General features: G+C 42.7%; 5 protein-coding genes and 1 long non-coding RNA gene across 8 annotated transcripts; 2 read left to right on the forward strand and 4 right to left on the reverse strand.

Annotated features, from left to right (window-relative positions):
• The first annotated feature begins 6446 nt into the window (after positions 1 to 6446).
• Positions 6447 to 28313, forward strand: LOC123992672 (tumor necrosis factor receptor superfamily member 19-like). The gene is made up of 10 exons (XM_046294027.1): positions 6447 to 7004; positions 7461 to 7551; positions 7898 to 8011; positions 13969 to 14147; positions 14319 to 14404; positions 24086 to 24250; positions 24407 to 24532; positions 24739 to 24841; positions 25346 to 25632; positions 26427 to 28313. Exons 2-10 carry the CDS (start codon positions 7486 to 7488, stop codon positions 26429 to 26431), a joined length of 1131 nt encoding a protein of 376 aa, XP_046149983.1. The 5' UTR covers positions 6447 to 7004; positions 7461 to 7485; the 3' UTR covers positions 26432 to 28313.
• Positions 28314 to 28542: 229 nt separating this feature from the next.
• On the reverse strand, positions 28543 to 83514 carry LOC123992671 (mitochondrial intermediate peptidase-like). Its single transcript, XM_046294026.1, has 19 exons — positions 83033 to 83514; positions 82591 to 82764; positions 79245 to 79333; positions 79072 to 79158; positions 78914 to 78977; positions 78628 to 78810; positions 78179 to 78335; positions 77773 to 77821; positions 77310 to 77370; positions 77092 to 77144; positions 73317 to 73470; positions 73104 to 73181; positions 72699 to 72906; positions 70552 to 70661; positions 70377 to 70451; positions 69824 to 69940; positions 66746 to 66867; positions 65408 to 65481; positions 28543 to 29640 (listed from the first exon to the last, which is right to left on the reverse strand). Exons 1-19 carry the CDS (start codon positions 83180 to 83182, stop codon positions 29540 to 29542), a joined length of 2106 nt encoding a protein of 701 aa, XP_046149982.1. The 5' UTR covers positions 83183 to 83514; the 3' UTR covers positions 28543 to 29539.
• Positions 83515 to 86946: 3432 nt separating this feature from the next.
• Positions 86947 to 104814, reverse strand: LOC123992673 (bromodomain and WD repeat-containing protein 3-like). Of its 2 annotated transcripts, none has more exons than XM_046294029.1 (41): positions 104606 to 104814; positions 104446 to 104504; positions 104309 to 104338; positions 104033 to 104092; positions 102968 to 103118; positions 102745 to 102843; positions 102414 to 102574; positions 102109 to 102330; positions 101605 to 101705; positions 101455 to 101525; positions 101108 to 101208; positions 100903 to 100943; positions 100506 to 100607; positions 100263 to 100416; positions 98453 to 98587; positions 98228 to 98356; positions 97913 to 98138; positions 97482 to 97670; positions 97089 to 97278; positions 96829 to 96919; positions 96584 to 96727; positions 96393 to 96463; positions 96066 to 96282; positions 95817 to 95933; positions 95468 to 95575; positions 95043 to 95167; positions 93386 to 93468; positions 93165 to 93276; positions 93007 to 93068; positions 92571 to 92924; positions 92181 to 92427; positions 92023 to 92092; positions 91888 to 91935; positions 91641 to 91766; positions 91404 to 91556; positions 91054 to 91223; positions 90651 to 90946; positions 90388 to 90552; positions 89860 to 90180; positions 89575 to 89724; positions 86947 to 89452 (listed from the first exon to the last, which is right to left on the reverse strand). In XM_046294029.1, the coding sequence occupies exons 1-41, from the start codon at positions 104640 to 104642 to the stop codon at positions 88080 to 88082; spliced, it is 6861 nt and encodes a 2286-aa protein (XP_046149985.1). In that variant the 5' UTR covers positions 104643 to 104814; the 3' UTR covers positions 86947 to 88079. The 2 variants fall into 2 exon arrangements, with proteins under 2 accessions (XP_046149985.1, XP_046149984.1); XM_046294028.1 differs by having other exon boundaries at positions 89569 to 89724.
• Positions 104815 to 106290: 1476 nt separating this feature from the next.
• On the reverse strand, positions 106291 to 109523 carry LOC123992681 (non-histone chromosomal protein HMG-14-like). Of its 2 annotated transcripts, none has more exons than XM_046294084.1 (6): positions 109298 to 109523; positions 107949 to 107972; positions 107832 to 107861; positions 107677 to 107715; positions 107445 to 107576; positions 106291 to 107248 (listed from the first exon to the last, which is right to left on the reverse strand). In XM_046294084.1, exons 1-6 carry the CDS (start codon positions 109313 to 109315, stop codon positions 107183 to 107185), a joined length of 309 nt encoding a protein of 102 aa, XP_046150040.1. In that variant the 5' UTR covers positions 109316 to 109523; the 3' UTR covers positions 106291 to 107182. The 2 variants fall into 2 exon arrangements, with proteins under 2 accessions (XP_046150040.1, XP_046150041.1); XM_046294085.1 differs by having other exon boundaries at positions 107683 to 107715; positions 109298 to 109522.
• A 304-nt stretch (positions 109524 to 109827) lies between these two features.
• On the forward strand, positions 109828 to 117152 carry LOC123992680 (guided entry of tail-anchored proteins factor 1-like). The gene is made up of 5 exons (XM_046294083.1): positions 109828 to 110068; positions 111704 to 111869; positions 116106 to 116173; positions 116339 to 116453; positions 116774 to 117152. Exons 1-5 carry the CDS (start codon positions 109979 to 109981, stop codon positions 116845 to 116847), a joined length of 513 nt encoding a protein of 170 aa, XP_046150039.1. The 5' UTR covers positions 109828 to 109978; the 3' UTR covers positions 116848 to 117152.
• A 1929-nt stretch (positions 117153 to 119081) lies between these two features.
• LOC123992682 lies at positions 119082 to 120001 on the reverse strand. Its single transcript, XR_006831291.1, has 3 exons — positions 119863 to 120001; positions 119599 to 119689; positions 119082 to 119289 (listed from the first exon to the last, which is right to left on the reverse strand). It is a non-coding gene; the product is annotated as an uncharacterized LOC123992682 (long non-coding RNA).
• Between the last annotated feature and the right edge of the window lie 5143 nt (positions 120002 to 125144).

A 125144-nucleotide genomic window follows, 5' to 3' on the forward strand; every position in this document is an offset into this window, starting at 1 on the left:
ACCTTGTCCGAGAGAGATTTACATGGTTATAAAAACGTCACTCCAGGGTGAGCCTACATGAACCTCAGCCCTTATATTCAGTGTTTCTAAAATTCCCTATATGAAAAATGAATGGTGGAAAAATGATTGGAACCATTGTCCTGTTTGATTGATAGATTTTATGAGTATTATGACACCTCCACTGTGGGGCTCTATTGCAGCTGATATAGGATAGTTTGTAGGCGTGTCCTGTGTCTAATATCTGAGGGTGACATCAGAGGGGCTGACGGCAGGGATCCACCTGCTCCTTTCCCTCTGTCAGTAAAGGCTCAGCAGAACAGTGGGTCCTTATATCATGTTAATTATGGCACATTACAACCCAACATAGAATACAATGCTGCTAGGCTGTATACATGAATCTAATAAAAATAATGTAAGCATTGATAAAATATTTGAATAGCTATAAAATGTCATGCATAACATGATTAGAGCCAAAGTGACAAAGCAAGTTGTCTGCACAGTCATTCTTCCTATAATATGAGCCAGGCCCACAGGAGGGGTTTCCATGAAAGACAGAACGGGATCTGAAACTCTATACCATACTCCACATAGCCACACAGCATGGTGATCAATCTGTAACAGCAAACACTCAGTTGTCTAATCCCAACCTTAATCCTGAGTTGTGGTGGTCTAACAGAGTGTAAATACCTGCCCCTAGCAGTAGGCCTATCATACCATCTGTGGGACTTTAAACAAACTAGTTTCCTAGTTTAGCAATAGGTGAGACATGTCAGCAAGCAGCACTGATAATGTATGTGAATGTACACATCAGAATAAATGAGTTATCCTAAATGTCATATTAGAGAATACATCACAGAGCATACTTTTGCAAGACATGAAAAGGAACTGTGTCTGTAATCACAGGCGCTCTTGATCACTATGACTGGAATTCTATCAAAAGATGAAAAACAAAGAGCCTTGAGACTATTGAGTCAATGCACAGTCCTATCAGACTGGTGATACACTAAAAAAATGTAGTCCTCTCAATGATAACATTGTTAACGGTGAAGATTATGTCATTGTAATGTTGTTGTGGCAATGGAGAGCCATTAAATACTTTGGACAGTTATCTGTTGGGAAAAATATGAATAAAGGAAATACATCATGTTGTTCCCTCAGCCACTGTAGTAAGGAGAAATTTGGCCAGGTCAATGTACAGGATGTGCGGTAATGAAGAGGGTATTAACATGTTCCAATATTGAATTGACAATGCAGAAGGACATGTGCTGGAAAGAGACAGGCTTGACTGCACAAAGAAATTGACACTAAAAACAAACGTGGATGTCATGAGTTCTAATCCTGCCCTAGCAACAAAATAGGTATTTACTCAGCAGCACCGGCTGAGATACAATCCCTAAATCACTACATTTCTGGATGTTGTTGTTGTTATTATTATGCAGTCCAACAAAGGGGCCAATGTTGCTTGCTAGTAGAACACATATTTTCTAACAATCTAACCAGCACTGATGTAGCCTACATTGACACTGTCAGGATGGAGCACTTTAACTTACTCTATTAAAGACCTCACAAAACAATAAACAATGGAGGAGTATGAGATGAGATGAAACAATGGGGTCACAGGTTGTATGCACAGACAAGGGATGGTCTCTTATCAATGAATCTTACCATTGTGCTCTCATGCCAAGCATGCCATCTACTATAGTCAAACCTTGCCACAAAATATTTGTACATGTTCTGTAATTAAAATAGCTACAATTTGTAAAATTGCCTTTTACCTACCACTTTCCCATTGTGAACCAGCTGCTGCTCAATGACAGGCAGGTCAGTTTCTTCATAGATAAGTTGCTTGATGTCCCTGACAGCTGTAGAATGAGGGATCTGGTAGGCTTTCCGGCCAATATACTCATGACGGACTGTCACCCATGGCAACCTAGAAAATAATAATAATAATAATAATCTTCGCACTGTGAATCATAGATGGCATTGCATTCTTCATTTGGTAGATCACAAGCATAGAGGAACACCAAGCTAACATGATGATTTTCAGGGAAGATATTTTTCTGTCAGTGCACTCATTTTATCACAAATTGAAATGTGTATGTAATTGTAACTACATGTTTACTTGGTCATCCTGAGTTCATGAGATCAGATGGCTCTTCTATTGATATGTAAAGGACACAGCATGCTGGTAGCACTTAAACATAAGGAACAATGGGTCAGCAAGGCTTGCTTGCAGTTTGTATTGATTAAACAGAAACCTGAGTGTATAACCTTATCTAACATTTCAATACTGCTTGTGTTTCAGCTGTTTTCTGCTCTGCCTGTGAGAAATAATGTCATAAAAAACACCAATCTCAAAAAGGTTTTCAAGATGGTGCAAATAGCTGCACTTTCCCCAAAGGAGAATAGCTAGATCCTGACTTCAACATCTAGTGTAGTCATAACACTATTTAGGCTCTGTCTGAGTCATTAAATACAGAGACCTGTATGCATATATTTACTTATGCAACAAATATTGATTGTGCAGGTAGCAATAGAGGTTAATAGCGTTGCCTATTCTGCAAACCACTTGACTCAAGCTACCATCTCTGTAATGTCCACAATTCTATAAAAAAAATGGGTGGGGCATTCAACAGGGGGATGGATGGAACACAACATGTTCTAGACAAAGGTTCACTATAATGGCAATGCGTCTCCTATAGCCGCTTCAGAAATTACATTAGGGCTATAATTAACAGTTCTATGTGATATCTCACACCAGGGTGTCAAGACAGGTAGAGAGAATAATGGTGAGTAAACAACTCAACATAGTTTGACAGCAAGTTTGAATGGGGATCTTGATGAATTGACCTACTTCAGCCCCATGTTTCAATCTGAAATGTATAAAAATAGAACTTACCATGGGTCTCGACAGTTTGCCATCACTTCTAAGCCGTTTTTCGTGCTATGTCCCCGCGTGCACATTCATTGGACTTCTATTTTATGCTCTGAGCCCTGGGAAACTACACCGGGAAAAGACTGTCGCACAAACAAAGAGGACCATTATTTTCTCACAATACACCTCACAACGTTTTCACTCTATCCATATATCTACTGTAGGTTTATTGCTATTAATTTACATTCCATGAGTTAAGTACAGTTAGCCAATGTTGCGGTTGTAGCTTTATTTAGCCATTCCCCCTTAACGGGTCTGCCACTAAGGCTACAATGTATCATTGCGGTGCTCATGGAATCCGCTACTCACTTTTGTCCCGCCGAGACATTTGTTTCGTGATCTTGTAATCTGCGTTTCTGAAAATGATCGATAAAACAGTCGTGAGCTAGCAAAATTGTTACTTCTTACATGATAATGCCTTCAAAGGAGCTGTTTCTAATAATGTATTATCAGCGCACGTGATAACTGCGGCTGTTGCCGGTTGGCTGGACTGCTGGTGGAAAGCTACTGAACTCCGGTAGTTGTAGTCACGACAGTAACACGATTAGAAACACATTGCAGTCTCTCAAATTGCGTCCATCTAGCTACTTTCTCACAGAAACCAATATTATTATGGGGTGCAAAATATGCCATGGTTATAATAGCAATATTTTGCAGGTGATTCATTAGGTTATATGTTACACTTTCTATGTCTGCAGTAAATCTATTTCACATAGTTTCTCATCTATTTTATAGGCCTGTTTTTAGAATGAAGTAGTTGCATAATTGTCAATATAAAGTAATCATCTCTGAAAATGTTTTCATAACATTTTTGGATTTTGGTGCAGTGCAATTGGCACCAGTATCCAACGCAACGTAGAATAATTACATCATCCAACCTTTAGTCAAGGACTTTCATCACTTTAAAACCATCCATCTGCACTCGTTATAATATTTTATGCTTAGCATGTCAAAAAAACCTTTTCGCAAGATATGATCTTTTAAAGACTGGCACTGTTGTATGCAACAAACATAGGGCAGACACACATTGTTCGGCCTATTTGGCTACCCTACTCGTAAATCAACAATATCATATTCATGATGCGGGGAAAGAACAGCTTGACCCAGTTCGCTATTTTCAGAATATGTTTGATGCCGCAGTAGCCTATACATACCAACAGGGATACTTACATCCGAGCAAGGTTCCACCAGAAGCATCACTCTCACGCATTGTGCGGCATCTGCCCTTTCCTCTCCACCCTCTCACATGTGCATGTCGCTGCTTGACATTCTCTAAAAAGGGAGTCCTGTACTGGGGTGATCACACGAATGCATTGGCCTATCCAGTATCTTTCCAACATAAATATTCAGAGAAACTGTCAATGTGATAAAGAATCCTATATCGAATGGTCTTGTCCAAACATCTCTGAACAAGTTCAATACTGCAACACTCCCGCACGCATTTCTTAAAGCTACAGTAATGAATGGGTGTCCCGAATGTACACCAAATCAAAATCAAATCACATTTTATTTGTCACATGCCTCGTAAATAACAGGTGTAGACTAACAGTGAAATTCTTAGGATACTTTTCCAACAATGCAGAGTTAAAGATAAAGATAATACATACACTACCGTTCAAAAGTTTGGGGTCACTTAGAAATGTCCTTGTTTTTGAAAGAAAAGCACGTTTTTTTGCCTATTAAAATAACATCAAATTGATCAGGAATACAGTGTAGACATTGTTAATGTTGTAAATGACTATTGTAGCTGGAAATTGCTGATTTGTTATGGAATATCTACATAGGCATACAGAGGCCCATTATCAGCTGATAATGGTTGCTGATAATGGGCCTCTGTACTACACCTCTGTATTACACCTTAATTAACCAATCACCAGATGCAATTGAAACTTTTTTTAATTGTCCAACAGTTAAGGTACATGGGGTTATAATTTGTGGTTCAAATCAAGTTGCACCATGGTGGTTCAAACCCCAACGGATTTATCAAAACATTTGACATTGTGTTAAAAACATCCAGCTTATTTTAGCACACGTTTCTATGGATATCAACAAATAAGTTTATTCAAAGTGGGCCCTCACACCTGAGACAAATATAGGCCCAGGCATATACCTGCATGTATTCACTTTAGGGAGCAGAGATTTTTGAAAATATGATTTAAGTTGCAAACCTCTTTAGGTCAGGAAGAAGAGAATGGTGTGCCAAAATAAACTATCCTACAGTTGAGGAATCCCCATGGATGAAATGATCATGACATTTTATATGCACTAGATGGAGACAAAGAGATAATATGGAAACGTATTGAATGATGCATTGAAACAACTTGATGGACAGTTTTGTAACTTCAGCTCCATAACAGTGTGCTAACCAAGCTGCGAGTAACACATACTTGTAGAGGTGAAAGCACCTACAGCTTTCCCTGGTTGCTATACTTGTGTATTGGAAGAAGGTCTTATGTACATGCACAAAGAGCAGAAGAGTGTTGTTTTTCTATTTGTGACTGGCTCCATTATAGATGTGTGTCTTATAGATGTGTGCCATTCATTAAAAAGTAAAGGACTGCAACCCTATAGTACACACAAATATATCCAACAAATTAAATACTATAAACACAGACATATAGGATGTTTTTATGTGGAGAAATAACTTTGCATTTCTGAAATATGTCCCCATTCAACATTATTATAATGCATTCAAACCAGATATATTTGCCAGGTGCATTATTAGAGAAATAGTAAGCGAAGCAACATTCCACTGTAGAAATACTGTAGATCCATTATTTGAAATGTGGGGCAATAATGAAAATATGCAGCAGCCTACCTCAAGTTTGTACAATCATGACATAAATCTCTAGAATTTATTTACAACATGCCCTGACATGTCTTCAAATTGGCTACTCTGACTGAAAAATTGAACTTTCCACTCACTCTGCCCCCCTCCCTCTCTCTCTCCCCTCCCTCTTTTTCTCTCACTAGTAGGCCTAGTTAGGACTGAAGTAGAATTATGATTTTTGGGAAACACTGAAGGCCAGGCCTAGGTGAGAAGGGGCGCTAATTTGTTAAAATTAGCATTATACCTACATGCATTATATTGTAAGAGTTCATAGGTGGTTAATAATCTCATACATTTTTTTACAGGTAATTTGTAAATGTTTATATGGTATTATTGGTCAGGACAATGTGGTTGCCCTAACAATTTAGGCCTAATCCACAACATTAATGATTTGACCTTTATTGTAACAATTTACAAACGTCTATAAACATCTTATGCGCTCTTTATAAACTGGTTATGAACCCTGCATAAACTCTCAACGTAAAAGGGTAGCAACTGCAGCCTATCTTATCCAAACTGTCCACTATAAAGTAGAGACAGTTTGCTCTCAGCCTCTCTCAGATTGTTAACTTTCTGGCACTGGCTTTCTCTCAAAAAACTGCAGACAGTCCGCCCGACCAATCCCAGAAGAGCGGAGTGGCGTCATAGCATCTGCAGCGCATTTAGATGAAAGGGAATGTTGAGGGCTGTGCTCAACTTCAAACCCAAGCCTGGCATCAAACAGCGAACCCCCAGATAAACCAAACAAACATACCAGGGATCGCATAGAGGGAGGCGGCGCTGGAAGCGCATTTCAAAGCAGAATAACAACACAACCAGATCTCGACGCCGTGCACTTTGCAAACTCTTTGCATTTCCACATTTTAATGAGCCCTCTATCTTGTATGCAATTGTATCGACATGTGAGGTTATTGTCATATGATCATAATGACCTGTTTGTAGCAGCAGTGTCCACCCTGTGGTTGTGCTTTGATGTAGGCCTAGTGGCCGATCAGAGATCAGATTACATGCTTTAGATCGCAGCTATTCCTGCCTTTGATCTCCGCTCTGATTTTGTCTTCAATCCGGGGATTCGCTTGGACTGGAGTAGCGCAGTTGAGCAAAGAGCACATCGCATGGCTGGAATGGTCTGGAGACCTATGCAGAACGCACAGGAGTGGATATCTGTCTGAAATTACACTCATTCAGGCAGGGAAAGGACAACTAAAGAACCCATCAGACTACAGCAGCACATACCAGGTAAAACGTGCAGAGGGCTGCAGTTGTTTTGTAACCAATATGATTTTGAGACATTCAACAAGCTGAAACCATTAACACATATTTTGACTTTTGACAAGATCATTCTGTCATAGCCCTGGCTGGTTTGAGGAAGGATGAACCATTATTGTCCTCCCTGAATATATCAACTAGCTCATAAAAAACATTGTTACAATGTTACAACATAGATGAATATGTTGCAAAGCTGGTATGTTGTGTCTATGTTGTGATTGGTCACTATGTCAACCTGTTTGGAGGAAAGTGGCTGAGAACAAATATAATTGACCTGCTCATGAGTATTGTGGTAATTTTCACTGGCCATACATTGGGCTTTTTGACAGCAATCCGAGGTTCCACAGTATTCCTTTATGTTTGTTTTTTGTTGTTGAACAGAGAAGAAATTCACATCTTCATTCTATATCTTTCTCTCCTTTCCAGAGTCTTTCTGCAGTAGCCCCTCAAAATGGCCTTGATACCTGGGCACACTTGGTTATTTCTACTGACGTTACATGTAATATACTCATCTCTGGTGAGTTCTTTCTGCTTTGAATTTACCCAACTAGTGTGATTCCAGGCTTTTGACAGGCCATTTATAGTCCGATCTGCGATCTGTAATGCTCACGTATAATAGACTCTGTAATAGTCTCCATTTTAAATGACTGTTGTCAGATTTGGCATGGACATCAATGTGTGGACGGACAGATATAGTAGTCTACATAGTTTGAGGAGTAAAAGCCAGTGGGTGAAATAGTGGCACTATTGTAGGGGGATTATGCCGGCGCTGGACTCGGTCCACATGATCTCTTACTGATGAAAGGCGTGATGAAACGCAGGAATCACTAGCTGTTCAGTATCAAATTATTATTCCCTCCCAGGTTCCTGTAACGGCGGAGGAGGAGACCAGTGAATGTAGAGAACAGGAGTACAAGGATCAGCTTGGGAACTGTAAACCCTGCAAGCAGTGCGACGCCGGGCAGGAGCTATCAAAGGTTTGGAGCCTAATAATGTACGCTATATAGACGGTAAAACCCAGACATCAATAAATGATGACCTCCTTATGAGTGCCCTTAAATATACTGCACTTTACATACAGACTTTAAACATCTGTGGAAAATGTAGTTGGCCCAATGATTCCATCTCAGTTGAAAGAGTTTATAGGATGCTTCATCACAGTTGAAAGGAAAACATTTATCACTGTTTCCCTTGATCTATAAAAAGGAAAGAGACTAAAACCATGATAATACTAGATACAAACAGACCACTTCAACTTCCTTGTAACTTCCTAAACCTGAATAACCTCTGGATAAGATATACCCTTGGTAAAAAAACACAGCTTTTTTTCTGAAAGACAACTGTTCATGAATATAATGGATTCCAGTGTTTAGAATAGTGAATGTTATCCAGGGGCCCAATGGCTTTTGTAGAACACAGACCGCTCTTTAATCAGTCACACCCATACTTCGACCCTCTGTTACTGAATGGATTCCATTGTTTTTTACCAAGTTCCCTGTCCAAGTTATTGTCTCCATTGTTTGATGGAAACCATGCATAAACGTGCTGTACAGTGAGAGGGGTATGCCTTTTATCACTATTCTTGCCAAAGACATGGATGGTGCTCTGTGTGGGCTGTGTAGAAATGGGTTGGAAGGCCTTGAGCAACGTTAGTTTAGCAATGCTTTCCCTCCTACCACTTAATCATATGCTCAACTAAGAACAGGTAAAAAATCTTCCATCCTATACTAAATTTCCCTCTCATAAACTTCTGTTGCACACATACTTGTCTACCAGGTTGCCTTTTATCTTGGTACACACAGACATGCAGTCAGTGGTGGTACGCTTCAGTGGGCCTCATGTTCCTCTGCCAGTTCAACAGTCATGAATACTCGGTGCCCTGGGGTCCTGGTTAATAATTGGCTGCCTCATTCATTCTAAGTGGTTGCGGGAAGCCATCTCACAGTGTAGGGAAGCTCCGAGCAGATAAATAGTGCACCTCAGTGGGGAGACTTTCTAATAAGGCTGATATATGGAATGTAATTATTAGAGGTCGACCGATTAATCTGAATGGCCGATTAATTAGGGCCGATTTCACGTTTTCATAACAATCGGAAATTGGTATTTTTGGGCGCCGATTTGCCGATTATTATTATTTGTATTTTTTTTACACCTTTATTTAACTAGGCAAGTCAGTTAAGAACACATCATTATTTTCAATGACGGCCTAGGAACGGTGGGTTAACTGCCTCGTTCAGGTGCAGAAAGACAGATTTTCACCTTGTCAGCTCGGGGGATACAATCTTGCAACCTTACAGTTAACTAGTCCAACGTAATAATGACATGCCTCTCTCTCGTTGCACTCCACAAGGAGACTGCCTGTTATGCAAATGCAGTAAGACAAGGTAAGTTGCTAGCTAGCATTAAAATTATCTTGTAAAAAACAATCAATCATAATCACTAGTTAACTACACATGGTTGATGATATTATAAGATATTATCTAGCGTGTTCTGTGTTGCATATAATATCTAAGTATCTGACTGAGCGGTGGTAGGCAGAAGCAGGCGCATAAACATTCATTCAAACAGCACTTTTGTGTGTTTTGCCAGCAGCTCTTCTTTGTGCATCAAGCATTGCGCTGTTTATGACTTCAAACCTATCAACTCCAGAGATGAGGCTGGTGTGCCCGAAGTGAAATGGCTGGCAAGTTAGCGCGCGCTAATAGCGTTTCAAACTTCACTCGCTCTGATCCTTGGGGTGGTTGTTTCCCTTGCTCTGCTGGGGTAATGCTGCTTTGATGTTGTGGCTGTTGTCGTTGTGTTGCTGGTTCGAGCCCAGGGAGGAGTGAGGAGAGGGACGGAAGCTATACTGTTACACTGGCAATACTAAAGTGCCTATAAGAACATCCAATAGTCAAAGGTTAATGAAATACAAATGGTATAGAGGGAAATAGTCCTATAATTCCTATAATAACTACAACCTAAAACTTCTTACCTGGGAATATTGAAGACTCATGTTAAAAGGAACCACCAGCTTTCATATGTTCTCATGTTCTGAGCAAGGAATTGAAACGTTAGCTTTCTTACATAGCACATATTGCACTTTTACGTTCTTCTCCAACACTTTGTTTTTGCATTATTTAAACCAAATTGAACATGTTTCATTATCTACTTGAGGCTAAATTGATTTTATTGATTTATTATATTAAGTTAAAATAAGTGTTAATTCACTATTGTTGTAATTGTCATTATTACAAATACATTTTTTTTAATCGGCCGATTAATTTGATCCTCCAATAATCGGTATCTGTGTTGAAAAATCATAATCGGTAGACCTCTATTAATTATACCAACTTCACAAACCTATTAGCTCTTTGTTCAGGGAACTACCCAAGCATCAGGGAAGTCCTTTATTAAAAAGTTGAACCCCGGGCCACCGGTAGTTTCAAGTGACAGATATAGCTAATATACGATTCACTTTGACCCAAGTGGTCTCTACAACAACCGTCATTAAAGTTTTGACCAGGGCCCAGGAACTTGGAGAACGAACAGAGGATGGTATTTAACGAGCTTCCTGGCCTTGAGTGTCAGATTGTTGCGAGCTCTTCTGAGTATCACACAAATCAAATCAAATAACATTTTATTAGTCACATGCGCTGAATACAACCTTACAGTGAAATGCTTACTTATGAGCCCCACAGCTCTCACTGGTGCACTGGTTTCTTCTGTTTATTAAATCCTCAAACAAAAGTTACAGAAGTCTTCACCTTGTATTTCATCCAGAATTTCTTCACACTTGAGCTAATCTACAATTCATAACAATACATACATACATACAGTGGGGCAAAAAAGTATTTAGTCAGCCACCAATTGTGCAAGTTCTCCCACTTAAAAAGATGAGAGAGGCCTGTAATTGTCATCATAGGTACACTTCAACAGACAGACAAAATGAGAAAAAAAATCCAGAAAATCCCACCATAATTTTCATAATTAAAAATCCTCCAATGTGATTTTCTGGATTTTTTTTCTAATTTTGTCTGTCATAGGTGAAGTGTATCTATGATGAAACTTACAGGCCTCTCTCATCTTTTTAAGTGGGATAACTTGCACAATTGGTGGCTGACTAAATACTTTTTTGCCCCACTGTACATACATACATACATACATTACATACATTACATACATTACATACATACATACATACATACATACATACATACATACATACATACACACACACACACACACACACACACACACACACACACACACACACACACACACACACACACACACACACACACACACACACACACACACACACACACACACACACACACACACACACACACACACACACATACATACATACAGGAGTGACTGCCCCACATATAGTCGATGCATACTGGGAACTTTGCAGTGAGCCATTGGCAAAGAGGCAACATGTCTTTGATTTGTTGACACTAGACATTGAAAGAGTGTGGCAGTGTGTGGGGAACATTAGATGGCACGCTGCATTAACAAACTCACATTGTTTCCTGAGCTTGTTCATTACTGGATCAGATGACTGGCCCCCCTGGAGACTCTTGTGATTCCCTGCTGATCTCTCCCCGTCTGAACATGCTTTAACCCCAGCCAACCAGCTCTCTCTTTTCCCTCCACATAGCTCTACATCTGTGCTGTTTTGCTTGGCATTCTCACCAAAAACTAGATCTGGAGATGGAAGTAAAATGAGACGAGTAAGCACTGGCTATTGTGCTCACTTTGAGGCTAGATCATCCTAAACCCATGGAAGTAATGACACACTTGAAAGCTAATTTGCCTATACCCATTAGCTCCATTTAAATGAGACTGCAGCATTATGTGATTCCTGGCTGCATCCCAAGATGGGATACCTTGACAGCATCTTTATTGTAAAAACAAAATGTGTTTCCATGCAATTATCTGAGATGTTTTCTCACATTAGACACCTGATCAGGTCAGGGTGTTAGACCTTGTTTTGATCCTTTGTTATTCATGCCAAAAGACCGAAAGAGATCATTTCTGGATGTTACAGCACTGCCTGGGTGGAGAGGGGACAAGTTGGCTGAGTGCTCCTTTTGTTCTGTGCCCTACCCTGGCCTGTGTACGTGGTAGCCCCTCTCCTGCCATGCATTGCCACATGGACAGAGTCTTTGCCAGTGCCCAGCTTTGTGGGGATCAATCCTCCTAGCGCCCCTTCATCTGGAAGTGGGACGATGATCCTCCATCCAAAACCACTCTAAACAGCTCTGCTCTGACTGCTTTGCAGCGGCTAGCCTTCCATGGCGAGTATCAGGAGAAACTCAGGCTCCAGGGTTCAACATCATCCACAAATCTAAATTCAAACCCTATTTCCTTCTTTCTGTTGTCATCATCACCCCCCTCTCTCTCTCTCTCTCTCTCTCTCTCTCTCTCTCTCTCTCTCTCTCTCTCTCTCTCTCTCTCTCTCTCACCTTTCCACTGTTCCCTGCTCTGCTGGTGTGAAGGTCCTTATATGGAGAGCACACAACAACAGCTGCAGCCCTGCCCTAGCCCTCCTCTGGCCATAGCCCAGGTCCAATGTCGTCTCATGTGTTTGGCTGAAATGGCCAAATTCCTCTATCTTCTTCCCTGACTCTGTAGGGCCATAATGGGATCCCCTCTTTGCCTCAATTATTTTTTTCTTTTCTTTGCCAGTCTGCCCAACCCCCGGGCTCCTGTGCCCACATTCCGGTGCTACTGCATGCCCAGGCGGTGAAACAGGACACGGTCGAGGAGAGAAGTTCCCTGTTTGACTCTGACCTTCACGTTAATGATATATGAGCCCCCCCCCCCGCCTGGGAATGCAGTGTGGTAACAGTGGTTTAACAGTGGATGGGGGCAGCTGCTGCAGACAATAAAGTGACTGATGTCATTCCAGCAGGGTCCTCTTACTTGGCGTGGGATACGATGATCAGCAGGAATGTAAATGTTCCTATTACCATAGGAAATCAAGGTTGCCAGCTTCTGTGTGCCAAATAAATGCTTTGTAGTACCAAATAGGAATCACATTAGCACTAGACCTACTACATACACCTCATTATATATTTTTTAGACAGAACAGAAAAGGCTATATTCTCGTGTCTAGAGGAAAGTCATGAGAGTTTCTGTACAGGCTGGAATGAAAGGTAGCCTGTGCATGGGAGAGAAAATAGAACTACTGGCACTCAGGCTGACTGGCAAAAACAATATAATGATATACTATATATATATATATATATATATATATATATATATTCTCGTGTCCCCATTTATTGAGGTGTACCCATGAATCCAATGGTAAACAGATACACTCAGGTTATATAGATAATATATTCAGGGTGATAATATATCCAATATGGGTATAGTAATTTTGCCATTTTGGATTCGCTATAGGGGTTAAAGCCTGACAACTAAGCTGGTTCCATATTAGATCACTCATTGAGTAATGAGATGCTGTGCTTTTTAAGTGCAGGTCCCATTGTAGAGACCAGGAGAGGTTTTCAACTTCTTACGCTTGTGCACCTCTCCATAATCCCTGCCCCCTAGCTAACTGAAGCTTTGCCTACATACACTGGCCTCTCAATCACCAGGACACTCACTGAGTTGTTCCAGAAAGAACCAATCACACAAAACCCCAGCAATAAACTTGCAATAATACAACAGTGGGTGTCCCCGAGTGCCTTTTATCATTCAAATACTTGGCCATTCTGGGGCCTGCAGCGGAAGGCCCCTCATTGATTCTGAGAGAGTCAGGGGGATTATTGCCAGTGTAAGATGGACTCTCAAAAGATTCGGACCATTGTTCCCTTACGGTCTTAGAAGCCAAGATCATTCTTTAATTCTAGACACCCTGGTATCCCACATTCAGAGCCTTTCTCCAGCTGCCCCCAGCCCCACCTCTCACCCGGGGGATTTCTCCTGTTAATCCCTCCAGGAATGTGGCTTTGGTTACGGAGAGGATGCCCGGTGCGTGTCCTGCAGAAGCAACCGCTACAAAGAGGACCGGAGCCTGCAGAAGTGCAAGCCCTGCCTGGACTGTGGCCTGAACAACCGCTTCCAGAAGGGCAACTGTTCCATCACCAGCAATGCTGTGTGCGGAGACTGTCTGCCCGGGTGAGGGAGGGGCTTAATCTCTTACAACAACTACTCTACTTCTACTACTAGTGAACTACTGCTCTGCTACTACAGATAATGGTCAACGTATTGGTTCATTACCTCATACAATCAATTAAGCAGATTTATGAGAACTTTCATAATAATCCAATGCTATGTTGTGTTTAACAGGTTTTACAGGAAAACTAAGCTGAGCGGATTCCAAGATATGGAGTGCATACCATGTGGGGACCGTCCACCTCCATATGAGCCACACTGTGAGCACTCACACTCTCTTGTGTAACATCAGTTAATAAGTACTATCCGTAGCTTGAATGACAAGTTGAGAACATCATTAATTAAGAAAACTATTGAACTCCATGCTAAAAGTACAGCCAAGACCCCAAGAACATGTCAGGCCATAAAGCCATAACAAAACCCTATTTTATTTTTTAAAATCTTTTAAAAAAATCTTTATTTAACTAGGAGTCAGTTAAGAACAAATTCACATACTGTACCTTCACCTAAAACATGCCAGCACAAGGCCCTTAGAGTAATCAGAACCACAGCCCCAATGGGTGGAGAAAATCATAGCTCAAACACTAAAGTCTCATTGAGCCAGCCAACTATGTTTATTGCTCAAATAAATGCTTAGTTTTACAACCAGGCCCATAAATGTTGACATGGATACTGCTAGCATAACAGTCAGTCCTGCCAGAACTGGATTATTTTAGCTGGGACCATACAATACGACCCATCATCATCACTCCATTCTCATGGACTGCCGAAAACCTTTTAAGTTAAAGTCTCCATCCACATATTTCAAGACAAAAAAGGAGCTGCAATGTTTCGAAATACACTATATATACAAAAGTATGTGGACACCCCTTCAAATGAGTGGATTTGGCTATTTCAGTCACACTAGTTGCTGACAGGTGTATAAAATTGAGCACACAGACATGCAATCTCCATAGACAAACACTGTCAGTAGAATGGCCTTTTTTATGTTATTTTTTATTTCACCTTTATTTAACCAAGTAGGCTAGTTGAGAACAAGTTATCATTTACAACTGAGACCTGGCCAAGATAAAGCAAAGCAGTGCGACAAAAACAACAACACAACAACACATAAACAAACGTACAGTCAACAACACTAAATAAAATAGAAATAGAAAAATCTATGTACAGTCTGTGCAAATGTAGAAGAGTAGGGAGGTAGGCAATAAATAGGCCCAAGAGGCAAAAATAATTACAATTTAGCATTAATACTGGAGTGATAGATGTGCAGATGATGAATGTGCAAGTAGAGATACTGGGGAGCAAAAGAGCAAGAGGGTAAGTAATAATATGGGGATGAGGTAGTCAGTCGGGTGTGCTATTTACAGATTGGCTGTGTACAGGTACAGTGATCGGTAAGCTGCTCAGACATCTGATGCTTAAAGTTAGGGAGAGAGATATTAGACTACAGCTTCATACATTTTTGCAATTCGTTCCAGTCATTGGCAGCAGAGAACTGGAAGGAAACGCGGCCAAAGGAAGTGTTGGCTTTGGGGATGACTAGTGCAATATACCTGCTGGAGGGCGTGCTACGAGTGGGTGTTGCTATGGTGACCAGTGAGCTGAGATAAGGCGGGGCTTTACCTTACAAAGACTCAAAGATGACCTGGAGCCAGTGGGTTTGGCGATGGATTTGTAGTGAGGGCCAGCCAACGAGAGCATACATGTCACAGTGGTGGGTAGTATATGGGGCTTTGGTGATAAAACAGATGGCAGTGTAAAAGACTACATCCAGTTTGCTGAGTAGAGTGTTGGGGGCTATTTTGTAAATGACATCGCCGAAGTCAAGGATCGGTATGATAGTCAGTTCTACGAGGGTATGTTTGGCGGCATGAGTGAAGGAGGCTTTGTTGCAGGTCGATGAAGAGGGCTGCACAAAACTTTATTTTATCGATTGCGGTTATGATATAGTTTAGGACCTTGAGCATGGCTGAGGTGCACCCATGACCAGCTCAGAAACCAGATTGCATAGTGGAGAAGGTACGGTGGGATTCGAAATGGTCAGTGATCTGTTTATCAACTTGGCTTTCCAAGATTTTTAGAAAGGCAGGGCAGGATGGATATAGATCTATAATAGTTTGGGTCTAGAGTGTCTCCCCCTTTGAAGAAGGGGATGACCGTGGCAGCTTTCCAATCTTTGGGGATCTCAGACGATACGAAAGAGAGATTAAATAGGCTAGTAATAGGGTTTGCAACAATTTCAGCGGATAATTTTAGAAAGAGAGGGTCCAGATTGTCTAGCCCAGGTGATTTGTAGGGTTCCAGATTTTGCAGTTCTCTCAGAACATCAGCTGTCTGGATTTGGGTGAAGGAGAAACGGGGGGGAAGGGGGTTGCTGCAGGGGATGCTGAGATGTTGGCCAGGGTAGGGGCAGCCAGGTGGAAAGCATTACCAACCGTGGAATAAATGCTTATTGAAATTATAGTAGATTTATCAGTGGTGACAGTGTTTCCTATCCTCAGTGCAGTGGGCAGCTGGGAGGAGGTTATCTTATTCTCCATGGACTTTACAGTGTCCCAAACCTTTTTGGAATTAGTGCTACAGGAAGCAAATTTCTGTTTGAAAAAGATAGCCTTAGCTTTCCTAACTGACTGAGTATATTGGATCCTGACTTCCTTGAAAAGTTGTATATTGTGGGGGCTATACTAATGCAGAATGTCACAGGATGTTTTTGTGCTGGTCAAGGGCACTCAAGTCTGGGGTGAACCAAGGGCTATATCTGTTCTTAGTTCTACATTTTTTTGAACGTGGCATGCTTATTTAAGATGGAAAGGAAAGCACTTTTGAAGAGCAACCAGGCATCCTCTACTGATGGGATAAGGTCAATATCCTTCCAGGAAACCCGGGCCAGGTCGATTAGAAAGGCCTGTTCGCTGAAGTGTTTTAGGGCGCGTTTGACAGTGATGAGGGGTGGTCATTTGACCGCGGACCCAGTACGCACGCAGGCAATGAGGCAGTGATCGCTGAGATCCTGGTTGAAGACAGTAGAGGTGTATTTTGAGGGCAGGTTCGTCAGGATGATATCTAAGAGGGTGCCCATGGTTATGGATTTAGGGTTGTACCTGGTAGGTTCCTTGATGATTTGTGTGAGTTTGAGGGCATCTAGCTTAGATTGTAGGACGGCCGGGGTGTTAAGCATGTCCCAGTTTAGGTCACCTAACAGGACGAACTCAGAAGATAGATGGGGGGTGATCAATTCACATATGGTGTCCAGGGCACAACTGCAGGCCGAGGGGGGTCTATAACAAGTGTCAATGGTGAGAGTTGTTTCTGGAAAGGTGGATTTTTAAAAGTAGACGCTCAAATTGTTTGGATAGTATGACATTACTCTGCAGGCTATCTCTGCAGTAGATTGCAACTCTGCCCCCTTCGGCAGTTCTACCTTCAGGTGTTTGGATATTGCTCCCAAGGATAAACCAGTCTTGTGGAGGTCTATATATTTTTTTTAGGTCTTGGCTGATTTCTTTTGATTTTCCCATGATGTCAAGCAAAGAGGCACTGAGTTTGAAGGTAGGGCTTGAAATACATCCACAGGTACACCTCCAATTGACTCAAATTATGTAAATTAGCCTATCTGAAACTTCGAAAGCCATTGCATCATTTTCTGGAATTTTCCAAGCTCTTTAAAGGCACTGTCAACTTAGTGTATGTAAACTTCTGACCCAATGGAATTGTGATACAGTGAATTATAAGTGAAATAATCTGTCTGTAAACAATTGTTGGAAAAATGACTTGTGTCATGCACAAAGTAGATGTCCTAACTGACTTGCCAAAACTATAGTTTGGTAACAAGAAATGTGTGGAGTGGTTGACAAACAAGTTTTAATGACTCCAAACATCCAACTTCAACTGCATCTTCAGAGAGGACATTCTTAAACTGTGTAGTGCAATTTGCTAGCACTTTGCTAGCACTTTCTTTCTAAGCATTTCTTAAAGGTTTTTTTGTTCATAAAGCAGCGTATTTAATTCCAGTATGTAACGGTTGTCGGTGGAAGAAGGTGAGGACCCAAGCGCAGCGTGGTACTTGTTCATGTTATTTATTTAAACTGAACACTATCAAACAAAGAAACAAAAAGCACAACCGAAAGCGCTCCGTCAGGTGCAAACCACACTAAACAGAAAATAATCACCCACACCTCACAGGTGGGAAAAGGCTACCTAAGTATGATTCTCAATCAGAGACAACGAACGACACCTGCCTCTGATTGAGAACCATACCAGGCCAAACACAAAAACACAACATAGAAAAAGGAACATAGACTACCCACCCAACTCACGCCCTGACCATACTAAAACAAAGACATAACAAAAGAACTAAGGTCAGAACGTGACACAGTAGGCCACTACTACATCTCGTTAGCCACCTTTTTCCGGCCATTACCAGTGGTTAAGTATAGCCTTATGATTTTCGGCACTCACACATGGAGAGAGTGGGTTAGCTAACTTATACCTTTGGTAATTGAGTGTGACTTCCTGATGCTTGTGGAGGCCACAGCTGTTCCTTGAGAAGGTTTGGCAGCCTGTGTGTATGAGCCGTCCAGCCAGGTCTAGCACCCCTCTGTTAGATAAATGAGGACGTCTCCAGGATATCAGACAACTTGAACTCACAAACTCAGTTTACATTTGCTCTTCCTGGAGATGTAAAAATGTTTGCTCAAATGTAGTATGTAAAGCTGTGTCCCACCCTCAATATGAGGTAGTTTTATTACTACCATTACGACCAAAATATTTATTTTCAAGTAATAACTATAAAGCATGCTGTATTAGTAAGAGAGTCTACATATGACTAAACATGACTGAACATGGGCCTTGGGACGTCTGTCTGTCTGTCTGTCTGTCTGTCTGTCTGTCTGTCTGTCTGTCTGTCTGTCTGTCTGTCTGTCTGCCTGCCTGCCTGCCTGCCTGCCTGCCTGCCTGCCTGCCTGCCTGCCTGCCTGCCTGCCTGCCTGCCTGCCTGCCTGTCTGTCTGTCTGTCTGTCTGTCTGTCTGTCTGTCTGTCTGTCTGTCTGTCTGTCTGTCTGGCTGGCTGGCTGGCTGGCTGGCTGGCTGGCTGGCTGGCTGGCTTGCCATTTTGATTGCAGAGGCCATGAAACAAAATGGCCATTGTGTCCCAGAGAGAGCAAAGCTGGTAGACTTAAATGTAATGTAAATGTACTACAGGGAGTCTCAGTGGAATGCTTCCAAATGTTTGAAAGTCCTTATAATCTCTTCCTCCGGTTTTATCTTGTGGACGGTGGTGAAAACTTAAAGGGCAGATCATTCTAGCCATACTGGCCCTGGGCTAAGCTGCAGCTGTGTAGGATGGCACTTCAGTCTCCCAGACAGTTTCTGGAGCAAAGTAAAAAATGAGATTGTGTTTTATGGCCTCCTTCAGTTGCTTTAATGTATTTCCTCTGCTGTTGTTTTTATCTGTGTCATGGTAGAGTTGTATTAGTTGTCTGGCGAGAGGCCGACCGTATTCCCCCCAATCCCCCCACTCCCCAGCTCCAGAACCGTTTCGCCATTTTTACTAATTTCAAACAGATTTACACCAAGGTCAAATGGGAATTTAGTCTGTTGGTTTGTTAATAGAAAAAACAATCATTGCTCTGGCTATAAGCTGTTTTTTGTTCTATCCCCTGACATTCCTTTTATATAAGTTGGAAGCTTAACAGTCAGATAAATATTTTTGGGCACTTCATATCAAATCAATTCTAAATGTATTTGTCACATGTGCCAAATACAACAGGTGTAGTAGACCTTACAGTGAAATGCTTACTTACAAGCACTTAACAGTTTTTTTCTTCTTAAAACTGCATTGTTGGTTAAGTATTTACTAAAATAAACTGAAGTAAAAAAAATACAAAAAATAAACTAATAATTAAGGAGCAACAATAAAATAACAGTAGCGAGGCTATATACAGAGGGGACTGGTACTGAGTCAATGTGCGGGGGCACCGGTTAGTCAAGGTAATTGAGGTAATATGCACATGTAGGTAGATGTAAAGTGACTATGCATGGATAATAAACAGAGAGTAGCAGCAGCGTAAAAATGGCAGACCGGGTGGGACAGTGCAAATTGCCCGGGTAGCCATTTGATTAGTTGTTCAGGAGTCTTATGGCTTAGGGGTAGAATCTGCTAAGAAGCCTTTTGGACCTAGACTTGGCGTTCCGGTACCGCTTGTCATGCGGTAGCAGAGAGAACATTCTATGACTGGGGAGGCTGGAGTCTTTGGCAATTTTTTGGGCTTTCCTCTGACACCGCCTGGTATAGAGGTCCTGGATGGCAAGAAGCTTGGCCCCAGTGATGTATTGAGCCGTACGCACTACACTCTGTAGTGCCTTGCAATCGGAGGCCGAGCAGTTGCCATACCAGGCGATGATGCTCTCGTTGGTGCAGCTGTAGAACCTTTTGAGGATCTGAGGACCCATGCCAAATCGATTCAGTCTCCTGAGGGGGAATAGGCGTTGATGTGCCCTCTTCACGGCTATCTTGGTGTGTTTGGACCATGATAGTTTGTTGGTGATGTAGACACCAATGAATTTGAAGCTCCCAACCTGCTCCAATACAGCCCCGTTGATGAGAATGGGGGCGTGATCTGTCCTCCATTTTCTGTAGTCTACAATCATCTCCTTTGTCTTGATCACATTGAGGGAGAGGTCGTTATCTTGGCACTACATGGCCAAGTCTCTGACCTCTCATCGTCGTCTGCAAACTTAATGATGGTGTTGGAGCCGTGCTTGGTCATATCTCAAACCAGGATTTCACAGCATACACAAAAGGAAGTCAGTTCAATTTTGTTTGAAGCAATCCGATGCAAATTCCACAAGCGTGCAGGTCAGCCTGTTGAAAGACAATGCACTCTTCATACAACTGTGACAGTTTTCCTAGAGATAGGGCATGTGGCCAGGGCTATTCAAGACCCTAAAACTCATGACCCAACTGATATCCATCCTCATTTCTCTCAATTTGTTACATTCAGACAAATTTATCTCAACCTTTCCTTCTACTTTCCTCACTTCAAAGGTCCTAGCCATGTCTCCTAACCACTGACTGTAAAAAAGTACAGCATAAGCAGCATGCAGGAAATGATCTAGATTGACGCATCCCAAATGAGAGCGGTCAACCCTTCAAATCAACTCCACCAAAACAAAGTCACTCAAGAGCCAATCAAGACTTGACATGTGATGTGTTTATACTCAGAGCAACAAAACTCCTCACCACTGCCGTAATCATGTATCCTTGCAAATGTATAAAACCACAACTGCATAGCAATGCTAGTTTGTTTTTCTTGCAACACTAAAAGGGGTGTTGGCTGTATTTATGATAGGAAGATCTGTTTAGCCTAAGACAAACTCTTGGTTGTGGAGGGCTCATACCTCTTCGGCAATGGGAAGTCATTCCAGTCAAAATCTCCAAAGTTTCACAAATGATGTATGCAGATGGGGTCACCATTAGTTTTCAGAAGGGGCCATTCATACTTCCCACTTGGCAAAAACTGGTTGAATCAACATTGTTTCCACATCATTTCAACCCCAAAAAAGAAATGTGATGATGTTGAATCAATGTGGATAACTGATTTGAACAAATTTATCAATGTAAGAGAATTTTGTATTTCTTTCACCTTGCCTTACTATTTTTTGTTGATTTCAAAACTAGACGTTGAACTGACGTATGTGCCCAGTGGGTTGGTGGTTCCCTGTCTCTTTGTGGCTTGTCATACATAAGGCCATGGCTTTAAGGTTGGCATTCCTAAAAGTCAACAGGGAGAGAGGAGAGCATATATCAAAACAAGCAGTGTATTGGCAGAGTGCGGTGTGTTGATACGATCAGCAAGTGAGGTCTCCTCAATGGGCCAGCCTAAATCTGTGTTTTCTGCAGCTTTTCTGGGAGTGATAAGGGCTGCCACTGGGCTGGGGTGTGGGGAAGACACAGCTGGCTGCAGAGGGGAGTGAGGAGGGCTGACTGGATCAGAGGCGGGACGGCTTTGACATTGGGTCTCAACAACTGTACAGTGGAAGAAAAAGTCTGAGAGTGTGTCTGCACCATGGTGAGAAAATGACATGCCTTGCTTGTGTAAGCATGGGTGTAGGTGTAAGCATGGGTTTAGGTGTTCAGTCAAATCTTTCAGCAAGTCATTTTGGATTATTTTGATAGAGGATGTTTCAAAATGTTGATAGGAAGCACATTCCAATGATTTAAAAAAAGTTTTTGATTTAGTGGAGAATGTTACTGTATCCTCACAAATTCATGTCAACCTATATCAAGTTAAATTCCGCTATATAAACTGCTTCTTGTAATTGATGTATTTGCCTTGATGTGAGCAGTGCACTCCTGTTGACTCAATTGTCAAAACGGTTAGAAAACGGCACTTTCTGTCATAACAGTTTTGAAGACCTACAGTATCTCCTCTGAAACGCCCTAATCTTGTTTTAATAAGCCGTTATCACCTGTTTGTTTACAATGAAATATTGAAATGCTTATTTATTTAGCCCCCGGGTCAAACTGAAATTTTAAGCTTCGCTGGCAGTTTGGGATTTTTTTCTTCCTCAGATGGAATGTACAAATACCCTTATCCCCTATCCTCTATCCCGCTGGAATATAAAACCATTGGCCAATGCTAAATTAATGTTTACATTGCATAACAAAGGGCTCTTGGTTTTGAAAAGGCCAAACCCACTTTGCTTTAGGATTTATGATTAATGTACTAAAAAGGTAACAGCGATTGAAGGGGCCTATTGAAAAATATTTTTCAAATGAAAAAGATATTAAACAGATCTCACAACACAATAAGTAGTTTCTCTATGGGGAGCGGGTAGCCAGTCACTTTTTCATAGTAGGACAATTATTACTTTAGGTATTTTGTTTGTTCTCTATGTAAACCTACACTCCAACTATGCACAGGTCATAACTCACTTTAAATTCTATAAGAATATCATTGTTGTGATGAGGGAGAGTAATATTGACCAAAAATGACAATCACAGATAATACAATCGTACTTCTGTTGCTTGTTGAAATAATATCAGTGGCCTTATTGCACGTGTTTACCGTATGACTAGACATTCGTCATGTACCAAATTATTCCTCAACAAAGTTTGTTTGCATTGTTGAGGAATTAAGCAGATAGTTATATCCGATAAAGAATCATTTCATTTTAGTCATTGAATCATAATTTAGCATAAGGAGATTGTATCTAATTTGTTATGACATCTGGCAAATTAAGCCCTGATGTTCCATATTAGTGGGAAAGTGTTTAATGAGAAGCTGTCCTCAAGGCCAGGTCCCTTGATGTGAGAGTGTGTGAAAAGTTTGGGGTGGGGAGCCTAGACAGTGACAGCAGATTTCCCTGGGGGCTAGCCTAGGACAGCGGCAGCAGTTGCAGTAATGGGATAAACACACATGCACAAATGTGCACACACACACACCAGGCTTGTTTCAAACGTCTGGCCAGACTGCACAGACTTAATGATGGGCTGTCTGACTGGCATGAGAGGGCCTTGGGGTAGGGGGAAGAATGATTGTAATAACTCATCCTCTGGAGGGAGGGACAGAGAACAAGTGAGAGAGAGAATCTACTCCAGGCTTTCTTCTTTGAGCCTCTGTCTCCTTGGAGGACTCAGTGGGACAAAGACAGCTACTACATGCCAATAATAAACATAGACCTAGTAAGGAGACATAATTCAGGTGTAGAAAATTATGGCCCGATTGTACTAGCAAGGTTATGACACAGTCAACTCTAAAATGTAGTCGTTCTCAAACTAGACAGTTAAAAAAACGTTTTATTTTCCCTTTTAAAACCTCCCTTATAAATAAACCTCCCTTATAAATTCCCATGTTATTATGTCAGAAGAACTACAGTGGTGACATTTGTTGATCATATTTACTGTCTCTCTCTCACCGTCTCTATCTCTGCCCCTGCAGGCAGCGGGCGGGTGAACCTGGTTCCCATCCCCCCGGTGGTGACCAGCCCTCGGGACATGGCCCTGGCAGCAGTCATCTGCAGCGCTCTGGCCACCGTGCTGCTGGCCCTACTCATCCTCTGTGTCATCTACTTCAAGAGACAGCTGCTGGAGAAGAAGCCCAGCGGTGAGTGACCAACTTGAGCTTGAAAGAAGTTATTACAATGTCGTGGAAATCTCAGTGTAGCATTGGGACCAACAGGTGGCTTTGCTATAGAAATATAGCAGCGGCTATCTTGCACTTGTTTAGGGTCTCCTTTATGAAAGTGTATTTTTGCCTCAGCATCTCTAAGGTCCCAGGATGGTCCATACAGTGGAGCAGAGTTGTCGTGCCTGGACCGACGGAGGCTCCATGATTTCCCTCAGCACCCATGCTGCCAATGTCACCACGGGCCAGGCCACACCTGTGGTAGGTCCTATTACTGGTGGGCTTCTACATTCACATCACTCTTTTTGAGCCTTGGTTCTCAAGCCGTTCAGTCTGTCAAGTTGTGTGGAGTCTTTGACTGTATCACTATGGTACTGGCATCGCTATATGCTGAGGCTTCTTGGCAAGGTCATCCATGCTTTCTGATGGTTCGCGGTCGGTACACGTTTTTCCTGTGTGATCTCCAGGCCCAGTGCACCTGATCCCCTCCCTGTGCTGTGATGAAAGCTGCAGTTTGGGCCGAAGCAGAGACACCAGCCCCTTCCAGTCCCAGATCAGCCTTAACGTGGGGTGAGGAGCATGACACAACAGCACTCACCTCACCTCCACTCAAAACCATCAACCACCATTAATTAACCACCGATCTACATCATGTAACATTTTCAACACCACACGCCATCATAATTCATCAACACCAATCAACATCTATTCTAGTACATGGGTGCCAAAATATGACAGTCAAAAGAACCAGTAACAAGTACAGCAACTGATATTGCTTGACATCATGTCTCCTGGATTCCCAGAAAGACCGAGAAGTGTAGACAGACATACAGTAAACCATTTCTGTGGTGGATAATGTTTGCGAAACCAAACAACATTCCTTTACACACCTCTGGTTCAGAACAGGAAGAGAAACACGAACAAGGCCAAAAACAATCTTGTTATGGTGTTAACGTTGGGTCTGTTTGGGAGATTACTGTCAGAGAAGTGCCTCCCTGGGACTGTGGTTGGATCATTACAGCTGGGACTGGGAGAGATTTATGCTGCTGACACGGCCTCCATTTCCCCCTACAGATGTGGCGTGAACCCCTGTGAGGAGAATGTTCTGGCCTATCTGAAAGCCCATCCAGAGCCCTGCATCTCCAGAGAGGCTGGCGAGACATGGCTGCTCATGCAGAACCCCGACTGTGCCGAGAGCTTGGGATCACCCTGCTGCAACCGAGAGGAAGAAGAGGAGGAGGGGTGCAGGTCAAGTGAGGACACACAGGAGAAATCAACTGAACAGGCTAGACAGAGCCAGGAGAAGACTGGTGCCCTGACAGAGGTCATCCTTCCAAAGCATCAGCCATCTTCACTGGAAGGTCAGTGGTGTCTTGCTGTACTGTATGAACTTTAATGCAGACACACACAGAATGATCCTCATTGTAAATACAGTTTGAAATTGAGCGATGCTTGGTGTATAACATACTTCGGATGCTCACTTAGGGTACGCTTTCCCAGTAGTTATACATGAACCAAGCCAATGAGCGATTAACAAACACAGTAACACATTATTCTTCACTGTGTCAAGAAAAGAGGAAAGTATACAAGTGCAAACACTATTAAGTAAAGAAGAATCGCTGCTTCTCCTTCCCCTCAAAAACTATTTAGAATTCTTCTGCATAGCATACCTGTTTAATATGAAATTGGAACGATAACAAATGGTTGAGTCCATTAAAACTGATACACACTATTTATGGAAAAAGCTTCAGTGTATCTGCCAAATGGAGCTTCAGAGCCAAAGCAGATTGTCTGAACTGATGGAATCCAGTGAGTGAGCTGAGAGTAGAGCAGCAGAAGCCCCAGCAAAACACAGTCAAGTAGAAAGCTACAACACAGAAGCATCAGGACAGAGGAGACATTCTGTGTCCTAACAGCATAGTTCAAACACACACACACACGCATACACTTATTTTACCACAAATGTTGCACTCCCTTTGATTGGCAGGGACAGTGGTGTGTCCATGGAAACTGGGACTAGTCGAGAAGCAAAGAAAGGGCCAGGCAGCGATCCCAGCTGAGCTTTCTGATGTTGGGACTCGGTCCCTGCCTGACCTATGTTAGGTAGATAGATTACTAATGACCGTGTGTGCTTTTCTCCTCTCTCTTTTTCCAGGATGACATGGATTTATTTGGCTCGTGTTCCACCCTTGAACCGCCCTGGACCTGAAAACAGTCCAGAAAGATCCCGTTTCAGATTACACTAGCCCACAGACCAATTCCCAAAAAGTGTGTAGTACACAATCTCTTTCAAGCGGTTTGTGACCCACAACCTTTCGTCACACATCTAAAGGGACTATGTACAGTGCTGTGAAAACGTATTTGCCCCCTTTCTAATTTTGCATATTTTTTATACTGAATGTTATCAGATCTTCAACCAAAACCCAATATTAGATAAAGGGAACCTAAGTTAACAAATAACACAGCAATCACATACTTATTTCATGAATAAAGTTATGCAACACCCAATGCCCCTGTGTACAGAAAAGCATCCCCAAACTATCACACTACCACCACCATGCTTGACCGTTGGTATAAGGTTCTTACTGTGAAATGCAGTGTTTGGTTTTTGCCAGGCATAATGGGACCGATGTTGTCTAAAAAGTTATACTTTTGACTCCTCTGTCCATAGAACAAGAGTCTTGATGATCATCCAGGTGCTTCTTAGCAAACTTGAGTCAACTTTTTGGACAAGATGAGTTCCATTATATCTGGCGAAAACCAAACACTGCATTCAGTAAGAACCTCATACCAACGGTGTTCGTAGTTTGATGGTTTGGGGATGCTTTGCTGCCTCAGGACCTGGGCGACTTGCCTTAATAGAAGGAACAATGAATTCTGTTCTGTATCAGAGAATTCTACAGGAGAATGTCAGGTCCTCCATCTGTGAGCTGAAGGTGCAGCGCAGCTCGGTCATGAAGCAAGACTATGATCCAAAACACACAATCAAGTCCACATGAAAAGGGTTAGAAAGCAACAAATTTGAAGTTTTGGAATGGCCTAGTCAAAGTCCAGACCTAATCCAAATTGAGATGTTGTGGCAGGACTTGAAACGAGCAGTTCATGCTTGAAAACCCACAAATGTGGCTGAGTTAAAGCAGTTCTGCCTGCAGAAGTGGGCCAAAATTCCTCCACAGCGTTGTGAGAGACTGATCAACAAATAAAGGAAGCATTTGGTTGGATTCATTGCAGCTAAATGTGGCACAACCAGTTATTGAGTATAAGGGGCAATTACTTTTTCACACAGGGGAATTGGGTGTTGCATAATTTTGTTAATTAAATAAACATTTATAAAAAAAAATGGTTAATTGTAAATTCAGGCTCCCTTTATCTAATATTGGGTTTTGGTTGAAGATCTCATAATATTCCGTATAAAAAATATGCACAAATGTAGAAAATCAGAAAGGGGGCAAATACCTTTTCACAGCACTGCAAATAAATGCTAACAAATGACTTCACGGCTAAATAAAGCACAAGAGCAGAGACTGAAAAGAAATCTATGCACAACGCGAGGTTGCTGGGCCAGAGGCTGATGTAAATGAAGTTGAACGCATGCAAAATGATTGGTGACTGGTACAAAGTAAATAGATGCCTTCCCCTTTGTTTCTGATGTCTGCTTAAGTCGGTGACTAGCAGAATCGGTACCACAGTGTGACTGTGACTATTGATGTGTTTTGTCATGAAGTCGCTGTTACAAGTGAATAACTGGCAACGTCTCCTTAAAGGGCGTAAGAGAAGCATGTCAAAACGTACATCTGTGATTTCTGGTGCACATGGAAGACAATCTAGATAATACTGAACAAGTTAAGACAATGAGGAATGTTGTGTGTGATATCAAATTTGTTGTAGATATTGTAAAATAGAAAATAGGTTCATATTTTTGTAATGTAGACATGACTGACTAATGACAAATATGCCTGCTTTTTTCAGTTGTAGTATTGGTGGTTGTGCATATACACTTTCATTTGATATATTTGTAAATAAACCACTTCAACAAGACAAACTTGATTGTTGTTCAAATGTATCTAGTGACTAACATTGAAATGGCCCATCTTTAATCCTACACCAATTGCAACAGACAACCTTCAATCATCACTACATCACACACTACATTCCCTCCCGTATACAGTGGCGTCTCTCTGAAACTCAAGATATTACTTGCCACAAAATATTATGATTGAATTTGGTTCAAAACTAGATACGAGTAATGAAAATAAAGCTTCCATTAGTGATTTCATATTTAGCAATTTATTCATGGCTCTGTGCGATGTACAGTAGGCCTACATGTGGTTACAGCTACCCAGCTCACTCCCTTTGATAGCATGTTCACACCTTGATTAACCATCTGAAGTAAATCCCACCTTGATGGGCGATGCCCCAGGTCAGATATCAGTGCTAGGCAAGTAAGGACATTGTATGGGGAGCAGCTGTAGCCTCAGCCCCTGGTAATTAGAGACAGAATCTGTTGAAACAGATGCAACAGCCGGTAGTACTTGATTTAGCTAGTAGTCACAGTCTGGATCACGCTCTGTGTGAATTAATCAGAAATTAAATCTCCAATTCACAACACCTAAGAGACCATATCCTTCCTTCTCAGCCCATAACCTCCCATCCCACCCTCCTCCCCTCCCCTCCCTAACAGAAACAGACAAATCAGAGGGAGCAGATTTGCATTTAAGGCAAAACACTATGTCAGGAATAGCAGGTGTTGTATTTGTCCTGTCTGATCTGAACAGGAAATAACAATGAACTGCTCATACTTTTGCAGAAAATGATATTCAACGCTAACAGATTTGAGTATTTTCTCTTGGGCAGATTATACAAACAATGTCTACATACTTCAACTTATCTATTTACATGGATATTGGAACAGATGTTTCAAACATACAATGATGCACTTTTTGTGCTTTCCATAATTTATATGCATCAATGACAAAAATATGTGTAAGACAGTATGGCATAATACATATGGTATATGCACAGATCTGCACAGACTTTCATGAACCACACAGGACCTATGGTTGAGCCAAATCACTAAATAGCTAGCTCGTATACAAAAATTGCATCAAAAAACATACGTTTACAGTGACTGCATACAGCTACAGTTATCTGCCTTTTGAAAGGATGAATAATTCATTGCATTTTCTGATCATGTGAGTCCATTCCACAGCAACACAATACAAGTCGTGGCTGAAACTGAATTGAAGAGTCGAAGATCGATCGAGCTAATCAGCTTGTAGAGTCCATGATGAAGGTCTCAAAGTCTGGGTTCAGGTCAGTCACCAGGGCGTCCACAAAGTCCTCAATGGTGGGCTGTCTCTGCAGCATCCCTGTGTCACACAGATACACGGACAGGGATTGAGCATATTGCCCTTTAAAAAAGGTTTATATGATGTCACTGAAGTAAAACTCCTCCAATGAATTGAAGTGAAACACCTGAGTTACAATATAAAAGCAGAACTTTCAGTTAAATAAGACATAGCTTATGGCCTGTAGTGGATATAAGGTAACACGGAGGAAATTCATTAAATGCAAGAGTACATAGAGAAGTGTATTAATGTACCTTTAAAGTTGTCCTCAAGAGTAAACACTCCTAAGTTCTCATTCAACACTGCAACAGTACAAATGTCAAAAGGTGTGATATTTTGAGGGGGTAGAGTGTCTCTATACACATATAATCTCCTTGCTAGCCTGCTGCAGTATGTTTCTAACAGGCCATTCGGAGCAGCTCTGGGAATATGTGTCTGGTAGCTCATGCACGGAGCGCACACTCTCTTCACAATTCCGCTGCACTCTCGCTTTGAAGTCAGTTCATTTCCCCCTTGTGTTGCTGCCAATGTAAATAGGCACTCCCCTCTCTCCCTCCTTCCTGCATGGGTCACCTCCAACACACACCCGCGCGCGCAATAGACAGGCACTAAAAATAAAATGTAGATACAATTTTTTAATCAAAATTCAGGAACAAAACACTTGCATTTATAACCACATGCAAAGGGCTCCAATAATAAAACACACACACCCATACACAGAGACTCATTCATGCATGCCCCCCCCCCACACCCCACACACACAGCAGGGAGTCCATCTCTGAGAAGTTAGCCTTCCTAAAACTGGCTGAGCAGTTGGAAAATGAGCCCTGAATTAGCTTGGTCCTGGCCTGCATTAAACTGGCTGCCTCCCACACTGGAGCCTTGCATGAGAAACAGACCAGGGTTCATCTTCCACTTGAGCCACGAGTTAGAAGCAGGTTTCACGCTGCCTGCCCACACTCCCTCTCTCCCAACAACTAGATAGGGGTACAAACCAGAGCACAGTCACAAGACCTCTGAAACAAGGTTCTAAACCCACATGAAGGTGGTGGCTTTCAAGCACTCGTATGATATGGGTTTATTAAAAACTAGATCATGCTTGATGTTCTGCTTGTAAGCATTGTGGTTGGCTGATAGTGGCATTGGATAACATGTTCTCTGGTAGAAAAACATCCACTGAATTACCGAGAGCAGGTATTCCCAAATGTGATGCACTTAAAAAAAAAATTTTTTAAATGTTTTTTTTATTTTTTATAAATCCTTCACATTTTCAAACAGTCCATTTATATTTTCCAATGGGGCTACACATTTGGGTGAGTTTTTTCTCTCGCTCGAGTAGCCTCATTTCACTGCCAAAAATAAAATGAAACCATCTAGTGTTCAGCGAGATAACAACAATGTCAAATACAGGTAGCCTAGTCAAATAATTAACATCAAATCACATCAACCATTACTCTCTCGTAGGAATTCCACTAACGTATGTAGCCAAACGTAGCTGCTGCTCATGTTGGTATCTGTACTGATGACGCAAAAGCCATGACAGGGAGACATAGCGGAGTGGTAACACGCGTTGCTCCCGATGCCACTTGGGTACACTGCACCATCCACCGAGAGGCTCTTGCTGCCAAGGGAATGCCTGACAGCTTGAAAGACGTTTTGGACACTACAGTGAAAATGATTAACTTTGTTAAAGAAAGGCCCCTGAACTCGTGTATTTTCTGCACTAATGCAATGATATGAGCAGAGACCATGTAACGCTTCTACAACATACAGAAGTGCGCTGGTTATCAAGGGGCCAAGTACTGACTTTTTTTTAAAATTGAGAGACGAGCTTAACGTTTTCTTCACTTACCATCATTTTAACTTGTCTGACTGCTTGCATGATGACGAGTTTCTCACACGACTGGCCTATCTGTTAATTCTCGCCTGAATGATCTGAATCTAGGATTACAGGGCACTCTGCAACTATATTCAATTTGCGGGACAAAATTGAGGCTATGATTAAGAGGTTGGAGGTCTTCTCTGTCTGCATTAACAAGGACAACACACAGGTCTTTCCATCATTGTATGATTTTTTGTGTGTAAATGAACTCAAGCACACGGACAATGTCAATTGTGATATATTTATTTATTTATTTTTTATTTCACCTTTATTTAACCAGGTAGGCTAGTTGAGAACAAGTTCTCATTTGCAACTGCGACCTGGCCAAGATAAAAGCATAGCAGTGTGAACAGACAACACAGAGTTACACATGGAGTAAACAATTAACAAGTCAATAACACAGTAGAAAAAATGGGCAGTCTATATACAATGTGTGCAAAAGGCATGAGGAGGTAGGCGAATAATACAATTTTGCAGATTAACACTGGAGTGATAAATGATCAGATGGTCATGTACAGGTAGAGATATTGGTGTGCAAAAGAGCAGAAAAGTAAATAAATAAAAAACAGTATAAAAACAGTATGGGAATGAGGAAGGTGAAAATGGGTGGGCTATTTACCAATAGACTATGTACAGCTGCAGCGATCGGTTAGCTGCTCGGATAGCTGATGTTTGAAGTTGGTGAGGGAGATAAGTCTCCAACTTCAGCGATTTTTGCAGTTCGTTCCAGTCACAGGCAGCAGAGTACTGGAACGAAAGGCGGCCAAATGAGGTGTTGGCTTTAGGGATGATCAGTGAGATACACCTGCTGGAGCGCGTGCTACGGATGGGTGTTGCCATCGTGACCAGTGAACTGAGATAAGGCGGAGCTTTACCTAGCATGGACTTGTAGATGACCTGGAGCCAGTGGGTCTGGCGACGAATATGTAGTGAGGGCCAGCCGACTAGAGCATACAAGTCGCAGTGGTGGGTGGTATAAGGTGCTTTAGTGACAAAACGGATGGCACTGTGATAGACTGCATCCAGTTTGCTGAGTAGAGTGTTGGAAGCCATTTTGTAGATGACATCGCCGAAGTCGAGGATCGGTAGGATAGTCAGTTCTACTAGGGTAAGCTTGGCGGCGTGAGTGAAAGAGGCTTTGTTGCGGAATAGAAAGCCGACTCTTGATTTGATTTTCGATTGGAGATGTTTGATGCGAGTCTGGAAGGAGAGTTTGCAGTCTAGCCAGACACCTAGGTACTTATAGATGTCCACATATTCAAGGTCGGAACCATCCAGGGTGGTGATGCTAGTCGGGCATGCGAGTGCAGGCAGCGATCGGTTGAAAAGCATGCATTTGGTTTTACTCGCGTTTAAGAGCAGTTGGAGGCCACTGAAGGAGTGCTGTATGGCATTGAAGCTCGTTTGGAGGTTAGATAGCACAGTGTCCAATGACGGGCCGAAAGTATATAGAATGGTGTCGTCTGCGTAGAGGTGGATCAGGGAATCGCCCGCAGCAAGAGCAACATCATTGATATTTACAGAGAAAAGAGTCGGCCCGAGAATTGAACCCTGTGGCACCCCCATAGAGACTGCCAGAGGACCGGACAGCATGCCCTCCGATTTGACCCACTGAACTCTGTCTGCAAAGTAATTGGTGAACCAGGCAAGGCAGTCATCCGAAAAACCGAGGCTATTGAGTCTGCCGATAAGAATATGGTGATTGACAGAGTCGAAAGCCTTGGCGAGGTCGATGAAGACGGCTGCACAGTACTGTCTTTTATCGATGGCGGTTATGATATCGTTTAGTACCTTGAGTGTGGCCGAGGTGCACCCGTGACCGGCTCGGAAACCAGATTGCACAGCGGAGAAGGTACGGTGGGATTCGAGATGGTCAGTGACCGGTTTGTTGACTTGGCTTTCGAAGACCTTAGATAGGCAGGGCAGGATGGATATAGGTCTATAACAGTTTGGGTCCAGGGTGTCTCCCCATGACTGTGGCAGCTTTCCAATCCTTGGGGATCTCAGACGATATGAAAGAGAGGTTGAACAGGCTGGTAATAGGGGTTGCGACAATGGCGGCAGATAGTTTCAGAAATAGAGGGTCCAGATTGTCAAGCCCAGCTGATTTGTACGGGTCCAGGTTTTGCAGCTCTTTTAGAATATAGCGAAGCACCTGAGTGAGTTGGGAGCGCAATTACACAGGTACTTTCCCGAAAGGGCTAACACAAACAAGTGGTTTTGTTATCCCTTTCATGTCCTGCCTCCAGTCCACTTACCGATATCTGAACAAGAGAGCATCATCGAAATTGCAACAAGCGGTTCTGTGAAAATTGAATTCAAATCAGAAGCCACTGCCAGATTTTTGGATTGGGCTGCGCTCAGAGTACTGTATCCTGCCTTGGCAAATCACGCTGTCAAGACTCGGATGCCCTTTGCAACCACGTACCTATGTGAGAGTGGATTCTTGGCCCTCACTAGCATGAAAACTAAATACAGGCACAGACTGTGTGTGGAAAATTATATAAGACTGAGCACACCCTTCTCATTAATGGTGAGTTATTCACAATTTTCGATGAACAAAAGGTTTTATATGTAAGATGGTTAAATAAAAGAGCAAAATTATTGATTATTATTATTATTATTTGTGCCTTGGTCCTTTGTCACTTCCCATGAGCCAGGTTGTGACAAAAACTCACACTCATTCTTATGTTTAATAAATGCATCGTATAGTGTGTGTGGCAGGCGTACAATGATGGCAAATAACATTTGAGAGTGCACTGACACTGGTGCTAGAGGGGCTATGCAGCTGGAGGTTGAATGTTTGAAGGGATACAGGACTATAAAAAGTTTGGCAACCACTGACCTAGAGGATGATACAGCAGTAGTACAATATTTGGCTAAACCTGCTATTTTCAATTGCAGAAATCTATGGACTATTCAAAGCTACATGTTTTTCTTTCCTCACAAAACTATGACATTATAGGGCAGTAATATAATATTGCATATATGAACCTTAGAGGGCTAACCACTAAATGCTATGCATGCAAATGGATTTTCACAAAAACATGACATCATTGGGCTGGGAATGGTGAGCTCATCTAAGTATCTCACCATAGATCTCACTCTGCAGTCACTGATCTGGATCCACAAGGCTGTCTGCAGCATCACTAGTACTTTCTCTAATGACAGCTATTTCCAGACACCTCTCCACAAGGGGATTTGCAGTGGGCTGGCCGGGAGCCTGCAGCCTGCTGTACTGTAGGTTAGTGTGTTAAATAAGCATGGAGACTAATCTGCATAACCAGAGTCACAATGTGACAAAGGAGCAACCAGCAGGTAAACGCCAATAATGTATATAAACACCAGATTGCAAATGTATTGGCCAATGAGAGGCTTTGAAGCCACCGGTCGGTCATATTGGTAATCCTCAGAAGGAGTAGTCCTCCTGTTACGGATACAGTTATCCTGTGTGTGTGTATCCTGTGTGTGTGTTTCTTTTCTCTCCTTCTCCCCTCACAGGTGAAAATTATCACTCCCCAATCAGTCAACAATCAATCATCAATCAGAAGACACACCTCCTCCTATTTCCTGACCTATCACAGTTCCTTCCCCATGGTTTAAAAACCCCATTTGTTTGTTCTAGAGCTCAGCTCAGCTCAATCTCTAGCTCAGCTCAATCTCTCTGTAAATGCCATGTCTGTAGGTCTCTGTGTTTCACTCTCGCTTTATGTCTTAACCTCTTTTGTTTAAGCACCTCATAGCACTTTGTCATCACCTGTGAGTATTCTTTTTGTTTATGGTGTTTGTGTTTGATTGCTGGTGGGAAAAGGGGGAAACCAAGACAAGTCGCCCATGGGCATACACTACCCGTAGGTGAACTTTGTTAAATACACTAGGTAGAACTGGGCGGACCACCCACTGTATTTTTGGTTAGTTAGTTAGCTGTTAAAGTAGGCTAGTCTAGCTTAGGGGTGTGTTTTTGTATATTTATTGTTTCTTTCCTTGGGTCCAGCTCAGCCCCTTTTCCTGCTCCCCCCATTACCGTGTGTTTATAAATCTAGAGTTTGACGGTAGATTTCTGTTGTCGTGGTTATTTCGTGCACACTTTTACTTTGTCACAATAATAATTTGCATGAGTTATGTTACGGGTCTCATTACCATCCCCCTAGACTGTCGGGCCAAAAGGGATTCGTAACATAAGTGGGGGCTCGTCCGGGATCTGTCATAACTGACACCCATGCCGCTCATGTAGATTGTTGTAGTGGTATAGTTCAGTGTTGAGCGTCATAGCTGAAGTAGCATTAGTGTTTGCTATTTTCTTTGGCACTTGTGAAGTAGTGTAAAATGACTACTTTTGATTTGAAATCCTTTTTGGATAACCCTTTGTGGAGGTTTTTGACAAATGTTGTAGAGTTGATTTAATGACCTTGGCTGACCATTACTCAGTATCGATTCCGCAGAGTTTAGTTAAGGCGGAGGTTAAAAGGCTAGTATTAAATGTATTGTTGGAAGAGCAGGTGCTTGTGTTACCGCTGCCTGAGTCTACTACCCCTGTAGGGGATGTTGCTGCTCCTGTAAGCCCATTGGTGTCTGATAATGAGGGCGAGGCTAAAACACCAGCCACATTGTCCCGTTTTGATCCACTCTCCCCACTGTCAAATGGTGATGCCAGGAGGGATGTCCGTTTAGTACAGTTCCAACTGGAGGTGGAAGAGAGAGCCCAAATTAGGCAAGAGACTCTCCAGTTGGAGATGTGTAAAATAGAAGCAGAAAAAGAACGAGAACAACGGCATTTGGCGATGTGTAAAATTGAGGCAGACAGAGAACAAAGGCAGTTGGAGTTCAAAATGCGCCAGATGGAACTGGAGGCAGAGACAGCGAGGCTAGCCTCCGGTCCTACTGTGCCTGTTTGTGAGCCGTCCTCACCTACTGTGTCCTCAAACACGTTTGACATTAGTAGGCAGATTGCCTTAGTACCTTTATTCAGAGAGTCAGAGGTTGACTACTATTTTTGTGTATTTGAGCGTATAGCCGTAGCATTGAAATGGCCTGAAGAGGTATGGTGCCTATTACTTCAGTGTAAATTAACTGGTAAAGCCCAAGAGGTTTTGTCAGCGTTACCTCTGGAGGACAGTTTGAATTACGAAGTGGTCAAAGCTACTGTTCTTCGTGCCTATGAGCTTGTGCCTGAGGCATACCGACAGAGATTTAGGTCTCATAGAAAGTCTTCTAGTAAGACTTATGTGGAATTTGCTAGAGACAAGGGAAATCTGTTTGATAAATGGCATGCTGCTAGTAAGGTAACTGATTTCAACTCTCTCCGGGAGTTAATCTTGTTGGAAGAGTTAAAAAATTGCTTACCCGAATGCATTGTAGTTTACCTAAATGAACAGGAAGTATCCTGTCTGGCAGAAGCGTCTGTGTTGGCAGACGAGTTTGTGTTGACGCACAAGAGTGTGTTTTCGGCTCAAACCGAGAGTAGAGCCACTGAGTTTCCTACCTTTAGCCCTAGTCGGCCAGCAGTAGTATATCAAGCACGCCAGAAGAATGAGCGTCCCTGTTTCTATTGTCATAAAGTAGGACATATGATTAATGATTGCTTCCTGCTTAAACGCAAACAAGGGATGCCTCTTCGTGCCAAGCCACCAACAGGTGTTGCTCTAATTCGTACGGTTAAGAGGTCGGCAACAAAACAGGTGCCTCAGGGTAACTGTAGTTTGAAAGTCTCAGTCCCCAACCGCCGTTATGAACCATTCATTTTCGAGGGGTTTGTGTCCCTAACGAATGACGAAGCGTCTCAACGACCGGTTAAAATCCTTAGAGATACTGGTGCGGTGCAGTCGTTTATATTGTCTGATGTGTTGCCCTTATCTGACGATACATACTGTGGTTCCAGTGTGTTAGTGCAGGGTATTGAAATGGGTTTTGTCCCAGTGCCATTGCACTTTGTGAAAGTACACTCTGAGTTAATCAGTGGAATATTCAGAGTGGGGGTACGCCCTATGTTGCCAGTGAAAGGTGTGACCTTTATAATGGGTAACGATATTGCCGGAGGAAAGGTAGTACCCGTATTGGAAGTATTGGATAAAAGTGACCATTCTCTCTCGAATGAGCTGGCACAGAGTTATCCACATGTGTTCCCCGCTTGTGCTGTCACTCGTGCTCAGGCACTACAAGAGGGTGACGTGATAGATTTGTCAAACACCTGTTCAAAGAGGTTGAACAAGAGGATGGATTGTGTGATACCTCTGAGAAGCTGATCACCTCTGACAAACAGCCCAGGAAAGAATCAAAGAACGTTGAACTTATTGCATCAATACAGTTACCAGTCACTTGTGAGCAGCTGATTGCTAACCAAAAGGTTGACAACAAGCTTGCTAAATGTTTTTCTAGTGTTGTCTCATTGGAAGATGTGAAGAAGAACGTGGCTTACTTCATTGATGGTAATCTCCTCATGCGTAAATGGAAATCCCATGTTGACGCGGATGGAGATTGGAATGCTGTTTACCAAATAGTGATTTCCTACAGCCTTTCGACAAAATGTGTTATCTCTTGCTCATGATCACCAGTGGTCTGGTCATTTAGGAATCACAAAAACTTATGATCGGATCCTTCGACATTTCTTTTGGCCGGGTTTAAAACAAGATGTGGCTCAGTTCTGTCGGGCATGCCACACATGTCAGATAACAGGAAAACCAAATCAGGTTATTCCTCCCGCTCCTCTTTGTCCCATAACTGTCATAGGTAAACCATTCGAGCATGTGGTGGTTGATTGTGTCGGACCGTTACCGAAGACAAAATCGGGTAACCAGGTTTTGTTAACGATAATATGTATGGCTACAAGATACCCCGAGGCCATTCCTCTGAGAAGGATTACAGCCCCGGTAGTGAGTAAAGCCTTAATGAAATTCTTCACGACATTCGGGTTACCTAGGGTGGTACAAAGCGATCAAGGAACCAATTTCCTATCCAAGCTCTTCAGGCAGGTGTTAAAATCCTTGTCAATTACGCACCGTGTGTCAAGCGCCTATCACCCAGAGTCTCAGGGTGCACTTGAAAGATGGCATCAGACACTGAAGTCTATGCTACGTAAATATTGTTTGGAATCTGAGAAAGATTGGGATGAGGGAGTTCCTCTAGTTTTGTTTGCTGCTCGTGAAACTGTGCAGGAGTCCCTAGGTTTCAGCCCGGCTGAACTGGTGTTTGGTCACACAGTGAGAGGACCAATGAAAGTCCTTAAAGAACAGTTCTTGTCCCAAGAGTTGTGTACCAGAGATGAGAATGTGTTGGACTACGTTAGTCGCTTTTGTGAGCGCCTACACCAAGCTTGTGCTCTCGCAAAGGAAGCTCTGTCTTCCTCACAGAGGAGCATGAAAAGACACTATGATAAAGAGGCTGTTTCTCGTCCACTACAGCCAGGTGACCAAGTACTGGTGTTATTACCTGTTCCAGGATCTTCACTGTCAGCTCGTTTCTCGGGTCCTTATTTAATTGAAAAGAAAATAAGTGAAACTGACTATGTGCTTCAAACTCCTGATAGACAACGCCAATCTCATGTGTGTCACATTAACATGTTGAAAGCTTACCACACCCGACCCAGCACACAGTTAGAGTTCAAAAACAGAGGAAGGTACTGCTGTCCCCTCTGCTACTACTGCTATGATAGTGGACTGTCATATTGATGATGTTGATGGCTTGGAGTTGCGCAATACTCAGCAGCAGTGTGTTAGATTGCCCAACTCAGAAATGCTGCTGTCTATCCAATCCAGTCTGGTTCATTTAACGGATGGACAGGCCAATGATATTGTGAGGCTACTACACAGTTTTCCATGTCTCTTTAATGACGTTCCTACTCGCACAAATGTGTTGGAACATGACATTAATGTTGGAAATGCTACACCTATCAAGCAACACCCATATCGTACCAACGCTTCCAAGAGGAAGATAATGAGGGATGAGGTGAGATATTTGTTGGAGAATGACCTGGCTAAGCCAAGTTCAAGCCCTTGGAGTTCTCCTTGCATTCTGGTTCCTAAACCTGATGGTACGTCCAGGTTGTGTACGGATTATCGAAAGGTAAATTCTGTCACAATGCCAGATTCGTTCCCGTTACCCCGACTGGACGACTGTATCGACACTATTGGTGCTGCTAAGTATGTAACCAAGTTAGACCTTTTAAAAGGTTACTGGCAGGTTCCGTTAACTTCACGTGCTTCTGAGATTTCTGTCTTTGTGACCCCAGACAACTTCCTACAGTACTCAGTCATTGCTTTTGGGATGCGAAATGCACCAGCCACTTTCCAACGACTGGTTAACTCCGTATTATCTGGCGTTCCTAATTGTAGTGCATACCTTGATGACCTAGTGATATATTCGTCTGAGTGGTCAGATCATGTTGACTCGCTAAGGGTAGTATGTGAACGGTTGGCAGCTGCTTCTCTAACCCTGAACTTGGCAAAGTGCGAGTTTGGGAAGGCTACTGTTACCTATCTCGGTAAAGAGGTTGGCCATGGACAGGTGCGCCCTGTTGGTGCCAAGGTCTTGGCTATAACTGCATTCCCTGCACCTACCACCAGACGAGAGCTACGCCGCTTTTTAGGGATGGTTGGCTACTATCTTAGCTTCTGTAAAAATTTCTCTGCGGTAGTTGCTCCATTGACCGATTTGCTTAGTTCGGCTAGATCATTTGTGTGGTCACCTGATTGTAAGAGCTTTTGAATCAGCGAAAGCACTCTTATGTAGTACACCTGTACTTGCTGCTCCAGATTTTGAACAACCGTTCAAACTTGAGGTAGATGCTAGTGCCAGAGGTGCTGGTCCTGCTGCAGTAGAACAGCACAAGTGTGGAGTGGATCATCCCGTTTGTTATTTTTCACGTAAATTTAATAAATGTCAAACAAACTATGCGACAATAGAACAAGAAGCTCTTGCTTTGTTGTTGGCTCTGCAATACTTTGAAGTATATATTGGTTCCAGTGCCCTACCCGTGATTGTATATACTGACCATAACCCCTTAGTTTTTCTCCACCGAATGTACAACCAGAACCAGCGCCTTATGCGTTGGGCGCTGATTGTACAAAATTATAATTTGGAGATCCGCCACAAAAAGGGTTCTGATAATGTGTTGGCAGATGCTTTGTCTCGTGTGTGAAAATGATTTCTGAATGTTTTGCAAGGTTGTTGCTTTGTTGTAAGTATTCATTGAATACTGTAGTCGCAACCCCTAGGGTTGCTCTTTTAAGGGTGGGAGTGTTAAGGATACAGTTATCCTGTGTGTGTGTATCCTGTGTGTGTTTCTTTTCTCTCCTTCTCCCCTCACAGGTGAAAATCATCACTCCCCAATCAGTCAACAATCAATCATCAATCAGAAGACACACCTCCTATTTCCTGACCTATCACAGTTCCTTCCCCATGGTTTAAAAACCCCATTTGTTTGTTCTAGAGCTCAGCTCAGCTCAATCTCTAGCTCAGCTCAGCTCAATCTCTCTGTAAATGCCATGTCTGTAGGTCTCTGTGTTTCACTCTCGCTTTATGTCTTAACCTCTCTTTTGTTTAAGCACCTCATAGCACTTTGTCATCACCTGTGAGTATTCTTTTTGTTTATGGTGTTTGTGTTTGATTGCTGGTGGGAAAAGGGGGAAACCAAGACAAGTCGCCCATGGGCATACACTACCCGTAGGTGAACTTTGTTAAATACACTAGGTAGAACTGGGCGGACCACCCACTGTATTTTTGGTTAGTTAGTTAGCTGTTAAAGTAGGCTAGTCTAGCTTAGGGGTGTGTTTTTGTATATTTATTGTTTCTTTCCTTGGGTCCAGCTCAGCCCCTTTTCCTGCTCCCCCCATTACCGTGTGTTTATAAATCTAGAGTTTGACGGTAGATTTCTGTTGTCGTGGTTATTTCGTGCACACTTTTACTTTGTCACAATAATAATTTGTATGAGTTATGTTACGGGTCTCATTACCATCCCCCCTAGACTGTCGGGCCAAAAGGGATTCGTAACACCTCCATAGGAATGAAATTCTACAGTATTTTAATTGTTTCAAGGACAAAATTACATATTTTTTGTTGTAGTGGGGACAGTGACATTAACACTAATACACACATACACACACGCACGTTTGGACACACCTACTCATTCAAGGGTTTTTCTTAATTTGTACTATTTTCTACATTGAAGAATAATAGAAGGCATCAAAACGATGAAAAAACATGACCAGGGAGGTATACCTGCTGGAGCGGGTGCTACGAGTGGGTGCTGCTATGGTGACCAGTGAGCTGAGATAAGGCGGGGCTTTACCTAGCAGAGTCTAGTAGATAACCTGTAGTCAGTGGGTTTGGCGACGAGTATGAAGCGAGGGCCAATCAATGAGAGCATACAGGTCGCAATGGTGGGTGGTGTATGGGGCTTTGGTGACAAAACGGATGGCACTGTGATAGACTGCATCCAGTTTGTTGAGTAGAGTGTTGGGAGGCTAATTTATAGATGACATCACCGAAGTCGAGGATCGGTAGGATGGTCAGTTTTACGAGGATATGTTTGGCAGCATGAGTGAAGGATGCTTTGTTGCGATATAGGAAGCAGATTCTAGATTTAATTTTGGATTGGAGATGCTTAATGTGAGTCTGGAAGGAGAGTTTACAGTCTAACCAGACACCCAGGTATTTGTAGTTGTCCACGTATTCTAAGTCAGAGCCGTCCATAGTGATGCTGGACGGGCGAGCAGGTGCGGGAAGTGATCGATTGAATAGCATGCATTTAGTTTTACTTGCGTTTAAGGGCAGTTGGAGGCCACCGAAGGAGAGTTGTATGGCATTGAAGCTCGTCTGGAGGTTAGTTAAACACAGTGTCCAAGGAGGGGCCAGAAGTATACAGAATGGTGTCGTCTGCGTAGAGGTGGATCAGAGAATCACCAGCAGCAAGAGCAACATCATTGATGTATACAGAAAAGAGAGTCGAAAGCCTTGGCCAGGTCGATGAATACGGCTGCACAGTAATGTCTCTTATCGATGGTGGTTATGATGTTGTTTAGAACCTTGAGCATGGCTGAGGTGCACCCATGACCAGCTCTGAAACCAGATTGCATAGCGGAGAAGGTATGGTGGGATTCGAAATGGTCAGTGATCTGTTTGTTAACTTGGCTTTCGAAAAGACAGGGTAGGGTAGATATAGGTCTGTAGCAGTTTGGGTCTAGAGTGTCACCCCCTTTGAAGAGGGGGGTGACCGCGGCCGTATTCCAATCTTTTGGAATCTCAGACGATACGAAAGTGGTTGAACAGGCTAGTAATAGAGGTTGCAACAATTTCGGCAGATAATTTTAGAAAGAGGGTCCAGATTGTCTTGCCCAGCTGACTTGTAGGGGTCCAGATTTTGCAGCTCTTTCAGAACATCAGCTATCTGGATTTGGGTAAAGGAGAAATGTTGGGGTTTTTGGCGGGTTGCTGTGGAGGGTACCGGGCAGTTGACCGGGGCAGACAGGTCTGGAGTGAACCAAGGACTATATCTATTCCTAGTTATACATTTTTTGAGAGGGGCATGCTTATTTAAGATGGTGAGGAAGGCACTTTTAAAGAACAGCTAGGCTTCATCTACTGACGGGATGAGGTCAATGTCATTCCAGGATACCCCGGCCAGGTCGATTAGAAAGGCCTGCTCGCAGAAGTGTTTCAGGGAGCGTTTGACAGTGATGAGGGGTGGTCGTTTGGTCGCAGACCCATTACGGATGCAGGCAATGAAGCAGTGATTGCTGAGATCTTGATTGAAAACAGCAGAAGTGTATTTGGAGGGCGAATTAGTTAGGATGACATCTATGAGGGGGTCCGTGTTTACTGATTTGGCGTTGTACCTGGTAGGTTCATTGATAATTTGTGTGAGATTGAGGGCATCAAGCTTAGTTTGTAGGATGGCCGGGGTGTTAAGCATGTCCCAGTTTAGGTCACCTAGTAGCACGAGCTCAAAAGATAGATGGGGGGCAATCAATTCACCTATGGTATCGAGGGCACATCTGGGGGCAGAGGGAGGTCTATAGCAAGCGGCAACAGTGAGAGACTTGTTTCTGGAAAGGTGCATTTTTAGAAGTAGAAGCTCAAATTGTTTGGTTACAGACTTAGATAGCCTTCAGAGTTCTGTATTACTATCTTTGCAGTAGATTGCAACACCGCCCCCTTTGGCAGTTCTATCTTGGCGGAAAACGTTATAGTTAGCAATGGAGATTTCAGGGTTTTTGGTGGTTTTCCTAAGCCAGGATTCAGAAACGGCTAAGACATCTGGGTTGGCAGACTGTGCTAAAGCAGTGAGTAAAACAAACTTAGGGAGTAGGCTTCTAATGTTTACACGCATGAAACCAAGGCTTTTACGTTTACAGAAGTCAACAAATGAGAGCACCTTGGGGGTGGGAGCGGAGCTAGGCACTGCAGGACCTGGATTAACCTCCACATCACCAGAGGAACAGAGGAGAAGTAGGATAAGGGTACGGCTAAAGACTATACGAACTGGCCATCTAGCACGTTCAGAACAGAGTAAAAGGAGCAGGTTTCTGGGCACAATAGCATAGATTCAAGGCATAGTGTACAGACAAAGGTAAGGTAGGATGTGAGTACATTGGAGGTAAACCTAGGCATTGAGTAATGAAGAGAGAGATAGTCTCTAGAGATGTTTAAACCAGGTGACGTCATCACATATGTAGGAGGTGGAACAACATGGTTGGTTAAGGCATATTGAGCAGGGCTAGAGGCTCTACAGTTAAAATAAGACAGTAATCACTAACCAGAACAGTAATGGACAAGGCATATTGATATTAGAGAGAGGCATGCGTAGCCAAGTGAACATATGGGTCCAGTGAGTGGTTGGGCTGCTGGGGACACGGCGATTCAGACAGTTAGCCGGCTAACAAGCTAACAGTTAGTAGGCCGGGGTTAAACAAGCTAGCAGCTAGTAGACCGAGGCAAGCTAGCAGTTAGCACGCCGGGTTAGCAAGCAAGCAGTTAGCATGGGCTAGCAGTTACAGACCAGGCAGGTAAGCTAGCAGTTAGCAGGTCGGCAGCTAGCAGTTAGTAGAGCGGGGCAAGCTAGCAGTTAGCAGGCCGGGTTAGCAAGCATTCAGCAGAGGCTAGCAGTTAGCAAGCAAGCAGTTAGCAAGCAAGCAGATAGCAGGGGCTAGAAAGTTAGCCTTTGGGGTACGTCACGATGGGGGTATGTCTGTTTTTGCCTCTTCGTGCGGTGACGTCGATAGACCAGTCGTGGAATTAGTAGGGTTTCAAGTAGCTCTACGTAGCTAGCAGGCCTAGCTGGTTAGCATAATGGACCTTCAGCGGGCGTCGTGTCTGAGGGGCCTGTTGGAGTCCTCGGGCAGATTATGTCGGTATTCCGGCCGTAGGGGATCTGCGGGGTTCCATGCCCCGTACCGGCTGTAGATGGGGTCCGGATATTGTAGCCCAGGAGTATACTTCGGTGGTAGCACAGGAGCCCTGGCCGGGCTAGCTTCAAGCTAATTGGTGCTTGCTCTGGGATGGAAACGCTAGCCAGGAGTAGTCATCCGGGATTGCGGTTAGCTAGTTGTGAAGATCCAGATGAAAATGTTCAGTTTCCGGTAGGAATCCGGGGATAAAAATAACAGGTCCGTTATGCTCTGGTTAGAGTCACGTTGTTCGAACTGACGAGAGCTTTCCGAGTTGAAGGTAATGGTGGATTTTTGTTTCCCTTTGCTTATTTGAGCTGTTCTTGCCATAATATGGACTTGGTCTTTTACCAAATAGGGTTATCTTCTGTATAGCACCCCTACCTTGTCACAACACAACTGATTGGCTCAAAGCATTAAGGAAAGAAATTCCACAAATATACTTTTAACAAGGCAGACCTGTTAATTGAAATGCATTCCAGGTGACTACCTCATGAAGCTGGATGAGAACATACAAAAATTTAAGAAAAACCCTGGAATGAGTAGGTGTGTCTAAAATGATTCTTCATGCCACGAGAGGTACTGGATCCTGGCAAATGGTTCTGGAACTAAACAGTCCAAAACAGAGGTGCCGGATCCTGTTGGAAAACATAAGTGAAACCATAGCAGTAGAATAATCATTCTTGTTTACACAAAAAGAGACAACCCTGTCAAAGGCCTGTAAGCTATGTTCTGCTCCTGCCCAGTCTGGCAACAGAGAATGATGGATTTGTCAAATGAGTCATATTGCCTTTAGATATTGGCATTCTCCATTCACAATGGCACTGCTCTGAGGTATGAGGCTATGCCCATTACATGTCATTATATATGCCAATAATGTTAACCAAAGTGGCTAGTAAATAAGTCTTTCCAAAATCAAATTACAACAAGGTGGGGCTTTTATTATTTTAAACAAACACCAAGATTTAACTCTAAACTGGGTTAGGTAAACAGGCTATTAGGTTAAGTTTAACCAAGATGTCCCTTGATGAAGGTTATTGCACAACCTGCTTAAAAGGCTCACAAGACACTCTAAAATGACCACTGTGCGCTGAGGAGGACTTTAACTTCTTGGTGACGGGGCAGTATTTTTACGTCCGGATTAAAGGCATGCCCAAATTCAACTGCCTGCTACACATCCCCAGAAGATAAGATATGCATATTATTAGTAGATTTGGATAGAAAACACTGAAGTTTCTAAAACTGTCTGAATCATGTCTGTGTGTATAACAACTTATTTAGCAGGCGAAACCCCGAGGACAAACCATTCAGATTGTTTTTTTGAGGTCACTCTTTTAAATCGGCTTTCATTGGGAATCCAGATTTCTAAGGGACCTTCTAGCAGTTCCTATCATTTCTACTGAATGTCAACAGTCTTTAGAAATTGGTTGAGGTTTTTCCTTTGTGTAATGAAGAAGTACGGTCATCTTGAATGAGGGTCACTTGAAGTGTACTGTTAGATAGAGGCACGTGACCAGAAAGCTAGCTACAGTTTGTTTTCCTCCTGTATTGAACACAGATCATCCCATCTTCAATGTCATCGATTTATTTCCGTAAAAAAACAACTAAAGTTGTATTACAAAAGCAGTTTGAAATGTTTTGGCAGAGTTTACAGGTAAGTTTTGAGATATTTTGTAGTCACATTGCGCAAGTTGGAACCGGTGTTTTTCTGGATCAAACGCACCAAATAAATTAGCATTTTGGATATATATCAACGGAATTAATCGAACAAAATGACCATTTGTGATGTTTATGAGACATATTGGAGTGCAAACAAAAGAAGCTTGTCAAAGGTAGGACATTAATTATATTTTTACTTCTGCGTTTTGTGTCGCGCCAGCAGAGTTGAAATATGCTTTTCTCTCTTTGTTTACGGAGGTGCTATCCTCAGATAATAGCAGTTTGCTTTCGCCAAAAAGCCTTTTTGAAATCTGACATGTTGGCTGAATTCACAACAAGTGTAGCTTTAATTTGCTATCTTGCATGTGTGATTTCATGAAAGTTAGCTTTTTATAGTAATTTATTTGAATAGTGTCCCACATATCCCAGGGGTTAAAGCAGACCGGACTCATACATCAATGGGTCTATATGGCATTAAATCTATAATCCATTAGTTCTCTATTCTGAAAAGGAGCAATTTGCTGGGACAGCAGAAGTATTATGTTTCAAAGGTCTTTTATCCATGGAAAGAACAATTACTTGTCAGTCTGAGCTTTCTACAGAAGAAAATGTTACAGTAGTCCAGCTGAGAGGCTATATGCACGATTTGTTGTACAGTGAACCTTTGCTGAACAGTTGCGTAACTAACCTGTGCTTAAAATACAGGTACATATGGAAGAACTAAAGGTCCATTAAAAACATAAAAAATACTGAAATAAAGGCTGCATTTAGGTAGTATGTGCAGTGCAGCACTATTTAATTACATTACAGAGGGTGGTGATGTGTATCTCTATGGCTGGCTAACAGCAGAGTAACAAAAGGGTAATGAGGACTCAGGGGGATGGACGGAAGGGAAACGGACTCAGTCTCAGAAGCTGCCTGCATCAAAGTGCCAGGCTGAGCCACATTTGTTGATCAGCAATTAATCCCACTACTTCTAGAGTGCTGCTCTGCTGTGTCATCTGGTGCTGGGGCAGCCCAGCCTGGCCACACCTTGGGGTTTAGGCTTGTCCCAGACTGACTGACTGACTGACTGACTGACTGACTGACTGCAGAGGATTAGATCAGAGACAGACATTAGGAACTGCCTTGGCATCGCTGAGATAGTGTTTTTTTATGTTGCATGTTTTAATGTCACTTTCACCAGTGGAAAGTAATTGATCACTATTACATATACCATATTGCCCCTCCTACTCAATAACATAATGCTGAGCTCTTTGAACAAAGAGGGTTGAGCAACAATCATTCTCATAATCATACAGTTCATAGCAGATTTCTGGTTTCTCTAGCTCTTTACGTTTTGATCATAACCATTTGAAACATGTCAAGGTGTTTATGTAATTACCTCTTTCTAACCTGGCGGCAAACTCTTCTTATTGCCACTATAATTATGTCTTTGAAGTTAAGGAAGCCCGTTCTTTCTTGAAACAGCTTTTAAAAACAGTATAAAAAATAATAAAAACATGACAAGAGTGATGACAAACATTGCAAAGAGCAGTTTGGAGGAGGATGTCTAACTATTTGAGGAGGAAAATGCATTTAGAGCCTTGATTGAACTTCTGATAAGTATTGATGTAGTCATTGTAAGTTAACTGACACATTTACAACTCTACATCACAGTATAGTGTATTCCACATCCGTAACTATAAATTTACAGCAAGAAGTGGAATGTGACTATACATTAAACCCTCCTAAGTTCATAAGGACTCAATCATACTGTACTATGGTGATTAAAGACTCATACTACGCATACAGGGAACCTCTGATTAAACCAGAGGGAGATAAATGAGTAGCAGACTAGAACCAAGGCCAATAGAATCAGGCTTAGAAGGTTTATTAACTTCAGAACAGGGTCATTATATCCACACCTGATTAGGCCAACTGGGCCAGGCTGAGCTGAGAGGCCAGGTCCTGGGACCTGTTCCATTGCTTACGTATCTCCATTGTCCCATGTGCCCCTCCTGATCCGTGGTGGGCAGAGGAGGCTATGGGAAACAGCAGGCCCATGAAAGCCCCCTCTGTGGTGGCCTGGGCCCAAGAACAGAGGGCTTCAGTCAGCATGGGCCGTCAGTCAATCACCTTTCACGCTCTCTGCTGCCATTTAATCCCGGGGCTACTTTTCACCACATGCTGGCTGCCTGGGAAACGTCCAGGCGCAGCACGGAGCGGGCAGAGAGCCACCCAGATAAAGAGACCAGGCCAGCCTCTGAGGAACCTCTTTGGGCTTGCTCCGGGTACCCCCAACCTGTCCCTTCACCTTTCAACCAAGATCCTCCACCCCCAGACCCATACTACAGGGAACAGCAGGGAAACAGACCACTTTAGCTGCAAGCTTCTTTAACAGGGTTCGGTTTGCTCAGTGTTGGTTTATGTAAGTGTTTCTAAAATGATATTGCCTTGAGGCTGTGCAGATACAAAAATCTTCATAGTAAACATGTCACTTCCAATGACTAATTATTTTACTCACTCAGTGTTCCCCGATTTTTAGCTAGTTTCTCAAAACCATAGGCTTGAACAGACACATGTAAACAAACCTTACTTTATTACAGTAATTGAAGTGGTCATGATGATATAGTAAATCATGTAGACAAGATGATTCAGCCACAAGAGCATTAGTGAGGTCGGGCACTGGTGTTGGGCAATTACACCTGGCTCGCAGTAGGCGTTCCAATTCATCCCAAAGGTGTTCAATAGGGTTGAGGTCAGGGCAATGTGCAGGCCAGTCAAATTGTTCCACACAGAATATTTAGAATGACATTGTAAGCTGTTGTGTTAAAATTTCCCTTCACTGGAACTAAGGGGCCTAGCCCGAAGCATGAACAACAGCCCCAGGCCATTATTCCTCCTTCACCAAACTTTACAGTTGGCACTATGCATTGGGGCAGGTAGCATTCTCCTGGCATCGACCAAACCCAGATTCATCTATCGAAGTGCCAGATGGTGAAGCATGATTCATCACTCCAGAGAACGCGTTACCACTGCTCCAGAGTCCAATGGCGGCGAGCGTTACACCACTCCAGCCGCTGCTTTGCATCGTGCATGGTGATCTTAGGCTTGTGTGCGGCTGCTCGGCCATGGAAACCCATTTCATGAAGTTCCCGACAAACAGTTATGTGCTGACGTTGCTTCCAGAGGCAGTTTGGAACACGGTAGTGAGTGTTGCAACCGAGGACAAAAGATGTTTATGCGCTACAGCACTCAGCGGTCCAATTCGGTGAGCTTATGTGGCCTACCACTTCGCAGCTGAGCCGTTGTTGCTTCTAGACGTTTCCACTTCACAACAACAGCACTTACCGTTGACCGGGGCAGCTCAAGCAGGGCAGAATTTTGCCAAACTGACTTGTTGGAAAGGTGGCCTCCTATGATGGTGCTGTTGAAAATCACTGAGCTCTTTAGTACATGCCATTCTACTGCTAATGATTGTCTATGGAGATTGCATGGCTGTGTGATTGATTGTATACACACTTCAGGATTGGGTGTGACTGAAATAGCCAAATCCACTAATTTGAAGGGGTGTCCACATGTAGTGTATCTTAAAAGTTCATTAAAGTGACAGGACTGTTTCGCTAGCCCAGACTGGAAGCATTGAGGAGTTTACCACATCAGTCACCTGTTTCATTAATAACAGCATTAACGACGTCACCCCCACAGTGACTGTATGTACATATCCCAACAGGAAGCCATGGTTTACATACATGAAACATCCATACTGAGCTAAAGGCCAGAGCTGCCACTTTCAAAGAGTGGGACACTAATCCGGACGCTTAAGATATCCCGCTATGCCAGGGGTGGGCCTGATTGGTGTCATAACTTTTCCCCAGCCCTAGCTAACACACCTGATTCCAATCACCAAATCATGATCTTCAGTTTAGAATGCAATTGGATTAATCAGCTGTGTTTGCTAGGAAAGGAGAAAAAGTGTGACACCAATCGGGTCCTCGAGGACTGGAGTTACCCACCCCTGCGCTACGCCCTCCGACAAACAATCAAAGCATCAATAGAGGACTAAGCCTACTACACTGGCTCTGACGGTCGTCAGATGTGACAGGGCTGACAAGCAATCACGAATTACAAAGGGAAACCCAGCCGTGAACTACCCAGGTACACAAGCCTATCAGACGAGCTAAATGCCTTCTATGCTCGCATCGAGGTTAGCAACACTGAACCATGCATGAGAGCACCGGACGACTTTGTGATCAAGCTCTTGGTAGCCAATGTGAGTAAACAGGTTAACATTCAGAAGGCTGCAGGGCCAGACGCATACCGAGAGCATGCGCTGACCAGCTGGCAAGTGTCTTAACTGACATTTTCAACCTCTCCCTAACCCAGTCTGTAATACCTACATGTTTCAAGCAGACCGCCATATTCCCTGTGCCCAAGAACGACAAGGTAACATGTCTAAATGACTACCGCCCAGTAACACTCACATCTGTAGCCATGAACGCACCAACAGATCAGACGACGCAAACTTTATTGCACTCCACACATTTCCCACCTGGACAAAAGAACACATACAGTTGAAGTCTACATACACCTTAGCCAAATACATTTAAACTCAGTTTTCCACAATTCCTGACATTTAATCCTAGTAAAAATTCCCTGTCTTAGGTCAGTTAGGATCACCACTTTATTTTAAGAATGTGAAATATCAGAATAATAGTAGAGAGAATGATGAAAGAAATAAAGCTGAAATAAATCACATTCCCAGTGGATCAGAAATTCACATACACTCATTTAGTATTTGGTAGCATTGCCTTTAAATTGTTGAGCTTGGGTCAAACGTTTTGGGTAGCCTTCCACAAGCTTCCCACAATAAGTTTGGAGAATTATGGCCCATTCCTCCTGACAGAGCTGGTGTAACTGAGTCAGGTTTGTAGGCCTCCTTGCTCGCACACGCTTTTTCAGTTCTGCCCACAAATCTATAGGATTGAGGTCAGGGCTTTGTGATGGCCACTCCAATACCTTGACTTTGTTGTCCTTAAGCCATTTTGCCACAACTTTGGAAGTATGCTTGGGGTCATTGTCCATTTGGAAGACCCATTTGCGACCAAGCTTTAACTTGCTGACTGATGTCTTGAGGTGTTGCTTCAATATATCCACATAATTGTCCTACCTCATGATGCAATCTATTTTGTGAAGTGCACCAATCCCTCCTGCAGCAAAGCATTTTTGGATAAAAAACGTTCCAGTTTTAAACAAGATATTTTGTCACGAAAAGATGCTCGACTATGCATGTAATTGAAAGCTTTGGAAAGAAAAAAAAACTGACGTTTCCAAAACTGCAATGATATTATCTTTGAGTGCCCCAGAACTAATGCTACAGGCGAAACCAAGATGAAATTTCATACAGGAAATGGTCCAGATTTTGAATGCCCTGTGTTCCAATGTCTCCTTATATGGCTGTGAATGCGCCAGGAATGAGCCCGCACTTTCTGTCGTTTCCCCAAGGTATCTGCAGCATTGTGACCTATTTGTAGGCATATCATTGGAAGATTGACCATAAGAGACTACATTTACCAGGTGTCCGCCTGGTGTCCTCCGTCAAAATTATTGCGTAATCTCCAGGTCCATGCGCGTTCCATTTTCTTCAGAGGAGAAACCAAACTGCCACGAATGATTTATCATCGATAGATATGTGACAAACACCTTGAGGATGGATTCTAAACAACGTTTGCCATGTTTCTGTCGATATTATGGAGTTAATTTGGAAAAAAAGTTTGCGTTGTAATGACTTAATTTTCTTTTTTTTTCTTACCCAAACGTGATGAACAAAACGGAGCGATTTGTCCTACACAAATAATATTTTTGGAAAAACTGAACATTTGCTATCTAACTGAGAGTCTCCTCATTGAAAACATCTGAAGTTCTTCAAAGGTAAATGATTTTATTTGAATGCTTTTTTTGTTTTTGTGAAAATGTTGCATGCTGAATGCTAGGCTATCAATACTCTTACACAAATGCCTGTTTAGCTATGGTTCAAAAGCATATTTTGAAAATTGAGATGACAGTGTTGTTAACAAAAGGCTAAGCTTGAGAGCAAATATATTTATTTAATTTCATTTGCGATTTTCATGAATAGTTAACGTTGCGTTATGTTAATGAGCTTGAGGCTATAAATAGGATCCCGGATAAGGGATTGCTCGTCGCAAACAGGTTAAAGGCACAGTCAACTTAGAGTATGTAAACTTCTGACCCGCTGGAAATGTGATACAGTGAATTATAAGTGCAAAAATCTCTGTAAACAATTGTTGGAAAAATTATTCATGTCATGCACAAAGTAGATGTCCTAACCAACTTGCCAACTATAGTTTGTAACAAGAAATTTATGGAGTGGTTGAAAAAAAAGTGAATGACTCCAACCTAAGTGTATGTAAACTTCCGACTTCAACTGTATGTGAGAATGCTGTTCATTTACTACAGTTTAGCGATCAACACCATAGTACCCACTAAGCTCTTCCAACTGGATCCTGGATTTCCCGATGGGCCGCCCCCAGGTGGTGAGAGCAGGCAACAACACATTCGCCATGCTGATCTTTAACACAGGGGGCCCTCAGGGGTGTGTGCTTAGTTCTCTCCTGTACTCCCTGTTTACCGGCGACTGCTTAGGTCGTGCACGACTCCAACACCATCTTAAGTTCGTTAACGACACAACGGTGGTAGGCCTGATCACTGACAACAATGTGACAGCCTATAGGGAGGAGGTCAGATACGCGGGAGTTTGGTGGCCGGACAACAACCTTTCCCTGAACGTTAGCAAGACAAAAGGAGCTGACTGTGGAAAGGGAGGGCTAAACACGCACCCATTCATATCAATGGGCTGTAGCGGAGCGCATCAAGAGCTTCAAGTTCGTCGGTGTCCACATCACTATGGACCTAACATGGTCCAAACATACCAACACAGTCGTGAAGAGGGCAGGACAATGCCTTTTCACTCTCAGGAGGCAGAAAAGATACCGAAGCGGTACCGGAACGTCAAGTCTGGGACATAAGGGATCCTGAACAGGTTCTACCCCCAAGCAGTAAGATTGCTTAACAGTTAATCAAATGGCTACTCTTGACTATTTTCATTGACACCCTTTTTATTTGCACTGACTCTCTTGCACCGGCTCTATGCACACTCACTGGACTCTACCCAGACACTCACACATACTACACTGACACTCCAACACACACACACGCATGCATATTGACGCTACACACACCCTCACATTTTAAAATGTCCACATACACTGTGACTACTCTATCTATCCTGATTGCCTAGTCACTTTTACCCCTACCTACATGTATACATTACATCAACTACCTCAACTACCTCATACCCCTGCACATTGACTCCGTACCGGTACTCCTTGAAAAAAATGGCGCCGGAGAAGAAGGCTGACGTTTTACATGTCCCCAACCGATTGTGTTTTTCGTTCGTTTATTTGCGTTGTTTGTAACTTATTTGTACATAATGTTGCCGCTACCATCTCTTCTGACCGAAAATAACTTCTGGAAATCAGGACTGCAATTACTTACCACGGACTGGCAGAATATTTCAGCCCGAAGCGAATGATATACTGTTTTCTTGAGAACAGGCCAAGATCCCCGTGATTTGCATGAAGATAAGGCTGAGAAAAAGGGGCCAGAGGGTGGGCTGCCTTCGGAGAATTCGTAAGCGATCAAATTCTAATTATTTGTGTACCTTTATTTAACTAGGCAAGTATGTTAACCTCTTGCTCCTACCTGACACGCAGGCGTCCCATCTAGACATCTGGAAATGCAAATGCGCTACGCTAAATGCTAATAGTACTAGTTAAAACTCAAACGTTCATTAAAATACACATGCAGGGTATTGAATTAAAGCTACACTCGTTGTGAATCCAGGCAACAAGTCAGATTTTTAAAATGCTTTTTGGCGAAAGCATGAGAAGCTATTATTATCTGATAGCATGTAACACCCCAAAAGACCCACAGGGGACGTAAACAAAATAATTAGTATAGTCGGCGCTACACAAACCGCACAAATAAAATATAAAACATTCATTACCTTTGACCATCTTCTTTGTTGGCACTCCTAGATGTCCCATAATCACTATTGGGTCTTTTTTTAAATGAAATCGGTCCATATATAGCCTAGATATCGATCTATGAAGACTGTGTGATAAACGGAAAAAAATTGCGTCTTATAACGTAACGTCATTTTTTTAAATTAAAAAAGTTGACGATAAACTTTCACAAAACACTTCAAAATACTTTTGTAATGCAACTTTAGGTATTAGTAAACGTTAATAAGCGATCAAATTGATCACGAGGCGAAGTATATTCTATAGGGGTACGTACGTCTGGAAATAATGTCCGGGTAAATCTCAACCAAAATATCCGGTCCGAGACCTGAAGAAATGGGCTGTCTCTTCTTCGTTTGACCAAGAAACAAAGCCTAGGCAAATGACAAGACTGTTGACATCGTGTGGAAGCTGTAGGAATTGAAATCTCGGGTCCAGGTAATTTGCTTTCCCATAGACAATACATGCAAGTGGCGCATTGATATATTTTCCAATTTTCAGTGATCAGATTTTCCTGCGCTTTTCGATGAAACGCATGTTCTGTTATAGTCACAGCCGTGATTTAACCAGTTTTATAAACGTCTGAGTGTTTTCTATCCACACATACTAATCATATGCATATACTATATTCCTGGCATGAGCAGCAGGGCGCTGAAATGTTGCGTGATTTTTAACATAATGTTCGAAAAAGTAGGGGGTAGGAGTAACAGGTTAAGAACAAATTCTTATTTTCAATGACAGCCTAGGAAAAGTGGGTTAACTGCCTTGTTCAGGGGCAGAAGACAGATTTTTCACCTGGTCAGCTCTGGAATTCGACCTTGCAACCTTTCGGTTACTAGTCCAACGTTCTAAACCCACACTTCCTTCCATTCTGCTAGCAAATGTGCAATCTTTGGAAAATAAAATCGATGACCTACGCGGAAGATTAAACTACCAACAGGACATTCAAAACGGTAATATCTTATGCGTCACAGAGTCTTGGCTAAACAACGACACTATCAAATACAGCTGGCTGGTTATACGCTGTACTGGCAGGATAGAACAGTGGCGTCTGGTAAGACAAGGGGCGGCGGACTACGTATTTCTGTAAATAACAGCTGGTGCACGAAATCTAAGGAAGTCTCGAGCTATTGCTCGCCTGATAGAGTATCTCATGATAAGCTGTTGACCACACTATCTACCTAGAGAGTTTTCATTTGTATTGTTTATAGCTGTTTACATACCACCACAGACTGAGGCTGGCACTAAGACAGCACTGAATGAGCTCTATTCTGCCAGAAGCAAATAAGAAAACACTCACCCAGAGGCGGCGCTCCTAGCAGGCGGGGACTCTAATGCAAGGAAACTTATATCTTTTACCAAATTTCTATCAGCATGTTAAATGTGCAATCAGAGGGGGAAAAAAAACACTGGACCACCTTTACTCCTCACAAAGAGACAAATACAAAGCTCTCCCTTGCCCTCCATTTGGCAAATCTAACCATAATTCTAGCCTCCTGATTACTGCTTACAAGCAAAAATTCAAGCAGGAAGCACCAGTGACTAGATCAATAAAAAGTGGTCAAATCAAGCAGATGCTAAGCTACAGGACTGTTTTGCTACCACAGACTGGAATATGTTCCGTGATTCTTCCGATGGCATTGAAGAGTACACCATCTCAGTCATTGGCTTCGTCAATAAGTCCATCGATGACGTCGTCCCCACAGTGACTGTACATACATACCCCAACCAGAAGCCATGGATCACAGGCAACATCCGCACTAAAGCTAAAGGCTAGAGCTGCCGCTTTCAAGGAACAGGACTCTAACTCGGAAGCTTATAAGAAATCCCACTATGCCCGCCGACGAACCATCAAACAGGCAAAGCGTCAATACAGGACTAATCTCTAATCGTACTACACCGGCTCTGACGCTTGTTGGATATGGCAGGGCTTGTAAACCATTACAGACTACAAAGGGAAGTACAGACGAGATCTGCCCAGTGACAAAAGCCTACCAAACGAGCTAAACTACTTCTATGCTCACTTCGAGGCTAATAACACTTAAACATGCATGAGAGCACCAGCTGTTCCGGAAGACTGTGTGAGTAAGACCTTTAAACATGTCAACATTTACAAGGCCGCAGGGTCAGATGGATAACCAGGACGTGTACTGCCAGCATGTGCTGACCAACTGGCAAGTGTCTTCACTGACATTTTCAACCTCTCCCTGTCAGTCTGTAATACCAACATGTTTTAAGCAGACCACCATAGTGCCTGTGCCCAAGAACACTAAGGTAACCTGCCTAAATGACTACAGACCCATAGCACTCACGTCTGTAGCCATGAAGTGATTTGAAGGGCTGGTCATGGCTCACATCAACACCATTAATCCCAGACACCCTATACCCACTCCAATTTGCATACCGCCCAAACAGATCCACAATCTCTATTGCACTGCACACTGCCATTTCCCACCTGGACAAAAGGAACACCTATGTGAGAATGCTATTAATTGACTACAGCACAGCAATCAACACCATAGTGCCCTCAAAGCTCATCAATAAGCTAAGGACCCTGGACTAAACACCTCCCTCTGCAACTGGATCTTAGATTTCCTGACGGGCCGCCCCCAGATGGTAAGGGTAGGTAACAACACATCCGCCACGCTGATCCTCAACACAGGGGCCCCTCAGGGTTGGTGCTCAGTCCCTTCCTGTACTCTCTGTTCACTCATGACTGCACGGCCAGGCACGACTCCAAAACCATTATTAAGTTTGCATCACTTGCAAAAGCGAGAGGGGTAGCAATCCTGATAAGGAAAAACATTCCTTTTGTTTACTCATCCTCAATTTCAAATCCTAATGGTCGGTATATTATTGTGGCTGGTACACTGAATTCGAAACCAGTAACCAAGGTCAATTTATATGGACCCAACTTTGATGATCCATTATTTTTTCAAAGGGTATTTAAGGACATACTAAATATCTCGGATACAAGTGTTATTGTTGGAGGGGACTTTAACTGTACGTTAGATCCTCTTTTAGATAAACAGCTATCAAGGTCACTTCAACAATCAAATGCCAGTGTTTGTCTAAATACATTGATGACAAACCTTAACATTGTCGATATTTGGAGACTGACGCACCCAACAGACAGGGATTATTCTTTCTTTTCATCAGTTCATAAATCATATTCCAGAATTGACTATTTTTTGTTGGACTCCAAACTAATTTCAGCAGCCGAGTCGGTTACCTATCACCCTATTCTAATTACGGACCACTCTCCTCTGTCCATGGTGCTGAAACTTGACAATATGTCGACAGGTCGGCGACCGTGGAGCTTAGACGCATACCTGCTGAAAGATGAGGCTTTTTGTCAGTATTTGAAGGAGCAGATTGCCTTTTTCCTCTGAACTAACGACACGGGGATGTTGACGACTCCACCCTTTGGGAAGCTCTAAAGGCTGTGATGAGACGTTACATAATTTCTTATACATCAGAGAGGAAGAAACGCGTCAATACTAGGCTGAGAGAAATTGAAAGTGTTAGGGGAACAGAAGAACGTTTTTAGGGCGAATTCCTCGTATACAGTCCTTGAGATGATCACAAAGTTAAAAATATGAATACAATACCATCCTTTCGAAACGGGTGGGCTCTTTACTTGCTAGAACGCAACAAAGTTATTTTGAACTGGGTGACAAACCACATAAATTATTAGCAAGACAGCTAAGGCATGTACAGGCATCTAGAGCTATTCACAAAAAAAAGACAAGAGTAAAATAGTAACAGATCCGTAGGATATTAATAAATGCTTTGCGCAGTTTTACTCAGACCGAGCTATACCAATCAAAATGCGATGTTACTGATCCACAAACTATAGAACGCTTTCTCGCTGAATGTGACCTTCCTAAACTAGACAGGGGGGCAGCTGCTGCACTCGGATGCAGGGATAACTTTGGAGGAAATGAACACAGCGATAGCACAATTTCCAAACAGCAAGGCCCCTGGGCTCGATGGATATGTAATAGAATTCTATAAGAAGTACTGTGCCAGTCTATCTCCACTTATGTTGCGAATGTTTAAACAATCCAAACAAAATGCCAAACTCCCACAAACACTGTATGAGGCTACAATAGCACTGATCTTGAAAAAAGATAAGAGATTCCATTGAGATGTCGTCTTATCACCCCGTGTCGTTACTCCCCATAGAAAACAAGGTGTTGACAAAGATATTGATAAACCGATTGAAAACATATATTTCCGACATCATACACCCTGACCAGACAGGTTTTATCCCGGGCCGACATATATACTACAATTTGAGACGCCTTTTCAACGTAATGTATCACGATCATAAGGTTGAGGCAGTGGTAATAGCTCTTGATGCAGAGAAGGCGTTTGATCAGATTGAGTCGAAGTATACGATGTTGGTTCTGGAGCACTTCGGGCTTGGAAAGGAATTTATTAATTGGATAAGAATTATTTATGCACACCCAATGGCGTCCGTGGTAACCAATCAAGAAATGTTGCAGTCATTCCGCTTGTTCAAGGGGTGCTGACAGGGGTGCCCTATTTCGCCTGCTCTCTTCGCTATAGCCATGGAACCACTTGCTACTCGCATTCGAGCATGTGCCGATATAGCTTCTGTTAAAATAAAGGACACACAGCACAAAATTTCCCTATATGCAGACGATGTTCTTTTGTTTTTGTTCAAGCCGAAAACTTCTATTCCACCCTTACTTAACTTGATAAACACATTTGGCTCTTTCTCTGGCTACAAGATAAACTGGCAAAAAAGTGAGTTGATGCCAATATCACGGCCTGTGGATATGCAATTTCTGCAATCTACCCCGTTTAGAACAGTGATTGACAAGTTCACAAGCCTTGGCATTGTAGTGACAAGAGACCTTGATCAGCTATTGAAAGCGAATTGGGACATGAAAATATATCAGCTTAAACAAAATATAGATTTTTGGAAAACTCCTTGCATATCTCCTTGGTTGGTCGTATAAACGCTATTAAAATGGTTATCCTACCCAGGTTTCTTTACCTCTTCCAATGTCTACCCAATTTGATACCACAAAGCTATTTTAAGAAACTGGATTCAATAGTAACTCCATTTTTATGGGATAACAAGGCAGCCAGAATTTCAAAGATGCATTTATGAAAGTACAAGATAGAGGGGGGCTTTATAGCCTTCCTCACTTTAAACTGTATTATTGGGCTGCTAATCTGAACATTGTGTCTTTCTGGAGGGAAAGCTTACCTGCGATGAGACAGAAGGATATGCCTTCATGGCTTTTGATTGAGCAGGCCTCCTGTCAACGTTCCTCACTCCCTGCACTTGTTAATAGCTCATCATATGTCAAAAAATCAGTCATTTGTCATACACTTAGGATCTGGAAACAGATGAGGTATTTTCTTAACATACCCACTGTATACATTGACAGCCCGATTTGCCTGAATCATGCTTTCCACCCTGCATTGGGTGATATGGTGTTTTCACAGTGGAGGGAGAAGGGGTTCACAACAATTGGTAATCTATACATAGATGGTCAGTTAGCTTCATTTCGAAGGGAAAGCTGTCTCTCTTTGTACTCTATTAGCCAAAAGGCTCATATTGCAATTTTGGAAATTGGAGACTGTACCTACCTTTGAAATGTAGTTACGGTATTTAGGGAATGTAATACATATGGAAAAGATTCGATACAATACTTCCAATAGAAGTCCAATGTTTTACAAAATATGGCAGCCGATTCTGGATAAATGGCCTAGTCCCGCTTCATAACTGGGTTGACGATCTGCTGCTACTCTGTGCTGTACTCCACTCAATATCTATTTTTGGCTTAACTACACTGCTTGTAATGACTATGCTGTCTTCTTATGCATGTACCACCTAATAGGATTTTGTTTTATTTTGTGTATGTGGGAGTTAAGTTTTGTTTTGTCCTCTAAATTGGCCATCCCATTCAACAGTACAATGAATGTCATTGTTAGTATTTGCTGTCTTTTTTATTTGATTTTTTATTGGAAAATAAAACATATTATGAAAATAAAAAAAGAAGAATAATTGAAAAAAATAAAGTTTGCATCACTGCCTGGTATGGCAACTGCTCGGCCTCCGACCGCAAGGCACTACAGAGGGTAGTGCGAACGGCCCAGTACATCACTGGGGCCAAGCTTCCTTCCATCAAGGACCTCTATACCAGGCAGTGTCAGAGGAAGGCCCTAAAAATTGTCAAAGACTCCAGCCACCCTAGTCATAGACTGTTCTCTCTGCTACCGCACGACCAACGGTACCGGAGCTCCAAGTCTAGGTCCAAGAGGCTTCGAAACAGCTTCTACCCCCAAGCCACAAGGCTCCTGAACATCGAATCAAATGGCTATGCAGACTATTTGCATTGCCCTCCCCCCTCTTTTACGCCACTGCTACTCTCAGTTGTTATCATCTATGCATAGTCACTTGAATAACTCTACCTACATGTACATATTACCTCAACTAACGTGTCCCCGCACATGGACTCTGTACCGGTACCCCCTGTATATAGCCTCGCTATTGTTACATTTATTTCTTATTCTTATCCGTATTTTTGTAAACTGCATTGCTGGTTAGGGGCTCGTCAGTAAGCATTTCACTGAGGTCTACTACACCTGTTGTATGTGGCGCATGTGACTAATAAAATTTGATTTGTATATAGTTGTATTCTTTTATTGTGTTACCATTTCCTATTAACATTTTAGCAAATTTGTCTTACTTTGTAACTCTGTTTGGAAATAGCTCATAAATAAGCATTTCATAGTCTACACCTGTTGTATTCAGCGCATGTGACAAATAACATTTTATTTGATTAATCAGCTGCTTTAATAACGTGGAACAGTATCCTGGTAGTTGTAATTTCATAGGCCGAGTGACAACTGTAAGGACAATAAAATGGGGTGACCCTGCTGGGAGATTAACAGTACCCGTCGTCACCTGATATTACAATGCTGATTCCCCCCCGCTCTGAGCAGGAGGATGACCTCCACTCGTGGCACTGCCACCATGTATAAAGACTTGTGTTCTGTTATAGCTTAACAGTTACCACCAAACAAGGGGCTATATAGCTCTATAATGACAGAGCCCCAGTAAAACACAAGGTAAGAGAGGCAGTAAAAAATGCTGGAGAGCTAAATGTCCTCCATTCTGAGGCCCATATCGCAGGTCAGGCTAACCACAACAGCAGCAGGTGTGAATAACTGGAATTATGACCCAAATCTGGTGGGCTACTGCTGGCTCTTTCTAGTTCCACCAGGTTATCAAGGATCACCTAGAGCAGACATACCTAGTCTCTTCTGAACACAATTCATTGAAATATAGTTAAGTTGGTTGACACCTTCCTTCCTAGTCTAATGGACACTAAAAAAGTACATCAGGGGGCCTCCTGAGTGGTGCAGGGGTCTAAGGCACATCACTACAGGTTCGATCCCAGGCTGTGTCACATCCGGCCGTGACCGGGGGTCCCATAGAGCGGCGCACAATTGGCCCAGCATCATCCGGGTTAGGGGAGGGTTTGGCCGGGGGGCCTGACTTGGCTCATCAAGCTCTAGCGACTCCTAGTGGCGGGCCGGGCACCTGCAAGCTGACTCAGTCGTCAGTTTAACCTTGAGTGTAGGGGGCAGTATTTTGATGTTTGGATGAAAAATGTACCCAAATGAAACTGCCTATTTCTCAGGCCCAGAATCTAGAATATGCATATAATTGTCAGATTAGGATAGAAAACACTCCAAAGTTTCCAAAACTGTCAAAATATTGTCTGTGAGTATAACAGAACTGATATTGCAGGCGGAAACCTGAGGAAAATCCAACCTGGAAGTACCTAAGAGAAACGAATCTCCCTGTTCCATTGCATGCCTATCCTCCATTTAAAGGGATATCAACCAGATTCCTTTCCCTATGGCCTCCACATGGTGTGAACAGCCTTTAGACATAGATTCAGGCTTTTATTTTGAAAAATGAGTGAGAAAGATCACATTGCGTCATTGGATGGCTGGGTGCCAGCAGCATTTTGCATGCGCCAACAGAGTGGAGCAGACATTTTCTTTCTCTCTCCTATTGAAGAAGCTACAGTCCGGTTGAAATATTATCGAAAAACAGGATTGATTATAAAAAACGTTTGACATGTTTCTATGAACTTTACGGATACTATTTGGAATTTTCGTCTGCCCCGTCGTGACCACTCGAGCCTGTGGATTTCTGAACATAACGCGCCAACCAAATGGAGGTATTTTGGATATAAAAATAATCTTTATGGAACAAAAGGAACATTTATTGTGTAACTGGGAGTGCAAACATCTGAAGATCATCAAAGGTAAGCGATTAATTTTATTTATTTTCTGACCTGTGACCAATCTACTTTGCTGCTAGCTGTTTGCAATGTTTTGTCTGCTGAGAGAGATGTCCTAACATAAACGCTTGGTATGCTTCCGCCGAAAAGCTTTTTTTGAAATCTGACATGCCAGGTGGATTAACAACAAGCTAAGCTGTTAACAACAAGCTAAGCTCATGAAAATGAAATATTTTTAGTAATTTTATTTGAATTTGGCGCTCTGCAATTCAGTGGATGTTGACGAAAATGATCCCACTAAAGGGATGGGTGCATCAAGAAGTTAACTGTGTTTCCTACAACACATTGGTGCAGCTGGCTTCCGGGTTAAGCAAGCGGGTGTTAAGAAGCGCGGTTTGGCAGGTCATGTTTCGGGGGGGACGCATGACTCGACCGTTGTCTCTCCCGAGCCAGTTGTGGAGTTGCAGTGATGAGACAAGATCGTAATTGGATGGCAATTGGATATCACGAAATTGGCGAAAAGCAGGGGGTAAAATTTCAATAAAACACTCTTTAATTAAAAAAAAAAAAATATTCCCTCAAATGAGCAAATTTTAGGTCTTGTGAGCGGAAACATGTACGTTGTGACAACCTTTTGCAACTTCCGGGGCACGTTTACAGTGAACACAAGAGGCTGTACCCTTACAATTTTAAACAGTAGCCAGTTGGCTATTTGACCATAATGCAGGCCTACCAACAAAATCAATGGAGCAAATCCCATATTATTTTCACATGGAAAAAGCTTTTGATTTCTATTATATAGCTGTGGTGTTCAATGCAGGCCAACATTGCACAAATCAGTTTTTTTCCCCATCTACGTAACACTACAAAAATCAGAAACTTTCTGTCCAAAAATTATGCAGAAAAATTAATCCATGCTTTTGTCACTTCTAGGTTAGACTACTGCAATGCTCTACTTTCCGGCTAACCAAATAATTTGATCATATTACTCCAGTGCTAGCCTCCCTACAAATGCTTCCTGTCAAGGCAAGGGCTGATTTCAAGGTTTTACTGTTAACCTACAAAGCATTACATGGGCTTGCTCCTACCTATCTCTCTGATTTGGTCCTGCCGTACATACCTACACGTACGCTACGGTCACAAGACGCAGGCCTCCTAATTGTCCCTAGAATTTCTAAGGAAACAGCTGGAGGCAGGGCTTTCTCCTATAGAGCTACATTTTTATGGAATGGTCTGCCTACCCATCTAAGAGACGCAAACTCGGTCTCAACCTTTAAGTCTTTACTGAAGACTCATCTCTTCAGTGGGTCATATGATTGAGTGTAGTCTGGCCCAGGAGTGGGAAGGTGAACGGAAAGGCTCTGGAGCAACGAACCGCCCTTGCTGTCTCTGCCTGGCCAGTTCCCTTCTTTCCACTGGGATTCTCTGCCTCTAATCCTATTACAGGGGCTGAGTCACTGGCTTACTGGGGCTCTTTCATACCATCCCTAGGAGGGAGTCACTGATGTGATCTTCCTGTCTGGGTTGGCGCCCCCCTATGGGTTGTGCCGTGGCGGAGATCTTTGTGGGCTATACTCGGCCTTGTCTCAGGATGGTAAGTTGGTGGTTGAAGATATCCCTCTCGTGGTGTGGGGGCTGTGCTTTGGCAAAGTGGGTGGGGTTATATCCTTCCTGTTTGGCCCTGTCCGGGGGTGTCCTCGGATGGGGCCACAGTGTCTCCTGACCCCTCCTGTCTCAGCCTCCAGTATTTATGCTGCAGTAGTGGGGCTAGGGTCAGTTTGTTATATCTGGAGTACTTCTCCTGTCCTATTCGGTGTCCTGTGTGAATTTAAGTGTGCTCTCTCTAATTCTGTCTTTCTCTCTTTCTTTCTCCCTCTCGGAGGACCTGAGCCCTAGGACCATGCCTCAGGACTACCTGACATGATGACTCCTTGCTGTCCCCAGTCCACCTGGCTATGCTGCTGCTCCAGTTTCAACTGTTCTGCCTTATTATTATTGGACCATGCTGGTCATTTATGAACATTTGAACATCTTGGCCATGTTCTGTTATAATCTCCACCCGGCACAGCCAGAAGAGGACTGGCCACCCCACATAGCCTGGTTCCTCTAGGTTTCTTCCTAGGTTTTGGCCTTTCTAGGGAGTTTTTCCTAGCCACCGTGCTTCTACACCTGCATTGCTTGCTGTTTGGGGTTTAGGCTGGGTTTCTGTACAGCACTTTGAGATATCAGCTGATGTACGAAGGGCTATATAAATACATTTGATTTGATTTGCAAAAGACTTTAAAAAACGGTTTTACATTATGAAGGGCCAGACATTAATTTATGATTTTTTACTTAGTCTACCACTATGGGCCAAATAGGCGACTGTAAACTGCTAAGTTGTTTTATGATGCAAGAAACCACTTTGCGCATTCCTGGAGGAGGTGCTCGGCCACACAAGTGTGCTCTCTAAACTGCGCATTGATCAAGACCGTGACATACCTTCCACCATGAGCATGGGCTCCTTCCCTCCCCCATGGGCAAGCATCTCCCTACGGTAGCGCTCTCCCATGTCCCTGGGGGAGAGAGAGTAAAGATAAGATTACAGTCACATACATTCTCCTCTAGCAGCTCCTCTTCCCTACCCTGAGCAAAGTCTCAGCTCTCCCCTCACAGGGCTGATGATAGGAAACAGAGGTTCGACAACCACAGGTGGAACATAAACAATGTCAAAGGGAAAGGAGAGAAAGTAAGACAGAGAGAAAAAAGGACTGCGGGGCTAAAAATCTCTGAGGTGAATCTCTAAACAAAGCCTCTGTGTAGTCAAAGTCAGAGCAGAACTGATAGGGAGGACTGTGGGGCTGTATAATGTGGACGCTGGTGGCTCTAACTGGATTACTGTACCACACCTGCCAAGCTGGTGTGGATTTCATACTAATGTCATGTTCAATGTCAAGCTGAGAGACTTAACACTACTCAGGGAAGGTTGCTTGTCAGAGAGCATTTGCCTCGGTCTTCTTGGAAATGCAAACAAGTTTATACCTTGCAGTCAAATGTACTGTAACTTTCAGTGATATAACAACAGACACACTGAATACCACCCTGCATACCACTGCTGGCTTGCTTCTGAAGTTAAGCAGGGTTGGTCTTGGTCAGTCCTTGGATGGGAGACCAGATGTTGCTGGAAGTGGTGTTGGAGGACCAGTTGGAGGCACTCTTTCCTCTGGTCGAAAAAAATATCCCAATGCCCCAGGGTGCTGTCTTTCATATGGGACGTTAAACGGGTGTCCTGACTCTCTGAGATCATTTAAGATCCCATGGCACTTATCGTAAGAGTAGGGGTGTTAACCCCGGTGTCCTGGCTAAATTCCCAATTTGACCATCACGGTCACCTAATAATCCCCAGTTTACAATTGGCTCATTCATCCCTTAACTATTCCCCAGGTCGTTGCTGCAAATTAGAATTTGTTCTCGGTCAACTTACCTGGTAAAATAACAGATAAATAAATAAAAAACTGTACTATCATTGAATGTAGCATAAACAATTCCCGGTGTGTGATTACACATTGCAAAAAATCTTAAGGGACACACAAAAATACATCACCAAATGGTCCTGGTATACTTTGACATTAATAAAGTCATGTTTCACCTATTTATGACTGCCTCAGAGGAAGTTCATTGTATTGCTACAGTTAACTGATTTTTTCTTCCGTAGGGACCCTGCATTTAGTCACACCTATAAAAGTTAAGTATGTGCAGCAGACAACCATGTCTTGATATTGTGTGTATTTCCTGATGAAGAGTTTATGCGAGGACACGCTGAATGGCTCACAGGCTCACCTGTTTAAAGGATCCTGAACAAAACACTGTTTCCACACCATGGAGGCCACAGCGCGGGACATGAGATAGGAGTAGTACTTGGCCCCGTAGCCAATGAGGTGGCTGAATCTCAGCTGCCATGCCTGCGAAAGAAAAAAAAAGCATTAAAAAAAGCATTAACACCATACCCAATAAATAACCCAAATTAAACTGTCTTTCAACAGGTTCCACTGAACACCATAATTTTAGAAAGACCACCACTGTATGTATACTGACAAATAAACATTTTATCTCACATAAAAAAAACAATAACAAAAACAGACAGATTGAATGCAATTAAAATAGCTTATGCATGGCGGCAGATAGCCTAGTGGTTAGAGAGCTGGACTAGTAACCGGAAGGTTGCAAGATCAAATCCCTGAGCTGACAAGGTAAAAATCAGCCGTTCTGCCCGAACAAGGCAGTTAACCCACTGTTCCTAGGCCGTCATTGTAAATAAGAATGTGTTCTTAACTGACTTGCCTAGTTAAATAAAAGTACATTTTTTTTGTTTTTTTAGAGTTTAGTTTGGAGAGAAAGGCTAATTCAGCTTTGAAGGCTTAACTGTTCCCGCTCAAAAAGGTTGCTAAAGGAAAAGACGAGTAGAGACATTCTTCTGTCATCATCTACTTCCCCCTCAGGAAAATACCCAATATTATTTGGGCCATTAAAGACAGTCTATTGAAGTTTGTTCTAGTTACTGTCTGGTCACTGTATTTTTCTGCTTCAAAATTTATGCTACTGTTCAATTGGCCCATGATTAGGTCAAATATGGACTTTGATTTAACTGTATACATTTTACTTTAAACCTTTTACTTTGCTTTTAAAAGGAACAAAACACAGAAATTCCTAAATGGCAGAGTGCATACATTAACTTTCCCCCTGGTTGCCTAGAGGGTCCAACTTCCTATCTGTAAAGACAACGTGCTCTATGATCAGGCCTGATTTTGGACTCCGGGGAAATTCACCTGGCAAACACTCAGTCAGGCAGTCAGAAAGCAGTAGTGAAACAAAACTCAATTATACCCTATTCTCCACGGTTGTTGTAAAACACAAATGAAAGCTAAGTACTGTAAGTATTGTATCAGAGCATTGAGCCTGTAATGCATAAGGAACCTTATGAATCTTGCTAGAACCACATAGGGCAACTTCATTTGATGATATCTAACTAACATCCAAATGTGGGCCCAGACTTCAGCTCTTAGGAAAAGATCTTTCCTCGACTGTGCTCTTTACAGTACCGTCTTGGATAGGTGCGATAGCGGAGTTTAAAGGGGCTAGTATAAAGCACCTTGTGCTCTGCCTTTGAGAGGGGTGCTGCTTATTTAAACAGCGGGCAGTGTGAAAGAGTTCTCCAGGCTGGGCGGATGATCCTCTAGTGTGAAACAGGCTGAAGCCACAAAGTGTCTGCATGACGGGTCCCATCTGGGCCGTAATGACTTTAATAAGGGTAAACAGTACTCCTGACAGAGGCAGTACATTGGGGAAACCAAAATATTGGGAAACTGAGCACAAATCATGAGGAGAGAGTTCACCCTCATCTTGCTGTAGCAAGATATCCCCAACCGCACAACACCTTCGAACATGAAACATAATTACAGGTATGACAAAGAATGGCTAAAACTTAGAGGGACAGTGAACACTAAAACTAATCAGTTCAGACACCAGTGCTCTGCATTATTTTTGAGCCGTCCAACTTGAGAAGGTCATAGTCCAGTCAACATCTCAGCGACAGATCCCTTTTGATCCACACAGACAAAGACCCGGAAAGTCAGAGAAGCATGTCACTCTGTTCTCCTAAGTATTAGATAAAAGGCATACTTGCAGACCAAGCTGCTAGAATTTATGCGCAGGGGTAGGCCTATGCATCATCCCCACAGCACTACTCATGAGAAAATAACATGTCTTGACTTTCTAGGACTCAGAGAAAACAGATAAAAAACAAAGAATCATCAACATGGCAGATTGAATGTCATGCTTACTGCCATTTTCCAAATATTATTATTGCAGGCCCAGGGATTCCCATTTGGTCCATGTACTTAACAACAGATGATAGTCTTTCTCTCCAGTCAGAACTGATACATACCCCTGGTCTATAAACCATACACATGTCACAATCACCCCAGTGTTTATCATTTGGGTCTCTCTGTAACCTATTAGCCATTCAAATGTTCAGTTTAGTGTGGAAAGTTTGGCTTCACTGCTTTTTTGCGAGCGCAGGGAGAGAAGAGAATAAAACATACATGTTTTATTTATTTATTTATTTTTAATATGGTCCTTTTAGCAGAAAATAAACAAATTTGTTTTCACTTGCTCCAATCCCATGACAGATCCTTTAACAACACAATTAGGAATTTTGTAAGTGGGGCTAAACATGTAATTTGAGTGAAATGTTGAATTTAGGCATGGTTTTATAGTTAAAGAAAAATGACTCAGACAGAAAGGAAAGTATATAACATTAACCACACTCCCCTGGGAAGTCGTTAGCTGCATGGATAAAAGCGGAAGTAGGACTTTTAGCGGGGGTAAAGCAACTATGGCTTGTAAGCTCAATTAAATAAGGTGGAATATAGTTCTGACTGAGTGCCGTCTATTCCTGATGGCCCACATAATTACAGATGCCTTATGATGACCATTCCTGTTAAATGCTGGCTGTGTTTTACATTCTCTATTCCCTCCTGACTATTTTCATTAAAAGGACCACAGAAAGAAGAGTTTCAAATATTTCCCCCAGGGAGTGCTCATTCAAAGTATACCTCTGCTTTGTTATTTGAGCAGGGCCTCCAAAAAACCTTTAATCCCTTAAACGGTGCTGCGCCTGGGTAAGAGCTATAAAACCACAAAGCCAGAGAAGAATATCCAAAAACTAACTCTCTCTCTCTCTGCTGTTTTTGTTCCTCTGTTGCACGGGAGAAGGCACTGTGGTAAAGATTTGGGGATTAGGCAAAGAATGTCCCCTCAAACGTTCATTAACTGTAAAGGCTGTAATTGAGCTCTTAATCAAAGTTCTACAGACCAACTCAGTGAAGGCAAAGGGCATTTTGATACTGAGGTACCCACCGTGTTTGGTGTGTACGGTAGGCCGTAGAATTTATGCTGCATGTCCTTTAAGATATCAGTCGTTGATCGGTTTTGGGGTTTTCCATGATACATTTGATCCAGAGCAGAGTAGAAAATCTGTCCACATAAAAAATAAACATGCTGAATCATTCATGTAGTTACATGTTAAACCTTTGAAACGTTCCCAAATATCCCACAGAGTTAAGTCATTTTCTGTTGCCTGAAAAAGGCTGATATCTGTTAAGTCTCTACACTACCATCAATCACTCAGTCAAAGCACTTATGTAATTTGTGTTTGAGTTTTTAAAGCAACGGTAACAATATAGGATACCTTGTTAAAAAAACTACTTTAAAGATTAGCAGATAACAGTTGTCAGTGTTTGCTGCCATGCCAGTACATTTTAAACAGTTTGAGAGCAAAATGTTTTGCCCTTGTATTGTGCATTTTCATGAGAGTTCAGTGTCAACGTAACCCATGAGTGTTAATGTATCCCATTCAAGGAAAAGCTGTGACCAATTTTGTTCATTGTTGTTGTATGTCAGGGGGATTTACCTGTAGTTGAGTGTCTGCCGCACCACACACCTTTTTGGACTCACACAGGCGAGCCACCATGCTCTGAGGCAGAGGCTGCAAAAACACAAAGACATTCATTTCTCAGCCGGACTACAGCACCATACCTCTACAGTAACCCATCTAGTAACACAAAAAAAAGGGTGAGTTTGTGTACCTGTCCTGTTTGATAATGGCGGGCAAATTGGTTCACTACACGATAATCAGTGGCAAAGTACTCCATGAGAATAGAGGGGACCTCAGCAAAGTCAGTGGCACATCTGGTTCCTGAGAAGACAGAAGTAGTCTCAAGTTGCTCCATTACTGATCTATGTTATCTAAGTGGATGTCTCTCGCCATGAAATTGACATTTTTAAGCATCTTGAGTTACTTGCTAAGGCGTATCCTTAGTCTTTATCTAACAAGTAAAGGAGCATGCAATCAATCCAATGATAACCAGTGTGGATTTCCTCACCAAGCCATATCATTCTGAATTGTATTAAAAGGCCTTTTCAAGTCTCCACACCATAACTGAACACAGCCTCTACACATGCCATTCTAACCTGTGACCATCATTATAAGATGTCATTCACGACACCACCCACTACACAAGCACAGGATGAAACCATTGATACCTAAATCAATCCTCCTCACTATTAGGACTATTGATTTGAGAGAGCTTTACATACAGTCATTCCCATATTATTATTCACATTAACAGTACAAATACACTGCTCAAAAAATTAAGGTAACACTAAAATAACACATCCTAGATCTGAATGAATGAAATATTCTAATTAAATACTCTTTACTTTACATAGTTGAATGTGCTGACAACAAAATCACACAAAAATTATCAATGGAAATCAAATTTATCAACCCATGGAGGTCTGGATTTGGAGTCACACTCAAAATTAAAGTGGAGAACCACACTACAGGCTGATCCAACTTTGAGGTAATGTCCTTATAACAAGTCAAAATGAGTCTCAGTAGTGTGTGTGGCCTCCACGTGCCTGTATGACCTCCCTACAATGCCTGGGCATGCTCCTGATGAGGTGGCAGATGGTCTCCTGAGGGATCTCCTCCCAGAACAGGACTAAAGCATCTGCCAACTCCTGGACAGTCTGTGGTGCAACAGGGTGTTGGTGGATGGAGCGAGACATGATGTCCCAAATGTGCTCAATTGGATTCAGGTCTGGGGAACGGGCGGGCCAGTCCATAGCATCAATGCCTTCCTCTTGCAGGAACTGCTGACACACTCCAGCCACATGAGGTCTAGCATTGTCTTGCATTAGGAGGAACCCAGGGCCAACCGCACCAGCATATGGTCTCACAAGGGGTCTGAGGATCTCATCTCGGTACCTAATGGCAGTCAGGCTACCTTGGTGTTCTCTGGCAAATGCCAAATGTCCTGCACGGTGTTGGGCTGTAAGCCCTACCCCCACCTGTGGACGTCGGGCCCTCATACCACTCTCATGGAGTCTATTTCTGACCATTTGAGCAGACACATGCACATTTGTGGCCTGCTGGAGGTCATTTTGCAGGGCTCTGGCAGTGCTCCTCCTGCTCCTCCTTGCACAAAGGCGGAGGTAGCGGTCTTGCTGCTGGGTTGTTGCCCTCCTTCGGCCTCCTCCACATCCGCTGATGTACTGGCCTGTCTCCTGGTAGTGCCTCCATGCTCTGGACACTACGCTGACAGACACAGCAAACCTTCTTGCCACAGCTCGCATTGATGTGCCATCCTGGATGAGCTGCACTACCTGAGCCACTTGTGTGGGTTGTAGACACTGTCTCATGCTACCACAAGAGGGAAAGCACCGCCAGCATTCAAAAGTGACCAAAACATCAGCCAGGAAGCATAGGAACTGAGAAGTGGTCTGTGGTCACCACCCGCAGAACCACTTCTTTATTGGGGGTCTTGCTAATTGCCTATAATGTCCACCTGTTGGTCTATTCCATTTGCACAACAGCATGTGAAATGTATTGTCAATCAGTGTTGCTTCCTAAGTGGACAGTTTGATTTCACAGAAGTGTGATTGACTTGGAGTTACATTGTGTTGTTTAAGTGTTCCCTTTATTTTTTTGAGCAGTGTACATAGGGACAATATAACGGTAACAGTGATGCTAAGTATCCGATTTTTCACTTTAAAACGTATGTCAAACAAAAACCAATGATTGCAAAGTTAAACAAACCATACAACTCTATGGACAAGGACGACTTGGACGTTTCAGCATCACTCTGGAATTACCCATAAGCACAATGCTAGGCTACAGCTGCTAAAGTTAACAGTTCAACTCTGAGAATGTCAGATGAGCATGGCTGACCTGTGATGTGTTGGTAGCGTGTGCGCCCTAGCATGGAGTGCATGGCATGACCCATCTCGTGGAACAGGTTCTCCATCATGCTCGGCGTGAGCAGGGTGGGGGCGCTCTTGGTGGGATGGGGCAGGCTCAGCATCAGCACCACTACAGGCAGCTGGTACTGTCCGCTCTCCTGGCACTGCCGCCCACCACGGATGGTGAAGTGGCAGTCCTGAGGAAGGGAGAGACAAAGAGAACATTGAGGCCCTGCCTTGAAATACATTCTATGTACTGCTGGTTTCAAGATCAGTGCTACAGGGCCAGAGACTTTTTTATTTTGAACATGCTAGCTAACTTTTTTTGATCTACTGAAACTCATGTAATCTTTAAAGAAAGCCGGTTGCGTTGCGGGTGTGAGGCTCTGTCTACCTGGTGAGGTTTATTTGCTCTGTGGAAGAAGTCACAGTAGATGTATCCCAGCAACCCCTCTGTCTCATGAACTACAGCCTGGACAGGAAGTGACAAAACAGTAGACTTAGGAGATCACACCATAGAAACACAATTTAGACTATGTAATCACAGCAAACAAATTAATGCTTAAACACTAGGAACATTTGAATAGTTATATATATATTTTTTTACCAGTTTGCGGACATCATCATTCCACACCTCTCCTGCACTTGGATGTTCAGACATGATAGAGACTCCATAGAGCTTGGTGAAGAGGCTGTTCAGGCCCTCCATACAAGACCCCAGAGAGAAGTAGGGGCTGTAGAGGCTGGGCTCAATGTTGTACCTGTAACCAAAACACAACCACAATATGACAAACACTTCAGCCTAATCTCAGTTGTGTGACTGTGACAAGCTACTGTAGACAATTGCTGGAATCTCATACTAAAACCAAATGGGCATCTATTAGCAAGGTTCCGTAGTTATTGATGGTGTTTTACAGATTCCTCTTATTTCCCCCTAAAGCTACTTGATGCTCTGATTAACACGTGTCATGCTGACTCTTCGGACTAACGCTCTCAGACTAGCAGACATAAAAGGGGAAGCCCTATCAGTTGATCTGCAAGGCTCCTGTCAATCTTGGGGAGCATGCACAATTACTCACTTCTGGCGTGGACAAAGCAAGCAAATTTAAAGCAAGCAATGCCTGCCCTGGAGGCATATCCAAATGTAATTTGGATTGAATTAAAACCAGTGAGAAGCCCATTTCCTACGCCCAGCTTTACAGACATGATTACCATGATGTGGCCTTCTTGCTTGATGTACAGTGCATTCAGAAAGTATTCAGACCCCTTGAATTTGCCACATCTTGTTATGTTACAGCCTTATACTAAAATGGCTTAAATAAATACAAATCCTCAATCTACACACAATACCCCATAATGACAAAGTGAAAACATTTTATTAAAAAATATTTTTTTATTTATTTACATAAGTATTTAGACCCTTTGCTATGAGACTCGAAATTGAGCTCAGGTGCATCCTGTTTCCATTGATCATCCTTGAGATTATTCTACAACTTGGAGCCCACCTGTGGTAAATTTAATTGATTGGGCGTGATTTGGAAAGGCAAACACCTGTCTATATCCCACAGTTGACAGTGCATGTCAGAGCAAAACCCAAGCAATGAGGTCAAAGGAATTGTCTGTAGAGCTCTGAAACAGGATTTTGTCGAGGCAGAGATCTGGGTATGGGTACCAAAACATTTCTGCAGTATTGAAGAAGTTTGGAACCACTAAGAATCTTCCTAGAAATGGCCGCCTGGCCAAGCTGAGCAATCAGGGGAGAAGGGACTTGGTCAGGGAGGTGATCAAGAACCTGATGGTCACTCTGGCAGAGCTCCAAAGTTCCTCTGTGGAGATGGGAGAACCTTCCAGAAGGCCAACCATCTCTACAGCACTCCACCAATCAGGCATTTATGGTATATTGGCCAGAAGGAAGCCACTTTTCAGTAAAAGGCACACAACAGCCCGCTTGGAGTTCGCCAAAAGGCACCTTTAGGATTCTCAAGCCAAGAGAAACAAGATTCTCTGGTCTGATGAAACCAAGATTGAACTCTTTGGCCTGAATGCCAAGAGTCACATCTGGAGCAAAACTGGCACCATCCCTACGGTGAAGCATGGTGGTGGCGGTATCATGCTGTGGGGATGTTTTTCAGGGACTAGGAGACTAGTCATGATCGAGCGAAAGATGATTGGAGCAAAGTACAGAGAAGTCCTGAGCGCTCTGGAGCAGGTTCTCAAACTGGGGCTAAGGTTCACCTTCCAACAGGACAACAACCCTAAGCACACAGCCAAGACAACGCATGAGTGACTTCAGGATAAGTCTCTGAATGTCCTTGAGTGGCCCAGCCAGAGCCTGGACTTTAACCTGATCGAACATCTCTGGAGAGACCTGAAAATAGCTGTGCAGCGACGCTCCACATCCAACCTAACAGAGTTTGAGAAGATTTACAGAGAAAAGTGGGAGAAACTCCCCAAATACAGGTGTGCCTAACTTGTAGCATCATACCCAAGAAGACTCGAGGCTGTAATCGCTGCCAAAGGTGCTTCAACAAAGTACTGAGTAAAGGGTCTGAATACTTATGTAAAAAAAAAAAAGAATTTTCTTCTAAAAACATGTTTTGCTTTCTCATTATGGAGTATTGTGTGTAGGTTGATGAGGGAGGATAAAATATGTAATCAATTTTAGAATAAGGCTGTGACGTAACAAAATGTGGAAAAAGTCAAGGGGTCTGAATACTTTCCGAATGCACTGTATATGGGACAAAGTCTGCTTTTTCACCGACTGCTAATGGAATAATAGCAGTAATCATATGATATTTCCTAAAGACTATTAAAGGGAGTAATTTATACTATCTTGCACATGATGTACTACTGGGCCTTCATTTACCACACTTAATCTGAAACTCCTTTCAGTAGGACATGAACATTCTCCAACTGACTTCAGTAGGAACTGCAAACCACTAATGCTGCTGACTAAGAGAAAAAGGGCAACAGGAGCCACTTAACGGTGGTGGTAACTATGGGCAACCAGCCATCCCTGGGAACCGACCGCATTCTAAACCCGACTCCTAACAACCAACATAGCACACCAAGAAGAGGGCTGAGGGGAAAGTGATTCGGAAACAGATTTTCCTCAGTTAAAAGAAGAAAAAAAACAACTCTCCAACATATCTCCCCCTCCTCAGACAGAGGTTGTGCCAAATCCCATTGTGGAAACAGCCATTGAGTCCATCCCCCAGGACCTAGAATGTCTGCATTAAAGCTTTAATAAACCGTTAAGACTTATTGGTCTCTGGTGAGCACCTGAGTGGAAAAGCAGTTCATTAATAATGTCCGTAAAAAGACGACACGAGACCGGCGCAAAACTGGAGACGCTGGATGTGACCAACCACATCTCCCATTCACTCAAACGTTCACAGCAGATTAGGCCTTTCCACTTCTCCATCTGTAAGTCATGACATTTATGAATTACCCTTGACAATAAAGATAATACGCTTTCTTAACCACCCAAAGCCCATTAATCAGCATTAAAACTGCAGAATATATGACACACACTAGAACAAATGCATAGGGTCTCAAAAGATAATACATAATATTGTATATGCTATTGGAGATATCCTTTCCCGACAGACTAAAATGGGATTTACTCCTGCAATGAGTTCAGGTTGAGTTGGGTCCTCACTGTATTTTGGATGGTTCTCATCTGCCTAACACATTCAAACTCTGTCTTTCTATACTGTAGCATGGAAACAGTGATTCAGGTTGCATATTCTAATCCATTGTTTTGGATATGTTCCATCACATAAATAAAAATGACAGGGAACATGTATTACGCAAGGATAATTAATTCAATTATATAAAGGCAGAGGGGAAAAGCTTCAGGTAAAATGAGGTGACAGCGCAACTGAGCGCAAAGAAAGTTGATCCAGCTTGATTATATTGAAAAGAATAAACGAAGACTTACGTAGCTCCCATTTATTTAACCTTTATTTAACTAGTCAAGTAGTTAAGAACAAATTCTTATTTACAATGACGGCCTACACTTGCCAAACCCGGACGACGTTGGGCCAATTGTGCGCCGCCCTATGGGACTCCCAATCACAGCCTGATACAGCCTGAATTCGAACCAGGGTGTCTGTAGTGAAGCCTCTAGCACTGAGATGCAGTGCCTTAGACCGCTGCGCCACTCGGGAGCTCCCATGCTCCTCTCCTAACACAATTGATACCTGGGAAGACCGGTTAAAAAACAAAATGATGCGCTGCACTGAAATACAAAGTTGCCACCCACCCCAACTACAGACAGATAGATAGAAATCAAACAGATTTAGCTCATTGACAGTTGGCAGAGAATAACTGGATGAGTTGCTTTGTTTGAATAATAGATCTAGGACTGTAATACTCACCTTTCAGCACGCAACACACCACTGAAGTATGGAGGATCCCATGGCATAAGCTCCTATGGAAGATAAACATATTACTAATCGCTTGCGACAAGAATAAATAACACACCACCATTTGTATTCACTTTTTTTCATCTCACTATGGACTCATATCTTTATATGTACATTGCTACATTAGCTGGAATATAAATATTTATAAACGACGACAAAGCAGTATTTACCGCATTAAGGGGGTTGAGTTTTGTCTTCATGTCTTTAATCATCTCAAAGTCTATTGCGGTTCTGTATGGGAAGAGATTTCAAAAGAGTGGCTGATATGATTGCTAACTTCACTGTCAGGCCTAATTCAAATTCAATATGTGAAAAGTGTATTCATCAATTTAACAAACTATTATTTCTGCTTTATAGTCAATTCTGTGTCCAAATAACTGGATCTCTGAAAGCTCCAGCATATAAATTGGAATTCAAACAATTTTTTCCAAACCTTCACTTCACTAAACTTATAAAGCTCTATCACTCTTTCAAGGTTATATCGTCACCTTGTGGTAGAGAGGATACATGTCAGCTTTTCAAGACAAGGTGGATTATATATTTCCTTATAGCTATATACTGTATATAAGGTGAACAAATTGTGTTGATTTTGGCATAGCTCATTTTTTATTGTACTTGTATTATGTGCTGTACCTTTCTGAGAGTTTGTCCGTCAGTAGCTGGAGGAAGTTCATCACTGTCTCTGTGGGCAGAAGGCGGACCATGTTATCGTAGTCACACACAAAGGCTTTATCATTCCCAACATCAATAGTGTAGCACAGTTGTAGTGTAATATTCTAACTGGGTGATTTGTTTGTGTTTAATAGATGGCATTGTTTGAATCATTCATTCATTCATGTAAACTGCTGGTAAACCTAGTTGAACAAGTATGTTTACTAACTTGGCGGTATCTGGCTGAAATGGTAGTCATGGCTAAATATCCCTCCTAATCATACACTGAAGCACTACCAATGCTTATACATATGAATCCAAAAAAGGCCAAAGGTTTACTAATTGAAGTGAAAGTCATTGTTGGGGGACAGAGGCAGAAGCATAATACCTGGGGTTTTGGCCATGGTTCCCTGTAAAGCTCTGTGTGCGTAAGACTCATATCCCACCAGTTTGGCCAGTTTGTTCCTGCATTTCAACAGCTCTTCCAGACACTCCATCAGATCTGCATTTGGGTAGAGGAAAATCTTATAGGCAACCTCCCGAACCTGAAAAGAATGTCAAAAGCATGTGTTTCAGGTTCTTCACCCCTTAGCCATCCCTATCACAGAGCAACCCTCCCAGGCATGGAGCATCAAATAAAATCAGGACAAAAATCAGGAAAATGCAGGACAGAGAGAGTCTGACTATTACTTAACAATAGCATTTCACACAGCATTAAGCAGCATGAAGTAGGCATTTCTCCAGATAGACTGCAGCGCTAGCAGTACAACTGGATATCTTGTGAGATTGGCGCTACCAGGTGGTGAAAGAGAGAAACATTTGCAAATGAAAACATACCAGGTCATTAGAGGACTCAGCATGTAGACCCCCAATCTGAATGAAACTGCCCTCCGTTGCAAAGTGGCAATGAATGTGCTCAGGTATAGCCGACTTTGCAATTCTGTTTGGGAGGTGAGAGCCCATAAGAAACTCATTGTTTAGATCCAAGAGCTTGACGTGAAGCTTGACAGCCTCTTTCCGCTGCAAAATGTAAAAGTCAGAAAAGAGACAGTAAGGAGATGAAAGAAACATGTGACAGGGGTGGTTATCAACACACTAAAAAAAATTAAAAGGGGTACCTTACCAGTTTTTCATCCAGATGAATTCCACTGATCGCAAAGTCAAACATGAACAGCTCAGCCACTTTCCTAGGTAGACAGAAACATTTACATTACCTGAATGAAACTGTCAAGTCTACGCTAAATTAACTACCGGTAAAATGATTTAGGTTGGAGGGCATACCTTGTTTCTGGGTCCAACTGAGCTAAAACTTCTTTGTTATCCAACAAATTCTTTAAACTTCTACAAAGGTCAACATTGGTGTTGAGTCTGTGAGATAAACAAACAGTGAAGAATCATTATGCAATATGCCACTCAATAACATATTCTACTAGACCTAGTTCAATGGCACTTACTTTTCTACAACTGTGCCGATCTCTATACATGTCTTCTCTGCTGCCTCACGGAAGGACGAGTCCGGATGTGCCACTTTCACAAAGTCAGCCTGGTTTGGGGAGAAAAATAACTGTACCTGTCAACTTAAATTGATTGTTTTTTGACTCCATCTTGTGCTTTCTACATTAATAACAATAAATATATACAGTACTAGTCAAAAGTTTGGACACACCTACACATTCTAGGGTTTTTACTATATTTTTTTACTATTTTCTACAATAGTGAAGACATCAAAACAATGAAATAACACCTATGGAATCGTGTAGTAAACAAAAAAAAGTGTTAAACAAATCAAAATATATTTTATATTTGAGATTCTTCAAAGTAGCCACTCTTTGCCTTGATGACAGCTTTGCACACTCTTGGCATTTTCTCAAGCAGCTTCATGAGGTATTTAATATGGGTGGGGAGAACAAGTATTTGATACACTGCCGATTTTGCAGGTTTTCCTACTTACAAAGCATGTAGAGGTCTGTCATTTTTATCATAGGTACACTTCAACTGTGAGAGACGGAATCTAAAACAAAAATCCAGAAAATCACATTGTATGACTTTTAAGTAATTCATTTGCATTTTATTGCATGACCTAAGTATTTGATCACCTACCAACCAGTAAGAATTCCAGCTCTCACAGACCTGTTAGTTTTTCTTTAAGAACCCCCCTGTTCTCCACTCATTACCTGTATTAACTGCACCTGTTTAAAAGACACCTGTCCACACACTCAATCAAACAGACTCCAACCTCTCCACAATGGCCAAGACCAGAGAGTTGTGTAAGGACATCAGGGATAAAATTGTAGACCTGCACAAGTCTGGGATGGGCTACAGGACAATAGGCAAGTAGCTTGGTGAGAAGGCAACAACTGTTGGTGCAATTATTCAAAAATGGAAGAAGGTCAAGATGACGGTCAATCACCCTCGGTCTGGGGCTCCATGCAAGATCTCACCTCGTGGGGCATCATGGATAATGAGGAAGGTACTACACAGCAGGACCTGGTCAATGACCTGAAGAGAGCTGGGACCACAGTCTCAAAGAAAACCATTAGTAACACACTACGCCGTCATGGATTAAAATCCTGCAGCGCACGCAAGGTCCCCCTGCTCAAGCCAGGGCAAGTCCAGGTCCGTCTGAAGTTTGCCAATGACCATCTGGATGACCCAGAGGAGGAATGGGAGAAGGTCATGTGGTCTGATGAGACAAAAATAGAGCTTTTTGGTCTAAATTCCACTCGCCGTGTTTGGAGGAAGAAGAAGAACACGAGAAACACCATCCCAACCGTGAAGCATGGAGGTGGAAACATCATTCTTTGGGGATGCTTTTCTGCAAAGGGAACAGGACGACCGCACCGTATTGAGGGGAGGATGGATGGGGCCATGTATCGTGAGATCTTGGCCAACAACCTCCTTCCCTCAGTGAGAGCATTGAGGATGGGTCGTGGCTGGGTCTTCCAGCATGACAACGACCCGAAACACACAGCCAGGGCAACTAAGGATTGGCTCAGTAAGAAGCATCTCAAGGTCCTGGAGTGGCCTAGCCAGTCTCCAGACCTGAACCCAATAGAACGTCTTTGGAGGGAGCTGAAAGTCCGTATTGCCCAGCGACAGCCCCGAAACCTGAAGGATCTGGAGAAGGTTTGTATGGAGGAGTGGGCCAAAATCTCTGCTGCAGTGTGTGTAAACCTGGTCAAGAACTACAGGAAACGTATGATCTCTGTAATTGCAAACAAAGCTTTCTGTACCAAATATTAAGTTCTGCTTTTCTGATGTATCAAATACTTATGTCATGCAATAAAATGCTAATGAATTACTTTAAAATCATACAATGTGATTTTCTGGATTTTTGTTTTAGATTCCGTCTCTCACAGTTGAAGTGTACCTATGATAAAAATTACAGAGCTCTGTAAGTAGGAAAACCTGCAAAATCGTCAGTGTATCAAATACTTCTCCCCACTGTATATTTAACTAGGCGAGTCAGTTAAGAACACATTCTTATTTAAATGACAGCCTATACAGGCCAAACTCCCAAACTTTTCTTGTCGGATCTAGACGAACCACGTAGGTCACCTATTTTGGATTCAAAACTGCGAATTTCGCCGAAAGGTGACTAGTTTGCATCCCTGATGATGAAACTGTCTATCATGAGGACCGCCACAGGAAAGGAAGACCCAGAGTTACCTCTGCTGCAGAGGATACATTCATTAGAGTTACCAGCCTCTAAGGGGTGATAAATTGCAGCCCAAATAAATGCTTCAGAGTTCAAGTAATATAATAATAATAATATATGCCATTTAGCAGACGCTTTTATCCAAAGCGACTTACAGTCATGTGTGCATACATTCTACGTATGGGTGGTCCCGGGGATCGAACCCACTACCCTGGCGTTACAAGCGCCATGCTCTACCAACTGAGCTACACAGGACCACAAGTGACAGACACATTTCAACATCAACTGTTCAGAAGAGAATGCGTGAATCAGGCATTCATGGTTGAATTGCTGCAAAGAAACCACTACTAAAGGACATCAATAAGCAGAAGAGACTTGCTTGGGCCATGAAACACAAGCAACAGCCATTAGACCAGTGTAAATCTGTCCTTTGGTCTGTCCTTAGATTTTTGGTTCCAACCTCTGTGTCGCAGAGTGGGTGAACGGATGATCTCCGCATGTGTGGTTCCCACCGTGAAGTATGGAGGTGGTTGTGTGATGGTGCTTTGCTGGTGACACTGTCAGGGATTTATTTAGAATTCAAGGCACAGTTAACCAGCATGCCTACCACAGCATTCTGCAGTGTTATCCCACCTCATCTTGTTTGCTCTTTGTGGGATTATTATTAGTTTTTCAACAGGGCAATGACCCAACACACCCTCAGGCTGTGTAAATGCTATTTGACCAAGAAGGAGAGTGATGGAGTACTGCATCAAATGACCTGGCCTCCACAATCACACAACCTCAAACCAATTGAGATGGTTTGGGATGAGTCTGACCGCAAAATGAAGGAAAAGCAGCCAACAAGTGCTCAGCATATGTGGGAACTCCTTCAAGACTGTTGGAAAAGCATTCAAGGTGAAGCTGGTTAAGAGAATGCCAAGAGTGTGCAAAGCTGTCATCAAGGCAAAGGGTGGCTACTTTGAATAATCTAAAATATATTCATATTTACACTTTTGGTTACTACATGATTCCATATGCATTATTTAATCATTTTGATGTCTTCACTATTATTCTACACTTTAGAAAATTTATAAAATAAAGAAAAACCCTTAAATGAGTTGGTGTGTCCAAACTTTTGACTGGTACTGTATACATCTTACCAGGTCTGCTACTTTGCACAAGCTGTCTGAGAGTTGGTCAAAAGTCTCCACAGTAACAGCTCCAGGAGGGCTGCTGCAGACTTTATCCACCAGCTCCTGTGTGTCCTTCAGAGCCCTTTTAGTGGTCACCTCGAAGCCAGCAGGGGAGCTCAGCTCTGGGACTCCAAACAAGCCCTGTGAAGGTTTTAGGATACCGTTTGACTACATTATGTGGGTTGGAATTTAAAATACTGTTACTAGTCTAGATTAAATACTATGTGAACAGAAAAATCTGACTATTAGTTACTTTTCTTGACTGAAGGACAAAGCAGTGCTTGTAAAAAACAGTATAGTGACAAGTGCAAATCAAATACAGTAGTGTTAGATAAAACAACAACTAGCTACATCACATAGGCTAAAATACATTTGGGAATACTGTAGTTTCATGACTTGATTAACATACCACATTTTTTTCAAACAACTCAAGTCTTCTGTGAGGTTTGGCATTGAAGGCAGCTCCTACAGGTGACCAAGTGGTGACATTTCTCCTCCATATCGATGGCCATATCCCTCTGTGTTTTACAATGTAAAGCAAACGCTTGCAAGCTGACATGATAATGCACTTACGTTAATTAGCGATCTACAGATGACTTGACTGACTAACCCACTGACTCGGCTAGTACTGTAAACAATGGAGAAACGACTTCGAGGACATGCTAGCTAACGTTAACCAATAATTTAGCTACCAATCCACTTTGAATGATTAGGCTGAAGAATAAAGTTAAGTATTGTACACGTAAAATCCAGATATCTTCAGATGGGTTGATAGCTAACTGTCCAGTCATAAACGTAAAATGTGTTTTTAGCAAGCATTTGGTAGAATTTGACAGTCAAGCGAACAGCTTCCACATGTTAGCTAATGATTGGGAAATGCATTTTTGTGCTGAAGAATACTATAAATTGATCAAAATGTATATTGCCACATTGACTTGATCAACTTGGCAATACATTAATATTCCAAAATATGTCTTAATGGTGCGGAATGGTAGGCATAACTATAAATAATTGTTTTGTCTGTAACAGATAGCATAATTTATACCGAAAGTGCTGAAAGATTTATAAAATGGGTTTATGCTTCGTTCATGTCCTGTCGGAAACTTGGGACCTCCGAATTAAAATGAACGTAGGATATTTGCGTAGAGCTTCCTATTGGTTAATTCTGAAGGTGTTATCACATATAGTCCTCTTTAAAATAAACGATCTCAGTACTCTTTACTGTGAATTCTGGTGTAAAAAAAGAAGCAAAATAACTCTTATCTTTGTATCCACACTGCCCTTGCCTTTGAATGAGGACTCACATTTTTTACCAGTTCACTTCACCTATTTTTGCATTCCATCAGAATGCGTTATTAGACAGCTAGATATAACTAAATCAAATCAAATGTATTTATAAAGCCCCTTTTATATCAGCAGATGCCACAAAGTGCTTATACAGAAACCCAGCCTAAAACCCCAAACAGCATTGCATTGCAGATGTAGAAGCACGGTGGCTAGGAACAACTTCTTAGAAAGGCAGGAACCTAGGCTGTGTCTGGTGGAGATATGAGTACCAGAAGATAATAGATTGCAAATAAATTAAAATATGATAAATAATTGTAATCAAAAAGATACTATTAACATTTACATATTATTGGTAATAATAAATAACAGAAGAATAACTGCAGATTAAATCATGCTGTAAAAGGGCCTCCCGAGTGGCGTAGCGGTCTAAGTAACTGCATTGCAGTGCTAGAGGCGTCACTGTATTACACCTGGCTGTGATCTGAAAACCCAATAGGGCGGCGCACAATTGGCCCAGTGTCATCCGCGTTAGGAGAGGTTTTGCCGGGGAAGGCTTTACTTGGCTCATCACACTCTAGCAACTCCCTGTGGCGTGCCGGGCACCTGCAGTCTAATCTCGGTTGTGTTTCCTCCGACACATTGGTGCGGCTGGCATCGGGGTTAAACCAGCGGGTGTTAAGAAGCGCGGTTTGGCGGGTCATGTTTCGGGGGACGCATGACTCAACCTTCGACTCCCGAGCCCGTTAGGGAGTTGCAGTGATGAGACAAGATTGAAAAAGGGGGTAAAAAAGAATTGTGCTGTAATTGAAAATTGTACACCCCATGTAGGCTACTGCCTCATTAAGAGCTATAATTGATTTGGACTCTCTTGTGATTCTCACCAAATATGTTGGTGTCTTCTCACACTATTCAAAACCTACAATCGAATAAAAGGTTTATGCAGCTTTCTTAGCCTAAAGATCACATATTGTAAACAAATAATCTGAACTAAAACTCATATTTAAGAATTTCTGTGCATCCTTGACAATCACTAATCAATAGGCCTGTCCAAAAACAGCACCCATATTTTTCTGCCAACCTGCACATCATCAACTTCTCTCTTTTGTGGCACCAATGTGAAAGGGTGTATGGTAGAGGAAACGGTGTTGCAGTCTAGTGATCACCGCCAACTACGAGAGAGCCTATAGGGAGGTCGGAGACCTGGCCGTGTGGTGCCAGGACAAGAACCTCTCCCTCAATGCGATCAAGACAAAGGAGATGATTGTGAACTACAGGAAAAATAGCACAGACCACGTCCCCATTCTCATCGACAGGGCTGCAGTGGAGAAGGTTGATAGCTTCGAGTACCTTGGTGTCCACATCACCAACAAACTAACATGGTCCAAGCACACCAAGACAGCTGTGAAGAGGGCACAACACAACCTATTCCCCCTCAGGAGACTGAAAAGATGTGTCATGGGTCCTCAGATCCTCAAAAGGTTCTACAGCACCATCGAAAGCATGGTTGCATCACTGCCTGGTATGGCAACTGCTCAGCCTCCGACCGCAAGGCACTACAGAGGGTAGTGCGAACGGCCCAGCACATCACTGGGGCCAAGCTTTCTGCCATCCAGGACCTCTATACCAGGCGGTGTCAGAGGAAGGCCTTAAAAATTGTCACTCCAGCCTCCCTAGTCATAGACTGTTCTCTTTGCTACCGCACTGCAAGCGGTACCGGAGCGCCAAGTTTAGGTCCAAGAGGCGTCTAAACAACTTCTACCCCCAAGCCATAAGGCTACTGAACATCTAATCAAATGGCTACCCAGACTATTTGCATTGCCCCCCTCTCTTTACACCACTGCTACTCTCTGTTGTCATTTATGCATAGTCACCTTAACTCTACCTACATGTACATATTACCTCAACTAACCGGTATCCCCGCAGTGGCTCTGTATCGGTACCCCCCTGTATATAGTCTTGCTATTGTTATTTCACTGGTGCTCATTAAATTACTTGTTACTTTTATCTTATTCTTTTGAAACTGAATTGTTGGTTAGGGGCTTGTAAGTAACCATTTTACCTTAAGGTCTACACCTGTTGTATTTCTGCACATGACTAATAAAATTTGATTTGATAGTTTGTGGTGCAGGAATAATGACAAGCGAACCTGGGGAGCCTTGTGTTCACATTGTCCCCCAAAAAAGGGAACACAACTCAGACCACCTCTCGAGATGGTCTCAGTTTGGTTCGTTTCAGGGGCTTTTGAGGGGTCTGAGTTCCTATGGACTATTCACACTGCACACAAAAAAAATAAGTGAACCGTACGGAGTTCACAAAAATAGTCTGAAAGGGTCCAAGTGTGAAAACACCCTGATACATCCCAAATGAGTAACTCGGGATCCGACACTGCCACCAAGATTAGCAAGTCGACATTTCCGAGTTAATAAAGACAAGGCAATAATTTATGCTGCGTTCAAATGCTAGTTGGAACTAGGAAATGCAGAAATGTCTTACTTACTGATTCATTGAACGCAGCACATGTATAACTACAACCAGTTAGAAAGTTGAACATTTCAGAGTTTCCTAGTTCCGACTAGCACATCAACGCAGCATTATATATTGGTGCTGTCACTTAGTTTTTGAACTACTGCTTCAAATACAATCCACACGGTGGCAAAAACATTGATCCACACAGCATTAGTGGGATGTATTCAATGTAAAGTGTTAGTCCCATGTGTCATGAGCTGAAATAAAAGATCCCAGCAATGTTCCATACGCACAAAAAGCTTACTATCTGTACTCACTATCTGTAATAAAGCCCTTTTTGTGGGGAAAAACTCATTTTGATTGGCTGGGCCTGGCTCCCCAGTGGGTGCGCCACCCACGGCTGCACCCCTGCCCAGCCATGTGAAATCTATAGATTAGGGCCTAATGGAATTTATTTCAATTGACTGATCCTCTTATATGAACTGTAACTCAGCAAAATCTTTGAAGTTGTGTTTATATTTTTGTTCAGTTTAAGGAATGGTTAAGAATGCATTGACAACACATACAAAGTGAGCCTTGAATTTATGTCTTTATTACTGAGAAAAAAAAACAGAAGAAAAAAAAACAGCCCTCTTGTACTCCACAACCATACGGGTACCAGTAACATTTTTCTATGAAATCTGTTTGTATCAAAGTGTATGAAAAATATTTAGCAAACATGTCAATGCAATTACAGTTCAAGACCGCCGCAACACATAACTAAATTGTGACTGGTAAAAAGTTCAATGCAGTTAAGTTCTCTCCGAAAATAAATGTAATACTGAGAGTACATAACAAAAGAATGTCTTCCCAATATGAGAAATCACAGTATTTTGCAATAAGTACTTTTTGGTTTCCTGTACTTGGCAAAAGGGTACCAATTTGTGACATGTGGCAAGACAATGAAATTAATGCTCAAATTTAAACAAGCAATCATTTGCTACAGAGTGATCCTCATAAACCTTTCAAAAGATGCCATTGTCAATCCCATATATTTACACCTCATTCCATGACTAGAATTCACACCACACCCCCCCCCCACACACACACAAAAAAACAAATAAAAACAGTGGGGTGGGGACGACGACGACTAGGAATTCAAATTTGTACATTTTGGCTCACAAACAAGTCACCTCACAATACAGTAAAGGATCATTCATGTGGATTTACAAAGGACTTGAAGTCAAAAGGAGGGTGAAGTGGATTAGTTGTCTCAGTAAGTGTGCTTGGACTGAAACCGCCATCCTGGAAATGTTTATTGTCCCTACCTACTCTAGCTCCCAAGACTGAATGGCTGAGACTACAGTAAACTTAGTTGACCCCTGAGTTCCTAATGTGAAACTAGTGTATGAAATACCTCTTTACAGTGTGTTTCTTAGTGCAAGCCAGCAAAATATGCTTGATTAAACAGAGGTATATTAAGATAGCACCCAAGCTGACAATGCTCCCCCGAACAGTTATTTAGCTGGCCAAATCACAAAAGCAGAATGGGAGGTGGTTTGCGCTATATTTTATAAAACTACTCTTTTTTTCATAGAAAATATAAATATCCCTGAATGAAACAGATTCACAGCATTTCCTCTTGAAAAAGCTCCAGTGCTACTACCTTTAATGTGGCGATCAAGTGTCTTCAAGGTCTCCAGTTAGTCTCTCTGGCTATGCCTTCATTCGCTATCGTGATATGTCACCGTTCGTTTGCCACGGTTTCGGGTCTTGATACGCGTTCCACACTCTCCTCTCTGGAATTCTGCATATGACTGGTCACTGTCTGCCTCAGAGGGGTCCCTCCGGTGTTGTCGGGCGGCACCCTTGTCGCTGACCTTCCTGTTTTGTTTTTTTCTCTTTGGACTGCTCTGGGTCCCTGAGCTGGCAGAGGACTCTTCGTCCTCCTCGCTTTCAGAGGCAGAACTGTGGGCACTGCTGCTGCAGCGTTCCTTTCGCTTGCCTTTGTGTTGCTCCAAACGTCTCTTCCCCCTTGGACACTCAACCTCCTCCTCTGACCCTTGGTGGGAAGAGGTGTCTTCCTGACTACTACAGTCCTCAGGTTCAGACTTGGGTCTAGATTCCTTCTTGGGATACTTGTAGTTGGATCTTTTTGTTTCCCTCTCACCCTCATCTTCGCAGTAGCTCTTAGCCATGGGCATGCACCGTTTCTTTTCATAAGGGTTGTCTGAGGAGTCTGAGGTGTAAATGCATTTTCTCTTGGAAGAAGACTGTTTTGTAGTAGCTGGGGAAGCTTTTCGGTTGTGTTGATGTCCTTTATCTGAAACAGCATTGCTATTCCCATTCTTACAACTGCCTTGCATCTCTGAGTTCAAGTCCTCCTCAGAGTCTTCATTGATGCATTTCTTTTTTGGTTGGGCTCGAAGGCAAGGCCGCCTGCTAGGGCTATGCTTCTCCTTCCCATCAGATTCTTCCTCTGAGGAAGCACGCAGTTGTTTTCTCCTTGCTCTCCTGTTGGGTATAACTTCCTCCTCGCTCTCTGAAACAGAGTCATTGTGACTCTGTATTTTGGGTTTGTTGTTGTTTCGCAACTGACGTTTATTGGATTCTCCCTTAGATTCATTATCTGAGTGGTTGCAGTCTTCTTCCTCCTCCTCCTCAGACCTCACTCTTTTTTTGTGAGAGCTTGATCTCTTTGGAGTGTCACTGAGTTCCTCTGATTCGGGGACATCCTGTTTGTGGGTTGAGGCAGATTTTTGTTCTTGGCTTTTTGAATGCAATTTACTATTTTTCTCAGAGCCTTCAGCATGTTCTTTCTCCACCTTCCTCCCATTTTGGTGAGGGTGCTTTTGAGTATAGTGTTCTCGGTATTCCTCGTCAGAGCTTGCCAGAGGTTTGTGCCGTCTCTTTCTGGAGCCAGACTTCTCTTCCGCCATATAACTGGTAATGCAAGTTCTAATTTTACTCACTGCAGCGGTTGTCAAGTTTCTGGAGGACTTCTGAGACTCAACAGTTTCTTCCTCTTCTTCACCATCAGAGCTCTCCTCAGAAGTACTGTCATGTTTTGTGCTGTGCCCATTTACATGAGACAAATCTGAAATAGAGATAAATACAAACATTAACACTACAGCAACAAATGACTGAACTTGGAGATAAGGTAGAGAAAGTAGCCATGACTGAAAGCACCTACAGTATGCCTGTAGCTCTTACCCTTACCACCCGTCTCTGCAGCTTGTCTGGTCGTTCTGCGGCTGCTGGAGTTCTTACTCTCTCCATTCTGATGACAACGAGAGGATGAAGCTTCACTCTCAATACTGTCCTCATTGTTCTCCCAATCACCCAATGAATCCTTGTATTTTTTAGAACCTAGGGGAAAGAAAGCATATGTTACCCAACAGTGTTAAATGTTTTTTCAATGAATGCACCCTTGTGGTTCTGGTACAGTAGATCCATGACCAGTAAAAGTTGATCCAAACCAGTCTAAGCTGACTGTGTGCTCACTCTGTGCTGATGACTGCTCCTCGGATTCAGAGCTGCTCTGGATCACGGTAGTGTGTTTGCTGACTCGGGTCGCATGGCGGCTGCTTTTCCTCCTTTGTTTATCCTCTTCCTCAGAGGCTGAACCATAGTTTTCCTCAGAGGCTTCCAGAAGCTTCATCTTGTTGACGGCCGCTCTGGCAGTCTTCCTTTTCATTGTCCTGCGGCCCACATTCTCATCCCTGTAAGTGTCTGTACCCTGGGATGGTGATCTCTCAGATTCGCTGCTTAGCCGTCTCTCTCGCCCAGATCTTCTGCTGTGACCATTCACCTGGGCACCCCTCTCTAGACACACACAGAGCAGCAACAACATTTTAAATGGCTAATAATCATATAACACAAAAAAAAAATCTGCTCCCACGGGCAGTTCAGACCTTTAACCATAAGGACAATTGTCTGTGCATTTTTCTTCATCAGTAAGGGCATTTGCCTGACCACTCCCTGCTCTAGTTACCTCTTCTTTTCCCTGCTCTATGGTGCGATGGTGTTTACCTGGCTGTTTGGTGCGTTTCCTATGGGCAACAGCATTGTTCCTGGTCAGCCTGGTGCTCCTGCAGCTGGTCCCAATTGGGAATTGACGAGACAAAGAGTTTGACAAATTCCTACCGTCCTCACTCTCCTCCCCCTCATTGGAGGACTCTTCCTCGCTCTCGGCAACTGAAATAAATCATCAAAAACAGGGATTTTATTAGAGGGACAGAGACTAAGGGATGTCTTGCAAACTGCCTTCTACCAGATTTATGTGAAATCCTAACTTTTTTTCTTCTTTGCCCCCTTGTTCCTGGTGACTCTTCTGGTTCCCCTGGTCTCTCTGCTGTGATGGTGCCGTGAGGACCCCGGGCGTTTCTCCTCTTCAGAGTCACTCATAGATAACTCACTCTCAATCTCAGAGTCTGACCCTGAGGAGGCTTCAGAAGAGCTGTGGCCTGAGCTGTCACTGCTTTGGTTCCTTCTCCTGATTCTCTCGGTAGCAGACACTTTGGCTGAGGTAGATTTAGTCGTTGACGCCACTTCCACTTTTTCCTGAGTTTTTAGAGCAGCCTTCTTTTTGCTGAAGGGAAATAACAATATCATTAGTAGTGCTGTAGGTCCTGTGGACCACACAAGTACATTTCCTTAAGCCCAATGAGGTCTGTGGGCAGTAGAAGTGAGGCCTACCTTGTGGTGTTAGTGCTGGGTACAGTAGACTCGTGGTGCTGAAGCTTCTTCCGGAACCTCTGGCTGCGGCGGAGCTTCTCGCTGCTCTTGACGGCAGTTTTGTATTGCGATATGATTGTTCTGATTCTCTCTTCAAAGAATGCAGAGAGCCGCAAAGTCATACTGTAGATCTGGGGACAGAGGAGATAAAAATCTGTAGAGCACAGCAACTTGGCATCAGGTCCTAGTACCTAGATTGGTCAGGCTCTGGATTGTCATCAATGTCAAATGAAGATCAACTCAATAGAAGAGTGCTGAATTTCTTACACTGGAATCGCTTGTATGGTTTGGAAATGCAAGAGCGGAAATACCTTTGAGCGTTTGTTTGGCGTGAAGGCTTTAGCGTTGGCAAATATCAGACGTATGTCTTTGCAGAGCTCCATGGGGTTTTCATAGCGGTCCTCCTCAAGGGTCCCCTTCACAGTCCCAAAGTCCATGGGAGTGTCAATGATGCAAAGGTAGTCCTGCAAACAGACATGAGCCACATTAGATCAACAGTTCTGTCAAAGCCAGAGTCATTATTACAGTAGAACTCTGTGTTCACTTACTGGGTAAGAGGTAGGATCCACAGGCTTTCTGAAGGGCTCGGAGTCCTCACACTCAAAGACATAGTTCATCAGGCGCTTGCACTGCCCCTTCCAGGAGTCCTGGTCAGGTACAGTCTCCACAGAGCGCTGGGGTGAAGGGAGACTCATACATAAGATATAAGACAACATCCCAGCCACTTCCCTAAATTTTTATTGCTGATTTTAAGACAAAGATGTTCTGGTTTTTACATCATCATTAATTACTTACCTGGCGCAGTCTGTGTCCAGAAGAGGGGCCTGGTGCCTCTTCCAGGTCCTGGAAATGGACATTCAAATTAATATCAGTTCAACCCTAATGTTACACAGCAAGGTATGAATGATTTGATGATCAACCCTGATTTACCTCGTCATCCGTATAGTCCATGTCTTCAATAGCACTGTAGATCTCCATAATATCTGTACAGCTAGGTCGACTGAGGAAATAAAAAAGCAACAGAAGTTGTTAAATACAGATACATTTATCTGTATAAGTTAAAGCTCAATAACACTTGGACAACTCACTTGATAAATTTTAGCAGGACATCTGTGATAAGTTTTGCTGAATGGGCTATCTTGCTCCTTGGCTCATTGAAGGTCCGGGCGTTGTGCACAATGTATCTGGCATCCCAAACTAAAGAGGACAGTCGCCTGTAGAACCTATTTATAAGTCTCAGTCTGATGGTGCTCAGGTCTGTAGGGAAGGCTATCACCGTGCAGTAGGTTGGGTACTGAACTATGTCCACCGGGCCAGAAAATGGGGCTACAATATCTGTAAATAAAAAATAACAAAATCAGAAGTACTGTGAATTTGAAATTCAAAACCTCACTAGCCCATCTAGGAATGGTATACAATCAGAGGTCTGCTGAGGAGGAAATAGTACCAAAATGCAGTGATGAGGGGAGTGTTCTTACCGACGGTGATGAGTTGCTCAATGCCTGCTATGATGCGTCCACACTCGTCATCTCTGCTCCTCTCACCCCATTCTCCTGTCTGGGGTTTATACATGACCTCTCTCATCTCCTCTGCTGTCACTGGAACCCCTCCACCTTCACACTCGTTGTCTCTGCTCCTCTCACCGCATTCTCCTGTCTGGGGTTTATACATGACCTCTCTCATCTCCTCTGCTGTCACTGGAACCCCTCCACCTACACACTCGTTGTCTCTGCTCCTCTCACCCCATTCTCCTGTCTGGGGTTTATACATGACCTCTCTCATCTCCTCTGCTGTCACTGGAACCCCTCCACCTACACACTCAGGTTGCTGGGCTGAAGAGCACACACCATTGTTACCATACAGTACATCTGTCCTAGAATGAAACATTTCCAACAACAGAGTCTGTTAAATTACCATCCTCTGGAATAGCTTCCACATCCCAAGGACTTAGCTTCTCCATTTCGCCATTGTCCCATCTGGCAACAAAGCAAAACCAAGCAGGTTAGGCATCAACCGTTGCGAGACCATTTTGACTGGTTTCCTACAACACAGACCCAATCATACATTCTCACCTGACTTTGAAGCACTGGAAATGACTGTCCGGATATTCAAGCTGGTATGGCTCCTGACAAACAATGATCCCAAACCACCAGGCATCATCTATTACAGACCGGAATCTGTCATCTGCAGTGAGGAATAATACCATTTTAGATGGGGGAAATGCAGAAAATATTGCTTCGAAATGTTGACACATTCATCTCACGCATTACTCTACCTTGAGTAGTTAACTTACTTGGCTGCCAGACTCTACTGCGTGCTTCGTCATAACTCTGCCGAAGCACGAGGAAGTCAATCACATCCGGCATGTCATGGTACCTGAGGAGGCGTACAGAAGCCCAAAGTTACCAAATGTCTCTGGTATAGTCTGTAAAAACGTACATGTAAAGTGGGGAGAACAAGTATTTGCTACACTTGCCGAATTTGCAGGTTTTCCCTACTTACAAAGCATGTAGAGGTCTGTAATTTTTATCATAGGTACACTTCAACTGTGAGAAACAGAATCTAAAACAAAAATTCAGAATATCACGTTGTATGATTTTTGAGTAATTAATTTGCATTTTATTACATGACATAAGTATTTGATACATCAGAAAAGCAGAACTTAATATTTGGTACAAAAAACCTTTGTTTGCAATTACAGAGATCATACGTTTCCTGTAGTTCTTGACCAGGTTTGCACACACTGCAGCAGGGATTTTGGCCCACTCCTCCATACAGACCTTCTCCAGATCCTTTAGGTTTCGGGGCTGTCGCTGGGCAATACGGACTTTCAGCTCCCTCCAAAGATTTTCTATTGGGTTCAGGTCTGGAGACTGGCTAGGCCACTCCAGGACCTTGAGATGCTTCTTACGGAGCCACTCCTTAGTTGCCCTGGCTATGTGTTTCGGGTCGTTGTCATGCTGGAAGACCCAGCCACGACCCATCTTCAATGCTCTCACTGAGGGAAGGAGGTTGTTGGCCAAGATCTTGCGATACATGGCCCCATCCATCCTACCCTCAATGCGGTGCAGTCGTCCTGTTCCGTTTGGAGAAAAGCATCCCCAAAGAATGATGTTTCCACCTCCATGCTTCACGGTTGGGATGGTGTTCTTGGGGTTGTACTCATCCTTCTTCTTCCTCCAAACACGGCGAGTGGAGCTTAGACCAAAAAGCTCTATTTTTGTCTCATCAGACTACATGACCTTCTCCCATTCCTCCTCTGGGTCATCCAGATGGTCATTGGCAAACTTCAGACGGACCTGGACATGCGCTGGCTTGAGCAGGGGGACCTTGCGTGCACTGTAGGATTTTAATCCATGACGGTGTCTTTTATACAAGTAGCGAGTTCAAACAGGTGCAGTTAATAAAAAAAAATATATATATTTTTTATTTTACCTTTATTTAACCAGGCAAGTCAGTTAAGAACATATTCTTATTTTCAATGACGGCCTGGGAACAGTGGGTTAACTGCCTGTTCAGGGGCAGAACGACAGATTTGTACCTTGTCAGCTCGGGGGTTTGAACTCGCAACCTTCCGGTTACTAGTCCAACGCTCTAACCACTAGGCTACGCTGCCGCCCCAAGTAATAATACAAGTAATGAGTGGAGAAGAGGAGGACTTCTTAAAGAAAAACTAACAGGTCTGTGAGAGCTGGAATTCTTACTGGTTGGTAGGTGATCAAATGCTTATGTCATGCAATAAAATGCAAATTAATTACTTAAAAATCATACAATGTGATTTTCTGGATTTTTGTTTTAGATTCTGTTTCTCACAGTTGAAGTGTACCTATGATAAAAATTACAGACCTCTACATGCTTTGTAAGTAGGAAAACCTGCAAAATGGTCAGTGTATCAAATACTTGTTCTCCCCACTGTATGTTAGACACTTTGAAGTGGTTGCATCATTTACTTGACATAAAATGATTTGTCTGTGATTTTTCCCGTGCCATGGTCAATGAGCGTCAGTTTCAGGCGGCACAGTGTCGGAGGGCATACTTCATACTTGATCCCAGTTATTTTAACAAACTCTTGGTCCTGTAGAGAGAAGAAGAATTTCAAGTTACTCTTCCAACAATGTCCTTTCAGACACTGGCCCTCTCAACACACTAACCCATTTTCTACTGCATCGGCAGAAGACAGATTTATCCGTTTCCTAGTTTGGAGCAGAGTGGATATGATAATATATATGCCATTTAGCAGACGCTTTTATCCAAAGCGACTTACAGTCACGTGTGCATACATTCTACGTATGGGTGGTCCCGGGGATCGAACCCACTACCCTGGCGTTACAAGCGCCATGCTCTACCAACTGAGCTACAGATATGATGTTCTTACCCTCAGCTCCATCTTCCTCCAGGGCTGTTTCTCCATATTAATGGGGTACAGGCTGTTCCTGTTCACTGCCTCCACATAAGCCTCGTGACCCTGGCGGAAATAGATTACCTGAGGGAGAGAGAGGGTAACATTAATTAGACCAGAGGGGGCTGGTGGGGGGAGCTATAGGAGGACAGGCTCACTGAAACAGCTGGAATGGAATTAATGGAACGGGGTCAAAATTGGTTTCCATATGTTTGATACCGTTCCATTAAATCAATACCTATAGCTCCTCCCACCAGCCTCCTGATTTCAACCCCAAAGACGCACACAACAGTAGGGAAGCCATATGGTCCAGACAGTCACGTACCTCATCACCCATCTGGGGAACGAAGGGAGACTTCCTGGGAACGACATCAGTGATCCACGTTGAGGGTCTGAACTCGTTGGACACTTCTCTGTTCATCGACGGCCTGGCTTTAGGCCACTGTGATACACATGTACAATTACATAAGATTGATTTAATATTCAATAGGGAAGTGAAACTACTTTTTGTCATAGGAGAGCAGGATACAAGCATTGACATAAACAAAATATGCAGGTTAGTACAGTGGCTAACCTTGGGCATCTTGCTTTTGGGCTTCTTGGATTTCTGCTTGCTAGTCTGAGGAGGTCGTTCTTCCTCGTCACTTTGCTGCTTCTCCTCTTCCTCCTCGTTATCTTCCTCCGAGCTGCTAAGCTGGCGCCGAACTCGTTTCCGTGATGACACGGGAGTGGAGGGCTGCAGGTTAATCCCAGCGTCTGCTGTCCAGTCAGAGTATTCACTGGACGAGTGGCTGTCATGGGCAACATAAGTTATGTTCACATTAAGCCAAGCGAAATAACAATGACATACGCCATGTACCCCTTTGCAAGGAATCAAGAGAAGCAAATAGCTTATCTGTACCTTGAACTGTCACTTTTCCATTCCTCTTCCTCATTGGATGAATCCAGTCCACTGCTGTCCATCTCATGGTCCTAGAGGTGGGGAAGGAGATTGCAAGATTGACCTCTTTCACCAATATTCCAAATAGCTTGTTATTCTTTAATGGACATGTCAAAAGCATATTTCTTATCACACAGGTTTGTAGAATATACCTCAGATGTTGCAGTCTCTTCTCCCTCCTCACAGGAGAACTCAATGAATTCTTCCACAATCCCATCTCTGCTCTGCTGGAAGACTTTTTGCTTTTTGCGGGACTGTGCTCGTTTGATGCAAGGCACCTCATCTTCAGAATCATCCTGAGGCAGAAGCAAAGCAGAAATGCAGGTATGACATCAGTATCATTTTAAAATCTATGTGGTCAGTGATGATTTTTAAATCAATAAATATGTCTACTTACTCTACAACTGCCGTATGTCACACGTCGTTTCTTTGCATTGTATATGGCAATCTCCTCCTCTCCTTTTGTAATTCGGAAGTCATCCTGGCAACTAAAAGATCATTTACACATTTAATTTCAACTTGCATTTCAGGAATAATGTTCTAGAGATTAACAGTTTAGGAATAGACTTGTTTATAAATGACATCCTTTTGTCTTATAACAAACTATACAGATGATCTCTCCCCGTTGTTTGAGGAATAGAGGGATGTCAGTCTCACCTGTACCCGCTGGATGAGAGCTCGGGTACCACCACTCTGTGTCTCCAGGCCTGCAGGTCCCGCTCCGTGGCCATCTGGCTGCGAGGGGCATTCTGGTGCATCTGTCTCACCCCTTCCACCTGCCCACTGCGCCGCAGACCTACGTTAGGGGACGACTGCACCTCAGCTGCACCTCGCTCATTCACTGATGCTGGGTACAGAGAGGAGGGAAGACAACATGACTGCTTGTCTAGGACCCAATCATTCATTTAACCATAAGGGATGAGGGGGTATTTTCCATTTCCAATGGAGTCCTTAATCATCAACATGTAGGAATGTGAAGTATTTGAGCATGCCCAAGAGCAATGGTAGTTTATGGAAAGGAAAAGAGAGCTAGGAACATTATCTTGGTACCTCTACGTGGGGTGCTGGGGGCTGGGAATGCAGGGGCCTCTGCTGGGGCCTGTGTCCCTGGTCTGCTCTGCCTGTCCTGCTGCTCCTGCAGCTGCCTGATGGCGTCATCCAGAACGCTGCGTCTGGCCGTTGCCTCCTCGTGGTCCGTGGTCAACTGACTGATGACCTGCTCCATCACCTCGCCATCACCTGAGTTGGACAACATGGACACAGTTAATTTGACATAGTCAAATTATCCTGGCAACTAAAAGATCATTTACACATTTAATTTCAACTTGCATTTCAGGATTAATGTTCTAGAGATTAACAGTTTAGGAGTAGACTTGTTTATCAATTACATCCTTTTGTCAAATTAACATAGTCAAATTAACTCAAAGATATGGTCAAAGCAGGAAGACTGAGATAGTCAAGTAATGAGGTAGTTAACATACTTGTGGCGACATATCCCAGCTGAGGCACCAGGTGTTCGTCTGCAATGTTCTCCCTCCCAGGGACCAGTCGCTGGTATCTGGGTGGGTGGGGGTTCCCATCCACATCCACCAGGAAGGGAGGAGGCATGAGGTGGGGTGCCTGCTGGGTCTGCTCGTCCAACACAAAGCCGTTGGCGTCACGGATCAGTGGCCGATAGTCGGTGTGGAAAAACACCTGATCTGGAAGCTGGACAAAGACAGACAGGCAGTCAATCTCCAACCATTGAATAGAAGACTCTTTCTTATACATAGATGTAGTAGGAGCTGCATCCTTACCTTCTCATATGGCTTGGAGCTCCCAAAGCCGAATATGACCAGATGGCCGTGGGAGTCTGTGCAGGCAAAGCGCTGGCCATCGGGAGTGAACTTGCAGTCAAAAACAGCACCATGACCCTGGCCCTCAATCTGTAGGGCAGACAGAGCAACCAAGATGGAGTTAGTCATAGTTGGAGAGAATGGATGTTACTGTTAAGTCTTCTGTGGTGCGTGGCTCCTCCTCACCATGTTGAAGTAGTGCTGTGTCTTTGTGCCCCGGACGATGTCCCAGATGAAGACGTTTCCGTCGTGGCCAGCAGACAGCATGATCCTGGGATCGGAGGGGTGAGGCTCCAGGACAAACACCTCAGCCTCATGGCCCTGTACAGAGCATCACACAGCTGTCAGGTCAACTGTCTGATGCTATTTAGCTATTTTACCAAGTCATTGACCAAAAATATTTGAGTAACTGTCCCTGAAAAGCATGCTTACAGTGACAAGGGGGGAAAAAAAACTGTAGAACTATAATGTCCTCTTGACCAAGGAATCTAGAACTATACTTCATATACAAATACAGTGCATTCGGAAGTATTCAGACCTCTTCACTTTTTCCACATTTTGTTACATGCAGCCTTATTCTAAAATAGGTTGAATAATTTCCCCCCATCAATCTACACACAATAACCCATAATGACAAAGCTAAAACAGGTTTTTAGATATATCTGCAAATGTATTCAAATAAACTGAAATATAACATTTACATAAGTATTCAGACCCTTTACTCAGCACTTTGTTGAGCGCACTACAAGCTTGGCACACCTGTATTTGGGAAGTTTCTCCCACTTTTCTCTGCAGATCCTCTCAAGCGCTATCAGGTTGGATGGGGAGTGTCGCTGCACAGCTATTTTCAGGTCTCTCCAGAGATGTACGATCTGGTTCAAGTCCGGGCCAATCAAGGGCATTCAAAGACTTGTCCCGAAGCCATTCCTGCATCGTCTTGGCTGTGTGCTTAGGGACATTGTCCTGTTGGAAGGTGAAACATAGCCCCAGTCTGAGGTCCTGAGCGGGTTTTCATCAAGAATCTCTGTGCTTTGCTCCGTTCATATTTCCCTCGATCCAGACTAGTCTCCCAGTCCCTGCCGCAGACGAGAGAATCATGTTCTGGCAAACTTCAAGCAGGCTGTCATGTGACTTTTACTGAGGAGTGGCTTCCGTCTGGCCTTCTACTATAAAGGCCTGATTGGTGGAGTACTGCAGAGATTGTTGTCCTTCTGGAATGTCCATCTCCACAGAGGAACTCTGTAGCTCTGTCAAAGTGACCATTGGGTTCTTGGTCACCTCCCTGACCAAGGCCCTTCTCACCAGATTGCTCAGTTCGGCTGAGCGGCCAGCTCTAGGGAGAGTCTTGGTGGTTCCGAACTTCTTCCATTTAAGAATGATGGAGGCCACTGTGTTCTTGGGGACCTTCAATGCTGCAGAAATGTTTTGGTACCCTTCCCCAGATCTGTGCCTCGACACAATCCTGTCTCAGAGCTCTACGGACAATTCCTTCGAACACATGGCTTGGTTTTTGCTCTGACATGCACTGTCAAATGTGGGACCTTATATAGACAGGTGTGAGCCTTTCCAAATAATGTCCAATCAATTGAATTTACCACAGGTGTTCTCTAATCAAGTTTTCCAAAACATCTCAAGGATGATCAATGAAAACAGGATGTACCTGAGCTCAATTTCAAGTCTCATAGCAAAGGGTCTGAATACTTATGTAAATAAGGTATATGTTTTTAATAAAGTTGCATTTTTTTTCTAAAAACCTGTTTTCGCCTTGTCATTATGGGGTATTGTGTGTAGATTGATGGAAAAAAGACTACTTAATACATTTGACAATAAGACCGTAACGTAACAAAATGTGGAAAAAGTAAAGGGGCATGAAGACTTTCCCGAATGCACTGCAGTTGAAGGATGGCAATCTACACTACTAGTGGTTACAGATACAAAATGTCCTCAGTTATCTTTGTGAAACAAATGGAATGTAAGACAATGTGGTTGCTCCTACTTTAAGGATATGTAGCAGCTGGCCCGTGTAGGAGTTCCACACTTTTAGGATATGGTTGTTGACGGCTGTGATTACTGAGTTGTCATGGCGATCCCACGCTACCATGGTGACCTTGGGCTTGAAAAAGCTTTCCTCATTGGTTGTGTGTTCCGAGCTGAGGAGAAGGTCGATATGAAAGGAGGAAAACAGATACAAGCATGTGTAGGTGTATGTAATGGTGCCGTCAAGCTGTTCATTCCTTACCCTGGTAGAGTGGCATTCATGTTGAGAAGAAGGCTCCTCCACTGCTGACGCTGAGTCAGCCTCCAGATGCGTGATGTGCCATCTCGACTGCCACTCACAAACCTACGAGACGAGGCAAACCAAGACAATGAACTCTAGACCAGTGGTACAAGGGTCCCTGGGGGCACTTGGCTTATGCACAAGAGGTACTTGATAAGACTCATGAGAACATAGGCTTACTGGTAAAATGCAAATGAGGGGGTACTTCAGGGGTACTCCAGGAAGAGCAAAACTCAGTGATACAGTGAGCGAAAAAGGTTGGGAACCACTGCTCTAGACAATCCTCATGATTGCTTATGTTATAAAGTAAAAACTGTTGGGCTAAGGTGAGTGCTTCAACTAATCACATTGATCATACCTTTCTCCTGAGTGGCAAAATTGGATGCTGTCGACCTTGTCCTAAAAATGAGAACATATTGACAACAATGATTAGAATATTACATCAACGTTTTTTGTATTTATTGTATTGTAGCTTGAATGGATTTAACTATTTTTTTAGAAACTCATTTTCTTGTGTTCAGCTTTTTGCTGCTATTTGATGGTTTATCTTCAAGGGATCTTACCGTGTGTTCATGAAGCTCTGATATTTTTTCAGGGTTCCCAACTCCCAGGTAATATATTCTGATGACATCATCAGTACTTCCCGTCGCTAAGAACATGCCACCTAAAATGTTTTATAAAACACAAAAATGACTATAAATGTATCCCAATTTGGTTCAGAGTCTCTCTATACCCATGTTAGAGTAGCTTATACTTGTAACAGTTGGTGAGGTAAAAAGCTGGATCAATACATCGGTTGAAAATTGTATCAGCTATGGTGAGTATAATAGGTACACTATGATCAACTTGTAGGAATGTATTTAAAGATCCAAAGCATTCTTTTACACAACTGCTATCTTGACATCATTACCTGGACTGAATGATGAGCACACCATCTGAACTCCCGGCCTGGGTCGCTCTGTAAACTTCTGCGGGCGATCACTTTACAAACAGAGTGTAAATGTTTCAGACTTATGATGTAATTATTATCTTGATCAAATTACCAGCAATTGAAACTCACCTGAAATGTATGTTATTGACATCCCACTGCCAAAAGCAGATTGTTGCATCAGTTCCAGTGGACACCAGGTATCTCTTTGAGCCCTTGGCAAATGGTGAGAACTGAGGACAGATGTAATTCACCCAGTTAAATGATGTTCCAGATAGACAGACTTATGCACCCACATCTATACTGAGAGCAACACACTAGTGGTCCAATGTGAGCTTCTGAAGCAAACCAGGTTAAGTATTTGTATTTATTGATCCCCAGTCAGCTACTCTCAGCTACTCTTCCTGGGGTCCAGCAAAATCAAGGCAGTTTTAAACGTTACATTCACAACAGATTTCACAACATTATGTACAAAATGGGATAAAAAGAGATGTGTGCAGTTACCACATTATACTGTTGCATGGTTTTCTACATTTGCAAAACTGTGGACAGCATTAACTTACATACTCTTTGCCTGGCTAACATTAGACAGATAAAAACATAATAAGGGTGTTGGAGGAAGATAGAAGCTCCTACCTGTAGGGAGGTAATGGACCCACTGTGCCCCTGTAGGACAGCCATAGGGGCACAGGTACGAAGGCACCACACTCGGATGGTTTTGTCACAGCTGCCAGCTGCCATCAAGGTATTCTCGAAGCTGACAGCCAGGTCTGAGATCTCAGCAGAATGTCCTCTCAGGGTGGAGTGCAGCCTCCCGTCAAACGAAGACCATATTTTCACCAAGCAGTCATCAGAGCCCTTGAAAGTAGATTTGATAAGCTAGATAAAGTGATGAGCCTACAATGATTTCCCCCAAGAACTTGATCTTTATGATGACTCACAGTGAAAATCCTGAGACCGGTTCGATCAAAAGCGATGCAGTAGACTGCAGACAGATGACCCAGAATCCTCCTGTGCATCCGCATGTGCTGATAGTTGCTCACAGGGTTCACAGCGCTGAACCGTTGAGTACCGGTTAGCTCCCTTCCTCTGTACACCTCCACTGTGATGGACAAAACACTATGATTTAGAGTCCAAACGTGATAATAACAGAATCATGTTAACAGAAAAGAACACGTGTTGAGTTATAAGAACACATTGCATTTACAGTACCGGCATAAATAGAAAATAATCATGTGTGAAAATGTCAATCTTGTGTCAGAGAATACCAACCTAGATTTGGAGGATCTCTGCAGGTCAAATGCATCTCTGGTGGTCTCCCTCTGTGCAGGGTAGCAAATGATGAGCCTTTCCTCCGAACATTGTCGTAATCTGGAAGAGGTGGAAATAAAAAGGCAATTTAATAATTAAATTTTACAACTCAATTCCAGAAAGAATAGTTGCTGATGTATACATTTAGAATTCACACTCAAACAAGACATGTAAAGTTGAACACCTTTTGATGTTCTGAGTAAGGACTGCCTCCCGGTTCCCAGTAGGGAATGTATGCCTGGAACACATGATGGCACCTCTTTGTCCAGAATCGGCCCAATCTGCTTACAGATCTGCAGCAAATGGTCAGGTGCAATGTGTCTGTTGGATGCAACCTAGGGGATCAAACAGTGTTGATGAGCAGAATGACTCATCCAGCTTTCATTGTTACAAGTTAAACCACTATCTATGCTTTGTTACTCAAGCCATCACAACATTTGTAGGTTGGGTAGCAGTCAAGAGCGTTGGGCCAGTAACCGAAAGGTCGCTGGTTCGAATCCCAAAGCAGACTAGGTGACACATCTGTTGTTGTGCCCTTGAGCAAGGCACTTAACCCTAATTGCTCTTGTAAATTGCTCTGGCGCATCTGATAAATGACTAAAATGTTAAAAATGTAAACTATGATGACACCAGGAATCACAAAACTACAGTACTGCAACCACATTGTCTATTTATTATTTAGATCAAAGTCTTTGTCTAATATTTCAGTACTGTCAGCCAGTGGCATTGTAAGAAAATATACATTTCTTAATTTTTCTAGGGGCAAAAAAACAAAAACAACTAGGGTTCTTCATGTACACCTGATCTCGTTCCACCAGTGTGCTACATTCCTTGTGGGCAGAACGTTTTATGTAAAACACATTCATCAACGGACGAATCACAACACAGGTCACAAGGAAAATAGCGCAACGACAGCCTTTCTAGGGCGTGGATTGGTCAACAGTGGTGTCCTGACGTAGCCAGAACCACAAGAGTCCCCACCCAATCTGCAGTACAACAGATATATTTATAAATGCTATATCAATTTTGTTTCTATACTACAGTGTCAAGCTTTCGACACATACGAAAATACGTAATCCTACATACCGGTAAAAGTTTAAAAGCTGTTTATTATGCAACAACAATGTAACAACGATTAAATCTGATTGAACAAAGAGTAAATGGCCCAAGCATGGACACACAACGTGGTTGTCATTCAACAATAACAGATATTCGACAATGAGTTTACATCTATTGATTATAGACTTACCAAATCTTCGTAAGATCTTGGATGTTCATGTCCTTGCCAGTCTAATCTGCAGGGTAAAAGCTATCCAAAATGGTGCGCATTAGTGTAAATCACAACACTGAAGATGCTAGAAACACTGTCAGAAATTTAGTTAGTAAAAACGTGTGATGTCAAACGAGTGAGGCGGTCAGAGAAGCATTAAAAGTCGTGAGTGAGACAAGTTTTACGTTCCAGTCCAATCGGGATCGCTAGCTACATACATCGACTGCAGAACGTCGCTGCTGCCGGAATACACACCTGATATTCTTCTAGTTCGCTCGCTAGAACCTGCAATTGATTAAAACAAATAGGTGTTTCGAATATACTGCTTTCATTTACTATTCGCCAAAAAATGTGGAATAGTAAGAAATTGTCAATAAGGCACGCCAATTTACCTCAGCCGCTCTCCGACATGGACCCGTTGTCAGAAAACGTGAAATTAGGTAATATAGCTCTGTAAGTGAATAGCAGAAAATAGTACCACAATTGGATATCAATTAAATCAAGCTTTATCTATAATTTAAGCAATGAATTAGGCAACTATATGCGCCTTACCCGATTCAAGGAGCGAAATATTCCGACTTTTGGCCATTGAATCAGCCGTGATTTGGTTGGTGTACAATTGTAAACTAACTTTATGACTAGTGAGAGTATGATATATTTATTTAATTTCGGTTACACTGCTCTGACCCCCTCCACGGTTGCTCCCGCTTTCTAATCAGCCTGTTTTCAGTCGCCATTGGAAGGATGAGGCCTCAGCAATACTAGTTACTTCCGCCACAGCAGAGGAAATAGGGGGTGGGGAACAACTCTTACAATTTTGTTCGACTACAACAAAGACAAAGCGAAGCTCGGCCGCTAATTGCACTAATATTATCTTTAAATGCATTCGAAAGCTTTGGATCAATATAAATAAAGCTATTTCTATATGCGGAATTATAGTTTAAAGACCGCACTGTTGTCTTTTCTTCAACAAGGTCGTGCCTTGTTGATGACGTCACGTGTTAGCGAGACAAATGTCACGTTTTATTATCCTTCATTTTACTCTGAGATTAGTCTTTAGTGCACTTACCTCTCTTCACTACTTAGGCTTTGTTTCAATAACTCAACTGAATAAAGAAAAACATATCTGTGTGGTGTATAGACAAACGGGCCATGCAATGGTGACGAGAGCAATGCATTATCAGCCCGTGCAGTGCATAGTAGGCTTCAATTGCATTGACAAATTGGCGAAATACTGTAGTTGACAATTTTTTTTGTTTTACATTTGTCTGGAGATATGACATGATAGACCTGCTTTTCTTACATCCATGTAAATACAGTATATTGTTCTAGTCTCGGATGTGGTGTCTGTCTATCCCATCCTGCACTCGCATTTGAGGGGTCTTGACTAGATGGGATAATTCGCTGTCAGAAGTGACTTTTCGTAGCAGGTCAGGAGACTTAATGTAGCAAACGCAGCAGGTTATGATAATTAGGCTGAGGTTAGTTAAAAACGCAAAAATGATCGATACTATTCGAATATGAAAGTTGTCACTGACATTACCCATTTCAGGCGATGTATTTATGGTACAACAAATGTAATTTATGCTATAAGTAGTAATTGAAAAAACACTATGTAAGCAGCCTAATGGATCTTTGTAGGCTATTCGAATGTATTAAATGTGCTTCTACACCTGCATTGCTTGCTGTTTGGGGTTTTAGGCTGGGTTTCTGTACAGCACTTTGAGATCTCAGCTGATGTACGAAGGGCTATATAAATAAATTTGATTAAATAAACTCGACAACGGGGTGAATTTGGTCCACCAGTTGACGACCCCTGATATAGTGCAATTGTCATGCAGCTGCTTGTGGAATAACCAACTGAGTTGGTGTATGGCTGTGTAACAGTATAATTTTAAACCGTCCCCTCGCCCATGCCCGGGCGCGAACCAGGAAAGCCACGGCCCTTGCAGAGCAAGGGGAAACACTACTTCAAGGTCTCAGAGCAAGTGACGTAACCGATTGAAACGCTATTTAGCGCACACCGCTAACTAAGCTAGCCGTTTCACATCCGTTACAGCTGCACTCAATAATAGAATTGCAGACCTATGCTCAATATTTGGCAAAAACAATCACACATTTTCTCACAATATGGTATAAGAGAAATTACAGAGTATTTAATCAATTCATAGAGTGCCTTAATTATAATATCATGTTTACATTTCATTTGTGATCAATAAGAGAACAGAGAAAACAAAGAAATTACAATCATTTTAATTAAATTGGCATGTTTATACCAATAACAGATACAGCTAAAACAAAAAAGAGAAACTGTACATAAAATTCTAAAACCACATGGAAATCTACAGCTGCTATGTTCACTTGAAGGATTAAGTGAAAGTACAGTCAATGTTTATCAGTATCCTCAAAAGGATAAGCTAGAACCAGTATGTTTAACACTAATGTATTTCATGTTATTAGCTTGGCTAAAAACACACAAACCATCCTCAAATCGTACCATTACATTACATTACATACTGCATAGAAATTATGGAGAAGAAAACCCAGTTTCACAGCAGCTATATCAAATGTTATTGCAATGCCATCACCGAACAGAGACAAAAACCATTTCACATAATGCACAAGCCTGATGAAAAATCCAGTACATGTACTAGGGAGAATGAATCATAACTGTGGATTCATAATACGGTGTGGATAATAGTTAAAAATTAATAGAGCACAGCTTAAAACAGAATTACCACCTTCCTACCCAATATAAACAATAAAACAAGTATTGTGTATAAACCCCCAACCCTTCTCCATACAACACAGGTTAAATAAACTGTCCCTCATAAAGCCTATGGAATGTTAGTGTCAGACAAGCTCTCCCAGTTGAATAACAAGTTCCTGATATTGGTGTGATTGCATGTCATTGCTACAAACCTGCCCCCCTCCCTCTGACACCTGAACCAGACCACAAAAGAAAAGGGAAACACACAATGACCATAACCTTTCTTCCAGAGGTGCAAAAAAAAACTTGTTTCTACAATCTTACAACCTGCTTTTTCTTAAGAAAATAGTTGATAAAAATATTATTCTGAATTGTACAAGAAAGGAGGTACAGGGAGCACTGGCAAAAGGGTAAGGATGTTATTCTGCCTCATCCTCCTCTTTCTCAGGCTCATCTGCATCAGCATCTTCCTCTTCTGCTGCCTCCTGGCGGATGAAAAAAAGTTAAGTTCCCATATTATAGGACAATTCTTTTAGGTCTAGTCGTTTACACTATTTGTGTGTGGGGTACAAACAGCTGCAATGCCAATTATTGTTGGTCTGTTTGTAATACCCAATACTACTGATTTTGAATGTCTGGCATGGCATATCGTATAATTGAAACTAAGGTAACAAGTCTTACCTCCTCAGCTTTGGCCTCTCCGTTTTCTGCCGGTGTTGCTTCTTCCTCCGGATCTTCTTTCTTCTCCTCAGGCTTGGCCTTCTCTACTACCGCCTTTACCTTTTTGGGTTTGGCTGCTGCCTTGACTGGTGTCTACAAGAATCAGAAATACATGATACATTTCAATGTACAAATGCATAATATGTAAAATTGTGTTTTGGGGGTTGAAATTATCTTACAACATTTATTTTACCTTCACCTTAGGCTCTGCTTTAGCTGGAGTAGTGGGTTTCTGTAAAATAATGCATATTAGATCATTAGTCCAATTACAAATACACAATGGCATCTATTCATAGAAAACATAAATAGGATATACAACATAAATAGGATAATATATAGCAAACTTACAGATGATAACCTCGTGGATCTCCTCTTTGGCTGGTGAGAAAAAGACAGTTAAATCAGCTATTGCAGAAAAAAAATATCCATAATATACAATTGTATAAGAGCATTAAATACACTAACCTCGACTTCAGTGTCATTATTTGCCTGTGAGTGGGTGGTGGGAGAAAAGAAGTAAAATTCTTAGTAAAAACCAAGAACAACAATCCCACAATCATAGGTCGGGAGATGCAGGGAGAAGTGAGTGTGTAATGCTAAGGGGGATGGGCTCACAAACTGTACCCCCACTGCTCTATCCCCAAATTATAGATACAAATTATGTAATCTGAAAGTGAGTGGGGGAGGGTAAGCATTTAACATTACTATGCCATTTGACTTTTCCCATTGTCATGGTGCAAAATGGAGCCTTTGTGGTACCAACTACCTTGAGTGACAAGTAAAACGGTATGTTAGTTAGGCTTTAGTAGCCCATACGCATAAAGGCCAATAAGCAGCCCCTCCCCCATCAACCGACGGAGAATTGTTATATGAAGGCACCTATGCACACGTTACGTCAACTGTATGTTCCCGCCATTAGTTGAATATCTATAATTCCCTGATACCAGTTCACCCATATGCCGTGTGGAGCATGTCTTCAGAAATTCGCTGTTACATAATGCAACATTTGTTAGGGAAGCAAAGGCAGGGAATGCATACAAACAAATAGCAAGTCCTCAAAAACTGAACACGTGACCAGCTTTAAATCACGTGGTCGTTCTTTAGAATTACTCTAAAACCCCATTAATAAAGTGATACATGGCGCTGAGTTGTCGATGCCTTTCCTATTTGCAAGGGCTGCCATGACACCTCAAAGATCGTACCTTTCCGTGCCATAGGGTGTCGCGCATTACAATACGCTTTACTGCACACAGGACACAAAGTGATATAGGATGCCACAAACATGGGCTATTAAAAGTATGAATATAAACGTGAACCAAATATATAGGAGATTAAAGCAATCCCAATATTCACAAAATATCCTTTAGAACATGCACGCATTTCTGCAATGGCAACATGTAGCTTAGTTACATTGCAGGTGGGTTCCACCCCTTTGTCTGATCTCATTGCTGAGAAGGCTATTAAAAGCTACTTTACATTCATGAAAGACCCGATATGCGTCAAATTAAATTAAGATTAAGTAACTTATATAAAAAGCACAAGCTGCGATAGTTTATCATGTAACGTTACAGGTTACCAAAATGAGAAAGTGAGATCGAAAGCAAAATGTTACCACACTAAGTAAAAAGGCGCCACTTCCATTTCGACAAGACAGACACACTAAAACACATTCATACTTGAGAAAACTTGTTACATTGTATCAAGCATATTTTAGAGTACATGCGATTGTTGCAGATATTTATAAAAACACTTCATGTGAGAAATTATACATTGTAAAATAAGGTTTAAATTAAAAGGTAAACATTCCAACTTACTTTGCTTCTTTTCGGCATGGCTGCTTTGCTTGTATTGTCTCGAGAATTAGAGGACAAATTAGCCTTCTCAGTTACTGAAAATTCAGTGCAGGCTTCTGAATGTGTCCGATGTAAGTCACTCAATTCCTTCAGAACACACTGTAACTAACATAAATATTTCATCAGTAGGCCTACGTCCAGAAACTAGCTGAAACTGGATTGGATCCCCCCTCTTTATATTGTATTCCTTATCCTAAACCAACCTGACTGGCAATTTATTCTCCGCCCCTTGTTGCCATTGATTGGCTTTAACGTCCAGGCAACAGATTTTTAAACCAAAGCAAGTTACCTGTGTGGGTAGGTCTGTATGCCAATCAGTCGTTCCAACGAAAAATGTTGACTTTAGGGGTGGGAATAGCTAGATTCAAAATGATGTGTTATTTTCGTTGATATTGTATCAGAATAATGTACACATACTGTAAATGACCGTTATAGAATTGTCAGTATTTTTTATTTATTGAATAAAGTACTGTAGTAAATTTAGCACATTTGGATACTGAATTTATATATTGCATTTGAAGTTAATAAGATAAGCTGTATTTGAATTAAATACGTTTCTAATATAAAACTCAGCACATAGTTCAGCCTGGATGTGGCGTCCCTTTATGACGAGCGCAGCAGCAACAAAGGTTGATTTAAAAAATGGCTGCTGGGTGCGCTTGGTTCCTGGTGTTGGGATCTGTCTTTTTGTGCAATCTCTTCAAAACACTCTTGCCGACTATTTCCTCTTTCGTAAGTAGGGGTTATTTGGGCATTGGTCGTGTGAGAAATGCAGGGTTGGCTTGTAAATCATGTAATGTGATGGCAGATTTGCCCAGGTTATATTAGCTAGCCAGCTATTTCCCCTCTCGCGTCCCCAAAAACAACAGCGAAGCTAACCAACCATTCCACCCTGTTGGCAAATGTTAAACTGTTACATTGTATCATGTAAGGTGTGTTAGACTGATACCATTGCCAGGTAGATAATGCCGTGTAGTTATCTATTGGGCACATATTAAAATATCAACCATAAAATGTAAATAAGGTCGTCTGATGACATTTCTAGTCTAAATGCATATAATATGGGTTGTCATAGACTGGGTGGTTTGAGCCCTGAATGCTAACTGGCTGAAAGCCATGGTATATGAGACTGTATACCATGGGTATGACAACATGTATTTTTACTGTTCTAATTACGTTTCTACGTCTATAATAGCAATAAGGCACCTCTGAGATGTTGTGTTATATACCATGGCTAAGGGCTGTATCCAGGCACCCCACATTGCATAAGAATAGCTCGTATGGGGGTGTACCACACCCCCTCGTGCCTTATTACTTTGTTAAGCAATACACTACTAAAGCAGGTGTTGCATGTTCTCATGCAATAAACTATAAATGACCCAAGGAGGCAGAAAAATACTTGTCACTTGCAGAGGCAATTTCATTACAAAGAAAATGTACTTTTTAAATTAGTAAACATTTTTGTATGTAAATGCAATTCATGATCATCATTGTATCTGAACAACACATTTAACAGGATGACTACAGTGTTTATCGGACATAATGCAACTTTCCACTACCTTTGCACTTTTGTTGCAGTAACATACTGGTAACTAGTTCTCAAACTAGGCAGCATTCTGCCTTCTCCCTACAGTTTTCAGCCATTAACTTCATCCACGACTACCTCATGTGGACTACAGTTCTGATGCTGTGTTTTAACATTGATCGCGATACGGCTTTTGAAAAATATGTCCGTTATCTTTCATCAGCGAGAAAGAATGCTTCAAATTTAAAAAATGCACTTACTGTAGCAGTTTTGCACAGATTCATACAGCTATGGGTACCTTCATCCAACGGAACTACACTTCCACTACACTTCCTGAGTTACGCATACACACAGGTGTTTAGAGCATGCTATATAGATAATTAGCACTGGTGGTAGCCTCTTGGCTTCCATAAACAAGCGCTGTAACATGGCGTTATGGCAGCATGGGAACACTGACCCTAAACCTATCGAGGGGGGGGGGGTAACAATTTAACCTTAATTTTTTGCTGATATGAACGATAAGGTCCTTATGTTCAGATTAAGCGCCAGGGCTCTTTACAAAGCTCCACCATATAGAAGACGCCTTCGTCCAATGACTCTTATGTGTAATGTAATGAAACTTAGAGTCATGATCAAGGGCTAACTGGTAACCATCCCAAAGTGATCTCATATCAGAAACATGGCTACATTTGTAGTGTAATAGCCCTGCTGCAGCCAGATGGTGCTGTTATTCCTAATGCATTTAAAGACGTAAGGAATAACACCACCATCTGGTGGCAGCAGATCTAGTAGTGTGTTTTTGCAAAATATACAATTAAATGTTTGTCTGTTGGAATGTGAAGCTATTGAAGGTCCTTCAGAAAGATGCTGAGCAGGAGAGGGATATGCGGGCTGAGATCCAGGAGATGAAGAAGGAGCACAACTCCGTTAGCATGATGGATGAGTTTGCCAGATACGCCAGACTAGAGCGCAAAATCAACAAGATGACTGACAAGCTGAAGACACATGGTAAGAGACACACAATTGAAATTGATGTCCACACTACATTTTTATTTTTTTATGGATCAAAAAGGGGCTTATGTGGTGGGTGTGGTAGGGGGCATGGCAATGGGCGTGGTCGGGCCAGTTGACGTTTGCATTTTAAGCCAATTTCCTGCAGTTCTACAATTCATGGAGCTGAGATACATTTTTGCAGTTTTAAAGTTAACAACATGCGATTCCACATTCTGCCATGAAGCTGAGGGAAAATTGTGCAGTTTTAATGCTATGTTCTTATGCTCAAACATAATAACAAAATCAATACTGCTGAATACATTGCTTTTGGAATTTTCAATTCTCCCAATTCTCCCAAGTTATGGTTAGTTCTTAAAGATGATTTCATTTAAAAAGATATCTTTATTGTATTTTCTACATACTTTATATCAGTTTTTAGTCATTTAAGTTTACACTGAAAGCATTTTTCCATCCCGGAAATTTGATTTAACACTGTTCGGTGGCCCGGAAAAAAAACATCATTACAATGACAGAAAAATCCCTGATATAGAGATAAGAGTGATCCATTATCAAATCAAATCAAATCAAATACAATTTTATTTGTCACATGCACAAATACAACAGGTGTAGGTAGACCTTACCGTGAAATGCTTACTTACAAGCCCTTAACCAACAATGCAGTTCAAGAAATAGAGTGAAAAAAATATTTACTAAATAAACTAAAGTAAAAAATAAAAACTATTTATTTTACCTTTATTTAACTAGGCAAGTCAGTTAAGAACAAATTCTTATTTTCAATGACGGCCTATGAACAGTTAACTGCTCGGGGTTTGAACTTGTAACCTTCCGGTTATTAGTCCAACACTCTAACCACTAGGCTATCCTGCCACCCCAAAATAACAATAACAAGGCTATATACAAGGGGTTCCCATACCTAGTCAATGTTTGGGGGTACAGTTTAGTCAAGGTAATTTGTACATGTAGGTTGGAGTGAAGTGACTATGCATAGATATTAAACATCAAATAGCAGAAGTGTAAAAACAAAGGGGAGAGGTCAATGTAAATAGTCCGGGTGGCCATTTGATTAATTGTTCAGCAGGCCTATAGCTTGGGGGTAGAAGCTGTTAAGGAGGCTTTTGCACCCAGACTTGTCGCTCCGATACTGCTTGCCGTGTGGTAGCAGAGAGAAAAGTCTCTTATGAATTTTTTGAGCCTTCCTCTGACTGCCTGGTACATAGGGCCTGGATGGCTGGAAGTTTGGCCCCAATGATGTACTGGGCCGTACACACTACCCTCTGTAGCGCCTTACGGTCAGATGCCGAGCAGTTGCCATACCAGGCAGTGATGCAACTGGTCAGTATGCTCTTGATGGTGCAGATGTATAACATTTTGAGGATCTGGGGACCTATGCCAAATCTTTTCATTCTCCTGAGGGGGGAAATGTGTTGTCGTGCCCTCTTCAAGACTGTCTTGGTGTGTTTTGATCATGATAGTTTGTTGGTGATGTGGACACCAAGGAACTTGAAACTCTCGACCCGCTCCACTACAGCCCCGTTGATGTGAATGGGGCCGTGTTCGGCCTTCCTTTTCCTGTAGTCCACGATCAGCTCCTTTGTCTTGCTCACATATTTGCACATTTATTACAAAAAAAAAAAATGGAAATATCACATTTACATAAGTATTCAGACCCTTTACTCAGTACTTTGTTGAAGCACCATTGGCAGCAATTACAGCATCGTGTCTTCTTGGGTATCACTCTACAAGCTTGGCACACCTCTATTTGGGGATTTTCTCCGATGTTTCTCTGCAGATCCTCTGAAGCTCTGTCAGGTTGAATGGGGAGTGTTGCTGCACAGATTTTTTCAGGTCTCTCCAGAGATATTTGATTGGGTTCAAGTCCGGGCTCTGGCTGGGCCACTCAAGGACATTCAGAGACTTGTCCCGAAGCCATTTCTGCGTTGTCTTGGCTGTGTGCTTAAGGTTGTTGACCTGTTGGAAGGTGAACCCTCGCCAAAGTCTGAGCACTCTGGACCAGGCTTTCATCAAGGATCTCTCTGTACTTTGCTCAGTTCAAAGGTCAAGGGGTCTGAATACTTTCCGAAGGCGCTGTGGTGTTCCCTTCGCCCAGATGGGAAAGGGCATTGTGTAGTGCGTTTCAGATTGCATCATCTGTGGATCTGTTGAGGCGGTATGGGTATTGGAGCGGGTCTTGGGCTTCCGGGATGGTGATGTTGATGTGAACCACAACCAGCCTTTCAAAGCACTTCATGGCTACCGAGTGCTACTGGGCAGTAGTCATTTAGGCAGGTTACCTTTGCTTTCTTGGGCACAGGGACTATGGTGGTCTGTTTGAAACATGTAGGTTTTATAGACTCGTCAGGGAAAGGTTGAAAATGTCAGTGAAGACACTTGCCAGTTGGTCCGCGTACACGTCCTGGTAATCCGTCTGGTCCCACGACCTTGTGAATGTTAACCTCTTTAAAGGTCTTGCTCACATAGGCTACGGAGAGCATGATCACACAGTCATCCGGAACAGCTGGTGCTCTCATGCATACTTCAGTATTACGTTGCCTCGAAGCGAGCATAAAAGGCATTTAGCTCATCTGGTAGGCTTGCGTCACAGGGCAGCTCGTGGCTGGGTTTCCATTAGTAGTTCGTAATAGTTTGAAAGTCCTGCCACATCCGACGAGTGTCACATCTGGTGTAGTAGGATTCAATATTAGTCCTGTATTGACACTTTATCTGTTTCATGGTTTGTCTGAGGGCATAGCGTGATTTCTTATAAGCATCCGAATTAGGGTCCAGCTCCTTGAAATGGCAGCTCTAGCCTTTAGCTCGGTGTGGATGGTGCCTGTAATCCATGGTTCTGGTTGGGATATGTACGTATGGTCACTGTGGGGACGACATCGTTGATGCACTTATTGATGAAGCCAGTGACTGATGTGGTAAACTCCTCAATGCCATTGGATGAATCCCGGAACATATTCCAGTCTGTGCTAGAAAAACAGGCCTATAGCGTAGCATTCGCGTCATCTGACCACTTACGTATTGAGCGAGTCACTGGTACTTCCTGCTTTAGTTTTTGCTTCTACACTACCTCAGGCAAGCAATACCTCGATACTTCCTTAATATTAGACATTGCACACCAGCTGCTATTGACGCACAGCCACACCCCTCGTCTTACAAGACTTGGCTGTTCTCTCCTGCCGATGCTTGGAACACCCAGCCAACTGTATATTATCAGCTGATGGTGCAGCTGCTGCCTGTTGCTGTTCTTCATGTCCAGGCCACAGCTCTGAACTCTATAGAGGCAGGACGCATAGTATATAGCTCCATTACGAGCTGGTGTTATACACACATACACCCCATTGGCTATCAGACAACAACCAAATGTCTCCAACAGCCATTTGCCAAGAGTTAATGTTATATGAATGGCAGCCTTTGTATTACACTATGGCACCTTCCCTGCAACCGTAAGGGCTATGACGGAGCAAACAAGGAAATACTATAATCAGATTTGGATTTTTTTAGTTTATGAAAAATGGACAAATTCTCAGGAATGACAATGGTTTGTTTAGAAAGCACTCTTCAGTAGTATACTGTTACAATATTATATTTTTACAGTGGCAAATACAGGTTGCGACAAAAACCCCAAGGCAATTTTTATGTTTTTGTTTGAAAAGATCTCGTTTTGAATTTGTCATAAAGGCAACAAAAAAAGTCTACAAGTTCACTCTTTACCACATTGTTTAGATGAGTCACAATGCAGGTGACTTTGAAATATGGTGTTTTGTACATTGAGAAAATCAACTTTTTGTCTCTAGATCCTCCCTATTGTACACCCAAACAACTGTCTCTAACTCTCTCCCATGCTGTGTCAGTTCAGGGCCACTACCTATCAACTAACATGCCTTCAAGTTTAAATCCTGTTCAACAACAGGAATATTTCACTATTTTGGATTGAAAAGTGTTTTCACATTGAAATGCACCACATGCGTATTTCTCCAGTCATATGCACTGGTCACACATCAGGCTTATTTTCCCTGCCAACCCCTCCCTTATGCCATACCATACAGAACAGGTTATATTCCAATGCATGTTGTGTAGAATTTACACTGAAATCAATTGAGAAGAACACACAAAAGGCAACTGTTATTAGAGCTGTCGAAATTCCTATATTTAGAGAATGGATACCAATAATTAATTTAGATGGTTCCTCTGCAGATAAGATCTGTTTTTTTCTTCTTACAGTCAAGTCTAGAACTGCTCAACAAGCCAAAATGAAATGGATGGTGAATATAGGTTTTTACATCCTCCAGGTGAGTATTAAACATATTGAAATTAGAAATATATCCTATATTCTTTAATTGGTAAACAATATACATAACTGACATTTAAAAAAAGTTTCACCACCAGTGACATGCACAAGTGATTGTGTTGCATTTTGATGCACTGAATCAGGTTGTTTTCTGTTGTCTCTCTAGGCTGCTCTGATGATCTCCCTGATTTGGAATTATTATGCTGACCCAGTGACTGTTGTACCCAGTAAGTGGATTGCCCCCCTGGAGCAGCTGGTGGCATTCCCATCTGGAGTAGCAGGTAAATTTTGTGATTACAACGCCTGAGGATTGAGGCCCACACTCGCTTTTGATTGTGGGTAAATTCATAGTAATCAAGTTTAGTGTTTAATCTGTAAACTTTGGCTAATTATAGACGACTACTGAATGTCTCGTCTATTCGTTCTCTTTAAATACTGAAGATAGAATCACATGACTCGTTTCCTCTCTTAACATGGAATTCTAATTGAACTGGTTCAAAATGCCATGTTGAATGCACTTTTTTGTTTTTACTTACATCAAATACTACTAACTGACAACTCTGACAATTACTATTTGAACCCAGCCTTTGTATCCTTTCAGGTGGTGTTGGAATCACATGCTGGCTGGTGGTGTGCAACAAAGTGGCGTCTATTGGTCTACATGCAATTAGCTAAGGAATGGGATCTTTTATTAATGTCTTATTTATTCCCCAAATGCTATTAAAGTGTAAATTGGTACTGTTGGTAAGCACTTTTACAAAGCACCCCATATTCAAACATTGCCTTTACATTGCCAATGTTATTGCACATATTTTAGTGTCTCTTATGTTGGCTTCGGAATTGGATGTTACATTACATGGCCAAAAGTATGTAGACGCACCTTCAAATTAGTGGATTTGTCCATTTCAGCCATACGTTGCTGACAGGTGTATAAAATACAGCACACAGCCATGCAATCTCCATAGACAAACATTGGCAGTAGAATGGCCCATACTGAAGAACTCAGTGACTTTCAATGTGGCACTGTCATAGGATGCCACCTTTCCAACAAGTCAGTTCGTCATATGTCTGCCCTGCTAGAGCTGCCGCGATCAACTGTAAGTGCTGTTATTGTGAAGTGGAAACGTGTAGGAGCAACAACGGCTCAGCTGCGACGTGGTAGGCCACACAAGATCACAGAACGGAACCTCTGAAGCGCATAGTGCGTAGGAATTGTCTGTCCTCCGTTGCAACACTCACTATCGAGTTCCAAACTGCCTCTGGAAGCAACGTCAGCACAAGAACTGTTCATCGGGAGCTTCATGAAATGGGTTTCAATGGCCGAGCAGCCGCACACAAGCCTAAGATCACCATGTGCAATGCCAAGTGTCGGCTGGAGTGGTGTAAAGGTCTCCGCCATTGGATTCTGGAACAGTGGAAACGTGTTCACTGGAGTGATGAATCACCATCTGGCAGTCCAACGAACAAATCTGGGTTTGACGGATGCCAGGAAAACGCTACCTCCCTGAATGCATAGTGCCAAATTTAAAGTTTGGCGGAGGTAGAATGGTCTGGGGCTGATTTTCATGGTTTGGGCTAGGCACCTTAGTTCCAGTAAAGGTAAATCTTAACGCTTACAGCGTACAATGACATTCTAGGCAATTCTGTGCTTCCAACTTTGTGGCAACAGTTTGGGGAAGGCGATTTCCTGTTTCAGCACGACAATGCCCCTGTGTACAAAGCGAGGTCCATACAGAAAAGTTTTGTCGATCGGTGTGGAAGAAGTTGACTGGCCTGCACAGAGCCCTGACCTCAACCCCATCAAACATCTTTGGGATGAATTGGAAGACCTCACTAATGCTCTTGTGGTTGAATGGAAGCAAGTCCCCGCAGCAATGTTCCAACATCTAGTGGAAAGCCTTCCAGAAGAGTGGAGGCTGTTATAGCAGCAAATGGGGGTCCAACTCCATATTAATGACCATGATTCTGGAATGGGATGGTCGACGAGCAGGTGTCCACATACTTTTCGAAATCTAGTGTATTTCACAAATTGCTTCACTGCGTAATGATTGTATGAGCATGTTTAATGACCGTTTTAAATCTAATTTCAACTGACTGAAATGAGTTGAGCAAGTGTTGCAATTGTTTCATATTGTTATGTAATTTTGTTCATGTTAATTGTAGGCATGGTCTGTAGCACATTTTCATTTGTTGAATGAAACCTGAACTAATATTACAAAGTTTACTGTTTGGATTTTGGAAGTGTTGAGAAGTATGCATAAGAATTATGCACACTTCAACACAATAAAGCATTTGAAAACTGAAGGCCTAAAGTGTTGGTTGTTCTTAGCATCTTGGGTATTTTAGAGAGGCTATAATAAAAACTAAGTGTACCATTGTGGCATAGGTGGCATCTTCATTGAATGTTGCTTTTATTACAATCTGATTTCAAGGGAGTTAAGGAATTTGTCATGAGCAATAGTGTCAGAATACAAATACTCCATTTAGTAATGTGTTGAGTTGCCATGGCAGATAATATATTTTTACAATTTGATCAATTATTATTTATCATTTTGTATACTTCTTGGGTCAACAAAAAAATGATCTTGGTCTCCCAACTCTGGATCTGCCTGTCTGCATGGCCATTTGGATCAGTGATTGGGGCCTGGCCAAAAAGCTCTTTCATCAAGATACTCTTCTTGCTGCGGACTACACCATCTTCCGGTTGAGGGTCCATGGTGTCACGCCTTTGGCACTTCTCTGCTGGTAGAGTGAAGGAGGGCTCATATGCCCTAGACCCCAGGTTCTCCACCCTGGCCTGGCTCTTGATGTATTTAGGAGGGCTCTTTCTCAGGCTTTGGCTATGGCTGGCATAGGCAGGCTCCCCACTGTGTAGGTTCTGGATGGTTTCTTTAAATGTGTAGAGGCGCTTGGTCCTGGGAGGGGATTTGAGGGCCTTGTTGGCACGTTCTGTATTCAGAAAGTCATCCAGAGTGTACCGGACCTGGCTTTCAAATGGCTCTGTTTGCTCTCCTTCTGAAGCCTTGAGGGAACTCGCTGCCTCCTCTGCAAGGCAATACTCCTCACCCTAAAGTTGTGGATCCTCCTTGTCATAATCACCATGCAGCTATCCATCGTCTGTGGATAAATAGGATAGTTGCTTGCACATAATTAAAAAAAAAATTGGAGCCATAATTTTCTTGGCTTTTTTTGGGATATAACATGACACAGGAACGGTTATTTCAGTCCTGTTACTTACGTGAGCTTTAATTAGTCCCAATGTTTGGGAGTTTTTTGTGTTTGCTCTCTTGTTTGCATATACTCTGTGACTGGAGAGTACACACTTCAGAATCTAATTTAAACATTTCTTTCCTCAATATCCCCTTAACTTTGCATCTGTTTATTGGTAGTCCCAATAGGCTGTAGTAAAGATGTTAAAATCCTTACCAGCAAAATGTTCATTATCGTATGATCCTCTGTCATCCACTAACGGGTCTGCTGTGTCACTTCTGTCTGGGAAGCCAATTGCAAAGGACTCCTGGAAAGAAAAAACAGATATCAACTTTACACTGGAACTCAATACACAAACTTTTATCAAGGAGTTAATATTTGTTTTTATCTGTCAATATTGAATAAATGTTTTATTTACCGTTACCCATTTAAACAACTTTCTGCACAGAAGGTGAGAGAGAAGGAAGCTCATTTACATACCCAGCTCAAACTCTTCTGCTTCTCCAACTTCAGATGCTGGAGTGAACAGGCATATTCTTGTTCAAATTGGCACGGAGCCTCGATGGGGAGAGAGGATATGTCATCTGTTTGAACAGATTTAGTTTCTCTTGCTCCTGTTAATGCCAAAATATATTAATCCTCAAGTTAAAAAAATGTTTGATCTGGATCATGGGTTGAACATGTTAAAAGTTAAAGAAGCTCATAATGTCTTTGTACCTTTTTTGTTCCAGCCTTTTGGAAATCTATGTGAGTAGATTTTGTGGATCTCCAATTCTCTCTCTCTTTCCTATATTTTGTGTTAAATGCATCAGTAAGCCATTTCTCAAGAATGCAATATGTACAATAAATGTTCATTTCTCAAATGTAGTGTTATCATCCTGATATCTATTACCAGGCAGGTTTACAAGTTGCCCGATGACTCAAACTGAATTTGTCCGCTGCTCTTATGTTCGCTACATACTTCAGTCTGAAAGTGCCATCTTTTAAGTTGTTTGTGGGGATGTCAAAATGAGGGGTGTTGTACAAAATAAAGTAATCAGCGATTGGATCATCTCTAATCAATTAGAGTATCAAAGCCAATTATGAATTATGAATATTATGAAACGCAGCTTTACCCATGTGTGTTCTGGCTCTGGCCCAACCCATCGTTTTCTGGGACCAATTAGAATGGTTATAATGTATTTACATTGTATAAATTGTCGGGGAGGTACTCAGATCCAGATTCATTGCGGAGAATAAACTAACGTGTGGTGTAGCGTTTGGGTAGCCAGGCAAGTTTAGGAAATGGGTATTTTACTCCAACCTTCAATTATTCCTTCAGAAATATAGCTGTATTAGACTCCCTCTTGTGTTTACATTGCAGTACTGCGAGTTAAATCACATTACCATTCTTTCAAACAACAGTACAGTTCCAAATCTACTAAGATCTGGAACAGTTTACCTACACTGATTGTACAAAACATTTCTGAACACCTGCTCTTGCCATGACATAGACTGACCTGGTGGGGGCATATTAGGATGGTATTTCTAATGTTTTTTACACTCTGTATGTTGCTGCTCTCAAGTTCTTTATAAACTTACTCTAGATTTTTTTGGTCAACAGATTGATCTGTGCCTGGAGGTAATCAGACAGCTCTCTGGCTTCATTGGTCTTCCTTGTTTCTGTGGCAAGAGGGTGATTGAAGGATATCTGGCTCAGCTCAAGATTCCTTTCTAAGTCCTGCAACACAATTTATTTACATTTCACTACAGATATAACATTGTGGTACTATGTGTGTATTATCAATCTAGCATAACTGTGTTGACCCTGTCCACCTATATCGGTCTCCCCATAGAAGACCAATACAAATGGACAGAGTTGAAAACCCAATCAGTTTCAATCCAAACATCCACCTGGCCTGTGAACATTTATTTAACCCTCATTTTACCAGGTAAGTTGACTGAGAACACATTCTCAGTTACAACAACAACCTGGAGATGAATGAGCCAATTGTAAACTGGGGATGATTAGGTGATCATGATAGTATGAAGGCCAGATTGTGAATTTAGCCAGGACACCAGGGTTAACACACTTACGATAAGTGCCATGGGATCTTTAGTGACCACAGAGAGTCAGGACACCCATTTAACGTCCCATCTGAAAGACAGCACCCTACACAGGGCAATGTCCCCAATCACTGCCCTGGGGCATTGGAATATTATTTTTTAGACCAGAGGAAAGTGTCAGGACCCGGGTTACAAACCCAACTGAGCCACGAATATTCGGCAGAACCCAGAAGATGAGGCAGACACAGCAGTACTTGAGACAGTGTATTTAATGAAGTAAAAAAGTGAAGTCCTTCAGGAAAACATGTAACTCCACAACCTCAAAAGGAATTCCACAAGAACAAAGGTAATCCTCCAAGACAAAAAGGTAAATCCACAAGGTGGTAGGTATAGCATAAAAAGCCACAAAAGATACTCAAAAATAAATAAACAAGAACAAAAACCAGAATTCCACCGGGATCAACAAGAGTACACAGAATACTAGGGCTGGGTGCTAACATACAAACACAGAGCAAATAACTGAGGAAAACTAAGGGTTTAAATACAATCAGGGGAAACGAGGCACAGGTGCAAATAATAATGGGGATCAAGGGAAAACAAAAGGTCAAAAAGCACAATGGGGGCATCTAGTGACCAAAAACCGGAACAACCCTGGCCAAATCCTGACAGAAAGGGTACCTCCCACTGGCCTTCCAACACCACATCCAGCAGCATCTGGTCTCCCATCCAGGACCAACCGCCTTAGCTTCAGAAGCAAGCCAGCAGTGGGATGCAGGGTGCTGCTGGAGTCAGCCCTGCCATGTGAGTGCATGTACTGTACCTGTATCCTCCTCCACGTAAAAGAAATGCTGAGGAGCTCTCCGACCCCGAACAGGGCGAGGAGAAAAAAGGAAAGGTGGAATGGGAGAGCTCCCAGGGGGAGGAAGAATTTAGAACCTTCACCTCCAACTCCCCCAATCAAGTCTCCTTTTTAAACCCAGTTTTAACCTCCTCTCCCTTCCACCCCCCTTTACCCCGGAGGGAGAGAGAGAAATCACCAGAGAAATAACCCCCTTTTAACTGTTAAATGCTTTTCTTTCGGCACGGTTTTTACTCACCCCTTTTATGGCTTTTAAAATCACCACAATAAATGTAAGGAGCATAAAAACAGAAATGAGAGCACAGTCGGTTTTATCCTTTTTAGAAAGGTTTAACTCAGATGTGTTTTTACTACAGGAGTGTGGTCTACCCTTTTTATCCTCTTACAGCAAATGGGAGGATAAGTGGCAGCACGGGCCCTCCCTTTGGAGTGGCTCAAATTTTAACAAGAATGACGGTGTTGCCATTTTAATCAAGACCCCACAGGTGGTGGTGAAGGGGAGCACGGTGGTGGTAGGTGGGCGTGCTCTTTTAGCCAATTGTACTTTTATGGGGAGGGATTTTAACGTGCTAAACGTATATGGTTTTAATGACAAACATGACCGGTGCGCACTTTTAGAGGACCTGCAGTCCCACATGCTAGGGAGGGATCCTCTAGTGGCGGGTGGGGATTTTAATTGTGTTTTAAGTAGAGCAGACAGGAGAGGGGCAGGAGAGGATTTTAAGGTAGACAGGTCAAGTGTTTTATTGCAAGGGCTGTGCAGGGATTTTAAACTGACAGACTGTTTTAAAACCCTGCATCCAAGAGAGGAGGGCTTCACCTGGACCAGTGGTGACGGCACCAGAGCCTCTCGCATTGATTATCTGTTTACCCGGGACTGTCCCCCAACTGATGCTAGAATAACCCCTGCTTTCTTCTCAGATCACGCAATGCTGACGTGCACCCTTTCACTAACCTCGGGTGTGACTGTGGGAAGAGGGCCCTGGAAATTGAACTGCTCCCTGCTAGAAGATGATAGAGTAGTTAGCCAGTACAGAGAGCAGTTCAGCCAGTGGCAGACGCTACAGGACTTTTTTGACACACGAGCACAGTGGTGGGAAATGGTGAAGGGAAGGACGAGGACTTTCTTTAGAGAGATAGGAAAGGGAAAAAGCAAAGCAAAAGATAGACGCATGGTGGGACTGCAAAAGCGACTGGAAAGGTATTTTAACTTACGCCAACAGGGCTTTGATTTTAATCAAGAAATCAAAGAAGTAAAAAAGGAACTGGAACTTTTAGCAGAACAGAGAAGTAAGGGGGTTATTTTAAGAAGTAAGGAAAGGGAATTAGAAGAGGGGGAGAAGTGCACTAGGTACTTTTTAAAGAAAATAGTTAGCCAGGGTAGGATTATGACAGGGTTGAAAAACAAGGACGGGGTTTTAAAAACAGACACAGAGGGAATAAAAGAAGTGGTCGAGGACTTTTATGGGGAACTGTTTGGGGAAAAGGATGTGTGCGAGGGAACAATGGGGGACCTTTTAACATATCTTGACAAGACCTTACCCAACACAGACGACCTGAAAAAAGACCTGACGAGGACAGAAATCGACCAAGGACTGAAACGTTTTAAGAGGGGTAAATCACCGGGGGAGGACGGCCTCCCTTTGGAGTTTTATCTGACCTTTTGGGATGTTTTAGCCGACGAACTTTTGACTGTTTTTACTGACTTCGAACACCTCGACAGACTACCCGACAGTTTTAGAGTGGGGATCGTGACTCTTTTATACAAGAAAAACGACAGGACAGACTTGAAAAACTGGAGACCGATTACCCTTTTAAATTTTGATTGTAAACTTTTTACCAAAGTTTTAACACTCAGAATGTCTTCTGTTTTAGGGGAGGTGATCCACCCGGACCAAACCTGTGCCGTGCCCGGAAGGAAGATCTGATACTGATACTGATACAGCCTGATACTGATCCGAGATGCCATCTGTTATGCGAGAGACAGAAATATGCGGCTTGTAGTCCTAAATTTAGATTTTGAAAAAGCCTTTGATCGGGTCTCGCACCAGTACCTCTTTAAGGTACTGCAAAAAATGGGTTTCCCGGACAGGTTCTTAGCTTGGGTGGGACTGCTGTACGGGGATATCACCAGCAAAATCCTTGTAAATGGGCATTTGTCAAAAGCAGTGGGAGTACACTGCGGCGTCCGTCAGGGCTGTCCTTTATCTCCTCTTCTGTTCGTGGCCTGCATTGAACCACTGGCACAGGTCTTGAGAAGGGACCAACGGATCAGTGGGGTGGGTATCCCGGGGAGTGGGGGGATGACCGCCAAGTGCGTATTTTACATGGACGACGTCAACATTTTATGCACTGACCTTTTATCCGTCGACAGGACTCTGGACAGGACTGACTGGTACGGACGAGCCTCTGGGGCGAGACTGAACAGAGACAAGACAGAGGCCCAATTCTTCGAAACGTGGGCAGACCCAGACTTGACCAGACTACCTCTGACAGTTAAACTGACGGACATAAGGGTACTGGGGGTAAAGTTTGACCAGGAGGGAGGAGGGAGTGGGAACTGGAGTGGGATCCTCGGGACAGTAAGACAGAGACTGGGTTTTTGGGGACTACGACAGCTGACTTTTGAGGGCAAGGTTTTAATCATCAAAGCTGTGATTTTACCTGTGCTTTTACTAATCAGTTCTGTTTTTATCCCCCCCGAAGGAGTATTTTAGCCCTGGAGCGGATGCTCTTCTACTTTCTGTGGGGAAGCAAGTGGGAGAGGCTGAGGAGGGAGGTGGTCAAGAGGCCCAGGTCCAAGGGGGGGAAAGGCTTGCCTGACCTCTACTTGTTCCTGGGCAGCCGCTACACAGCA

This window comes from Oncorhynchus gorbuscha, linkage group LG13 (genome assembly GCF_021184085.1).
Source record: "Oncorhynchus gorbuscha isolate QuinsamMale2020 ecotype Even-year linkage group LG13, OgorEven_v1.0, whole genome shotgun sequence".
NCBI lineage: Eukaryota > Metazoa > Chordata > Actinopteri > Salmoniformes > Salmonidae > Oncorhynchus > Oncorhynchus gorbuscha.

What these genes read in the sequence shown, in the direction of transcription:
- LOC123992672 (XM_046294027.1), top strand. Translation starts at nt 7,486, where the DNA reads ATGGCCTTGATACCTGGGCACACTTGGTTATTTCTACTGACGTTACAT. An exon ending in TGCGGAGACTGTCTGCCCGG is followed by an intron (nt 14,148 to 14,318) that starts GTGAGGGAGGGG and finishes TGTGTTTAACAG; the next exon opens with GTTTTACAGGAAAACTAAGC. An exon ending in CAGATCAGCCTTAACGTGGG is followed by an intron (nt 24,842 to 25,345) that starts GTGAGGAGCATG and finishes TTCCCCCTACAG; the next exon opens with ATGTGGCGTGAACCCCTGTG.
- LOC123992671 (XM_046294026.1), bottom strand. Translation starts at nt 83,182, where the DNA reads ATGTCAGCTTGCAAGCGTTTGCTTTACATTGTAAAACACAGAGGGATA. An exon ending in TTCATCTGGATGAAAAACTG is followed by an intron (nt 78,811 to 78,913) that starts GTAAGGTACCCC and finishes TACATTTTGCAG; the next exon opens with CGGAAAGAGGCTGTCAAGCT. An exon ending in GTTCAGGATCCTTTAAACAG is followed by an intron (nt 65,482 to 66,745) that starts GTGAGCCTGTGA and finishes TCTCTCCCCCAG; the next exon opens with GGACATGGGAGAGCGCTACC.
- LOC123992673 (XM_046294028.1), bottom strand. Translation starts at nt 104,642, where the DNA reads ATGGCCAAAAGTCGGAATATTTCGCTCCTTGAATCGG. An exon ending in GTCAATAACATACATTTCAG is followed by an intron (nt 101,526 to 101,604) that starts GTGAGTTTCAAT and finishes CTGTTTGTAAAG; the next exon opens with TGATCGCCCGCAGAAGTTTA. An exon ending in TGGAAAAGTGACAGTTCAAG is followed by an intron (nt 96,283 to 96,392) that starts GTACAGATAAGC and finishes TGCCCATGACAG; the next exon opens with CCACTCGTCCAGTGAATACT.
- LOC123992680 (XM_046294083.1), top strand. Translation starts at nt 109,979, where the DNA reads ATGGCTGCTGGGTGCGCTTGGTTCCTGGTGTTGGGATCTGTCTTTTTG. An exon ending in TGCCGACTATTTCCTCTTTC is followed by an intron (nt 110,069 to 111,703) that starts GTAAGTAGGGGT and finishes TGGAATGTGAAG; the next exon opens with CTATTGAAGGTCCTTCAGAA. An exon ending in TGACAAGCTGAAGACACATG is followed by an intron (nt 111,870 to 116,105) that starts GTAAGAGACACA and finishes TTCTTCTTACAG; the next exon opens with TCAAGTCTAGAACTGCTCAA.
- LOC123992681 (XM_046294084.1), bottom strand. An exon ending in ATAATGACACTGAAGTCGAG is followed by an intron (nt 107,862 to 107,948) that starts GTTAGTGTATTT and finishes TTTTCTCACCAG; the next exon opens with CCAAAGAGGAGATCCACGAG. An exon ending in GAGAGGCCAAAGCTGAGGAG is followed by an intron (nt 107,249 to 107,444) that starts GTAAGACTTGTT and finishes TTCATCCGCCAG; the next exon opens with GAGGCAGCAGAAGAGGAAGA.